Genomic DNA, 127,663 nt, shown 5'->3' with positions numbered 1-127,663 from the left:
AAAAACATAATGTTATGGCTGTCTTGAGTTTTCAATAAGTTCTACAACTCTTATTTTTCTGTGATAGAGTGATCGGAACACATACATGTTTGTCACAAAAAACAGTCATAAAATTTGGTTCTTTCATAAATTTATTATGGGTCTGCTGAAAATGTCACCAAATCTGCTGGGTCAAAAATATACATACAGCAACAAAATTTGTCAATTTTGGTGATGTAGCGAGTTGTGTCAATCAAATTAGCTTCATGTCATGGCCTCTTCACTTCTTGTAAGTGATTCTGATTGACTACAGCTGTTGACTTCTCATGAGCCCATTTAAATAGGGCTCATTTGACCCAGTGATTAGACTCAGCTACAAAAGCTACAATGGGAAAGTCAAAGGAACTCAGTGTGGATCTGAAAAAGCGAATTATTGACTTGAACAAGTCAGGGAAGTCACTTGGAGCCATTTCAAAGCAGCTACAGGTCCCAAGAGCAACTGTGCAGACAATTATACGCAAGTATAAAGTGCATGGAACAGTTGTGTCACTGCCACGATCAGGAAGAAAACGCAAGCTATCACATGCTGCCGAGAGGAGATTGGTCAGGATGGTCAAGAGTCAACCAAGAATCACCAAGAAGCAGGTCTGCAAGGATTTGGAAGCTGATGGAACACAGGTGTCAGTCTCCACAGTCAAGCGTGTTTTACATCGCCATGGACTGAGAGGCTGCCGTGCAAGAAAGAAGCCCTTGCTCCAGAAAAGGCACCTTAAGACTCGGCTGAAGTTTGCTGCTGATCACATGGACAAAGATAAAACCTTCTGGAGGAAAGTTCTCTGGTCAGACGAAACAAAAATTGAGCTGTTTGGCCACAACACCCAGCAATATGTTTGGAGGAGAAAAGGTGAGGCCTTTAATCCCAGGAACACCATGCCTACTGTCAAGCATGGTGGTGGTAGTATTATGCTCTGGGGATGTTTTGCTGCCAGTGGAACTGGTTCTTTGCAGAAAGTAAATGGGATAATGAAGAAGGAGGATTACCTCCAAATTCTGCAGGAAAACTTAAAACCATCAGCCCGAAGGTTGGGTCTTGGGCGCAGTTGGGTGTTCCAACAAGACAATGACGCAAAACACACATCAAAAGTGGTAAAGGAAAGGCTAAACCAGGCTAGAATTAAGGTTTTAGAATGGCCTTCCCAAAGTCCTGACTTAAACCCCATTGAGAACATGTGGACAGTGCTAAAGAAACGGGTTCATGCAAGAAAACCATCACATTTAGCTGAACTGCACCAATTCTGTCAAGAAGAGTGGTCAAACATTCGACCTGAAGCTTGCCAGGAGCTTGTGGATGGCTACCAAAAGTGCCTAGTTGCCGTGAAAATGGCCAAGGGACATGTAACCAAATACTAATGTTGCTGTATGTATATTTTTGACCCAGCAGATTTGGTGACATTTTCAGCAGACCCATAATAAATTTATGAAAGAACCAAATTTTATGACTGTTTTTTGTGACAAACATGTATGTGTTCCGATCACTCTATCACAGAAAAATAAGAGTTGTAGAACTTATTGAAAACTCAAGACAGCCATAACATTGTTTTTTTACAAGTGTATGTAAACTTTTGACCACAACTGTATATATATATGTATGTATGTATATATAAAAAGTAATATATATATTACTTTTTTTTTTACTTAAATATTATTTTTTAAGGAAAGTAGTGGGGAAAATGGTTTAATGTAAAGATAAACCTGTAAAACTTTCAACCAAAAAAATACAGGAATTTTAACAGATTTTAACAGAAGTCAACAATTGAACTGTCATGATATTAATAACACGAGAACAATGGAAATTTTCCTATTGTGTCAAACACATTGTAGCACAGTGTGACTTTTGCACATTCACACATTGCTAATACTAAAAGGACATATTATAGAGCTCTAGTCACTGCTTTATTGCACTGATAGCACAAGTCATTTTTAAATCAAGCGTTTAAGTAATCAAGAGAGCTAACAGTAACAGCAACAGCAAAGCTTAACACTGAGGAAGTCTAAAGTCAGTTAAACCCTCTGTCACCCCAGCTGTCTCTCACACACCTAGTGGTCTCCAGGGTCTCTTTTCTTACACTCACTCCATAGGGACTTTCTCTCTGCACAGAGCTGCAGTGCTCCCGCTGAACCGGATAATAGCCCTGACTCCATTAGCTTCAAATGGATGAGCAGGGGCGGTTTATCCAGCAGTAGCTTTTGACTGTAAATGCAGTTTTGGAGGGCGCTTTCATCTCCAGCCTTTATTAAACAAGAGGTTGGACACTGCATGTAACATAATGAGCTGCCAATCCCTTACTGTCATCAGCTCCACTAACAATAATTGACTAAATGACTGTTGTCTGTGCACTTTCCAAACATCGGCACTGAACAGGCTAGAAAATAGCATAAATCTTTAGTCATGGAAATTTTGCTCTCAGATTGCTTTGAAGCTCTGTCACAAAAAAGACCCACAGTATTATTTTTCTTAGATCTAGAGCTGTAACTGCTGATTACAGCAGTGCTCTAACAATTACACCAAATCTACCAACCAAATGATTCATAAAAATTATGAGAGATTACTAAAAAGGAATAAAAATGACTGATGCAGATAAAACATTATTAAACTATTAATATATTTTTAAAATGTATTAAAAAAATAAAAATATGTCAGAAATATAAAGAGGTTCCAACCTGTGTGAACCCAAGCAATCCCCCAATAGATCACTGCCCACCACTAGAGGGAGCCCGCGAGTGAATCCAAAATAAATCAGGGTAAATGGAGCTAAACAGCTAAAAAAAAACTCACAGTAAAAATACTAGCTAGTAGCTATAGTAACTATTTGTCCATGCTGTTCCCTTAATTTTAGAAAGTAAAATGATGTCTTTTGGGAGTGGCAGTGATTTTATGCTGTGGTGGATAAGAAGAAAGGGCGTCAATTAAAAAAAGAATAGCAGTTCATTTTTTGTAAATGTGAGCTCAATTATTTTTATGAACTATTAACGTGACCATGTTAATTTAAATTAGTATGAACTGAACTTTTAACTATTCCATTTTAAATGTGAAATGGCACAACAGTGGTACTCCTATAGGAAATAAATGGTTGCTTGTTCTTCTGTTGCCTGCCAGGGTAAGTAAGGTCTCCACCAGGTGGCCATATATCTTTCTCTCTCCCTGTTCAACTAAAGTTGCCAAACAGGAGTGTATGGTGTGGTCTACTCTGCCCCCAGAATACAATACTACCAAATCTGTGCAGAACATCACAAGCTGTGTTGCAAATTTAATAAACCATTGAAAGGTTTGAATGAATTTTATTAAAATATAAATGAACACACTTTTCGTTAAGGAAACCTTTAAAAAGTGAATGAAAGAGCACATTTCTCAAATCTTCAGATTCTCAGGATGAATCATTTTAAGTGGCTGAGACAAAATGAAAAAGTAAACTTTTCCTTTTAACGCTTCACACAGACCTCTTAAGAGCAGCAGAAGCACAGGCTGTAAGGACCCAGAGTGACCCGAGAAGGGAATGTTTTCTAACTTGTTTAATGCTGTAGCTGCTGGGCATGTGGAGAACTCCCAGGTGACTGGATGTGGAAAGAATAGGAAAGGCCAAGTTCACATGAAATCTCCCCTGGCACTCTCCAAAATGCCACTCTAAACTACGCCTGCAGCTTCACACTCTCACACTTCTGTTCATCCTCTTCACAGATTAAAAAGCCCCTGAAAACCGCAGCACTCTCATAAACTGATTTCTAACCAATTTGGCTATGTTCCTGCTGAGAAAAAAAATCCTGATATAAAATTAATATTTGTCCACCTGGACTGTCATCTGGCTCCCCACTAAGTCCACTAAGCACACCTCAGCTGTCATGCTAATACTTTTAAAAAAACACATTAGAGCCCTGCCATACGCATCAACTTCAATAACAATATAGTCTATTATATACTTTTTAAATATGATATTCCTCTTCCCTGTATAAGTGATACATAGGGGGTACAATATGGACAAAAACATGGTGTGTGATAGCGCTTGGGTTGAATATCCTAATATCAAAGTTAAACACTAGAAAGCTATATAAATTAGTTTAAGCTCATCAAACGTTACTATGCTCTACGCTCGTAGCTCTTCCTCTGCCTAACCTCTCCTCACTCTGCCTCCAGCCTGGTTATGTCATGTGATCACAGTCTGCAGCATGAAGATCTTCAACAGGTGGGTAATGCAGATTGAGATTGCAGTTATTTATGGTGTTATCTCAGCTCTTTTTGATGTGTTTATCATAACTAATTTTGTGATAACAATAAAAATATACAGCCCTATTGATACCTATTAAATACTGCTCCCTTAGGTGAATAAATTCTGTTTCTGAATATGTAATACATAAATAATCATGTTAATTGATTAATAATAAATATAATGTAGATTTAAAACATGTCAGCTGACTGAAATGTTAGATTTTATCTAAATGGTAAACTATTTTGTGTAGCTTGTCAAAGCTATTCAGTTTAGGTATTATTTACCTGATGTCCAAACAAAAACTTCAAATGGTTACCTGTAGATTTATTAAATAAATTCTGATGCAACAGTGTAGTTTTTACCCCAAATTACCTAATGCAGTTGATTACTCAGTCATTTTGTGTTACAATGTTACTTGTATTGTATTTACCATCTCATGAAACATGTGTACAACATTCTGAATTGTAAATGTTTGTAATATTTTAATGCAGAAACAGCCTTTACTCTTCTGGGGTTTGACTGCATTTACTCACAAGAGGCATTTACTCACAATATGGTCAGGTAATAATGTTAAATAATTAGTACTGGAACACAAACTCAACCCAATGGTATTGTAAGGCAGACACTTTTTCACCCTCCACCCCAAACTTGGAGGGTAAATAATGCCCCACCAGGGGAAAAAACAGCCAGAACATAATTAAACCACAGACACAAAACAATAAGTTGACATGATTAACAATGTGTCTCCTAAAGTGCCCAAACACAACAGATTATATATTTACTATAAAACTTTATATTTTCATATGTTCCATGAAAAAGTATTTTCCTCTATTGGGGGGCCACATGTTTAAATACATTGCAAGTGAATATGATTTTAGAAGCTGATTACAGCTCAAAATAAATGTAAAGGTCTTCAGGTCCTTACAGAGCTTAGAACTAAATTTATTGAGATTTCCTGAGATCTATTTTGCATCAGGATATTGACAAACCTGACAAACCCAAAATAAGCCATTCTTGCGTTATGTAACTTGAATGCACTCAGAAAAAATGTAATCAAGGGCAGAGAAGATGACACCAAGCTTAAATGAAATGCCATCAAAAGAGTTGATGAACTGAGATCATCTGTAAGAACGAAGGACAGGATACAATACAATTGTTAGACTAAAGGGATTGAATAAGATGGTGTGTGTGTGTGTGTGTGTTTGTGTGTGTGTTTTGGTCAAGGTCATCTATGGAGATGGGCTCTGGTGACGCATACAGATTTAATCTGATCAGATAACCTAAATTCATGATTACAGCCATTCATGATTACTATCAGTCCTCTTCATGCAGAATTGACAGGTTAATGCACATGCTTTTGGTTGTCTTCTTTAATATAAGCATGACAATTAACTATTCATAAAATAAACCGCAATAATTTACATTTTAAGGTCAGACAAATGACTATGTAGACACAGTGTCCTGGTGTGTATTGGACGTTTACTGAATTGAATTGACTGTGGAGATTACTTAATGTGCATAATACAATACAAGTAAAGTACAACTGTTATAACTGCTAATATCAGATTATATTGCACTCGTATACGATTGTGACTTAAATTATGATCAGAACACATTGTATTAGTAATTAATGCAGAAATACAGGTAATTCTACTAAAAGTTAACTTACTTTTTCTTGCCTGCACTGTAGATGTTTACCCAATGTGCTCAATAAATGACAGAGACAGTTCAGCTGTTTGTATCTTACTAGTTTCTGTGCTAGGTTGTGTTTGTAAATAATTTTGATTTATTCTTTTATTCTATTCAGATCACATTTAATTAGTAATCAATGCAGAATTACAGGTACTTCTATAAGGTTCAGTTACATCACACCACTGTATCTTGATCCTGATTTTACAGATTTTATCTTAACCTTCAGCTTCCCCTCATTGTCATTTATGTCTATGAGCCCATAAAAGTATTTCAGATTTGCAGACTCTCAAACATCCTGACCGATTTCACATTTAGAGTGATCACACATTATGAAACAGTGCATTGTGCATGGAATGTAGTATCAAAGACAGATGGCATGGGAATGCTTCCATGTGATATTTTACAGCTTGTGCTTGTATCATGCAGTGGCAACAGTGGCATTTGCTGCTGATGTCATCTGACCACAGATTGAAAGCCTTGAAAAGCAGGCTTTAAATACCCTATGCAAGAAACTATGACGATTAAGCATCAAAGCAGTCATAAATAAATGAATACACGTATACTACAAAAGGATGTGCTAAAAAGTTTACTAGATGCATTTACTTGATAGGTAATTAAACACAATCTTGGATTTGTGGTCTATTCAAATATTTATTACCGGATTCCTACAAAATAAACTGTACTGGAAGAATTAGAGTAGTCAAACATCATTAACCTGAATTCATCAATTAAATTTGGACAAGGAACCGATGTTTTCAAATAATAGAAAGGATAACATTGTTTTAACTGTTATTTTTTTTATGTAGCTCTTTTTAATATTATTATATTATTATATACATTTTTATATAAAATTTGGAACCATGCTCTTGTATTCTTGTAGTCTTTAAACAGATGTTTACGTTAAGAGCAAGGAAACCATTTACAATGTATAGAGTGCAGAATTGAATTTCTTTAGGATCTATAAAGGTCATAAGCCAGTAGTCCTGAAGCCGTCATGTTCACTGTTCTCTCCATCTCCTCGGACAAATGGAGGTTTAGTGTTTAGGTAGTATCTTTTTGTAGAATGAGGGAAAAAAGGAGAAGGAGATAATAATAACTAAAATGTCTATAGTCCTTACACAAAAATTAAGAATATATATTTTTAGGTATGGCAAAGCAATCCAGTGTGTATTTTCTTTAGCTTGCAGAAAGTGAGCTTCCTGTGTTGTGTGAGTTCATGAGCTGATAAACACAAGCAGGAGGAACATTTCAAAATATTCTAATACAGCCCCAGCAACATTCATTTCTATTTTTTACTGTTTGAGGAATGCATTTTTTTTAATGATTTAGAAATTTGGAGAGCATGAACTATACACTACAATATGAGGACACAACGAAAAGAAAGAAAAGAAAAGAGCTTACCCTATACATATAAATAGAAACAACTATAAGGTGCCTAAAATTGTTTTTCAGCAATGTTTTAATGAATGGCTCTTTTCATTTGTCACTAAGAAATGTGAGGTTAATCTTAAAAATATATATATATTTTGTTCCCTAAATCATGAATAACATCGTTTTCCATACTTGTGGAAGAGATGAGAAAGACATATATTAAAAATACACAGTCTGGAAAAGGCTGCCATTTCTAAGGCTCCGGGATTTCTGTGAACGACAGCGAGGGCTGTTAACTCCATAAAGAGAACACTCAGAACAGTGGTTAATCTTCTTAGAAGAGGGCTGCCTATGAAACCTCCAAGAGCACAGTAATCAGTCCTCTAGGAAGTCACAAAAGAACCAGGATGAGCATCTAAATACATTCTGACCTTATTTGCCTTTGAAAAATGTCAAAAGGCATGATTTGAGAACAAAACACTTGCCAAGAAATAACCCTACATTATCTGGAATTAATGAATATTTCCTATAAAAGAAGTTAAGGAGCCAAAAGTTTAACATGTTTGGACCAGTTGGTGTAACTGGTGTAAAACAAACATGGCATGCCACAATATGACCATTAGAACAACAGTCAAACATGGTGGTGGTGGTGCTGCTGCTTCAAATCCGGTGTAAGGTGCCATAATTGATGGGACAGCAAATTCTGCTCTCTTTCTGAAATCCCTATTGGAGAATGCCTATGAGGTAAGTTATCAGTCCGTGATCTAAAGCTCAAACATAATTGGATTGTGTACCAAGACAATGATCCAAAACAGAGCAAGTCCACTTCTGAACCAGTAAAAACATGACAGCACCTCAGAACAGAAGAGTATTTTATTAAAATGTTAAATTAACACACAGAGGTTTTTTGAACAAATGTCTAAGCAAAGAATCATTTAGAAATCTGAATCATGGTTTAAGTCTTCAAATCTCTCACAAAAGGCCTCTTCTAAATTTGCTTCATTTACATAAATAGAACAGAAGGAGTTTTAAAAGAAAACTGCACAAATTAGATAAAGAATAAAGTAAGCCAATGGAGGAAACATTATTGTCAAGAAAAGGCTCTGGGGAATCGCTGTGAAGCAGTGCTTGAAAACAAAGAGAAAAAAAGAAGCACAAAAGAGGACGGGCCACTAGGTTCGTGACAGAGCGTGGGCAGAGAACTGGACCTTTCATCAATCAAGGTCGGCCTGTGCTTCTCCTGAGAAGACCAGACACCCACAAGCTTGACAAAAAAGATCTGTCTTGCCAGGACATTACATTAACAAGACACAGCAGGGGGTGGGTAAAACACTGCAGGAGCACATTGGTCATGAACAGACACACCAGTGCTTCCTTGCAACATGTAATTAGGGATAATAGAGGGTAAGAAATTCAATTATCTGGGTGTGCCGGAAAAGTGAAGACAAATATCCAGGGGATTTGTTAGATAAGACTGCTTCACAATAACAAAAAAGAACCTTTTTAACATGCTTTTTGCTTCTTTTGAACATGATAATATACATTTAAATCACAGTATTGTGGGAAAACTGTGTTAGTTCACAGGCACAAACATAAAATATACACTTATATACTCTAAAATACACACTTATTATACCATGTAGGACTCTATATCTTTATATTCCAACACATAATACAGAGCTGATATTTTCACCACATACAGACATGCAAAATCTGCACTTCCTCACTTCAGTTTGATGAGAAGAAAAAAATATTCACCTTAGGATAAGAACAGTTTCAAAAAGCCTCAGGTTCTATTTTTAATACATGTTAATCTTCTTTCCTAAGGAAGACACTCAAGCAGAGGAGCAGCAGGGTGGGTATAAAAACTCATTTTCATATTTTAAATATCTTAAGCAGACATGCATCACAGCATCTCTAAGAATTTGCCAATTTTGGTCATATTTATGTTATTTATGTTAAGCTGCCAATTACTCTGTCTACAGCAGCTCAGGGAAGAAAGAGAATTCTTCTATCCAAAGACTCACTATATTTCTAATAATTGGCTACACATCCTCCTGTCTTAATACAGGTGTGCAGCCTGTCAGTCAAAGGTTCCTCAAGTCTTTTGATCATTTTGCAGGCTCCATTTCATTATTTCACCTGCTGTTCCAGACTGAGGCCTGGGATTAAATTTGACTTGATGTTTGATAATATTTTGCTGGATAGAGAAGATAGTCTTGGCTTTAAAAATGGCTGATGAACCAGTCACACATAATTTGGACCTGTGCGCTCTGCAGTCATCATTAATTTGAGAGTGTTAATGTTGTGTTATGCTTGAAAATCACACGCAAATGTGTGGTGTTTTTTATTTAGGGTGCCTGCTCCTGGTTGTCAACTACAGATAGGAAGTATAATTCACATTTTGAGCCAAAAAATAAAGGAGAGATGTATCTTTTTTCCAGACAAGCTAAGAAAAAATTTATACATCTGCATCGAGTCAGCGCAGAGCTGTGGGCATTTGTACTGTACGTTGATGTGTCTGCAGTTAACACTGCAAGAAGAAAAGGTGAGAATACAATCCTCTGCAGATCAATCACAGTTGATGAGGTCTGCCTCACCACAAACCGCAACCCATCAGGCAATGGGATGGATTTAATGCAGAAGCATAAATTGGAATTGAAAAAGTGAAGGAAGCATGTGATCTGACACAGTGGAGTAATATTACAGGATATTACAGTAATATGACTAAGTTACGCAACATTAGCAAATGCAGTTGTCTTGCTTCACCAGAGTTACATAGTACAGTTAGTAGTGTACCAAGCCTGAAGGAGCAGCAACACAGATGTAATTCTCTGTATTACAAGTCAGTGGAGCACCAAAATGATGACCAAAATCATTTTAGTATTTTAGTATTTACACCAGGGACTAGAGTATATACTGAAGTAGTGGTTTCCAAGTCCAGAACTGGGGAGCCACTGCTTGGCACAAAGGTTTATAAAGACCTTGATACTAACCTGATAAATTAAGATCAGCAATGTTGGGGTGGAGAACTAAAGAGGATGAATCTGAAAAAAATAAAATAAAATAAAAAACTTACTGTTACCTTGAGCCACAAGAGCCATGCAGTGCTTATACTTCACTGTAACAAAGACTCTTTCTCTATACTTCAACCATCTATTTTCTTATATCAACTGTTTGATTTACACAATATTATTACGTGCTGATAAACTGCAGTTTCTTGGCAAGACCAAGAAGAGTTAAATAATACATATAAACAGTTAGTAAATTCTCGTCTTTACAAAAGCTACACTTATGCTATGATTGCAGGGTAATTGTTAGTTAATCTAAACCCATGGACAATTATTTGATCTGTCAGCACATAATTCTATTACAACTACACATTTATTCACAATGTGATTTAAAAAATATTTATTTCCATTTATTCAACCAGTGTAAAAAGAAAAAAAAAAACACTAAATATAAGCGAGTAAACTAATCATGTAAATACCGGAGAACAGATTATGCAATGTTCTAGTCTTATGTTTAAACCCACAAGTCATCTAAAATGATTAGAAATGGCCATTTTATGATTACATGACTTTCAATAACAAAGGTCTCTGTAAATGATGAACACACGGTCCTGAATGAAACTATGCCATCAAGTGGACAGATATGAAACAGCACTACTAATTGCAATTAAACACAAAATCCTCAATGCAGTAACTAAGGGATTTATGTGCATGTATTTATTATAATCAAACACCTAAAACATTTAAAGTTCTAAAGAACTAAAAAAAAATGTGTTTTTAGATTTTGATCTATGCTCATATTTCCAATCACTACGCATAATAGCTCACACATGAATAGAAATATTTCACTTAACTGCTTCAACTAAAATATTATGTTATATTTTTAAAAGGAGGACAAAAAAAGGATGTGAAGCATATATTGTTATATCGTTTTATCTTTTACAGTAACTGGGAGCCCCCCACTGGATGTTTTATGTTTGCAGAAACTGGCAATGGACTTCAGTCCTCTATATTAATATTTTATGCTTTAATAGTTATTATTGCTTTGCCACAAAGGTATTTTTCTACTTGTTCATCTCAACAACTGCACTGATTTCCTAATTACTGAGGGAAATGAAATAAAATAAAAACTGTGTTTTGCACAGTTACACTGCCTTAAGTAATCCTACCGTCATGTTAACAGTTGAAGACCCATGACCCATGATGTGTACAATAAACATGAATAAAGCAGTTTATTCCATATCTTTATAAGATTAAAGTAATCTTGCTCTGTAGCTATAGACAGGAGATCCTTTGTGATCTGTAACAGTTAAAGAGCTTATTTTAGACACAAAAGGAGACACACTCCGTTTTATGTGGTTTGCTATATACACAATGAACTGTATATTGATGCTGTCATGCACAAATACTTAACTTATATATCTTGGCTTTGTAGTTTATTACATAATTTGAACAATCAAATTGTCCCTTACACTGATGAATGGACCAATAGAAATGATCCACACTCATGCAGATTTGCCATCAAGCTACCGGCACTCAGAGGGAATACAATTGGCCCTGCTCCCTCTGATTGGGTAGATGGCGCTCTCTCCCCACATCACTCCTACGGTGATGTCTGCAGCACAAGGCGTCTGTGAGCTAATATATCAGAACCGAGCCACTGCGCTTTCCTTCAAGCTCGCTGTGATGCTGCTCGGCAATGCTGCATCAGCAGCAGCTCAAAAAGAAGAGGTCTTCACATGTATTGGAGGAAGCATGTGTTAGTCTCACCCTCCTAGGGTGTGTTGGGGCATTACTAGTGAAAGGGGGAGTCCTAGTGAGTGGGTTGGGTGGTTGGCCTTGTAAATCAGGAAGAAAATCAGAACAAATAGAAATAAAATTATAAAAAAAATTACCTGAAATAGACTCTTTTTACATTGCTGACTTCCATTGAAACTTAAAAATGTTTTATCTCTCTCCTGTTAAGTTGTTGTTTTGGAGATACTTGTTTTTAATTGGACAGCAATTATATGGGTTTTTTTCCATATATGTAATTCAATATGTCACAAAAAGGTTTATATAGGCTATTCTATAATCTACCGAAATTCTCTTATTCAACATTCAAATGTTCAGAAATAAGTCACTCTCTCACCAATTCTTACACCAATTATGAGAAATCTACATATTGTTGTCAAATTTTATTTTATTATTTGTTTTGCCATGGAGAATACACCATTTAATATGAAATATGATCTGTAAAGATATGAAAATATTTTAAAAGAATAAATCAATGAATAGTAAAGACAGTCTTCACTTATCCCTTTAGGCCTAAACTGTGTCCAAACAGAGTGGAACCAGACAGGCACTGGGAGAACAGAGAGTTGGTTTATACATAAAAAGTCTATTTAAATCAAATTAGTCTTTCTTTTAGTGACACACAGAGACTGATAAGAAACAGGTTAAACGGGTAAAGGCGGACTTTGTCCATTGTGGTCCGGCTCTGTAAAATACAGCGACGATTAGATTTGCCACACCACTGTTTCTACCATTCAGGTGGAAGACAACTTAGGAAATTAGATTTTAGTATTTATCAGAATACTGTGCATTGTGACGCCCATAAATAAAAAAAAAAATCAGATTTTTTTAAAGATGTTATTAGCATGGAGGCAATTAATTATTTTTGAACTATTTTTTATAAAAGATTAAATATTGTTTAAATATTTTATGTTCTAAAAATATTTAATTGTCTCTGCAGTCCTTGGGGGTTGTGTTGTATGTTCAGTGTTTTGCTTGATTTTCTGACCTGCCATCACATTTCTGTAAAGCTGATTTGCAGCATCAGTTTCTAAAAGCTCCAAAAAAATAAATTAGATTTTATTTAATGATACTATGATTTTTTTTTCCATGACCTAACCCTACTGTACATACAGTCTAAATTTTTAGGCCATGACATTTCTTCTTTCATCCAAAACATGTTTGGTTCTGTTCTATTACAGAAAATCTGTATAATTATCTAGTTTGTAAGAGAATAAAATAATTATAGATGTTTCTAAATGCTATCTGAGTAATCATAAACAAATACAAATCTAGGAATTTTGGAAGATCTAGCTTTTACTTTTTAGATTCTTTGACTTTTTTCCATTTCCCATTGCTGTCCTTTTAGCATTTTGGGGAAAATGTTTACAAATAATAATTTTGCATCTGTTCCTAATATTAAATTTACAATGTAAAAAAAAACAAAAAGAAAGAAAACACATGAGAAGAGGTGTGTCCAATCCTTGGCTGGAACTGTAGGTGTATTTGTGTTTATTAATTTGCTTTATTATTATCCACTCTTTTAACTGTTTGGTTGTTCATTACTTGAAAAAAGGCATAGCTCCCTGCCAGTAAGCTACCACATCATTCAAAGGATTCAAACAATACTGAAAAGAGTATGTAGCAGACTTAACCCAGCTAGTTAGCTATTTCTTATTTGGTTGTTTTCTTGACTTGTGCAGCTAGTACGCTAGCTAACAAACTAGCTAGCTAGCTAATTTACAAGCAAACTCAAAACCAAAAATAGTGTTTAACTGCATTAGCTAGATAATAATTCTGACACTCAGTGTTTCACTTGTGCCCTGATTAGATAAGCTAGCTACCTTTGTCAGGACTAGCCATTTTAGGAAATTGCAGCGAGGAGGAATTAACCAGATAAGGTAGCGAGAAGATAGCTAGAGAAGAGCCTGGCGCTAAAGACAGACATGAACATATGACAGAGTTAAAACATCTATAAAAGTAAACCAGCAAAGCTCTACCACTTTTCACTTCCCATTTCTTTTACATGAGGTATAAAAGGGAAAATTACTTTTTTTAAATGAGGAATTAAATTCTTCCTGAAATAAGACAGGTGGTAGATTAATACAAGTCATAATAACTGTAGTTCTAGTGTTTAGTCATTTGTAATAAACATGGTGTTCATTGTTACAGCTACATATTTAAAAATTTCAAATATACAGGTGAATATTATAAAATTTCGATAAATCTAAAATGTTTAGATTTAATTAAATTTCTGGCTATGCATGGTGTCTCTAGGTAGAGACCTAAAAGACAATACCATTACATTACATTACATTACATTACATTTCATTTGGCAGACGCTTTTGTCCAAAGCGACTTACAATAATGAAGTACAAAGTAATAGGAATTTAGATAACCCATTTTTAGATAGGGCTTAAAGGAGGTCGAAGGGAAATAAAGGGATAGAGAAGTGAAGGAGGGGAAGAAGGAAATGGGGTTAGAATTAGTTAGTTTGTTAGAGGTGTTAGGAGAGTAAGTGCTCTTTGAAGAGCTCTGTCTTCAGGAGTCTCTTAAAGATAGCGAGAGATTCTCCTGATCTGGTAGTGGAAGGTAGTTTGTTCCACCATTGGGGAACTCTGTATGAGAACAGTCTGGATTGCTTTGTGTGAGTGTTTGGCAAAGCGAGGAGACGTTCATTGGAGGAGCGCAGCGGCCGGGAGGTAGCGTAAGCCTTCAGGAGTTAGTGCAGGTAGGAAGGAGCCTGTTCTGTCATCACCTTGTAGGCGATTGTAAGCACTTTGAATTTGATGCGAGCATCAACTGGTAGCCAGTGGAGCTCAATGAGCAGCGGGGTGACATGTACCCGTTTTGGTTGGTTGAAGACCAGACGTGCTGCTGCATTCTGGATCATTTGGAGTGGTTTTACTACGCAGGCCGGGAGGCCAGTTAGCAGGGCATTGCAGTAGTCGAGGCGTGAGATGACGACTGCTTGTACCAGGAGTTGCGTCAGAAACTGTGTAATTTTCCTGATGTTATAAAGCGCGAAGCGGCAGGGTCGAGCAACCGAGGCCACATGGTGCGTGAAGGAGAGCTGGTCATCAACCATAACACCCAGGTTCCTAGCAACCTTTGTCGGTGAGAGAGAGAGAGAGTCGATGCTTATAGAGAGGTTGTGTTGAAAAGATGGTTTTGCTGGTATAACCAGAAGTTCAGTACCAGAAGCAATTGTATAAATAATAAGAGACCACTTAAAAATGATGCATTTCTTTGATTTTAACAAATTTTAAACCTCTGGAATATAATCAAGAGGAAGATGGAGGAGCACAAGCCATCAAACCAAGCTTAACGACATCAATGTTTGCACATTAAGTTGGCCTAAAGTTATTCAAAAAGCAGTGTGTAAGACTGATGGTTATTTCACCAAAAGCTCTTCGTCTTTTTTGTTATTTTAGCCATTTCTCACTTTCTGCTAATAAATAACAACATTTTTATTTGGAATTTGGGAGTAATGTTGTAGGTAGTTTATACAATAAAACAACAATGTTTAGCTACACTTGTTTCATTTCAGATTTGGACCCAACATGACCAAAAATGGAAATGCCTTTAAATTTTTAGATGCATGCTATGGTGAAATTGAGAATTTCCTTATTTCATGGTCTTGACATGACGCAAATGACATGACGACAGTGGTATTGTGGTTGTCTCAACTATTCAAACAATATTTGACATTGTCAGGACAGTACATCTGACACACAATGCTTTGTTTTTGATGTCCTTTTTTCTTTCATTTTTTATGTCTTCACCTTAAATAATTGGCAGCTACTTGTATTACTACTTGCAAACATTATTAAAAAGCTTACAGAACAAAGAAAACAAGGTGTACTTCCATACTTTATCCTCAAATCATACATCAAACTTAAATGGTAAATACATTTTTATTGACAGACGTGATCAACATTTCACATTTCACCAAAGAGAAAGCAATTTATTTACCAGAATATGTATGTCTAATGCTCGGAATTTTCTGTGTGAGAGTGTTATTGAAAAACACCATGTTTTTGGGTTTGGCTTTCATATATTAAATATCAATAGCATATTACCAAATGCATATGAATCAATCTTCCTCATATGGGTCATTGCACATGAGTGCATTCCATACGGAGGTTATAAATATAGGCATAATTTGGCAAGACCAATGTGATCACCTGAGTAGATATTGTTTAACAGGTTACAATAAGCGCTTTAAACACATTTGCATTTAGGTGTCACCATCTGGAGCCAAGTGTTTGTTCTGCACTGATACTTCACTTAAATATACTATCAAATATGCATAACTGTACAGCAGGACACTTTGTATTGCAAATTGGTTTGCAGAATTTTATGTAAAATTATCCCTGAAGAAGTGTGTAAATTTAAACATTTAAAGTTTAAGAAAGAAAAACTGAGTTAATTAAACTGTGAACTACCACTGATTTAATTATTTAAAAATAAAATGATAAATATTTTTCATGATACTGAGTGATGAGAGGTGGGTGTATTAGAACAAGAAAACATTTTAATGAGGTCTCCAGGACTAAGGTTGGGATTTACTTCTTAATAGGCACACAAACTAAATGTTGCACTCCCATAAATATTTAAGACATATTAAAGACAGAGACTTCTCAACTGATAGTCTTTAATGTTGTAATCCCATAATATAACAACAGTACAACACCTTAAACTGTCAAATTTTGTTACGGAACTTCTCTCTGACAAAAGATGAGATGCTAAGCACAGCTTATATCACACCAAAACCTTGAAGTTACCTCAAAACAAGTTCACTAAAAAGTAAAGAAAAAAATAGGATAAGTGTGGCATTGTGTACCATGCAAGAGGTGTTCATGAAACTGTCCGTGCCCACACTGTGAACTGTCCTTTTCCACAAGGACCAAACCTACACTAACTTGTAACATGTACGATTAGTTCAAATCTTTCAAGCATTTTGAAAAGTTTACACTGCTAACGGCCAACTATCTCAAGCCTTGTTTATACTTGATCACTTCATTTGACTAGACTTTTTTCTGATAAGATTTTAAACACATGCATTTACACTTGGTAGTCAAATGTGTCTTCAATTAATCAGATTGAAATTTGATTGGCTGTGTGGGACGGAATATAAAAATAGGAATTACTATTTGACTTTTGCTTGTTGAATGTGGCATGGATAGATGGATGTGTTTACACTGCTATAACATATTGCTCAAATGCATCTCCCACCACCTACTGGTGGTTTGTATCTTATTTAATCGAGTTTTTACAACTGCATTTTATGTGGCTTGGCCTCATCCAGACATAATCCTGATACTAAACATTTCTGAATTGACGAGGTGCAAACCGTGTCTGATTTCTCAATGAAAATGTGTTTTCTGCACACTTGTTCCATACAATCGGTTTTAAAACTGAAGAAAAAAAGGGAAAAAAATTATGAAGGGTGAGCAAACTAAAGAAATGCACTTTCCACATAGATTCATTCTTAGTTTATCACAGCAGTATATCATTTTAAATGCTTGAAACAATACATAGTATACCATGAGTTTGTGTGGCATATGACTTTTTAAAAACATTCCAAACAGATATTCTTTAAATAATAATACAAAAAACAGTAGATAATGTCTAATGACAGAACTGATAAGCACTCACTGAAGTCTAACTGATCAAATTAATTTATAATAATATTAATAATCAAGACAATAACCAGCTCTACTTGCATAGTTCATACACTAAATTCCAAATTAAGTTCAAGGGAAACAAGGCTGATGACAAACCCAACTGAGTAGGCTGGATGGGTCAGCTGGAGAGTGTTTCAAGACTCATTTGTGTTAAATTCAGTATTGTAGTGTTCTGATGTAAAAGGGCATAGAAAATACCCTGTAATGCTCTTTTTTCTTTTTCCTCTCAACCCCAAAGATGTATGATTCATGAAAATCTACCTGAAAGGAACTCTTCCAGGGCTACTTTAAATCTAAAATAAAGATAAAAGTAATATTATTTTGTCACAGAAAATGTAGAGCACCAAAAAAAGGTCCTTATTGGCAGAACAGAAACAGCTCTGTTAACACTTTTATAACATTAAAATAAGATAAAAATAAGATGGTACACAGAGCTTGGCATATTAACTGAGGATGGACCAATTACCTCTAAAACATATGAAATTTTTGATCTTAGATTGACAGGTAAAAAGCAACGACATAAGTCATCGATTACATGTAGAGTGAGACCGACTGAGATTCAACAAACGGCAATATGCCTGAAGCTTGAGGCACTAAATCCCACAACAAAAGCAGACCAAAACACCTGGATTATGCATATGTTATTAAAAGTGCAGTTTCATAGGTTATTATTTGGTGTCTAAGTGCATAGATTTTCTCACATTTATCTAGAATGGCTTATAATTTTTAACGGTATCCTCTTTTCACGCACAGTTTTTTTACTGTCTCTTGGTGTGCTTCAGGTTGTAGTGGCTCCGCATGTCTTTACGGAGGCGGAATTTCTCCCCACACACACCACAAATATACAGGTGAACATCCATGTGTTTCTCCAGGTGTTCCCCGTTAGGAAAGATCTGGAAGCACACCTGGCAGATGGTCTCTCCTGCCGAGAGGTGGGAGATCATGTGGCGCACGTGATCGTGCTTGAGGAAGGTACCCTGGTCGCAGACAGGGCACACGTAGCGAGCCATGCCTTTGTGCATGTCAGTGTGCAGCCGAAGCTGGCGCTCGCGCAGGAACTGCTTGCCGCAGGTCTGGCAGGTGAATTGTTTCTCCTTGGTGTGCACGGTGTAGTGCTCACGCAAGTGGCACCGCTGGTAGAAGCCCTTACCGCAGATGGCACAGAAGTGTTTGCGTCGGTGATCTGGTTCGCTGCCGTCCTCCATCGCAGCCGGCCGGAACGGCTCCTGTTCAGGACAAGACAGCGTGTGCTCCACAGCCAGACTTTCACTTTCAAAAATCATTCCACAGAGGGGACACCGGTAACCTAAATCAGCCCCTTCTAGCAAGCCTTCCTCCATGGACTGCGCATCTTCAAGCAGAGGGGAATCCTCACCTGGGGAATCAGTTTCTGCACACTGGGACTCCCCACAGCGCTCAGCATGCTCCTGAAGCTGCCTCCCCTTGATGAGCACCTGGCCACATCTACCGCAGGCACATATATGTCCCATGTGGCTTGAAATGTAATGAGCAGACTGGTCCTCCTCGGTAAGCATGGCTCCACACAGCTCACATGGAGCGCAGTCCCCATCCTGCTTTTCCTCTTTGATCTTGCTCATCTTTGCTTCAGAACCAGATTCCTGACTGTGGCCCTCCAGCACACAAGCTCCATCATCAATGGCAGACCCTCCCGCCTCTTCTTCACTGTCAAATCTCATGTGGTCTGCAGCATCGGCTCTGAAGTTCTGGTGGCGGACCTTACAGCTCCCTACACTATGGTTAGCCATCTGAACTACACTGATGTTTTCCATCTCTGTGTCAGAGTCTTCTTCCTGCTCTACTTTAATGGTTATATTCCTGGACAAGGCTGGATCGTTGTCCATTCCTGTGGCAACGGACCTGATCACAGTTTCTGGATCTGATTTGTGGTCAGACCAGTCCTCTTCACCCTTGTAATCTGCTCTATGTTCCTCCAATCCCTCAGAGGCTGAACTCTCGGCCTTGCCGGAGTGGTTGTCAGCTGCCTTGCCGGCTGCGGGTGCCTGGACAGCCTTGCGGTTGGTGCATGTGAGAATGTGCTCGATGAGCAGCTTCTCACAACTGAAGACAAAGCCACAGTCGTCACATGTGTAAGTACGACCGAACCGGGGCCGTTCTTTCAAGGTGGAGCTGCGGCCTGAGGTCCTCTTTCTCAAATCACAAGGCTGCTCCACGAGATTATCAGAGTGTGTTGGAGCAAGCGTGAGGACCACATCTTCAACAGGCCTCACAGTTGAGATGTTAATGTTCGGACGAGTGGGTGTGCTTGCGACCTTGGGCACACGCTCGCTCTCTGCGGGGCTCGACCTCCGCTGCTCAAACATGCGTACGCCGAACATCATCTTGCCTCCCGCTGCACTGGAGGAGGACGAGGAGCTGGATGATGATGAGGAGGCAGAAGAGGAAGGAGTAAGGTTGGGCGTTCGGATGTCTCGCAGATCCTCCAGAGAATCAGGGATGTAGTACATCTGCAGATAAGCCATGGAGGACTTCAGTTCCTCAAACTCAAATTGGCCAACCATGATACGGCCGAGGTACATGAGCTGCAAGATGAGGTCAAAGCACTCTGCGCTGATCTGCATGTTGCTGAGATCCAGGCGCGCTGTCCCCTGCTGGTCTCGGATGAACATCATCCTGAAGTAGGAGCTGCAGGCCGCCAGCACAGCCTTGTGGGCTCGGAAATAAATGTCACCAATGGTGATGCAGCAGTCACACAGGAAACCCCACTCCCGTTGGTTGTTAAGCTGCTGCAAAACATGCTCACTGTGGCTTGGCCTTGCCATCACCTATGGAGGACTGTAAAGAAAGAAAAAAAGAAGAAAAAACACACACCACCATGATTAAATATATATATATACAGTAATAAGGGAAGTTCACCAAAATTACTTGTACAAAAGTGAATGGAATAACATACAGCATATTTTTGCTTTTACAATTGGCTCACTTGATAACTTACATGTATAATAATCTTTCAAATACATATACATACATTGAAGACAATACGATAGAGGAAGAAATTGCCAAATTAAATTACTTTAAATTCTCTTTCAATGTATCATACTTTCTTCACTTAAATATAACTTAAAAAAGCATAAATCTAATTGAATATGATATTTCTCTGACTGAGGTCCTGTCCACACATTTTAGACAACATAACTTTTTACTCTGTCTCTAACTATAAAATTCAGCAGAAAGCACCAACATTTCACAAGGTTTGATTTTTTGACCTTAAGAATTTTTAAGGTTTTCCTTAAAAATCAAGTGTAGATCTAAATACCATGTGGAGCTAAAACATTGAATCAGAAAAAAAATTCCATCTTTTCTATAAGCTATTTTGTTTACCCACACAAAAACAGTGAAAAGCAAATTTTCAGTCACTTGAAATTTAGTATTCATGAGGACTCAAGGCAAAAAAAAAAATCCAGCATGTGTGTGGATGGGGCAAGCACAGTATCTGCCATCCAGTGTGATCTGCTGTGATCTGTTTTTTTATGTTATCTCTTTTGTTACTTAATTACATGCAAACTGTAGTCTTTCTATGTAGTCTTAAAAAGCAGTCGATCAACTTTTCTGTTTGTTTTCTAGTATTTTAGTACAATAGTAGTACTAGTATTTAATAGTAATCTTTATTATAACAGACATGGACTATAAGTCTATGTACATTCTTTCTGATTAACAGTGGGAAAGCTAGGGAGCTATGGACTTGTTTACATTAGAGATTTACATTAAATTAGAGCACTGCAGTACAACTAATTCTGTGGTGTGAGGGCTATATGTTTTCACCTTTTTACAGAATGTGAATTTGACTATTGGCCTTCACTTTAATTTAGAATAAGTCAAGAGAAATATAAACATATTTACATAACAAGGAAAAGTTTTTCATTCTCCTGTTTGCATAGTATTTCCTCAGTTGCAATTTGTACAGTTGTCTTGCATACATAATCAGGGCTGCCAACTCTCAAACACTGACGTTGTGACTCACACTCACACCAAGCTTGCTATTTTCACACACATTTCTAACTACCCCTTTCCTTTTTAACCAAAACAACCTCCTGACAAACTTTACAGAATTTGCTGATTAAACTTACAGCCCATTTAGGGGGTTGCCCATCTAGAATCTCACAAAAAAAAAAACTATATTTAAACATGTTGCCTCTTTCAAAACAACAACAAAAAAGATGGGTAACATTTACTAATAAGTATTATTATTTATAATAATAAAATGAATAAACAGTAATGAATTTACACATTAGTTAAAATATGTATGTACTAACTAGTGTTAATTAATAATTAGTAGAGCCATTCTGCTGTAAGTTGTAAATTAATGTGCCTAAATAAATACATTAATTCAACTTTCGTGTATGTGACATACTTTGTGTGTGACAGGAACGATTATACACACTGTAAAGTCTGTACTCTCTGTATAGATCAGAGCTACTCTGACTGTGTTTAACACTCTGTATTACGGTATAGTTCGGTAAATACAGGCTAAATAACTCCTTAAGTCTCTGTCACTGGTGAGGAGCGTGGTGTTTGTGTGTATTAAGCCCTGAGTTCAGGAGTGTACAGGAGTGTACAGAGAGTGCACTCTGACTGTACTTTCTCTTTGTTGTGCTGAAACTGGGAGGTGGAAGTCCCGCCCCCGCGCTCTGATTGGTCCGTTCCCGGGCCAGACTCATGCGGGCGTCGTGGCTGTCAATCATCACGCACTGAAAAAAAAAACTAAAAAACAAAACTCCGCTCGTCCGAAAGTGTCTGAAACACCGGCCCGGTCGAGTCGGGGTCATGAGCGGGGTCGAGCGGGTACACGGGATCAGTGAAGCGGCGGGTCTGGAGCTCTGATCTGCGGCTCGCTCGCTCGCTGCCTGCGTGTGTGTCTCTCCCGCACGCCCGCCCGCCGCCCCCACGCTGCTTTCCCCCGCACGTAATGGTACTGGGAGGAGGAAGAGCTCGCGCTCTCGGAGCTAAAGCTAATGTTTACACTCGCAGAAGGCCAGCGGTACGATATACTCACCCGCGCGTCGACCGGAGGCGAGCGACGGAGTGGAGCTGGGACGCGGAGCCGCGGGCTCTCGCCGCGTTCTTGGCCCGAGAGGCGGGAGGAAAGTTGGGAGGACGGGGAGAGAGAGAGAGAGAGAGAGAGAGAGCTAATCGCCCCCTCGCTTCTACAGCAGCAGCAGCAGGAGGAGCAGGAGGGATGAAAGAACTTCCGCACAGCCGCTGCGCGAGTTTGCGCACGCAAACGCACACGCAAATACGAGAGAGAGAGAGAGAGAGAGAGAGAGAGAGAGAGAGAGAGAGAGAGAGAGACACGCAGCCCGCCCTAACACGCAGGGGCAGCCAGTGAGACTGCAACCGTACATGAACTGTGTGTGCTAAAGTGAGAAGTGAACCACAGACTGTATATTAATACTTATATACGTATACAGTCTATAGAGGGAACGGCCTGCCTGTTCCTAACCAGCTATCTAACTATATTTCACTTCTGTATCAGAACAAAATAAGATAAGACCCATATAAGCCTGATAATATAAAATCAGATCAGATAACACTTTACTAAACTTACGTTATTTGATGAGAGTGTCCCGGCAGCTTACATACAGATACACACAAGTACACTAAGAAGCTAGAAAAATAAAAATTATATATAAAAATCTATATGATACACTGGGCTGTAAAATACATTATAAGCAGAGATACTATGACCTGGATTAGTCTAGTCAAGCCAAGTAGTTATATTGTTAATTACTGCATACTTACAGGACATACAAAGGATTGAACCTTTGAATTACGTTACCCTCCTTCCCAAAGCTACAAAAAGTACAGCAAGATAAAAACATTAATATAAAAGAATGAGAGACACTAAATGTATACAACAAGGTCACATTTATAGACATACATGGGACAAAAGACACAAGACAGTAGTGCAGTAGTGATGGGGAGATTACAGATGGAATGACAGTACCATTGTAAACAGAACCTGTATAAACATTAGGGCAAATATAGGTAGTTACAGCTACATTAGCCACAGCGATGAAGTCCCAGTTCACTTTGTGGTAAACAAAACATGACCCTGATGGCAAAGAACATTGAATAAACCTTATTTATTTTTTGTTGCATTGCATCTTTTAAGGTTGATGATGGAAAACAACCTTAAAAACAGCCTTTATTCACCATTGCTTAATAAACATTGGTTAATGTTAAAATTCTGACATTGAATCGACGTTCACTTTAATGTTTTAAACACTCACAATGATTTTAGATGAAAGCTAATAATATTAATATTAGTAATTATTATTTAAATGTCCTATTTCACCCTGCTAGACCACAGTACATACTATAGTTATAATGTGAGTAAAGTTTAAAACAAACAGTACATACAAAACCATAACTTTGAATCAATGTTGAATCAATGTGCTCAAATAAATCAAATCTGACGTCGGAGATCAACGTTTTTCAATGCATTAACGTTAAAAACGTGAATGTCAATTCAATCTACTCTTTGGGGACTTTGCGAATAAATTATTATGATAATATATTTAATTCTAAAAAAAACGTTTTATATTAGCTGGTTATATATATATATATATATATATATATATATATATATATATATATATATATATATATATATATATATATAGTGGCCATGCTGAAGTGTCCAGTTGGAATAGATAAATAAATAAGCATATATTAGTCAATAAAAGTATATCAGAGTCAGTATATATAGGCAATAGATATATAATACAAGTATAAATATAGAATGGAGAAGCAACAGAAAAAGAAAGAGGGATAACAAAGATAAAACTTCACTAAATTGTAGCTACAGGTTTATAACTAACTTTGTTGTGTGACTTTGTAGCTAAGTTCTCTTGTGAGGAATAAGTCAGTTCCACCTTAAACATGACTAGAGTAAGTGCACTATTTAAGGTGGAACGGACAATTCCTGTAAAGAGATTTGCTGAGTGAACGATATGCTAGCTAGCTATCATTCTCCACCATGCCAGCTAAAGCTAGCTATGTAGGGGAAGCTACATTTTTTTCTTTTTTTTTGCATGCGTGCCTCTCGCCATGCGTTGTGTCTGCATCTGCTAATGTACGGTCACGTGACAGAAGAGCCCGAGCAGAGCCTGTCCGTCAGACGCATAGGAAGCAGCACGAGCGCGTCCCTGCAGCAGCACGCGCCAGCTAATAATCATAATAATACTAATAGAGCCGAGCGGTTCTCACGCACGTAGGCGGTAAGATTGCGTTTTCTTCAGCCTGTTTCGTCTGTCTGCGAGCGCGTGCATGCTTGATGTGTGGAGGTGCATGCCAGGCGAGTCCTCCGTTTCTTCGACAACTGCTTATAGAGCAGACGTGTGAAAATGAATGTGATGCTGTCTTGGCGGTGGGAGGCAAAGGGGGGATCGAGCTCGGTTACAGACAGCACCGACTCGTCTCCCCTGCTGTTTGCCGCTTCCAGCAGTTAACAGCGCTATTCGAAGATGGGTAAAGTGCGTTTTTTTGTGCCGCCTCTCATTGTCATTGTCTCAGATCAACAGCCTTTATAAGAAACTCAGGCTGACACCAGCACTACCACCACTTCACCACCACACACAACAGATGCGGCCGCGAGCTCCACGGATCATCATATGCCAGGCATGTCACTTACATAGAGCAACACTAGAGCTGTAAGTTGCGGATTGCACCGTTTCACCGCTTTTTCCAGTGATACGCGCTCATGCGAGGCCAAGCGCAGACGTGTAGCCTCGTTAGACGTCAGAGTCGCTGGGACAATCCCATCCAGATGTAAACATCTGGCCTAGGTCTCCCCCAAAAAATGGGCACAAAAAAGCAGGACCAGCTCTCAACAACAGAGGTCGCCCTTTATCCCGTCTTCTTGAATTTCATTGTATTAAAGATTAAAGTTGTGTGCCTTATATGACCTCATTTTTAAATATTTTAAAACAGCCTTTTCCACCTTAAATCATTAAACAACACAAAAAATAGCCTATATTCCTATAAGATATAATTCATTATTACTAAAGCTTTGAGTTTAGTCCTTCACTGAAGACATGGATAAGATGGAATACATTTAATGTAACAACTCAATAACAATTAATTTAAAGGACCATTAAGAATTATATTTTCATTAGTAAATGATAAAATTATCAGGATGTATCATCAGATATTAAGGAAACATGCTGAGTTAAAGTACCGGCAGCTTTTGTAGTACTGCTTCAACCAATACATTCCTATTTGGACTGTTAAGTCCGTCACGGGTGTCTGTGTTTGTTTTGGCCTCTGACGCCTCTGATTTGGTTAATATTTTCTTTTGTCTAAGCAATTGTTGTCTTGTCATCCTGCATCCTAAGAGGACAGACGACACATATTCACACACTGCATTGAACTATGCCAGAGTAACCAGGACTAGTTATATTGTAATTTTAATGCAACATTAATGGTCAGTGTTTAGTTACTGACTGTATCCAGGGTTGATTCAAAACTAAATAATTTCCCAGGCCAACCTTGTAGAGCCCACTTTTTACACTAATTTTACCATCATTTCTTCTTAATGCGGTTCCTAATCATATGTTTGTTTGTGTTTAGGGCATTGGGCTAGTAGAGGGGGCATCATGGACGTGTCTACCCACAGTCTGTTCCTCCTCCAGCAACTGAATGTCCAAAGAGAGTTTGGTTTCCTGTGTGATTGTACCGTAGCTATTGGCAATGTATACTTCAAAGCCCATCGAGCAGTGCTGGCTGCCTTCTCCAACTACTTTAAGATGATCTTCATCCATCAGTCCAGGTTAGCCCATCTCTTAAATACTCTTTTTGGTATAAGCTAGGTCTATCCAGTCCTGGACATAAAGAGTTTACTACTCTACTGGAGAGTTCTGATAAAAAACATCTGGTTCTGAAACTGCGAGGCCTCTAAAGACCCTTAATACTTGGACCATTGAATTTGGTAGATCTCTAGGACCAGGATTGGGTTTCCCTTATAAACTTTTAGGAGTGAGCACATTTTTAAGATGAAGAAGATGGCTGGAGTGCTTGCAGATTCTTATTACAACAAAGTAGATGTACACGATTATTTGTTTGAAATCAAATAATAAAATAAGAAGTCACATAACACAGCCCTGGCCTCTTGCAGATAAGACCGGACTGTAATTCAATTCTATAGAGATGCACAATGATATTGGAATTATATCAGTATATCAGTATTGGCTGCATTTTGTTCATTTTAATACATTTGTAATCCTCTAGACTATACCTATTAATGTGCATTTTGCCCCTGTTTCTAATTGACAGTGACCGACATTGCACCCGTACATGTAATATCGGTCAACGGCTTACACTTCCAATTTCAGTGCTAGGGATGTGCCATGTCATATTTTACACAATTATATCACCAACATTTTTAATTATTGTAGTAGAATGTAGAAATATTGTAGAAATTGTAGAAATACTCTAATATTTTTTAGGGCCATCATGGTGCAAGTTTTTGCTGTTTGTAGAAAAAGGAAAATTCACACTGTTCATGTTTCCCATTACAAATCTACTAGAGACTTGAGATTATATCTGTGCAGTTTTATTTATTGTACCTTAATCCTGGATATATGGAGTGAATTATTAGTATCATGGCAGATTTTGGATTATTGACTTCTGTTACAATCTGGTAAAAATCTCAGTTAGGAATGTGATATATCATATGTATGCAATAATATGGACAAATATAGTTTAATATTCTTTTCATTGCAGTAGTGTTTTCTTGAATAATTTTTTAATTGATTGTTTTGTCATATTGCCAAGAATATAATTATCGCAAAAATACTCAAATAATACTGAAATTATTTTAGGGCCATATTACCCACCCCTAATCAGTGCATCCCAAACAAAAAATGCAGAATGCAGTATATGTATATTGACTAAGCTTATTCCATTGTTTCCCAATTTTCAGTGAGTGCATAAAGATCCAGCCCACTGATATCCAGCCAGATGTCTTCAGCTACCTGTTGCACATCATGTACACAGGCATGGGCCCTAAGCAGCCTGTGGATCAGAGCAGGCTGCAGGATGGCATCAAGTTCCTTCATGCATACCAGCTGTGCCGGAAGGCAGGTGAAGGCGGTCCTGACGCTTCCTCCGATGCCATTCGCATGTCCAACCTGTACGGCATCCAGATCTCCTCCCAGCTGACCACTAAAGAGTCGTCAGGCCTGAAGGCTGCCAGCACCTCACGAGATCCAGAAGATGGTCGCTCCAGTGCTCGGGCCGAGCGTGCTCTTGCAGGCCGACCTGCTCTTGCTGTGGGTCTTGAAGGACTTCCAATGGATCGCCAATCCCGAAGCCTCCGCGGGGTCTCCTCTGTGGCGTCGGGTGACGATTCAAATTCTATTTCAACCAGGATCAAGCAGGAGAGGGTAGAGGAGGAAGAGCAAGAAGAAGGGGAGGAGGAACACCAGGCGTCTGGCTCGCTCCCCTCAGCCAGGGGCAGCCCTTGTCAGATGGCTCTTTTCAAGGATGGTCCTTTGGCACTGCTGTGTCCTCGATGTGGCGCGCGGTGCCTGTCACCGGAGGGCTTGCAGGAACACCTTTTCAGTCATGCTGCCTGCACCCTGGAGCCCTCTATCAGCAGCTTGATGGAGGGGGGGCCCTCTGAAGATGGTGTTGGAGATGCCAGGGGACCAGAAGACAGGCGGGCTCAGAATGATCGCGTGGACAGAGGCACTTTAGAGGAGGCCTTGCGGCAAAGCCAGGCACTTGCTGACGAGTTGGCAGCAGAGTTGAAGCGAGGGGCCAGTAGCCCGACAGCAGGTTTCACCCGCAAAAGGAAAATGGCCTGTGCTGTGTGCAACCTGCGCTTCTCCCACAAGAGCCAGCTGCAGGAGCACATGTTCGCCCACGTGGGTAAGCCCCTGCGCTACCACCGCTATGGTCGCTTCTGTGGCCAGCTCCTGCATGGCTGCGAGGGAACACCAGACATCGCAGCCGTGGCCACAGCAGCTGAGGAGGCCATCCGGGACACTCAGGACAACGGCAGCTCCTGCTACTCGCTGGACTCGGAGGTGTCTCAAGAGAGTGTAGATGCTGTGACTGTGCAGTGATGCTCTGCTATTCAATGGACCTTTGCACTGACTTGCAGTCTCTACTCGTGGAAGATGTTCTTCAGCTTTGACCTCAGACACACTCTTTTCTTGTCCTGTTTCATACAATTTCCCCCTTGTTTGAGTTCAAGAAGTGCTGTTTCTAAAACCCCTGTGTTGACGAGTTCAGTGTTGGTGTATTTTTTGTGAATGTAACTGAGCACTGCTTGACTGATGAGCCAGATGTTGTGTTTTGTATTTTCTAAGAGTGTTACGACTGACACTGCACATGAAACTAATCCAGCTCAGACAATGAATTTGAAATCGAGCCAAACTGTGCTAGCAAACAGCTACATAAGTGCAGAACTGTTTTATGAATGTTTTGCAGCCAATTCTGATTCCTGAACAGTCCACCTTAATCCAAAAGAGCCCATACCCATTTCTGAATCATACTACAAATTTCTAAATTAAATTGGTAAACGTCCATTAAGGATTATATTTTCTGTGATATATTTTCTATTTATATATGATCAGGATGTACTATCATTTATTAAGGAATTAAAGCAGTGACAGCTCTTGTCAGCAGAGTTTGAGCCAGTATTTTTTTTTCTGGACTGTGCAGTATGTCACGGTTGTTGACTCTGAATCTGCCTACCACCAAATTTCCACACTGCGGGTTGCCCAGTATAGACAACAGCATGCAAACTGTGTGCTGAACAGGTAATCACTGAGCTTCATTAAGGTTTGCTAACCATAGCTAGGTAATTTACCACTAACACTAGCCTAGTAGAGATGGGCATTTTGGACATTGAAACTATTGTCTGTCAATCTGGCAATAGGCGTGAGCTTCACATCTGAGAGAGAGTGGATGAGGAAGAAAACTTTATCAAGTGTTTGGAAATTGGACTGTAGCCATTTTACACACTCACTCAGATTTATGACTGATTGTTCCTTTAAATTAATTGTGTCAAAACTGGTTATATGTGGGAGGGGTGGCGGACTATGTCGCTGCCACTATGATCAGGAGATCACTGGTTCAAATCTTATTTATTTAGCTCGTCATAAGCAGCTGGAGCCCAGAAAGAGCAAACCTGGCCTTGCTCTCTCTGGGTGGGTAGATGGCACTCTCTCCCCTCACCACTCCAAGGCCTCTGTTAGCTGTTGTGTTGGAACCGAGTCAAGGCTACTCAGCAATGCTGCATCAGCAACAGTTTGGAAAGAGATAGAGATTGGATTCACACGTGTCGGAGGAGGCATGTGCTAGTCTTTATCTTCCCTGTGTTAAGGCATGTCCTAGCGATGGGAGATATACAGATGAGTAGCAGCTAAATGGGTGAGGTAATTGGCCACATACATTGGGAGAAAAACGGGAAAAAAATTATTTTTTGTCAGATCTGGTTATATGGAACTTTTCTTTAGAACACCGCCATCACCGGAGCAGAGTGGACAGAGTGCTTTAAGAAACGTTCCACTTCTTTTATAAAGGGTTTGTAACACTTGTGTCACCATGGGCTCTTTTGGGTTACTAAAAACATGAGATGAATTCTCTGTGAGATCTGGTTCAGTGCCTTAGAAATATTTGCCAAGCAACACTAAAAGCACTAAAAGCACTTACAGTGTTGCCCAACCAAATCCCGTCTGTGGAGAATCACAAAAGTAGAACTCTTTGCTTCATTGTATGGGACATCGATGTTTTTGCCACATCAGAATAGTGCCTGATTTCAGGAAACGCTCTCAGACCTTTGCTTGCTTGACAAGGCGCTGTGTAATGAAAGTATCCAACTGGTGCTTTCTGCTTAAGTGATTCTCTAAAAGCCTGTGAAAGGCGTCACTCTATAGAACTAAAAAAACTCTTCTTGACTTCTCACCACGTAAACAAAATCTTGCATAATTTGTATTATGCGCTTTCGTCAGTAGAAGAGAAAATGTCTCTCTATAATAATGTCGAAGGTTAAGGCAGCTGCAGTAACATCCCTGAACCGCGCTGTCTTAAAGGTCACCTGTCATTAGTGCCGGTGAGAAATTGTGTGGTACATACTGAGAGCTGACCTTTTGTGGCTCTAACAGAATGGTAAATAGCGAATGATAAAGATGATTCACTCGTTACTTGTGTCAGGAACGTCCACCGACCAGATTTTGAGTTGTATTTATTGAACACTTGAGAAGAGGTATAGTGTACAGTCATGAAACCAGTCTAAACCAGTGAAAAGCTAATGTCTGTGATATTTGTGTGACTCGTAGAGTGCATTTTAAATAGTCTCTTTATTTTATGAGCACTGAGTAATGTCGTGTGATTGTGTTCTGATTATTTTTTTAAATAAATGGCATTTTCGAAGAACTGTGTTTGTTGTATTAGTATTTTCTGTGGTAGAAAACAGTGGAAACACTTGAACTAGCCTAGATTTTACTTTTGTTTTAATTAAGAGATTTTCCATTGAGAAAGCTCTATATTGTCCAGACTAGGACTGATCCATCTTCAGTCTTCATTTTCCACTTGTTACCACTAGAGTGCAGCATTGGCTTGAGAAATTCAGCATTTTTCAAATTCTTAAGAAATCCTAAATCATAGTTTACCCTTAATTAAAAAGAATTTAATCAGGCTCAGATGATCTTAAGGAAAGACATGAGAGAGTTAAGCCTACACTTAACAAGAGAATTAGAGCGTGAAACATTTTACTATATGGTCTACATTTAAATATGAACATTGTCCCCAGGAAAATAAATGACCTCTCCACCCTGTCTTCTCTCACCACATATTTCCATGTATTTAAAGCCTGCCCTGTGGGTACAGCCTTTATACAGCTGATATTATAAAATGTGTTTTGTGTTTTTTGATTTACACAACAGAAGGTTCCTTGGAGGTACACATGAAGGAGGGAAAAAAGTGTAACCGTGTGGTTGTATAGCTGCAAACTGTAATACGTGGGTAATCCATTGCTATAGAAACTAGGCTTATGGTGCAGTGATATGAAGATAATGTCATATTCTGGCTAAAAATATGAACTGTGGGAGAAATAATGAAATAAATCCCCTGTGAGTTGCACGTTTAAGGCAGATTACTGCCTAATCTTATGATGCTAGTGGACTGCCAACATCATTGAGTAGGCCTATAGATTTACTGTGTATTTATAACAGACAGAAAACAGTTTTAAACACAGCACATACTCATATAGCAATAACAATATTTATTAGAAGAACATCACTGTTTGCAAATCATTACATATAATAATACAGGTCAATATGGTCAATATGCATGATAGGTCACACTAGTGGCAATTTAACAGAGCTTGTTCTGTTGTAAATGCCATAACCATACATGATTAAAGTGTAATCAATACAATGCTAACTCATCTAACACTGATTACTGAACAAAGAACATTGATTTTCCTTCCAACCATGAGGCTAGACTCCGCTGAGACTGTGCTCCAGTCATATCAATAAAAAATGTTTTCTGTGCCGCCTGCTGAGAGTATGGCTTGTGTGTGTAGGTCCCATAGCCTCAAAACAAAACAAAAAAAAACAAAAAAAAAAAAGGAATTTCCTCAAGTATGTTTAAACTATCTAAACATGACTTTTTCTCCCCAGTCAATACATGAAATTTACCTGCATAATCAACCTGGTTTGGATGAATTGTTTCTGTGATGTCACAAAAGTCAACCCGTTTATTCAGCCTACAAACAATAAGCAGTATTTCAGCCTATGTGCTTTTTGAATGAAGCAAAATAAAGGGCATCCAGTAACAACAAAGATCATTTACACATACAGTCTTAAAGGCACAGTAACAAAAACAGTCATTTTAACTTATATTTCTTAAAAAAAAAAAGGGATTCTTTAAAGTATTCTTTAGCAATGATAGTGGTTTTATACAGGTCCTTGACAACCCAAATAAATAATTTAAGAACTCTAATTTTATTTTTTGTCTGGTAAAATGTTTTTCATGTCCACAGAAAACCTTGTGTTGATAGTTTTTTATGAAATGTGTAAACGTTGTTCTGTATAGCATGAAGAAGGGGCTCCACTTCAACTTGTGCAACACATGTTGAAACACATTTTCAGCAAGTTATAGAGACAGAACACAAGCCCACACAAGCATCATAAATGGACATCAGGAAAACAAAACGAAGAGGAAAAAAAAAAAAAAAAAGAAATCACTGTAAGAAATCACTTTTTTTTTCTCACTTTGTAATGTACGGAGCCTGGGAGGGGCCATAGATTTGAAAAAAATAAATAAATTGAGTGAATGATATAGCAGTTCATGCTCATGATTTCTTTAATTCGAGCGAACAATTTTTATATGTAGTAAGATAAAAAGCTTGGAAGGAAAAGTGCATTTTTTGCTCTTGATCTGTTACAGGGCCGCTGTGATGATAATCCAAACGATTTAATATTTTTTTTTAACCATGTCCCCTCCTGGGCTTCGTTGTAATTGTCTTTAAAGAGGAAACCTCTACATTTTCTGAAAATGTGGGATGTTTTCTAGGGACATTTAAGAATGTAGCACATGGGAAGTGATGTAAGAACTGCAGTTGTTCTGCAAAGCTGGGTCTGGGCCTGCTAACACTGATGTTTTGAACAGCTCAGTGAAGATTTTATGTAAATACTTTTAGTTTAATGGATAGTTAATTGCCCATATCTGTAAATCTGACATTTTGAAAGAAACTCTGTGCATTTCTGAAAGGGTTAAACATGGTCCTCGTCTATCTGATTATTCTGCAGCTCGGCTGAAAGCTGTTCCATAGCACTGTTTATAGCGGCGTGGACCAAGGTCAACGCTGTCTGCACCAGAACGATGTCTGAGAACTGGCTGTTGCTGTTTTCAGTTTGGTCTAGAGTGTGTAATGTGTCTTTCGTCGCCCTGTTAACCTTAAATCGGTGGCAGGATCCATTCAGTGCAAAAAGTGGAGACAGCGTGTTATGCTGTGGAGCATCGTTTTCCAAAGGTTCTTGGATTTCCTCATCCGATGAGGGAACATCTTCTATTGTGATGAGTGGTTTGCATTTCACTTCATTTTCAATCGGAACAATCTTATCTGGGTCCTCTAGGAAAACCACATTATTGACAGTAATATCTGGCGAGGCCTCAGGAGCATTGATATCGGAATTACACTCATTAACACATGTTGGGATGATCTCAGTCTGAGAGTCTGAGAGAGCAGGTCTGAGCTCTGATGTCTCAGTGTTCTGTATTGTTGTGTCCTCTTCATTTGTCCTGTTTTGGAGATGGCATTGGATTACGTCCTGCTCAGGACGTTCCAGTTGTTCCACCTCATTATGACTGAATACAGTGTTCAGGCCACTGCTCACCTCGGCACACAGTGTCACTTTCTCTGAGCACTCTTCCTCCTGATCCAGTTCTTTCCCTGGGCAGCTTTCTGCATGGATTCCTGCCATGTCTTCATGAATCTCCTTTGATCCTTTCAGCTGCTCATCCACAGCTATATCCCCAGATGGCCTGGGAGCAGAGTAATCAGACTGATCAGCAGCACTTTTTTCAGAGGTTATTTCAATTAAAATATGATTATCTGGTCCCACACAGCCTTTCTCTTGCTTCTGGCTGCTGGGGCTCTTGGGTTTTACTGAAAACCTCTTAAAAACTGCACCACATATTCTCATATGGAACTTTCTTTTTTGATTTTTCTTCTTTTCACATCTTTCAGTTACACTGTCAGCTAGAACTTCACGTGTGGTATCGGTAGTTAGAGCATCCTGGCAATTGTCACATGTTGCATTGTGCTCTGCATCTTCTGCTGCTCTATTATCTAATTGTTTTCTCCTTCTAACGCATGCGAACGCAGGGAAGAGCACCCTTCTAATTGCAGCTTTAGCTCTGCATCTTCTCTGCCTACTCCTGCCGTGCTGATCCTTGACCTTCTCCTGCTCAGAATTTGAGACTACAGTTTCCACAGGCTCTTCTTGCAAATCTAAATTGGAGATCTGAGTTGTTTCCTCTTCTCCAGTACAGGCAGTTTCAGGGCTTTGACACGTAGCCTGCTGCGATTCAGAACCTGCATCATCGTTGCCTTGGTGCTCCTCCACCTCGTGCTTCTCCGTGCCGTTATTTTTGTCTCGTCGTTGCTTTCTCGAAGCTTGAAGATCTGCCTTCTTCTCATCCTTGCCTTTTCCCAGAAGAAGCCTGGGTGGGCCAGTTAATTTTCTTTTCAAGCCCACCTTCTCCTGGACCTCGTCACAGTTGGTGTCCTCAGATTCCATTGTTTGTTAAAGGGAATAAGGCTTGTTAAAGTGGCAGTGAGGACAAGTATACAGTGGAACACATTAAACAGTTGTTTAGAGGTGGTTTCTTCCATTCATATTGAGAGTCAATTCTTCAGAAATTCTGTAAATTAAAGAAACAAACCTGTCATTTTAAAAAATCATAGATAGCGTCTATTGGTATTTTTTATTTAGACAAAACAGTAACAGACAGTTCAAGTAATATTTACAATTAAATGTATCCATTGTTTACTTCTTTTTTCAAATGAATTGCCTACACAAAATCATCAGAGCTGAATAAAGCATGTACTTCAGTGCATCTTTACTATAACTGCAATTAAGCATTTTCACTTCAACAACCCAAAAAAGCTTCCAGAAAAATGAGCACTATAATTGCGTGTCAGTGGGGTGTCAATATATTCAAACTCTTGTTAATCCTCACTCTAAATGTGTAAAGCAGGTGTTCAAGACTTCAGTGGACTTCCAAAATCAGTATAAAGTCTCACTTGTTTCTTACTTTTTACTTACAGTTTCAATACGTAAACACTGATAACAAACTATTTACTTCCAAGTCCATGAAGTCCATATCATCGATGTCCAGTGAAAAACAAGGAACTTCATTTTCGTCGATTTTTAGTTTACTAGATAATTTTAACATAATTTGAATAATTTAAACTGTCCCATACACTGTTTTAATTTCTTGAAGAATGGACCAATAGAAAAACTCCAAAATAGTCTGAAATAAACTTTTAAAAATGTTAAAACTTTTATATTTTTTGTCACTGACTGCAAAAGCACACCATTTTGTATTGTTATCTTTGTGACACCTCAAAAACCCTACACATCTACCTACCTTAGGTTAAGATTTAGCTCCACCCATTTACTCTGACTTCATAAGGAGCATCAATGGGTCAATATCACTATATAAGAATTCTATAAGAATTCTCTGTCCACCCTGTCATCCTGGGATAACCCAAATCCTTCATACTGGTTTAGAACTCACTTGCTGCTATTTTAGCAATTAATAATACATTACACTTAATATTTACCATATTGTCTCCATATTTAGCTTTAGCTGTCCAGCCTGTTGTGGTAAAATAAAAAAATAAAAAAAATCTAAATGTTTTAACTCAGGGTCAACCATATTTCTTTCCAATTCTCAGTGTCTTGCAGCTTGTCATGACAGAATGGATGAATGCTTGGCAGAAAGTAAAAAGTCAATATATAAAGTGATTACTCTGGGAAATATGTTTTCTGTGCAGTCTGAAGATGATTTATTATATGTAATAAATGTAATAAATCATCAAAATAAATAAAATAAAATTGTAAGTAATGAGATGCCAAAGAGTACAATAATTATATAATGACCTGATTACTTTTTAAACGAGGTATGAAACAATGAATAATAAAAAAAAGCCTGTTTAATAATATCAGTTTAAAAGTAACACTATAACAAAGGATATATAAAGTTAAAAACATGGACAGAAATGCGAAAAATATAAATGGTAGGGCACTTTAAGTGTAGGTTAATGATAAAACAGCTTTTTAACCATTTAAAAACTTATAGTTCTACAACAGCAAAATAGTTTATTAACTATTAATCAATCCCACTATACAGTATGTAACAGCCAGTGTCATCGTCTACACACTGTCACTGTGTTTTTCTGTCTAGTACATCCCTAGTGGATTAACTTCTCAATGTGTCTCTGTCTGTTTTGTTATGTAAGTATAAGGGTAACACACATTTACATCACTTATTTACAGGAATCTGTTTCAAATATTCCTGCATTAAGACGTTTTTCGTGACAGTGATGTTAATACCTAAATTTTCCAGCCTATAACTGCAGTTTGCTGCCTCCTATTTTTAGAATAAAGCAAATGCCTACAAATCTTACTATTCTCAGGGCTACATTCCAGGTTCTCACCACACATGAAGAAGTATTTTGCATTCAACAGAGTGCAATTCTACTGTATAATTACTGAACATGTTTTACTTTTTAAAAACACAGTTTAACAGCCCTGGCTTCAGCTTACAACAACAAACACAAGTATTTAAACTGCAAAAAATGAGGGGAAAAAAGGGAAGAAGAAGCCTACCTGTGTAAATCAGCAGAGCGCCCAGCGTTTCCTGCTGCCGGGAGAACGAGTCGTGGCGTACAGGGGGATGAGGGTCTGTTTGCGAGAACACTTGCAGCTCTGCCACCAGCTGAACGCTCTCACACGCTCTAGCTTGGAGGGATGCTGTTACCTAGAGGGCCAGGCTCTCATCAGTTTCCATAGCAACCACATGATTGACAGCTAGTGATCCATCGCATCCAACTATGCAATGTTTCGAGAGCTTTACCCTCACAGACACAGACCTGTGCCTGACACAACCATGAGACAGGGTCATTAACATTAACATCTAACAGCTAAGAATACACTGACTTATGTACACACTCACACTGTGCTACTATAACTGCTTGGTTATGGAGCATGTAGGAGACATTAGGAAGCATTACTGAAATGTGGTCTAGATCTAGAATATAATTTACTGTTGTATTAAACACTATATTCTAGATAAAACTTTCTTTTACAGTCTTCTGTGTATACAATCCTATAAGTTTTATGTAATAATCAAGTCTGAAACACAAACTCAAAAAATTAAAATGGTTCTTTTTGTTAGATGGTGTTTTCCTATTGCAGTTGTACCTAATTCACTTTATATATATAAAAAACTTTAATGCTTGTTCATGTTTTAGATATTACAATTTTCTAATGTGCTATGCAATTATTTGTATATAATTATAGTTTAATTATAGTTTTTTTTTACCATATGAGGTGAGTACCAAGAGAGTCTTGTTATTTACTCACAGTAATATTTGAAATATTTGAAAGCTCACAGTAAAAAATAATAAGTTAATAACAGATTAAAAGATAGACAGCATAAACTTTATTTTTTTACATTGTAGATTAATAATAAAGACATTAAAACTATTAAAAGACGTATGGAATTACATATTAAACAAATATTGTGTTTATCCTCCAAACATTGTGACCAAACCGGCGTCAAAAGAGCACCTGTTGGAACGATTCACAATTCTAATACTACTAGAAATGCTTCAGCCTGTCTTTTTCTTTGTCTCTACTTTGTGACCAAACTTTTGACTGGTAAGTTACTGTACATCCTTTACAAAGCCTGCATATCTTCAGGTACCACCTTTTTACTCATTATAACTAGCATATAGGACTATAAGACTTAAGATCTGCACTAGGCTAATGTTAGCATTTTTACCATATCTTCTTTGCATTGTTTACTTCCTTAAAAACACAGCAGATACCTCACTTAACTACCAAACCGGAGCGAAACTCACATCATAAAAAAAGCACTGGCATTTTACCGCTGTACTGTTAATAACCGAGAAAGCCACAAGCTGAAAAACAAGCAAATGTGGGCAAGGTTAAAAGCTAACCGGTTACAATCACTTTAACCTACCTTTCTAACAGCACGTCACACTGAGAGGACACAATACTATCTGGTATCTAGATTTGGGACATTGAACATTTTTTCTTTTAAATATTCAGATATTTAAAATTCATGAATTGAAGTCTCAGTTTAGAACAGTTTTAAAATAGCTCATTTTAATGAGGCTAAGGCTCACATACTCTGGTCAAACTGATGAGGCTTTTATGAGTACTAAAAGGTACTAATTTCCATCAGAAAATACAAAATTAAATTATAACATGATCTACTTTACTGAGATTTACTTGTTCAATATGGCGCTCCTGCGTTGTCAGAGGTGTGTTGGTCTGCAATGTTTATTTAGGAAAGCTATTGGCGGATCACGTTAATTTTACCCGGATACAGAAATGGTGTTTTTTGATTGGCTGCTGGGTAGCTACATCTCTCAATTTATTGACCGGTGTGTTGCTAGCTCAATATGAACTCTTGATTGTGTTTTCCTCCACAGTTTAAAAATAGCACGGCATCTTGTTGGGCATTGCCCTAGTAATTTCTGTGCATGAGAAATACAAGGACTGGACTTGGGATCTGCACTAGGCTAAAAGCTAATGCTAGCCTTTTTTTAAAAAAATGTCTTTTTTCCATTGTCTACTCCTACATAAACACAGCCGATACCTCAGCTAACTAAGTGTAGCGAAATATACATCAGAAAGAAAAGCACTGGCATATTTTTACCATTAATAATCAAGAAAGCTACATCCTAGGAAGTAAGAAAAGGGGGGCAAGGCTAAAATCTTACTGGTTAAAATCACTTCACCTTTCAGCACAACACACTGAGAGGACACAATGCTATCCGTTAAAATTCTATGTGACAGTAATATGTGGTAGTTCTCCTCTGTAAAAATTTGATTCCTATGCAAAATAACAAGGTTGTAAATAGACTTGTAAAATCGTGTAAAAATACTTGATCTTTCTTGTTTTTGCAAGCTGACAACTCTGTCCATGTCAATCACCTGTATACTGAAAAAAAAAAGAATAAAAAAATATATTTTTTTTCAATTTTATCCCAATTATTAATGTAACTGAAAGGTTAAAGTTGGACATGGCAGAAAACTGGCGGTTGATGGTCACAGATCCTGAGGGGTTATCAACATACATACCTATTTTTGACGTGTCTGTCAAATCAAATACTCATCGTCAGAATACAGGAGCGCTGAAAGAGAAGCTCGGTAGGAATACTGAGGTTTGCAGTCGCATACAACACAAACACAATTGAGACATTAGCTCCCAGTGTCATTTTTAGCTGCTCACCATGGCTGGACCTGCTACACATTGAGTGCCCCCAGGGCTCTTAATAGCTGGCTGGGCTTTTTAGCATTCAGCTAGCGTGTTGTTCTCTGACTCTCTGCCTGGAACAGGAACTGTACCCCTCCTCAACCTCTCTTCCCTTTTCAAGCCTGATTTATTTATTTATTTGGTTCGTGTCTGTTCACATTATTTGAGAGGAAGACCTATTATACATAATTTGTTCATTTCAGCACTGCTAGTAAAGGCTGCTTCATTTGCTTTGAGCTTTGCAAAGATGTGTTATTTTAAAATAAAACTTGCGGAGACTCGTTTAAGAGTGATATTTGGAATGTTGTACATTTGGAGTTTATTCAGTACACGCAGTGCTATTTCGGGCTCTGAGATTGACTGCATGCTCAATGTACAGTGACACGAAATCCCAGTGGCTTGTTGAAAAAACCCAATTGTGCCCTAAACCGCCCTCCTAAAAGAGACAGAACATAAAACCCTGCTGGGCTGCTTGAGGAAGTGTTCGTAGAATACTCCCTACTGCTACCGTAAATGTGACCTTTTCACCTCTCCCCAGAATAAATTAGAATTAATTTACAAGGAGTGAACAAACTAAAAACAAATGAATATGATGTATAAAACTGCATGTACTTACATTACATTGCATAATCCACTTATACGAAATGCCGCATGTAATGAACAAACGTAACACTGAATCACTAAAATGACTAAAGCGAATAAGCAGCATTAGATGCACAGTGATATTACTCATTTACAAGTGAAGTGCAACCCATCTCCTCCCAGCATGAGGGAAAATCTCTCAGCCCAGTAAATATTACATGATGACCAAAGCCAAAAGTGCCTGGCCTCCCCTGAAGGAAAATCACATTTCAGAATAAACGTCAGAGTGAAAAATGGGACTCGGAAACACATTCTGTCTCTGCAACTCTGCTACGCCTGCCTGAGTAAACAGCCACTTTATTAAATAAGCACAACACCAAGGTGTCCACCGAGCACATTAATCAAAGGTTATTAAAAACACACAAGAGCACAAGGAGATGAAATTTTCTCTGAAAAAAATGTCAACTTTAATTTAAAATGGAACGCTACAGGCAAGATACATGAAATACAATCAAGCCAACTGTGACTGCAGTCTTCACCGAGGGTCACAATAAGAATTCATGTAGGAGTGGATACTGTAGCTGTCACTCAGGGCTGCCAACTCTCACACATTGACTGTAAGACTTACACCATCAGGTCTAATCTTACACTTTCACAACTAGGACTGTGTAAAGGCAGGAACCTGGAGATACGATATGCATCAAGACAACACAGGTTCTGAATCAGTATAATGCAATATATTATAATACTGTAAGCAAGGTAATATATATCGTAATTTTTGAAAACAATTAATCTTAGAAATACTGGTGCAAAAACACCACCATATGCATAAAATCTGATTAAAAGAATTGTTTATATTTTATGCAATCAAACAGTGGGATCTGAAGGGAAATTAATTAGTCTGTCATCAATCTTCACATGTAAACTATTAATTTAAGATTTTGAGAACTGATAAGCAATATTATTGTTTGATTAATGTTTTTAATATTTTCAGTATTTTACCTAAACTCATTAAACATTCACCACTTCATACTCATTTTTTAACAACTCCTCATTCTTCTCCAAAAGAAACTCCAGGTGAATTTGATACATAATACGTTTTTCTACTGCTGCAGCTCCACATTTCACTGGTAAAACACGCAACATACTCAGGAAGGACCAATCATAATCTTAATCCAAGCCAACTATAATTATTGGCAGCCTTTTGGTGACTTTAGGTCCAACCTTACTGACCATAACTTTGACATGGCAGTACATCATTTTTAAATCTAATGGAATAGCATAAAACATTCATTCTATTTTAGTGATCTTTCAGCGAGCTGTCATTCACACCGCATAGCTTGGTTTAGGGTGTGTCAGTGTGTCTTTGCTATCGTAACAATGGGAAAAATATGCCTTGAGTGGCTCAAAACACACAGAAGGTACTAATAGAGCGTCGGAATTTAAATAGTGCAGAAATTATGCGCTTCTCAGCAGGGGAAACTGACCTGCACATTCACGCTGTGGACGTTGGTGAGCAGGTAATTTTGGAGATTTTTGGGGTTATTGTATTTAGTATTTTGTTTATTGTTGTAGTAAAGTTTGTGCACTGCTGGGTCCTTGTGTATGTGTGTCTCATGATTGGGGTGTATGCGCGTTGAACATGTGCAGCGTGCCTGTGTTGCCAAGATAACAATGAATGTCTGTTGTCTAGGTTCAAATGGCACACCTGTGTTTTCCGTTGCCAAGATAGCAATACACCAGACATTTACCTGAACACATCTTATTTCGAGACCACTACGCCCATCAGTGTAGATATATTCATAAGCTCTGTTGCTATTTAAATGGTGCAGGTGCAAGGCATAAAAATAGATTACTGACAGGGTGTGAGACAGCAATGAGCATCGAAACATGCCTTGTGCAAGGTGTAAGACAGGGCCCTCAGAATAGCAGTGGCTGCTTTACAACGTCTGAAACTCTGATCTAATAAAGTGTCTGATCCCTGGTAGAAGTCCAAGAAAGTACAAACAATCTTTTTTTCTTCAAGTAAGAAGGATGACCCTTCCATTCCCCATCTCTCAGCTCAATATTAGCCATAACAGCTGCCTGTTAGCTGGTGTCACAAAATTAGCAGTTAGCATTCTTCTCCAAAGCACTTCTCAGAGTTGTCTGACGAAATTGCATTAGCAGTAGTTGGAAAGGATTGTAAAGCACATGGCAGCCTTCACCCTCCCAGTGTTGGTATCATCCTAGATGTTAGAGAAAAAATTAATTAATTAATTAATTAATTAATTAATTAATTAATTATTGCACACAGTAAGTAATTTCATATTGTCATTAAAATTAGATAAGAGCTATTTCTATTAGAGCTGCACAATATATTGTTTAAGCATCGTCATCGTGATGTGCGCATGCTCAATAGTCACATTGCAGGACATGCGATGTCACTTAAGGCAATTAAATCAAACACGTCATGTTGTAATGGTTTGATTCTAGACACAAGAAGTAGATACACAGTGTTGTCTCTGTGTCTGTGTAAGTGACAGACTGCTGCTGCCTGAGAAGCGCGAGGGGCAGGAGTAAACACGAGGTAACCGCACGGGCTCCATCCACATGGTTGGGCACGTGCTTGTAAACGCACGTGTCGAAAGCTGTGCACCTCAGTCCAGCACAGTTTTGCGCAGATATTTCCAGTTACAAATGAATTCATGCTTTTAATCCCAGAAAAACACTCTTATTTACCTTTTAAACAGCCATTTAAATTCCTGATTAAAGAGCCGATTTCTGTTGTTTTCCTCGGATTTTGAATGCTCGGCATGGGTAGGGGCGGGGCTGGTGATGTCATGGGTCACTGTTTAGTATTGTGATATATACCATCGAAAAAAGAACATTTGCAATGCTCAATTTTTCCAATATCGTGCAGCCCTAATCTCCATCAAAACAAATGTAATAAGTGAAGTGTTGCACAACATACCTGATGTGTCCAAATAGAATAGCAATTTTCCACACAATAAAAAGTCGTAGGTAGGTGTAGCCGTTACAACTAGCCTAGCTTCTAGAGGCTGCACCTTAGCAAAGCTTGCTCTTACTGTAAGTCATTTAGCTTATGCTATCAAAAGGGCAATTTAAATTATATATTTAAATTACTATATTAGTAGTGGCCAACTCTAACTAAACAAGTAAGTAAATCGTCCGATGAATCCCACAAAATTTCTTTATATATATAGATATAAGACCAGATATCTTCATTCTAAATGAAGAAGTGGCACCATAGCAGATGCTAGAAGCAATTTCACAGTGTAAAGTATCTCAGGAATGATAGTTTATAGATATAAGTAATTACATAATAAATGGGGTTCTAAACCCTGCTTTTCATCTATTGTTGATATTTTTAGGATCCTCACACTCTGTGAGCTGCAGTTGGTTTTAGTGACAGACAGGCTGGATAATACACAGAAGCAGTTAATGATTAATGCATCTGCACTGTACTGCAGCCTGTCTGAGAGAGACCTCTCTCTAAGCTGAGATGCCTGTCATTCAGACAGACAGTTTGGATGATAAATGGTTAATTGCACAGGAACATATAGACTTAGTAAACAGTGGTGGTGATATGTACCAGGGGTTGAAGACATGCCCCCCCCCATGCAAAAACCTATTAAGGTAGCATCAAGCTACACAGAAGGCACATTAGGGATGCACCCTGTGGCAACTAAAAATGTTTATCCAAAAAATAGCAAAACAAATAGTACTTTCAGTGTTTGACTGAATAAGTGAAAAAATGAATAATTTATAGTGAAATTTATTATAAATCATGTTGCAGCGTTTCCTGTTTTTTTTTTTGTTGAGTAGCTTCACTGAGACACATTTATGACTAAAGTTGCACTGCTGAGGTAGCTAGCTAGTTAATTGTGTTATTAGAATGGAACTGCTGTAATAAGTTCATTATTATTAATATTAGAATAGAACTGCTTGAGAGCTTATATTGTGCCTTGCTGAGATGATAAACATGTTTGGTATTTAATAAAAGTTTTTAAAACACAAAATTGCATTGAATCCATGTAGTTTTTTCAACTGTGAAAAAATGACAAATTCAATCAAAACAAAATAAAAGGTTTAGTATTTGGTCTTTGGTCACATTATTTTGTGGTATCGCTACAATTTACACATATTTAAAAAAAAGTGTAATAATATATATGAAAAGAATATTTTTCAGCTGAAATATCTGAAATTATGTATTTATTCTATTGCAAAAGCAGTGTCCCAGACAACAATATAGCTGTAAAGATGTTTTTATTGGCATTAAAAAGAGGTTCTGGTTCTCTGGTTCTATTCACCACCACTGTGAACAATTTAGCCTCTAAATTTGGTGGGATTCCCCTTTAAGCGCTTACTGTAGTTTGTCCTCGTATTACTGGTACAGTTGCCAGAGCGCTCCAATAAAAGTCCCCATTAACCGGGGCAAACATGGTTTATTGGCACCGTGTTGACTATTAGATATGAGATTTTAATTAGATATTCCACAAATAGAGATACTGTACAAAGACATGAGATAATTTGTTTTCTCACTCACTGACCAACTTACCTCATAAAATGAAGCTACTTGCTGTTACTATACAGGTCATTGTTGCCATGAAAACAGGGCCACATGGGATCTTCATCTTCAGTACAGTCATTTCTCTGTTGCACAGTTTACAGAAATCAGTCATAATTGAGTCATTATGGAAGAAACAGACACAAGGCTTCTATAAATTCAGGGCTCTATTTATATACATTTAGACACTTTATTAATGTAATCTTACTTCTGTTAGCAAAAGAATAAAAAATCCACACATTATCTGCTATATATTCAGCATATTAGACCAGATTAACTACTGTCATCTGTGTGTGTGTGTCAGATAGAATCAATAGCAGCATTCGGAGTAGAGAAGTCTCATCTACGAAAGCATGATCAAAAGAACACACAAATGCGCTAAGGTCACTTGGACCAATAGTAGCCGAGGTGTCGAGGTGCTCACGCTCTGCGCACTTGCAACCTAGCAACGCGTGCAGATAAAAATATCCACTACATACGTGACCAATCTGAGCCACATTCTCTCAGTCTCATCAACACTGTTGACTCATCCCACTGACAGACTGGCTGAAGGAGCTGATTGGAATTGACCCTGCTCCTATCATTTGGCTGCAGTGTATGTGTATAATTAGAGAATGTGTATCAGTTTTTTTCCTCGGTGTGTAACGTCAGTGAGCATGAGTAACAGATAAGATCTAAATTAATGACTCTGGCATTATAGCAAAAAGCACCTGAGCCCAAGTAATCCAATAAATACTAATTAACTATACTAGGGTGAATTAAATTCGATTGGGATCGTTTTTAGTACTCTTGTTGTTAATGGAATATAAATAGCCAAACAAATAATCTATTTCAATAATACTGAAGATGTTTATGTTGATTTTTTTCCTCAGCCAGAGCTCAGGACATTTATTTTTGTTTTTTCCTTTACAAAGGAAAATGAATCTTGAATAGTTTGACTTTCCTATTTAACCATATGTCCTAATCACCCTTTGCCTAGTTGAAATATATATACATTGTGTAAATAAACTGCTTTCTACACATTTTTTACCAGCATCCATATCCCTCCAAATAGTGGTTATACTTTTCTTTTCTATCCATTTCTGAACACAGCCCCACAAGCTCTTAATGTGGTTTAAAATCTGGTGATTGGGTTACTCATGACATCACAGATTTTTTTTTACTCCTTAAGACAATCTATCACTTGATGATCAGTGTGGCATATTGTATTGTATCTTGTCTACAACTCAATCAAATACATGTATTGGTTAATTACCAGGGACAGACATACCAAATATCAAACATTGTATACTGGATATTCTTCAATATTTATATTATGATATTTTGGTATATTATTATTATTATTATTATTATTATTATTATTATTTTATTTAAAAAAAAATTTGGTTGCCCAAATTCCGAAATTGGTTTAATACATCACAATAGTTTCGCAATACATTAGATTTTTCAATACAGCAAAAATAATGAATAGATGAAAATGTTTTTTATGTAATGTAGCATATGTTATATATTTCTTTTTTTCTATGGTATATTATGATATGGTAGAATCCCGTACATTGTACGGTTGTGACCAGGGAATCTACACAGTCTGCACATACGTACAGCTTGTTGATAATGGTGATAAATTCAAAAAATACAAATATTTTGTCTCCCAGCACTTTCCATATACCTCTCTGCCACAAGCAAATATACAAAATATGAAAATTATTAATTTTTAGTTAATTATTAGACCTTTCGCACAAGGGGTGAATGACAAAACCTATATTATATTATGATACTATGATATATTTTATGGTACAGAATATGTATCACAATATTTTGACTTGCAGACAAAATCTAATGATAGTGTTATTATCTTATTAGGGCCATCCATCCATCATTTTTCTCATCTGCTCCTTCCTTGTCAGGGTAGATGCAGAGCCTATCCAGAATCATTATGCACAAGGCAGGATACACCCTCTAGAGATCAAGTCCATCGCAGGGTACCACACACATCCTGGCACTGATGGGGGCAATCTGGTATGGCCAATTTTTCTACCATGTGTTTTTTTTTTTTTTTTAGTAGGAGAAAAACAAACAACCCAGAAATCTATGGAACCACGGGTAGAACGCAACAAACTCCCCAACCAAGAAAAAGATAGGCTGAAGCGCTACTAGGAGTAATAGAATTGTGAATTTCTCCAACAGGTGCTCTTTTGAAGCAGGGTAAAAATTGAAGTATGAAAAAAATAAGTCAAAGAAAGCACTCTGTTGGGGGAAAAAGGATTAAAAAGCCTTTAATGTGTTATGGAAAGTAAATTTAAAACATTAAGGCCGAAGCATTGCAACCACACTGACCAAAATAGGGAAAAAAAAAACACCTTGCCACCCAACTTCAGACATTTTACTACTTACTAAGTCAGCTAATGAAGCTCTTTTAGTAATACAACACGTTGGCCAGTTAATTAATACGTTAACAGTAATTCACTACACTGTGCTGAAGAAAGAAAAGCAGTGGGGAGAGGGCTAAGGGCTGCTCAGTCACTCAGTTCATCCTCAGCTCAGTCTCATAACAGATTACTAATTGCAGAACATTTTACATTTCAACATCTTCTAAACATTTAAAGGGCATTCCACTGTTTCTATCATTTTAAAGTTATAGAGAAATCTAGGAACCCGTAGCTGTAATCACAGGAAGCAGAGATGAAGGGCAGGGCAGAAATAACTGCTCACTTATCTAAACGATATTCATCAGGTTAGTCGACTACCATTCAGAGAGCACTGTTTGGCTCACTCTCTCATCACTCAGTGCAATGTTAGCTTGTGTAGGTGTCTGATAGCTAGCTAATGTTACTTCTCTAAGCATGTTTGGCTGCCGGCTGCAGTGGTGTCAGCAGCAAAGAATGTGGTTGGCTTGCATAATATGACTTGAATGAAGCCCATGCTAACACTGGTAGCTTTGTAACAGAGGAACTTACTAGTGGGTAAGAAATGGTGATGACTATAAGTATGAATATGAGAAAGTATATGAGAAAGTCATATGGTCTAACTGCGCATTTCCTTATAAAACACATACTAATAAACGTGTGTCTAAACATATGTGTATATATACTGTATTGTCAGTGTTTCAATGATTTTTAATTGATATTTTACATGGTGTGAAAGTTGCATGATGAACAGACCAAAATAAATATGATAAAACATAAAGCACACTACTATTAAAGTATTTTTTACACTTCCCTCCCTTGAAAATAAAGAATTTTATTGCTCAAATCTGAGAATTTTGCTTCTCCTGTAAAGTTGCTACTTTGGAGATATAGATTTCTGACTACATTTGAGCAATTCTTTTTGACTTCCAGTACATATAAACTCACAAACGCACAATATTCCACACAAGGTGTAACATACTAAAACAACTATTGCAAATACAAATGGCTTCATGGAAATTAAAGCTAAAGATTGTTTTACTGTTAAAGACTGGTAAAGATGGTATAAAGCTTACCCTGTCTACAAGAAGGGACAGAAAGCCAGCTCCCACATAGGCTTGGACGTCTGAGATTGGCAAGGTGAAGTCTGTGGGCTCCCCCTTAAACTTGGGATCATTGTTTAAGGATAAGTGGGTCTTAGCTAAGCTAACTGGATAGTTAGCTAAGCCCTGCTGGAGAAAAATATGAACTAAAATATGAAAGCAGTTTAGATTCTTAAAAAAGTTTATTAAATATGACAAAACACAGCCTCCTCCACTGTTTGTTGTAAACGCAAATCTTACATAAAGCTGTGGTTTGCTTAAGTAGCTATTTGCCTGCATCTAATTGTTAATTTTACAGCCAGAAGTGCTACACAACATGTTATTAGGTGATTACAGCGTCTATTATTAGCGCTATATTGGCGGTGACTCACCTGCTTCATGTAAAGTGCTAGCTTCTCTTTGGCTTTTGGTGAGAGCTTCACATCTTTAGCACCATATGTCTGCTGTGCCACTTTCTCAATCTTCTGTTCAACCGGCAACTGCAAGACCATATTAATCACAGTCAGTCTTCATTTCAGCAGGAATTCCATCTGTTGTGTACTCGAACGCACTGCTGCTGTGATTTAAGTGCAATTTAACTAGTTACACTTAGGCCTTGTCCATGGAGATTGTGTGCATGATATAAATATAGGCCGATAATGAAACAGCTCTACAAAGGAGGTGTTAATTGATTCTCCAAGGGACATATTGTACAGCAGTGCTGTTCACTCCTATTACAAATAGCAGTGAAAAGATTTATAATCACCTGAAAGTTCCCTCGCTGTTAGTGATCATTAGCTGAATACTTTGCATTTTAATAAATAAATTCAAGGGAGTCTATAGTAATTTGTGTGTGCATTCACTCAATTTAACTCATTACTTAATAAACAAGCTCTGTTTTCTAGGTCTGTCACAATCACTTTTCTTTTGATAATATATTTACTCATCATATTATTGTTATTCTAATCCTTTGATGAGCAACATATGAACACTCCCTCTAATGCACTACATGGTTTTTCTCTGTTTTTGATTTTATGATTGAATATTCCAAGTTTTCTTGTTTTCGAGTAGCACTGTTCACTATTTTTATTTTAACTTTAAAACATTATGAATAAAAATAGTTTTTATATTATTTCAAAAAAAAAAAAAAATCCAGACATTTTCGCACATTCATCCATGTGTGCTAAAAATAAAGTAACTTAATACTGTAATTATTTGTTTCAAGTAGTTACTTTAGCAGTGAGTCAGGCCAAACACATTTTTCATTTTAACACACACACACACACACACACACACACAAACAGTCAGATTTTCAGGGTGGAGAAACAGGTGGACCCAAATGCAGAAACCATAGGCAGAGGGAGATTGAAGGAATATCTTTAATATAATGTTAGAAAATTACAAAGTCCTTATTATTTGCTAGCTCTACTGTAGTAAGCTCACTATTTTTGTTATAACTACTTAGCTAAGTACATTGGTGGCTAATTAGCAAAGTAGTTAAAAATATATATAAAACAGCTGTGATAACAGCTGTATTCTTTTTGCTTTGAAGCCTTTTTTCATTTGTGTTATTTTCTATTAAGCTTTAAGGGTGTCTGTTGTATAGATAGTTGTGGTAGATTTTTGGTTACATTATTATTTAGGAGTTTAAGTTGTTTATTTTTTAATTACATGACACAAGCCGCGTCACTTTTGACCCATGTTGCGCATCAAAGGGTTAAGATAATTTTACTTCACTAATCTAATACTAAAATAGTAGTAGAATAATGCAATTTGCAATCTTAAAGTTTCCTTGCTATTAGTGGTTATTAGAAGAATGCTTTGCACTTAAATAAATACATCCTGTAAAGTCCATTATATTTTTAATGCTTCACCTCATATACTGCACTTGATCCAACACATGACCTACTAAACAAGTTAATACAGTCCTGAGTCAACCTGATCAAGTGATTGGTTAGTTTGAAAAAAACTAAACCCTCTGGATAAAGACTTCTCTAACAGAAAAAGAAAACCCAAAAGCAGGAATGCATGTTTTAACACTGCTGCTATTAGATCTGTATGCAAATCATTTTCATTACTGTTCCATTCCTGTGCTGCAAAAGGCTACATCACATTTTCTTTTTCAAGCAAATTCTCCACCTCATGCACTCACTTTACCTGCAGGTCATAGAGGTAATGAAATGGGCTGGGTAGCTCTGCTGCCCTCTGAACAGTCTTTGCCAGGTCCAGTGCTCCAGCGCCCCCATCAGACCAGTTAGTGCACAGCACTGCATCAAACACCCCAGCCTGTCTCGCCTGACTACACACCAGATCCAGCTCTGCCTTTCTGTCAGAACTACAGCCAAAGCAATCAGAAATCAGGATCAGTTCCCTTCGAGCATTCTACATCTTTTAGATGGAAATTACAGTATAAAACATTGTTTAACTAAACCATAGTGATCGTACATAGTGGTCACAACACTGTCAGTATCTTCTTTTTTGCCTTTTCTTTTAAATTTTGGGATAATTTTAATTTTAATTGGACACTTTTTCATTACATTTTATCTATTAAAAGTTATGTTTTTTTTTTTCTCCTGGAAAGTTGCTCTTTTGGAGATACAAGGTTTTTGTCAGATTTAATATGTAGGAAAGTGCAATCTGAGACTACATTGCTAAATATAAGACTACAGTTGTGTAAAGTCAGCAAAACATACAAACATACAATCCTGAATCCTACATTTACTGTTCTACATAATTATGACACTAAAAAGGAAAAGGTAATACAATGAGCCCAATAAATAACCATATATTAAGCATTTCTCCATTTGGGGAGAAATCTGTTACAAATTGGACAGCTTTTTTAATTACAAAAAAGGGCATATTTTATACTTACATTGCTTCATTCATGAATGCACTTAATACAATTGATTGATAAATTATTACATTTAAAAAAGGGAGAAAGGGTCAACATAGGGGTATAGGTTAAATCGGAAGAAGACATTCTGCACTATTTCTAAATGAATAAAAAACCTTTGAAAATAAAGGTGAGTTTTTTGTTTCACTGTATTAGAAAGAGTCCACTATATTATAAATAATACTCTCTCCTATAAACAAATGACCAAAAAACAAAGGCACAAAGAAGTATAGAAGTATTGTTAGTTATATATAGAGAATAAAGTATCTGGAGACACATTTAGATGTATTACCTGAAGGCGTTGACAGCCACCACCACAGGCAAACCATATTCTCTGGCATTCTCAACTTGTCTCTTTAGGTGAGCACAGCCTTTCTCCAGCAGCTTCAGATTCTACAAGACACAAAGAAATTATCACTGTAATAACACTATCTCTGTCTGAAGAACATTTTTTTTTACTTTTCCACGCAATAATATTTTCACAATATTCCTAATATTCATCATAAAATGTTCTTCATATTAGTTTTTTTTATTTATCATTGTGAAGCAGATCCATTCCTTTCTGTTTTCTGATACTCTGACTAAATGATAATGTAACGTGGGAGATGTGGAGGCAGGATTTATGTTCAATTTACTTACGTCCAGTTTTTAACAACATGAGTCAATAATTAAGCAAGAAATTGAGAAAATAAAAATAATATTTTAACAAAATCTAAAAGCACAGGAACCAATACATACACACCAAAGCCACACAGACTAACACACAGAGTAACTAGTGTATACTTCAATATAGTCATAGTCAAAAATAATAAACGTTTCATCCAGAAGGAAGTGTTGGAGTGCAATGCTATTGAGAAAGAAGTTAAAGTTTACAAAGAACAACAAATGATCAAAAACCTATATTTATATGGGCAATATTTATAGAGTTACAGACACAAAAATAGTATTGTGTGTAACTCAACATGCCAGTTGTCTCAACATGGAGTTGTAGAGGTTCCTAATGGTGGCTGTGATAATCTGTCCCATGCATCTTAAATATTCTAAATCTGTAGCGGTGGAGTGTTGATAGTGCCTTTTCTTTTTCAGTGATTTAGCCACCATGAACAACAAAGTCACCATTATTCTGACTAGGGGTGTGCCATATCATATCGTACGAGATAATATCGCCAACATTTTTGAATATCGTGAACAATATTAGACCCTGAAATATTGTGCCATAAAACTCACCCCTAATTATCACATCAGGGTAGGACTTTTTTGCTGTTTTAAGCAAAAGAAAAATTCACACATTTCTCATTTCCTATTAAATATCTACTAGAGACAGATTATATTTGTCCAGTATCACTTATTTTACTTTAATCTTGGATATATGGAGATATTTGGAGTGCATTATTAGTATCATGATATTCGGGATTATTGATTCTGTTACAAATCTGCAAAAATTCTTGCATTTTTTTTAATATCTCAGTTAGGGGTGTGCTGCATAATATCAAATACAATAATAAAATGTAAGTTTTGTTTTGTTGCAGTAGTGTATTTGATTTTTTTTTTGTCATATCGCCAAAAGTACCGTTAATACCACGCGATAATACCATGAAATATCGTGATATTATTTTAGGTCCATATCGCCCACCCCTAATTCTGACCCTCATTAGGCAATGTTACACTTTAGTGTAGTGAATCTGGGGTGATGTGTGTTTTGGAACACTCTGCTATAGAGCTGCATAACAGAACTGAACTGGTGGAGAGGGGTCGACTATAAATCTAACCCACAGAGAAACTGTGCTGAGAAAACCAATATAATAATCTAATCTAATAAGAAAAACATCAATATTCTCTCTTGTATTACTTTCTCGCTATGGTCACTCATTGGTTCTCTCTCACTTATTTGATTTGTTTCCAGGACATTATATATTATTTGCAGGAATCAGGGAGACACGATCAATATGCATGATTACTATGAGATCCGAGTTTATTTGTCTTACAAGGAAAATTGGTCTGTTGGTCTTTTACTCTATAAAGCTTAAGACTTCTTACTCTATAATGCTTATGACTACTTACAGGCACAAACATGAGGTGAGCAGTGTGTAGTCTGCTAATTCAAATACAGTAGACATACACAATTACACACACAAATGCAGACAATAGCCGAGCCTCAAAGCCTAGTGCACAGCTGAGGATTTCTCTGTTGCCATGTTTATGCGAGCTGTCCTGTTTGGTCAGTTTCTTTGAACCTTCCAGAAAAAGAAATACACCTTTAATTTCTGAGAAATCAAAGGACTCAATTGATGTATGCTTTCAGACCTTCAGTTCTCCACAATCGTCACATACAGCTGAGTTTGCACAAAGGTTTATGATGAAATATGTATGTACATTTTTTGAATGTATGATCAATGTGTTATATTGCTCATGTCAGCGTGTTGTTCAGGTCAAAATGAATGTGCATTATTTAACCTCCCTTAAAGAGGAGCCTTAGTGTACTAGTGCTATTAAAGTCTTTTCAGAACCTTTTACACACAGAAAATTAACCCAGACCTTTTTTGTATATTATCCAGATTAGCTGTATGTTTGGATGCAAATGACTGGATCAGTTGGATACAAGCTGATATTTATTTATTCTTAAAATTGTTTCTATATTCCTGCATACATTTGAATTATGCAGGAAATTATCACGCCTACTGGTTGTTCCTCCATTCAGAGATCAGCTTCTCCAGACTCTTGAGCTGACCCCTCCCACACACACACCTGTCTGGAATGAGCTCATTAACTATTTCTTTAAAACCAGAACTCTCTCTGCCTCCTTGCAAGGTATTGCCACTTTCAAGCATTATTCTGATATATCTATTTGTGTTTTCTGGTTTTTGACTCCTTGCCTGTCTTGACTTAATTTTTTGCCTTGTGGAATTTGTAAACTGTTTTTTTTTACTTTTTGTCTGTCCTGATTCTGAGATTACCTTGTAGATTTTTTGTTAATAAACATCTCTCTCTGCATTTTATCTTTAATCCTTGTCCAAGTGTTACATAAATCTTCAAAAAAGGCTACTAAATAGAAGAAAAGAAGCCAAAGTGTTTGAGACCCAAAGTATTATTGTAATATCCCATCATTTGCTTTAATAAATAAACAAGTCTCCTTATTAATTCCTTATTTATTTACATTATTATGTGAAATATAAAAACGTATGTAAAGTTTTAGGTCAATAATTAACAGAAATACATAGGATTGTCAGTTTGTATCCCAGATCATGCTGCTTGCCATCAGCAGCCAGAGTCCGAGACTCTTTCTGTGTGGATAAAGGCCACTTTTCCCTTTGCCTTGTGGATTTTGTAAACTGGTTTTTGACTTTTTTGCCTGTCCTGATTCTGAGCTTGCCTTGTGGATGTTTTGTTAATAAACTTTTCTCTACATTTCCATCTTTAATCCTTTTCTGAGTGTTACATAAATCTTCAAAAAAAGGCTAATAAACAGACGAAGAGAATCCAAAATATAATTGAAATACTGAATAATTTGCTTCAATAAATAAACCATATAAGTCTCCTTATTAATTTTTTATTTATTTATAGGATTGTGTGATGTATAGGTTCTTATGTAAAGTTTTAGGTCTAATCTTTACAGAAATACAGAGGATCGTTGGTTTGAAGAGTCCGAGAGAGCACAGCTGAGCATGCTCTTTCTGTGTGGATAGAGGGCGCTCTCTCCCCTTACCACTCCTAATGCTATGCTGGTCAGAACAGGTGTCTGTTAGTAGACGTATCAGAGCTGGGTTGCTGAGCTTTGCTGCATCAGTAGCAGTTTAATAAGATGCGGTGGCTGACTTTACATGTATCAAAGGAAGCATTTGCTAGTTTTCACTCTCCTAGTGTTGGCGGTATTACTAGTGTTAGCTGGAGTCCCAATGAGTGGTTGGGGAAATTTTGTTCCAAATTGGGGAGAAAATTATAAATAAATTATTAGATACAACTCACTATAAAAAGGAGTTTTAAAAGGATTGAAACAGAGGAGTGACTTAAATATACAGAACCTCTCTAAAAACAAAACTAATACTAAAGGTAGCCTACCTACATCTTACATTTAAAGCCCTACTCGGATGGGATTATGTATTTATCAGGGGGACGTCTGTGAAAAATATATCACACTTCTACTCAGTAATAAAACTTTGCATCCAGACTGCAATTGAAAAAACAGGAGGACCAGAGAGTTTTTTGGCTTTTTCGGTCACATGACATCACGTTCAGTAGCTCCTCCATTTCCACTCGCTGTTGTGTTTACATGGATCTCCATGGAAACGCGCACCAAGAGTGTGAATATGGTGCGTGGCAGTGGACAAATAGCAATTTTATTAAATGTGAGGTAATGAAACTCAGAGATGTGCGTCTGGACGGGACTAAATTTACCAGAGGACAACGGAGTTCAGCAAAAAACACATACATGGTCGTTCTGGACAGGAATAAAATCACAGTGGACCCTCATAAAAGAGCAAATTATCCCAGGAACCCTGAGAAACTAATCCTGTCCGGGCTTTAACTACATCTTCAAATAAAACCTGCTGTTTTTAGGAGCAGCCAAAACATTTTATTCACACACAAAAAGCTAAACACACACCAATACATACCTACACAGAAATAAAACCAATAAAACAGTGAATATTTTGTGTCAAAATGTTGTGCTCACCTCTTCTGAATACTCTTTAGGTAAGGGAAAGCCTGCTGTGACCTACGAACAAGAAAGAATAATTACACTGGCTGTCTTTTCCATCTCGGAGATAGATTTACTGGGCCATGAAGCCCAGGAGACTTCTGTACGAATGAAAAAGTACTGTACATTATTAACACATCCACACACTACGGAGGAGGAGTGTGTAGGAGGTCTAGGTGGCTTAATTACACAGTCATGCCTTTAATGATGCAAGGCGTGGAAATGGTGTGATCTCACACCTCTTCTGGAGGTGATTAAGGTCATTTTTTACTGAGGACAGGCTGTAGATGTCTGTGAGGGTTAGGCTCACCCGTGGGGCACCCCCGTGCATTTTGAGGGCGCGGACCGTGGCCACTAGCACCACCACATTTGGCTGCAGGCCTGAAGAGCGGCACTTGATGTTGAGGAATTTCTCCAAGCTGGCGTCAGCACCATGTGCAGTCTCTGTGACTGATGCAGCGTGACAGAGGACAACATTAGTCCTAAATGTGTTTATATTCCAAAATACTCTCATTAGATCATTAGCTTACAAACATAATGCTTAATGGCATCTCACATTTTAACTTCTCAAATCCTGTATTATATGATTAATGAAATGTGACAGTAATTTAATGAAGGTTTAATAACTTCTTCTGCTCTAAACTGACAGGAAGTGAGTAACAAAATATGTCTCACCAACAAAGCCCTGTGGGCCCACCAGTTTTAGAGCTATTTTGCTTGCCATGACGGATGCACTGCCCAGGGTGAAATCAGCACATGAACTACTGTGAACAAATACTGGAGTCCCCTGAGAGAAGAGAAGAGAGTGGCACAGAAAGAGAGAAAAAAAGGAAAGTGGGAGAGATAACTAAGCCTCTGCAATGAATAAGCATACACTACCTGTCAAAAGTATTAGAGAACCCCTATTTTGTTGTCCAGTAGTAGTGCTGTATGACCAATTTTCTCATCTTAGCAATGACTTTATTACTACACTTCACCTGTCAGACCTCTAATTCTTCTCTTCACAGCTGAAACTGATCTTGCTCTTAAACTGAGCTTTTAAAGGAGTCTTTTGAAGGTCTAGAAAACAGTATTTAGTACGCTCTGCCTTCATCTGTATATTTTTACTTTTTCTAGTTATGATGAAAGTGTGAATGTGCTGTGTGTAAATGCTGCAGTTGTAAGTACAGTAACAAAATCTGTTAAAATACTGCTTTACTACAGAAAAGGGCTTTAAAAAAGTGTTTTTTTTATCCATTTCTAAATCTCAGTTTATTTCCATTGCTACTTACCAGCTGTATGCTGTTAATTAATGATTCCTTTTTTTTTTTTTCACAATACTAAAATTTTTACACTGGATTTTTTCCCTTTTCGGTAATTGACTGGATCTGAAGAGCTAAAACGGCAAAAAAAGGGGGAACAAAATAAGGGTGTTCCTAAAAAATTTAAACGTTTTTCTGATCAAATACGTTCTTTATTATTGTACTTTTTTTTATAAATGAATAAATAAGTCTAAATATTGCTCATTTTTTGTTTAAAAAAATGTCCAAAAATAAATTAATTACTGACATCTCAAAAAGGAAAAAGGGTTGATACTATACAGTTATTGGGCAAGGCTCAATTATGCATTACTTTTAGTATAATTGCAGTTCAAACAAATGTGTGTAATATTATAGTTGTGTAATATTTTAATCATACACCATAAAAACAAGTGATAATTAATTATAACAAGTGTGCAACACCCTGGAGGGCAGCTATGAGATTATAACCCACTCTCATGCACACTGTAAAACAGGAGTGGAGGCGACGATGTGCATTCTGAACAAGTATAGTCCAAACTATGGGTTCTAGGTGAAACACAAGTTTACAAGATGTGACAAAATTACACCTTTGCTGTATGTTTCATCAGTTTCTAATCATGTTTGTTTTTGTATTTACACTCCAGTGTTTATGTGACAAATATTAATTCATTTAATTAATATTAAGACGTTTCAGTATTTTTGTGTGAACATCATATATATACAGATCTCTATACAGAAGAAAGGTGCATTTACTGGTACTATATATACTGTATATACTACCTTCTGATTAGCATTTGGATGCAGCATAACGTACTCAAGTATAAACCTGTCAACATCTCAGAACCTGATTCAGCTTATCTGTTACTTAACAGATCTTGATAAAGGTTCAACTCTATGAATTTTTATTTAGGCTGGTAACAATCTTGTGTATTTAAAACAGATACGACAATCATGTACATGTTTCTAGTTGTTTAGTGGTTTTGAAACTTGTTTGGCTTTAAACATGACCTCATATCTCATCATGAAGGTAAGAAGACTCTTATCTGACCTCCAACGTTTGCATCAGACAGGGTTTCAGAGCATTGTTCAACAGCAGGGCTAAGGCATCACTAACACCCTGTAAAACAAAATAGTGAGTTTATTATCTAATACTCAAAAACATACTTAAAAGGACTTTACACATGCCAGCATACACAAAACAGTGTTAATCTGAGAAATACAGTATTTCCATACTATACACTGACCAGGTCCTCAGTGGTGATGGGCTCTTCAGATCTGCTGGCAGCAACCACCATCCTGGCCAGCCTGTGTTTCAGGTCATCTGCACTGCTGCTCAGAGACAGTATAGCCATGATTTCATCCTTCAGGAAGTTAGCATCCTGCCACACACAGTAACAATTAATGCCTTTAGGACTTTGTTGGCGTTATATAAATATGCATAAGGCCAGAGCATTATACAAATTATACAGTAACAATTTACAATAAGGGTCACAAAAAACAGTACTCATGACAGTAATAAACTTTGTTAAATGGTTAAGTAATGTCTGAATTAATTATAAACTGATACTAGTTAAGACATTATTAAACATTACTAAATTTTAATGCTTCATAATGTTCTAAATAATTATAAATTGGGACTTTAAATGTTTTTTTGTAATGGTTAATAATGTCTTAACCAATGCCAATTAACAATAATTTGAGCATTCTGTAGTAAATAATGTTAATTAATGTACCTTTTTGTTAACAAATAAACAAAAAGAGTATACACATTGGCTTCATCGCCATTAAATTTCATAATTATTCTTCAGGACCCCACTGCCACGTTCAACATACAATATTATGTATCCCTGTTTAATTTTCCTGTAAAAAAAGTTTTTATTTGTACAATAGAGCTAGAGCTGCTGATAAGGGAGCTGCGTCTACCTATAAAATAGTTATTAAATTACAATTAGGTATTTAACACACACACACACACACACACACACACACTAAAATGCTTCCGACGACACCCGTGGAAATATATAAAAGGAACTGGCAAAACAGACGAGAGCAATAAATGCCACTGTAAATCTATTTACTTTAGTACTGACTGATACATCTATACACCTACCTGCATGGAGTCTGGGTTAACATCCAATCGGACAAAACGCCTCATCTCTTCTTCAGTCAGGGTTAAGGGATCAGATGTCTCGATGTCTAGTCTCTGCAGAGGTGTTTCAAACAGGCACAAAGTATATTTGTGATCTTAAAAAAAGCTGTCTGTCAAGAAGCATACAATCTGCATTTTACATTAAACAACCTTCAGATGACACCAATATTAAATGTGGATAGACTGTACTATAGATATACAATACACTGACATGCCAAATGTGATGGGACATGGACTAGTACTGTGTCTCATGAATTCTGCCATGTCCCATGGAAGCAGACTGCTCCAACTTTGTGAACTCTTCTCAGCCAAATCAGCCTTACCTGAGTTTTGATTCCATTCAGCTTTTAACCCACGTATAAACTATTATCTTGTTTGTTCATCCTGTCGCAAGGTATTGCACCTGTTGATTCAGCTGCATACAGAACGTTATTTCTTTGTTTGTCTTTTTCCGTGTATGACCTATTTTTGTCTTGCCCTTTTTTGGCCTGTTTTCCTTGGTGTTTTGCGCTGTTTTTGAACCTTGTCTGTATTCTGTATTCTACGTTTTTTTTTTTAACTGCAAATGTCTCACTCTAGTCTGTGGCCAGTCTGTCAAGTTTTCTGGATTTTCATTCCAAGACCATTCTTATTTAACATTTCAAAGTTCTGATAACATTGCTGCAACATCACGTATCAATCAGGTTTTAATTTTTAGTTTTTTAATTATTAGTATTTGTCAAACTAGGAATGTTATGTGAAAAAAATTCTAATAACTTTGTGATGCAAACTATTTTATGTCACACATTTTCAGAAAGTTCCTGAAACATTATTTCTGTAACATTACACACAAACTTTCCTGGAACCTTTTTAAACATTGCTAAACGTTAGTACAACATGCTATCCTAATTGAGCTGCTTTTATTGCAAACATATTTTGTCAAGTGAAATCATTGTAAATTGGTGGATATGTATAATAATTTAGCATATTCAAGCATTATTTCTTCAAACATTTAAATTGAGCTGCCAGCAGTAGGACATTTTTTTCTAAATAAAAGAAAAAACTCAAAAATACTCAAAACCTGTAAAAATATATAGAAATGTGTGTGCAACATCATGCTGAAATTTAAATTGATTTTCTGCATATTTTAAATGCTTCAGTGTTGAAAACATATTTCTCACCTTTAATCTATTGATCTGAGATGCTGAGAAGGTTTGATGACCGTCTCTGATTGGCACCAGTAGGTCAAATAAAACCTGTAAGGAAAGGTAATTTCAGGGCAATTCTGAACATACACACAAACCAATACAAACACAAACAGCCAATCTAACCTTATCTGAGTATTTAGTCTGGTAGTGGGCGTATGCTTTGATGGTGTCTATGACGAGGTCGCATGCAGCAGAAACAGCCTCAATATCTCCTGTGGACTGAAGACTGACCTGGAAACAAATTAAGAGACAGCGGATACAAACTACACAAAGAGAATAAAGTGGAAAAAAGATCCTGTATTGTGTTGAGGGCATGCACAGGATCAATATACCTCCCCTGCGGGAATGATCTGAGAATATCCACCTCCAACAACACCACCTGTGTGTATAGAGCGTATTTCACAATGTGTTCTGCAAAACATCATATACTGCATGTACACCAGCTCATCCACAGGTTCTTCTGAAATAAAAGGTATTAATGGAGAGTGTGCTCCCTTTTTGCTGCAGTTTGTCTCCACTATGTCTGTCACAATAACAACTGGAATATGGACGATATGTCTCATTAATGATTGCCATACTTTCAGACCATTTGATGGCACTGCAATATAATAATGATAATATGCTAATATTATAATGTATTTACTACCTTTTAAAGAGCAATAAATGTTTTGATAATTAGCAATATTCACTGAAATTGGAATGTAAAAAAAAAAAGGTTTAAATCCTACAACAATAAAAACCTTCTGTTTTTAAACAAAGTCATCATAGACTGCATTCCTGTTAATGGGTTCTCCTTGACAAGATAAACATGTTCATAAGGTCATGTCTGTATCTCAGTGATTCTCAATTTTTTTCTATCATTCCCCACCTCAGAAGAAGGGGAAATTCCACGCCCCACTTGCCCCATATCGCCCCAATAAAATAGTAATAGAATTCAAATGCACGTTTACAATTTTATAATTTGTTTAAGTAACGTCAATTTCTGTTTCTAAACCAGTAGGTTAACATTATAACACCAGATGCAACATTAACATCAACATTCAAAAATGCAGAAAATTGGCCTACTAATTAAATTATTGTTTAGTTTCTTACTTTTTCTCACTCTTTTTTACTCTTTCATTTAGTAAACAAATGACTATGTCTTATCACAGCATCAGTGACTGCAATTAGCCTGTTTTGCACTACACATCTTCTCAAAAATGGGGTTGCATGCTTAATACTGCCACTCTCATTTCATGCACAACCTTAAGCTGAGATCTGTAAATTATTTTTAGTGAAGAATTTTGAGATAGTAATTTAGAATATTGAGAAGTCAGAAATCTGAGATACTGGGTAAAGATTTTGAGATAGAAAGTTAGTATTCTGAGATACTAAACCAAAATATGTAGATAAGTCAGAATTCTGAGATACTGAGTAAGGAATCACTCTGTGAAAAATTTAGGAAAGGCAGGTAAACAAATGACTATGTCTTATCACAGCATCAGTGACTGCAATGAGCCTGTTCACTCTCATTTCATGCTCAACCTTAAGCTGTAATTTGTTTTAGTGAAGGATTTTGAGATAGAAAGTTAGTATTCTGAGATACTAAATCAGAATATTGAGATATGTCAGAATTATGAGCATTAAAAAGACTTTAAAAATGTTAATATCTTCCAATTCCTTGCATCCCACCTGCAATACCCATGCGCCCCACACTTTGAAAAACGCTGCTATATGTTGTATGATAATGTAATTGGCAGACCTTGATTTCACTCTTCTGAAAATACACTGCTATGAGCATTTAAGTAGCATCCAATATTTAATATCTGCCTTCCCATGTAAAAGAAAAGTGCATTTAAGTATATTTTACACTATACTTAACATGGAAAAGTACATACATCTTGTACAAAGTGCATTAAAATTAATATGTCACATACATAATAAATGAACTATTTTGGACCAACTTATGGAAACTTTAGTACATTTCAATTGTAATTAAGCTATATTTAAATACAACATAAAAGCATTTAATTGTGCTTTTGCGTGCTTTTTTATTCTGAAAACTAAAGTAGATTTAAGTATGTGTTATTTAAACGTAATTTTTAATACACTTGAAGTATATTGTAAATGTACTACTTTACGTATTGATACACATTTTGTGTACACCTTAATGCTACTGTAAAAAAAAAATACACTAAAGTGCACTTTAAGCAGTATTTAATGGCAAGACATTTTAAGATAGTTGAATTTAAAGCACATTGCTTAAAAAATACATTTATGAAAATATAGAAAAAGTAATTTATTGTGTACTTTCATAAAATATATTACATTGAAAATGGACATGCTCTTAAATATACTTCCTTTTCACAAGAGTTGTCCATTCTGCACAGGAAATTCCCCAGATTCTCTGAATCTTTTGATTATATTATGTACTGTAGATGTATAAAATGGATGAATGTCCAAAATCTTTGCACTTTTACATTGAGCATCGCTTTTCTTGTTTTATAATGCTTAGACACATTTTTTTTAAGATGATGAAGCTCTGCCTGTCTTTGCCACCTTTCTAGATTGACTCTTTAACGTGTTCTTTTTATAACTCATATCTTACGAGTTATTTGCAAATTGCTCATATTGCAGCCACTTAGTACCACTTATTTTCCAGCTTTTTGTGGCTCTCTCATTCTTTTTAGATGTGTTGCTGCCATCAAGTTCTAAATGAGTTTATGTTTTAATCCTAATGATATACGTTTTATGTTGTACTCTGAATAAAATATGCATCCATATGATTTGCACAGCACTTACCTAAACTACTTAAGTTACTGCTTAAGTTACATATTCATTTAAATACACAATGAACCTTCATATTAAGGAGACTTCCTATCACTTTCCATCACTGAGGATTTAACACTTACCCCTGAGATCAAAACTTGATTTTGGGGAGGGTTGCTGCAAGCAGGCAAAAGCATTGATATTCAGATGGGCTCCTAAAGCTTGTGCCAACCCAAAAGTGATGGTTCTCCGGCCTTCACCAAGCACAGTAGGTGTAATTCTGATCAGATAATAAAAAATAAAAAAAACAACACCACACAGTTAGATACAACATTTAAATATACTTGCATATATGTTATTTTCATTTACATCACTTCATCAGATATCAGAAGTCCAGACTACTCACTAATGTTTCAGAAGAGATAGATTATCTATTTAGAGTGAGATACCTAAAGATCCCAAAATTTCTTTTACAAAGATTTTCTATGAAACATTTAATATTTAGTATCATTAAAAACATTTTTATACATTCTTGGATAATTCCTATCAATTTAAACATAAAACTCCAACAAAATGTTCTATGAGCAACTGAAAAAACACTGATAGTTCCACAAAGAACCATGTTTGATGTGTATATGGTTTAAAATACTTTTTGTAGGTTTAAAAAACTTAATGGTTTAAAAAACACATAATGGAAAGATGTTATATGTATTTATGGGCTTTTCCTAGGGACAAGCTTATTCACAAGTTTAGGCAGTCTAATGTAGTTTTGGCATCATGCAAAAAACAATTTTACCACACCTTTTTTTGATAAGTGTGTAAAAAAGGCTTTCAATTATCTGGTTAAGATTAGCCGATGTAACCCTAAAGGTCTAAATATATTTGTGATTTACCCAGTGACCACCACATGTTTCCCATCAGGCTGTTTCTTCAGGCGTTTTAAGACGTCCACTCGGACCTTCGCCCTGCTCCTGCCATAGGGCTCCACCTCGTTTGAGAAGAGACCCACTTCTTTGGCTAGTTGAGCTATAGGTTTTCTCTGGCACGAGTGAGAGATCTGGAAATCACTGTATGTGATACAATGATGAAAGCAAAGTTTTTAATTTTTTATCATACATTTCCGTTCATGGTCATGCTGTTGAAATGAAATTATGTGTGCTATAATACCTTGGCTGAGGTTTCAGAGGTTTGGCTTTTCTGTAGGAAATCTTCCACTTCCCTGTGTACATCTGCAGAAAATGCTTAGCACTCTGGACTGTATTCTGGTGAGGATAAATGTTGTTTATATAAGGAAAGTGAGATACTGTTTGCACTTTACTATTTTTTAAGATAAAGTAAGATTAATTAAATATATCATCTTGCTTATATTTTACAAAATATTGCTTTGTAATGTCTGTATTGTGATATTGTGCACATTGTATTGCAAAATTCTTGCCAAAGCACAACCATATATTCTGAATATTTTTATTCCATTATTAGGCACAAAAGAAAGTAACACCTTCATTAGCTAAACAGGCAAATATTTCAGATGTTAAAAAAAGAATAAATACAATTAATATTTAATGCAATATATTGAATTGTAACCTATATATTATGATTTTTTTTAGCCAATTATTAGGCATGTCTTTAATACCATTCTATATTAAGGGTTTTCTAAATAAACAAAAATGAGTGAAAGCAAATATGCACTGGTGGAACTCCAAGGTCCCACCATTGAGTTCTAAAATTTTGTTAGTGATAACCTTTACAGAAGCGGTATAAGGAAACAACAAAATCGTTCAGATGTTGTGCGAATGTGAAATGCAACAATTAGCAAAATTTGACTAAACATCTTTCTGTACCCAGACACTTGTGCAAAAATGATTCCCTTTATAGCTCTGTCATATTTATTGTTGTTGGATAAAATTGATAATAGTATTTTATGACACTGACACAATGATAATAAAATAGCTTATACCGCACTTTAAAATATACCCTATTTAAAAAGAAATACACTTTATTCCTAAAAAAAATCAAGCATGTGTAAATATTATAAACCAATAAAAAAGTGTAAAACAAAACCAACATATAGGCAATACTGAGATAGCAAAGATAGTATGTTAAGTTGTTGATGTAATTATCGTGACATTTAAAAAAATATCTCTCTTTCTTGGTTTCCTACCTCCATCAGCATGACAACAGTCATAGGCCCCACTCCTCCAGGGACTGGGGTGATGTATCCGGCCCGCTCTTTAGCTGAAGGGTAATGTACGTCCCCAACGACGCGTGTCCCCCCTGGCTTGCTGCTGTCTGTAGACAGTAAAGACATGAGCTAAGGTTCCAGATATACTCCACAAGGAAATGTTTAAAAAGAGCCTCTGAGGAAAAAAGAAAGACCTTGGATGTAATTGATGCCACAGTCAATGACCACTGCACCCTCCTTCACCCAATCACCTTTCACCAGCTCTGCCTTTCCAGCGCCCACCACCAAGATATCGGCCCTCTTCACCTGTTGAGACCATCAGACTACAGTTAGCTCATCTCATACTCATACCTTCTTATTTGTACTTGAAAGCAAGTTCTAATATATTTTACCAGCGGTGTAACAGCGGTTCTTAATACTGGTCCTTTTTTTAAAACATGCTAACAAGTACAAAGTTTTGTTGAATAACCCACCTCCATTCACCCCCAGCATTCCAAAATACAGCACTTTAAGCCAATGCTCCCCACAGGCTAATATTGTTAGCAATAGGGGCATATGATTGGCGATGTAAAGAAATCACTGTTTTTACACCATTAAAAAGGCTCTAAGTAGCTCCACACTGCATTGGTAGACACACTGGACTTTCAGGTAGTTCTCTGGGTGCCACCAACTTGCAATTTAGTCACAATAAGTCGACTCACGACCACAAAGGAACAGGTAGGATATGGCATTGCAAAATTTCAGTGTTCAGTGGAAATGCATGAATTCCAGATGTTGCTGAAAAATCAAGCCAAGTCAAATTTATTTATAAAGCACACTTAAAAACCACAAGGGCCAACCAAAGTGCTGTACAATACAGAACAAACAATTAAATGTATAAGACTAAATAACAAATAAACAAAGCAAACAAGATTCAGATTATCCCTGGACATACAAATAGAACTAATAGAACTTACTAAACCATTGAAAGGCCTGAGAGTACAAGAACGTTTTTACATTAGACTTAAAAACCGTAATGGTGGGTGATGCCCTAATAAAAACAGGCAGAGCATTCCACCGTTTGGGTGCTGCAACAGAAAACGCTCTGTCACCCTTTGACTTCAATTTAGATTGTGGTGTAGGGCTGCCGGATATTGGAAACTTTGACATCGCATTGTTTTTTTTTTCGGCAATTTATATTGCCATATTAAACAATGCAGGACCCGTGACAGCACCAGCCCCGCCCCCACCCGTGCACCGTCTCACGACAGAGATCAGAAACCGACCGAGAGCCAAGTCAGAAAAACAACAATAATCAAGCATTTAATTGGCCTTTTAAAAGGTAGGTACACATTTTTCTGTGATTAAAATCATCAATTCAGCTGTAACTGGAAATATCTGTGCTAAATGGTGCAGAACTGAGGTGCACAGCTTTGGACAGGCTGTCTGCCGCTGCTTAAAACCATGTGGAGGTCATGCGGTTAAGGCCCTGTCCCACTGCGATTGCGTCTAAATATCCACTAAAGTACGTCCAAATTTGGACGCAGTTTAGTGGATATTTAGTGGATATTTAGACGCAATCTGGACGTAGTTTAGTGGATATTTGGACGGCACCATCCAAGTGGACGTAGTTTATACGTTGCCGTCCACTTTAGACGCAAAAGTGGTTTTGGTACCTCCCAAAATTTTCGGAATAGACGGCGACTAATATGGACGTAATTTAGTAGATATTTAGACGCAGTACGGACGTATTTTAGTGGATATTTGGACGGCACGTACAGGTGGACGTCGACGTCCATAAAAATATTTTTCTGGCGTCCATCGCTTTTCCACACTTTCCAAGATGCCAGCCGCTAGACGGCCGCCGCCAAGCGATTTTCCGAGGAGGCAGTTCCAGCTCCCGAGGAACCAGCTCCAGCCCCCGAGGAACCAGCTCCTGAGGAGATGGAGATTGAAGAGAGTGGAAGTCGACGTCCAAAGAGTGGAAGTCGACGTACAAATTTGGAAGTCGGCGTCCAACTTCAATTTAGACGGAATATGGAAGTAATTTGGACGCACTGCGTCTATATTTTGGACGCAGCGCGTTCACTCAGTGGACGCAGTGTTTTCTGATAAATTTGGACGTACTTTAGTGGATATTTAGACGCAATCGCAGTGGGACAGGGCCTTTACCTTGTGTTTGAACTTAGGACTTTTTGAGCTAAATATGGCTGCAGAACGTCAGAGATGTATGGTGGAGACATGCCATTTAAGGCTTTAAAAACAATTAGTAAGACATTAAAAACTCAAAAATCTCTGCAATATTCATGAATTTCCTCTGAAATAATTTGTAGAAATAATTTTGCCATCTGTTCCCCAAACCTACCAATTCATTCAGGCTAATTAGTCGACTTATCGAAACATTTCAATTTCGGTGCCCAGAGAACTATTTGGGGTTACTGTATGAATAAACAGTGTTTTTAATAAACTTCCTGTACACTTTTAAAGTTTTCAGTGCCTCATTTTAAATGTCAGGGTCCTCAGAATTCTACCGGTTCTATGAAGTGTGGAGCTACTTTGAGCTTGTTAATGGTGTAAGAATAGAGATTTCTTTGCATGGGTAACGCTATGCCCCTATTTTGGGAAGCTGGGGGTGAATGGAGGTGGTCTATTCGACTTTTTTTTTTTTTTAAGTTCTTATCATGTTTTACTTCATCCCAAATCCATTTCACCCTGGATTTCTCCTTTAATACATCTGATTCAATAACTCTTATTACTTATTCAGAGGAGTGTTATATAGCATGAAACCCCAAAGAGATGTGTGCAAGAAAAGGATTACTCCAGTACCACAAATGTCATCACTGTTTTAAATCTAACTACTGATCTATTATTTGGTTTAAATTACAAGTACAGTGTGTTGTGATACCAGATTATACATTCATAAAAACACATAAATCTTTGCTTTTGTATGAGAAATGCATGAAAATAGAGAAAGTGTAGAATATCATCACTTGTTCAGCAAGGTCTGATGTCTTGGAGTGACAGCTGGTCACAGTTGCATGGTTCCACAAGAAGAGATCATGCATAGGAGCTCCAACAATCTTACTGCGCCCAACGACAACCACAATCTTGCCGGCCACTTGCAGACCTGCACACAATATCAACCCGAGACTGTTCTGAACTCAGCACTCATTAAATAAAGGTTGTACTTTTCACATTGGGTTTTTAAGTCATTTGTATGAAACAGGAAATCTAAACAAATTTATAATGATAAATTCAAAATATGTCCAGAATGACAAAAAAAACATTATGCAGAATTCTTCCTATGTCAAAAGTGATGATCGGCTTAGTGGACTAAGACACAGACACTATGGCCTTAGGATCATGAGTTTGAATCCCAGTTCATGCTGCTTCGCCATCAGCAGCTGGAGCCTGAGAGAGCAGAACTGATAATGTTATTTCCCGGTGGGTAGATGGTGCACTCTTCCCTCATCACTCCCAGTGTAATGCTGCCTGGCACAGGAGTCTGCTAGATACTGTATCTCATAAAAAAGTGAGCACACTCCTCACAATGTTGTAAATATTTTATTATATCTTTTCATGAGACAACAATAAGGATGACACTTTGATACAATGTAGGCTTGTAGTAGCTTGTATAACCTTGTATAAACCCAATTGAGCACCTCTGGTGTATCCTCACATGCAAGGCTGAGGAGCGCAAGGTCTCTAACATCCACCAGCTCCGTGATGTCACCAGTGGCAACCTGTGAAGCTCTAGTGAACTCCATGTCCATGAGAGTTAAGGCAAACTAATGGAAAATAATGGTGGCCACACAAAATATTGACACTTTGGGAACAATTTGGGATGTACTCACTTTTTTAGCCAGAGGTTTAGACAGTAATGGCTGTGTGTTGAGTTATTTTAAGGGCACAGCTAATTTACACTGTTATATAAGCTGTACACTGATTACATTACATTGTATCAATGTGTCATATCTTCAGTGTTATCACATGAAAGAATATAATAAAATATTTACAAAAATATGAGGGGTATATTCACTTCAGGGAGATGCTGGGAATATGGCACATTTTTCTAAGTGTGTTGGCTGCAGAGTGATGTAGCTTTGGCAGCAAAAGAAATGGTGACTAACTTCACATGTTTTAGAGAAGGACGCTTTTTAGTGTTGGGCCGAGTCCTAATAAGGGTAGGTTAAGCCAAGCAAAATTGTGGAGAAATTTTTGTAAAAATAAAAATGAGGATCAAATCCATTATAATAGGGCTGTGCCATATCATGTCAAACGCAATAATTTCGCTAACATTTTTAAATATTGTGAACAACTATATACCCTGAAATATTGTGCAATATCACCCACCCCTAATTATCACATCAGGGTACTAGTTTTTTTTTTTTTGCTGTTTTTAGCAAATAAAAAAGTATTTTTGTTCTCATTTCCCATTATATGTCTACTAAAGACAGATTATATCTGTTCAGTATTATTTATTTTACTTTAATCCTGGATATATGGAGATATATGGAGTGCATTATTAGGATCATGACATTCTGGATCATTGACTTCTGTTACAAATCTGATAAAATTCTTGTACTTTTTAATATCTCAGTTAGGGGTGTTCCATGTATGTATTGTATGCAATAATAACATTTCATTTTAATTTTGTTGCAGTAGTGTATTCTCGAAATATATATATTTTTTAATTCAGTGTTTTGTCATATCGCCATAAGAATCATTATTGCAAAAATGCCATAAAATATTGTGATATTATTTTAGGGCCATATCGCCCACCCCAACATTATAACGCAGTTACTTGTTGGTTGGTGAAAAACTTGAAATACTGATTAAATTTGGTGTGTTGTTGCTTTTAATGTTTAAACAAATATAAAAACAACAAATGACTAATAAGACAATTATTTTCTAAACTTCTGAATAGTAGGTGTACAAAGAAATGTTATTCTAGTCCTTATGTTGCTATACACACTTTATTCATCCAATTCTGACTTATTTATCACCGGTTCGTTTTGGAATACACAGCAGCTGTTGCCCTACTGACCTATTGACCTAATTATTATTTGAGATAACAATAACATTGTAATGGCACTGTAATGTGAGTTTCACTGGTACAGCTACATAATGCACAAGCAAGATGAGATTTGTGCTCAAAAATGTAATGTGACAGTTTGTATATATGGCAATGTGTATTGTATAAATAAACACACTGACTGCTTCTCACCTGTCTGCTTAATGAGCTCCATGCAGCCATTAGGAGTACAGGGGATGAAGCAACTCCTCAGATCTCCACGAGCCAGCTTCCCTGCATTTATACTGCTCAGACTACAAGAGAGACACAGACAAAACCACCATGAGTGTTTCTGCAGATTACAGGAGGGGCTGGAAATGAGTTGGTATGTGTCGGCACCCAGATGTGGAACGCCGGAACCATTTTGCAACAGACGTGACTCATAGAGACATATACAGAGGCGAAACAGGTTGCTATAATTACTGCGCTATAAATACAACCTGCAAATGGAATTATTGCTGGGTATTGCTAAAATAAGCTTTATGTAAACGACATTTAACCATAACCCATTTAATCAGCTGTTAACAGACCAGTATTTTTATACATTTACATTGAAATTACACCCAAAAATAGATCAAATAAAATTGTATTATGCAGGAAACATACACAGTGTGAAGGGCTCACATTTAATACATCTGTAATAAAGTAAAGTATGCTGAAAAGGCCAATATAAAATAAAAGACAAACAAACAAATAAACAAGAACTGTTGTGATTTCTATTTTTAAAGCCTGAGAGACATTTCATTGCCTCATTCCTTGAGAGCTCCCTTCCTGCTTGTTTCAAAACCAACCTAACACACCTCTTTCAGTCAATCAGAGCCTTTTGAAAGAATAAATTAGATGGATCAAGCAGGGTGGATTAGGGTTGGATCTACACACTGCTTGGTATGGTAACCAGTGGTCTAGAGCAGCGTTTCTCAACCTTTTTTCTATCACGACACCCTTTAAGTATATGCGAGATGTCAAGGCACCCCTGTTTACGGGGGGGGGGGGTGGCGGGGGTGGTGCTGGCGCAGTACTTCAGGTGAGAACGGGGGGGGGGGGGGGGGGGGGGGGGTTGGGTGCTGGCGCAGTACTTCAGGTGAGAACGGGGGGGGGGAGGGGGGGTGCTGGCGCAGTACTTCAGGTGAGAACGGGGGGGAGGGGGTGCTAGCGCAGTACTTCAGGTGAGAACGGGGGGGGGGGGGGGTTGGGTGCTGGCGCAGTACTTCAGGTGAGAACGGGGGGGGGTGCTGGCGCAGTACTTCAGGTGAGAACGAGGGGTGTTGCTGGCGGAATATGAAATAAAATAGCGCGTGCATCGCGTGGGGGAGGCTGTATTCGAAGACAGATTGCGTCACAGCTGCGCAGTAATACACCGCCTCTGTGGGTCGCATCCTTCGAAGTATGCTGCCTGTGAATTGGGACAAACCCCGACACGAGCTGACTCTGGAAAGGAAATATGCACGTGAGGCGCAATATTTTGACGGCACCCCCGATGAAGCCAGACGGCACCCTGGTTGAGAAACACTGGTCTAGAGATTGGCATAAGTTGTGTCACAGTTAAGTGTGAAGTTGAGGCTTCTAATAAAAAAAAAATCACCTTAAAAGTAGGAAGAGATACAAATTTCAGAACGGAATTGCACTATTTAGGGTGAAACAGAAATATTGAATAAGAAGCATGTGAATAATATAGGCTATTTTAGGCCAATGCCTGAAGAGTGTGTAATTAAGTGATCATTTTAAATGTATTAAGTCATCAGTGATCATTTCATTAAGACTACCTTTGGTTTGTGTGCTTTTCTGTTTCTGTCCTTTTCTAAAGCTGAAGTTGCCTAAATTATGTGCTAGGAGCTAAATATAAACATTATATGTGCCAAATAGCATTACATATATATATATATATATATATATATATATATATATATATATATATATATATATATATATATATATATATATATATATTACATTTTTATTAATACTATAACTAATACATAGAGTTAATTAACACAGCTAGCTTACAAACAATGTAATCTGCTCTTTTAATTTACCAGTAGTCTTCCATATGTTCATAGTAGTAGTAGTAAATAGTTTATTTATTCATATTTATATTTTCCCCAAGCTAGCACACCTCTGAGCTTCCAATCCAGTTATAAACTCTGTAACAGCTGAACAAGCAAAAAAAAAAAAAAAAAACTTTTAGCTTTATTATTGTTTGGCCAAAGTTAATATTTACACCACACCTAACTCCTTCACTAGTGTTCACAGATAGCTGTAAGCTCCAACAGCACTGCATGAGAAAGCATAGTGTGTATCTATTCAGCAGAAACTAAATCATCATATATTGGTGATATGTACATTCTATCTATTTTAATGAAAGCTCCATGCTAATGTTGGATAGGATGTAACCTGGTTTCTTGCATGCTTGTGGTAGCTATGGTCTGCTGAAATGTGAAACAATATTTTTATGAACTTTTAAGTACATCTCAGCCTCCATAATGTTGAAATTAGGCCAAGTTGTTCTCAGCAGTGAGTGGATATGTGAGCCAAATGAACTATGCTAGAAGTAGTTCTGTTAGATCACAGCAGGGTGGTATGCGTGTCAGGTGTTCTGGCTCAGTGTTTGAATTTTAAATTGGAAAGCATTTTTCTGAGGAAGGAAACGTTCAGACCTCAGTATTGTTTTTGAACTGTTGCAGTAGGCTAACATGCAAATGTATTTAAAAGAGCTGACACTGCCAATAACATGAGAAGGCTCAGACATACTTTTATTACAAACCACCTTAAAAGTATCTTAACAGAATCTAAATCATTTTAAAAATATATTTTTTTTACAGTTTTTTTAACTAAACAGCTAATTAGCAAGTTCTTTATAAGCAATTGAAGTATTAGGCTGCTTTCACATTGAGCATGTAAAATATCCCGCTGCTCGGTGTTGCAGGCGCGGGGTCAAACAAAGCTCTAATGATTTCTACTTTTGTGTGCCAGGCTTCGGCTGAGATTTAGCACGGCCAATCACAGATTAGACAATTTGCTGTCTGCAAACAGCCAGCTACTACACATGCGCACATGCTCCATCAAGAGCACCTTCCATTTGTGTGTCCAACTAGCAAGTTGCAACCGCAAATACTGCAAGCGGTGTTGACAGCCGCTTTCGCAGACATGAGAAATGAGCACAATGCAAACTGTGCTGAGTGTGAAAACAGTCAGCTTCAGAGGAAAAATGCTAATTTTGTGGCCCAAAAGGACCTTAGTTTTAATTCGCTACACATATAGGGCAATTTAGGAAAAATATAATTTAAGCCACATTTTTTCCAAGGAGAAGAATTGTCAGGAATTATTAACTCCTTAGGCTCTCTGACTTTATTAGACCCTAAGGATTACTAGTCAGTAAATACATTCAAAGGAGTGCAAATATATAACGTAATTTCTTACCCATCGACATCCTTCTCTGGAGTCACAGCATTGGTCATTTTATCTGCATCAATGGGGTTGACTGAGTCCAGTGGCAACTGGATGATGAGACCATGGACAGCTGGGTCTTCATTTACCTGTTCTATAGTTTGTAGTACCTGAGGAACACAGCCAAAAAAATATATATTCCCTGGTTTCTATATTAAAATGTATCTACTGGATGGTAAACATGAATTTATTGGTTGGTATTTTCTTCTCTTAGTGTGATCATAATAACTTCATGACATGACATATTGTTGGGTGTTTCCTGTCAAACAAGTCCTTTTGATGTTAGCTGTAATCCTTACTTCATCTTCTGTGGCAGTCTTTGGAAGCCTGATGTGGCTGGCATTAATTCCAATCTACAGGTGTCAGAGAAAAATTGAAGGAAGAGAAGGAAGTAGAGTCAGCAAAAACTCAACAGGACTACAATTATAGAATCCCAAATAGGCCTGTCATGCTTAATGTGCTTGGTTGATATTCTCACACCCTTCCCTGGCCTCGCTGTTTATCATTGCTCTGCTTGTTTTCCTCCCATGTGCTCCTTCTTCATGGCTTTGTTTTTTTTTTTTAATCTATGCTCTAGCTCCACCCTATCATTATTGTTCCCACCTGTGTCTTATTCATAGCCCTGGGGCATCGTGTACTAAAGGAGCGTTTGCGCAAAAACATTGTGTACGCCATATTTCATGCTCACGGTCAGATGTACTAAATGTGACTTTAATGTGAGAATGTGCGTTTCCCCATGGCACTTTCGTTTCAGGCATGTGTATGTTTTTTTGTAGGTATGTATTGTGTTTTTGTCATTTGGCAACCCTTAGAGACGATTCATTGAAATTACAACTATTAAGATATCCTTTACAAACACATTTTTATAAGCCATTTATGGGTAAAATAAAGTAAATTAATCAGACAATTAAACAGTAAATTAATCAGACACTTTCATTGGCTTACTAAAATAATCGTTCAATGTGTTTCCACTTAGTCTAGGATTTATAAACGTGCATAAAATGTTGCGCTGGAGTTGTTGGAGATGGCAGCGTTGGCATTATTGGAAAATATTGCTAAAGGCAAAATTCGTTGAGAGCGCAATTTCCGTGACCATTATGGTTTTTTGCCCATGCTGATGATTGGCTTCTTGGTAAGCAACTCATTAACTCAACATTATACTCTGCATAATTGAGGTAGGAGTCATGGCAGGTGTGACGTGTTTGTGCACTTGACCTTAATTTCAAGTTGATTTCGATTTATTAGAGAAAGTCTGTGGGATTCTGCCTACGCACGGTTTGATACATACAGATTTTGAGCGTATTTAGTAGGAAGTCCACGCAAGTCTTAGTACATGAGGCCCCAGCTCTGTCAGTATCATCCCCAGTTGTTCCTTGTCTGTTTCAGTATACAAGTACCCCCTTTGCTTTAGTGTTCCTTGGCTGGTCTTGTGCCTGTTTCATGTCAGTTTGTGGTGCTTGTTAGCTTGATTAATTTGCATTAATTTGCATTGCTTATTTAGTTAATAGGGTGTCTTATTTTGTTTTCAATAAATATTACCTGCAATTACGTCCACCTCCAGGCCCAAGCTCTCACTGTGATAGTTACATTGTCCCAGAAACAACAGATAACCAATATAATGATGATATAATAACATGATGATGCAATTACACCATTTTACAAGACAATACAGTTTGGGAGGTACACACTTTTACCTCCCCATGCTGCAGTCCACAGCTTGTATAGAGGCGTGGTTACTGAGTCACTGAATCAATACAATCATATACAATATAACTGGCTAAAGTATTGCTTAACCACATTAAAAATCTTTGGGATGTGCTGGAGAAGACTTTGTGTAACATCTGCCATCATCAATGCTGCAAGATCTTGGTGAAAAATTAATGCAACACTGGACTGAAATAAATCTTGTGATATTGCAGAAGCTTACTAAAACTATGCCACAGTGAATACGTGCTGCAATTAAAGCTAAAGGCGCTCCAACAAAATATTAGAGTGTGTGACCTTTTTTTTTGCCAGGCAGTGTAACTGGCTAAAGTATTGGTGAAGATCAATCATGTAAACAAACATGCATTGAAGCACAATAATAATATCAAGGTCAGCTAAAATGATTGAGGTCATATCCATATACTGAAATACAGGTTGGTAATGTAAATGTAGTGACAGGCCTAATACTAACCTACCTCAGCTGCTGCCCTCAGCTTCATACGAATATAGAGGTTGGAGTCGTCTCTGTCTCCAACCTAGAGCGTGAACAGTTAAATGAATTCATTCATTAATTGTAATTAAATATAATATCAATGAAAAAAAAATAACATTCCATCTGTGAATTCTATATACTATAATAAATTCTAGATTAGATAAGGGTGTCAATTTCAAACAGGTCCTACAGGGAAGGGACTGACTGTGCACAGCAAAGGGTCCAACGGGAGTTGCAAGCTAAAATAATGCAGTTAGGTTTATGTCAATCCATTTATTTTCCGCTTTAAATATGCTAACAAATATTCTTGCTCATTTCTATCCACATTTCATACAAAATTATTAGTTAGAAGAAAAAGAAGAAGGAAATAAGAGAGAAACTTTACCATGTGATCATCTGGAGAAGAGACAAAAGGGAAAAATGAATAGAGATGGAGGGTGTGTAAGAAGTGGTTCAGAAGAGAAGAGATTATTCGCCTCATTAGCTTCACTGCATATTTCAGAGAATATGAAGATCAAAGGACAACTGACTTGTAGCACCACTAGGCCTGGTCTAAAGCCAGGCAGTTGACTCTTCATCTCAGCAACATTCTTCTTCAGCTGCTCCCTCACCTGTCTTTGCAAAATATACAACAATACATATTTAATTACATACAGAATATAAAGTATAACATATTATATGTGGTAAAATGTTCTATAATTCGTATTAAATGTGACTTAAACGTGAGAAAATGCGTTTCCCCACGGCACTTTCATTTAAGGCGTTGCATTGAAATTACAACTATTATGATATCCTTCTCACACACATTGTAATAGGCCATTATTGGGTAAAATAAAGTAAATTAATCAGACAATTAAACAGTAAATTAATCAGACAATTTCATTGGCTTGCTAAAATAATTGTTCAGCACGTTTCCACTTAGCCTAGATTTTAAAGATCAAATATTTAACAGCCTCTACTTTACTGGAAAGGCTTTACACTCAATGTTGGACCATTATTTACGTGCAAAGGAACGGTACTGAGGTCATGCTGGCTAATTAGTTCTGGTTAAAAAAGTTCAGCCCCATCACACAAGAGAAAGCCTTTAAAAGAATGGGTGTAAGTTGCTGTAGTGATGAACATTTAGATACTAGATGGACATAGAGCATGTATGACAGTTTAATTCTGACGACTTATGTTGAGTAAGGCTACGTATAAAAATACTGTGTACAGATACTTTACATTGATTTTGTTTGTATTTGTGCACATTCCCTGAAAATGTATAAATACAGATTGAACAAATCAGTTGCACTGAAAAATGTGGGGGCAATGTAGCCAATAGTTTAAGCCAAACATGGCCACTGCCATATGGACAGAACAAATGCTGGCAGAAAACAAAATCATGATGATTTTTTTTACACTAGTTTACACTATGGCTGACATTTTAATCTTTTTTGTAGTAAGAACCTCATCACAACCAAATCCACTAACAGAGAGTATAACTACTGTATTATTCGCACTATAAAGTAGGGGTGGACGATATGGCTCTAAAATAATTTCACAATATTTCAGGGTATGTTTGCGATATTGATATACTTGGAGATATAGGCAAACAGAAAAATAATTAGTTAATTTCAGGAATATAGTATAATAGTTCAACAGTATAATCATAATGTGGCAAAATAAATAATATAGCATACAATATAATGCAGCAAAAAATATTGCAGAATATTTAGTGCATGCATATAAACTGCAAACTAAAATAATTATACAATAAATACACTTAAAGCTTTACAGTAAATAATAGACTACTTTTAAGACAGGACATCCCTATAATCACGATATGGATTTTTAATATCATGATATTTCTGTGTCACGATATATTGTATACGATATAATATTGCCCACCCCTACTATAAAGCACACTTTAATTTCCCAAAAGACTTCAGTGTGCCTTTTAATTAGATGGTCCTTATATATGAATTTTACCAGTATTAGGACATTAAATCATAGAGGCTCAAGAATGCTCCAACTCACTGTGATATCTTGTTGCCTGAGATGATGGTTGCTATGGTGCGCTGACTGTCCCAGCATTTTAGTGCTCCATATCGGAGCCTCACAGCAGTGAGAGTTAGCATGTCTAGCTGCCCTGGAGAAGAAGACAGGGAGAGACAGGCAGTTAGGTTAAGGGAAGGGCAAGACATTTCATATTCATGTTATTACACAATTTCCCAAGTAATTACAGGATCAGGCATGGAATTAAATGCAATTATGTTTTATTTACAGTCTATATCAACTTTTATTGTCTCTTTGTCTCTTTCAATGTTTTAATGTTAAAATATGATTAGAAAAACATGGATGGTCTCTCTTTTCTTCAAAATATTTCACTGAATTCAAATCAAAACAATATAAAATTATAAATAATATTCCTTTAAACTGCTCTTGACAAAAATTCCCTGCTGAAAAACAGCATAGTCAGCTCAAGCTGGTTAAGATTGCTGGCCATTTTAGATTATACAGATGACCACAACCAAGTACAACCAAGTTGCCCATCATGTCCAAGCTACTGATATAACCAAATTTGACAATGCTGGTCATGCCCACCAACCCACTCAATTATGCTGCTAGATACTGGTATAAACAAACTTGACTGTGCTGGTTGACAGTATGACCAGCAAGACCAAGCTTGTTGATCAGCTATTTTCAACAAGGTCAAGCTGGTTCACCAGCAAGACCAGGTAAACTATGCTGGTTGACCAGTATGTTGAGGCTGGTGGAACAGTATGACCAGTTACCAAGCTAGATAAACGCTAAAACCAAACTTGGCCAAGCAGGTCTTGCTCGTTAACCCACTCAATGATGCTGTTCAATCAGCAGAGATTTTCTGGTCTTGCTGGTCAACCAGCTTGTTCTTTTTTGATAATGCTGGTCATTCTCATCAACCCACTCAATGAATCAAACGAGAATCATTGATGGGTTGGGTTGACAAGCATTACCAGCAAGAACAAGCTGGTTGACCAGCAACACTATGCTGGTTGACCAGCATTGCCAAACAAATTAACCAATTTGGTTGACCAAATTTGTGCAACATGCCCTATGCTGGTGCTGGTCATGACCTGGTTAATCAGCTAGCTTACCAGCATAGGCTATGTTTTCGTCTGGAACACTGGCTTTTCAAGCAGTTTGACCACTGAAGCCAGCTTAGGCCATCTGAAAGCAGCTACAGCTGGTCTTCAGCTGGAGTATTCAGCAGGGTAAGGGTAAGTTTCTGTAAAAAGAAAAAGATGAAAGCTGTAAAGCAGCAAAATAAAAAAAAAGTGCATGTAAAAGAGGAAAGCATAGGAAAACACAAGAGTGGAGCACATGTTTTACAATTCAGTGTTGCAGCCCCTCTAAGCACCTTCTCAGAGCCCCTCAGAGTGTTGTGCAGTGGTGTAGTTGACTGACTCTAGGAGCCTGTAATGTCACTCTTTCCTCTCTACACAGCTCTCTTCTCCTCCTCCTCCTCCTGTGTGGGTGAAGACTGCCAGGCCTCTGGCTGGGGTCCTATCTCTGGCTTTTTCCGCAGCATACCAGTTTGCTCCGGACAGCCTGGGAAAGCAGTAAATAAAAGACTTCTGTTCAGGCCAAGGCAGGCTCACACACCCTTGTGGTTGGGCCAAAAACAGAGAGAGGAAAAAAAGCAGTACTGCCACCGCTGGAGTAGGGGAAGTGGGCAGGTCCAGACTGGCTCACTCTCAGCCAATCAGAGAGCTGTTGAGCTGTGCGAGAGGAATCCCTGGATCTTTGTAGTGAGTTGTATTCCCGAACGCTTCATATCGCTTTCCTTTTTCACTGCTGCAACCTGCTCAGTTTCTCAAGAACATGTCTGCTTGTGAGGGGGCGTGTCCGGATGACTGGGCGGGGCCTGGCCTGGCTGGGTTTCAGTGGTATGAGCTGTAGATCAGCTGCAGGTTGGTCCTGTGGACTCTGCTGAACAGCCCCGCCCCCTCTCTGCTACTGCAGGCAGCACGTGAAGGACGGCCTCCTGTACACTGCTGGCTGCTGTCCAACCGCTGAGGAGGGAGTTTCACTCTTTCCGCACTATTATTACTAGAAACAAGCTTAACATACTGCAGAGGAACACTTCTACTACCCAGTGTGATAGGGGAGACCAGTGTCGACTGTAACACTTCTATGATTTTTCCAAAAGATCAAAACATATTTATACTGGAATAGCCGATTTTCTATATTATAAACATCAAAGTGTCAAACCATGTGTTTAAGTGGTTTATAAAATAGGTATAAAGTACAAAATTGTCACTCCACTTTTATTATCTCCCGTTACAAATGTTCCTAGTCTCCCCTATTAAGTCAAGGTTTAGGGCCAATTTCAACCCCCTGACCTACCACCACACTAGTGTTAGGGCTAATTACAAACATATATATGTGTGCAAAAAATAAGAGACCACTTAAAAATGATGAGTTTTTGATTTTACCAAATTGAAAACCTCTATAATATAATCAAGAGGAAGATGGATGATCACAAGCCATCAAAACAAGCTAAACTAATTAAGTTTTTGTACCAGGATTGGCAAAAAGTTATACAAAAGCAGTGTGTAAGACTGGTGGAGGAGAACATGCCAAGATGCATGAAAACTGTGATTAAAAACCAGGGTTATTTCACCAAATATTGATTTCTGAACTCCTAAAGCGTTATGAAAATGGACTTGTTTTCTTTGCATTATTTGAGATCAATCAGAGAAACTGATTCAGAAACTGAAGTGGTGCAGTTGTATGTATATATATATATATATATATATATATATATATATATATATATATATATATATATATATATATATATATATATATAGAAATAAAGAACAAATTGCCCAACATTTATTTGCCAAATAAACAACATTCTGTGTTTTACAGGACAGGTGGCAAATGGGGGTACATGACCCTTCAAACTGAGATTTTTCAAAGGCACACTCAAAACAGAGGGCTGAGAATCACTGGCAAGATTGCAGCACAAGCGACCAAAGAAACTCACAAATTTTATTTTTTTCCTTGATAAAAATTATGACAACCAGTATATTAGTTTAATGTGTAGTTTCAAAGTTTTATGGCCATTATCTTCATAACAAACATAAATAAATAACTTATAGTTTGTCTCAGTAGCTAGCTAGCTAGCTAACTATCCTGTTCCACCTTAAATGGTGCAAGAGCAGAGGCTATAGCGTTTAAGGTGGAACAGAAAAATAAAATAAAGTTAATAAAAGTTAATTCCAGCTCCATATCACAGAGAAATTAAGGAATGGACTATAAAAAATAATTGCTGCACAGCCTGCCCCCTTTCTGAATACATTTGACTCCATTACGTTTACTAGTTACCCAGCAGCTAAGGTGCTGAACTTTAGTGCTCCACTGCTCTAGCTATAGCTGTATCAGGTGCTTAGAGGTTTATCCCAAATCTTAGGGGGGGGATTTCAACCCTTGCCCTTATAACTCTGTTCAAAGTGGTAATATGAGCGCATATTAAGTATTATATTAAGTAATATAAGCGTATATTAAGTAGAGTGTACTTTTGTAGGCTATTTGACAAAAACAATATTGCAGGGTAAAGTGGAAGGCATGCAGATAGAGTTTCAACACATGAGCTGGAGAGGTGTACTTGCGGCCTCTAGTGGCGTAAAGCTGCATTGATTGTTCTATTTGTGAGTCATCTAAAGAAAATCACTGATTTTTAAGGTTAAAGCACAACGTGAGAATAAACCTATTTAAGACTGGTGGAGGTTTTCATATTCTCCTGTAAATAAAATTTGTCTAAAGCAGTGGCGGCTCTAGCCAAATCTCTATAAATGATAACAGCTGTCTAACTACACAATAGTCAAATTGCACATGTAAATTAATCAATTATTTAACTTCACATTTTCACAACTAGTTAATTGCATTACACAATTAGTGTAGCATCACTTATCACTTCACAGAAATATAAATATTTATCTTTACACTACATTATTTGTTAACAGATTTATTCAGCAGTCGATTGTAAATGCTTCTTAAATAAATGATTTTGGTTCTAGAATTACTGAACTATCAAATGTGTGTTATTTTTTTAATTATTTCAGTGTACCCTCACAGATGACATGTAAACATGAAAAGACTTTACCATTACTCATAAAATTTAATAAAGCCCTCACACTAACCATTTAATGCAATATTTATCAGACATTATTTTATTTTAGGTGCAGCAGATACAGAATAAAGACTGACATCGGGGCTAGCGTGAAACACATAAAATAAATACAATTAAACAGATGAGTTACAATAAGTGCAAATTAGTGCAAGGACAAAGTGATTAATTCCCATCTGACTTGTTTCCTCTCCACGTAAATATTTAAGACTCTAAAGAAACTAAGTTGTAGAGACATAAAACTTGTGGTAAACGCTGCTACTTCTCAGGCGCTTTACCCTCATCCCTGATCGGCCTCAAGGGGGCACTACAGCACTACTACTAAACCTCAATCTCATTTTTAATTTTAAATTTGGACCAGCTGGTCATCCAGAAAAAAACATACCCTATACTGGCCAAGAGTTAGATAATGAGTAAATCCACCAGCATAGGGTATGTTCTCTGAGAGTCATTTTAATTAAGCAATTGTTTAACAGTTTATTTTTTTACCAAATGAATAAAGAAAATAATTCAAAGAACTTTAACCTCTTAAGCTCCAAGCCTATTTTTTTTTTACCAATTTCCGCCTGAAATTACATACTCACATTTGAAGGCTTTTCACTCTAATATTAAATAATTCAGAGTCAATTCTATGAATTAATATTACTTAGAAGCCAGGGGTGTCAAACTCATTTTGGCCGAGGGCCACATTGGCATATTGGCTGTCCTCTGAGGGCCAGATGTAACTTATAAATGTAATAAAAAGTAACCAAATGTAATATAAAATGAATGTAATTACTCCTTAATGTTAAATAACTCTCAATATATTATTTATTCAATCAAACATTACAGTTGCTTGTTGCTCTATTAACATAAATCCTTTTAATTTGTCATGTTATGAAATCCAAAAACTCCATCAATCAAGAACCAAACTATTCAAGTGAATAGAAATGACATCAAATACAAGTTATATTAACTTTGATCAAAACGTTTGATACTGAAAAGAGGCTTAATAAATATAAAATAAAAAATGTGAGCTGTTAAGAACATGTGACAGATTTAGAATTTTACAAACAAAACTGACTGCAACCGCCTTGCATCAAACTAGATGCTTAATTACAAAAACTACATAAACACATAAAACCTGCAAACACTAAATACATTGCAACAGCTACACATATAAATAATAGATATGGAACGATCGATCGGCAGTGTATCGGTATCGGCCGATTTTCAGCCAAAATACGGTATCGGCGATGGGCAGATATTCCTCTGATTTTAGCCTATCTGATTCAGGAGTTTAGGGTTAAGCAGTTTATCAGAGCTGTGTGTGGATGAAACTGGTGAAACTGCTCGCTTACAGGAAGCTGCAGTTCCTCATTCAACCACTAGTCGGAGCTGCAGCAGCAGAACAAGCCCCGCTGTCAGAGCTACAGCCCAGCCACGGGCTACAGGCTCAGCCAGTCTGGAGCGTTTTTTTTTTTTACAGGTTTTAAAGTTAATCTGTGTAGAAAATAAAGGTTTTAACCCCACTAACCGGATAATACAGCTCTCTACAGTTCCCAACCAGCTAACAGCAGCAGTTTAGAGCAGCCGTCACAGAGTCACTGCTGGGATTACATTATAAACAGGTCAGTTAGCGCGCTGCTAACCTCATGATGTTTATAACTACGGAGTTTAGTGGACACACCACGGCTGCAAGGTTAGACTGTTGAAGGCTGCTGAAGACTATTAAAGCTATTGGAGGTTATTGAAAGGGTTATTGGGGCAGAAATCAGTAAAGGCTGGTTAGATAAGTGATTCACGTCTTCGTCCTTTGCTGCGGTGAAACTGTGACTAGACTTGTCTTATAAATATTTACACAACTTATATCTCTCCTAAAAAAGCGTTTATTTTGGTCAGTAACACCATACCTGTCAAGTCTCCCGCTTTGGCCGGGAAACTACCGTATTTTACTCCTCTTTCCCGCCGTCCTCCCGTATTAGTATTTTCCCGTAAATTTCCCGTATTATATTAAGATTAAAAATATATATTATTGAGGAGACAGGGCACTGACCGCGCTGTGTCTCTTAACCAATCATGGAGCCGGTTCAAGGAGAAAGTCCCGCCTTTCAGGAGAAACAGCCAATCAGCTTGCAAAGGAGGGTCAGTGTGGGGAAGCCCCCCGTCGAGTTCAGGCAGCTCGTCGGAGCAGCTGATGTTAAAACAGATCTGGATATTCAGCGATTTTTCTAAAAGAAAGGTAACGGTAGGCTAATCATGTAAACTGTGATGAGATTTTTCTGATAGCTGCTTAAAAATACTCGTCTCCGAAACAAAACACACAGATTAAACCTTTTAAAATAAAAAAATACAGCTTGTGACTTTTAGTAAAAGCTCATAATACTATTTTTAGGTCACCTACAGTCATTTTGCAGAATTTGTGCACCCTTTGTTAAATTTTAAATCTATTAAATAAATAAAAAATATATAATATAAAAGAGTGCATTTATGGCAAAAAAGACATGAAATCTTAACTTTTTTTAATATCTAGAAAAGTATTTTTAATTTGGCTGTATTAAAAGAATGACATATGTAGGAATGTCCACAACATTTCAGATTCTGATAATCTAATTGTAGTGTGTAAGTGGTTCACATGTGGTTATTTTAAATTTTTTGTAAACCTGTCTTAAAATGTAAGGGATACTGAACCTTCGTTGGGCTGGTGGGACGGCTTTAAGCGGACAGAGGAAAATATCCCTTATTTTTAAATCTAAAACTTGACAGGTATGAGTAACACTCGTGTTTATTTACTAGCAGCGTAAATTACCAGTGTTTGCTTTGGCGTGGATGTAATTAGGGGAATCTGTACCAGGTTTGTCTGGCACCTCTGTGGCATTAATGTGGCATTTGGCCCCGCCCAATATCGGTATCGGCGATCGGCCGATCGTGGTGAAAGACGATCGGCGATCGGAATCGGCCCCAAAAACCCTGATCGGTCCATCTCTAATAAATAAGTATGTAATGTAATTAAAATACAAATGCCGGCGTAACGTTAGATTGTACTCTTTAATAACCGACACTGCTTCGTAACACAAAAGGCATACCGGTCTTTCGCCTTGAAGCACAGCCGTCCGTCTGCATCAACTTTTCTTTTTCTGGACATTATGGGATAAACATTTGTCTGTCTCAATTCCACCCGCGAAGTTACGCCTTCCCTCCGGCAGGGTTTCCACATCAATGACTACACTGCCGTGTAGTGGCAGTAAGCCGTAACTTCGCGGGTACCACAATCGACAAGCATTGTGGGAAATGTAGTTTTTGGTTAAAGCACGCTTCTGACCTATTTATTATAGACACTAAGATCTTACAAGCTCTCGCGGGCCACATAAAAGGACGTGGCGGGACACATTTGGGCCGCGGGCCTTGTGTTTGACACATGTGCTTTACACAATTCATTCATCAAATTATTCAACTGAACATGTAATGGCCAAAATATGGTAAAAACCAGGACAATTTTTAGGCGCTTTTCAGATTTTCTATTTCTATCTTTATTTTCAGGCATATAAAATGAACTAATTATATGGAAGAAGGGTTTTGGCAGCTCTATATTTTGCTATAAAGTGTTTACAATCATCATATAAAATAATACACTGCTCCCTTTTACTGGTTAAATATTATAGTGATCTGAACCAGTAATGGCCTTTTCTTTTTCCAAAGGACTGGAAACTTTATAATAATAAAAACTACTAATTTTATACTGTATTCTGCAGTATGAAGGTGTTTCTGAGCTGTTCTAGCCCTCAAAGAAAGAGAGCTGTGTGTTTTTTTTTTTTTCTGAGCGCTCCCCCGCCCTCAGGAAAATCTCTTGCTCTCTTTGAGTCTCGGGTAACAAGTCCCACCCCTGCTTTCAGCTGGCAGAACTCGGCACCTGATTGGCTGACATACTCATTTGCATATCGTCACGTGCGGTAGGCTTGGCTGAGTCACCACACGTGCGTTAACACGTGCAGCCCTGAAAATTACGCTTTTAATAAGGAGATAAAGTGTATCTCTTTTTTTTCTGACTCAACTTATTTCAAGCGCTGGTTGTATATAACTGTGGATTACAGGAGACTGGATTGATGGATTTTCTTAAGTCTGGACGCGTTTTGAAGGTAAGAGAGTGGGGGAGCCGCTGGTGGGGGGTGGGGGAGTGACCTGGTGTAACCCTGCAGCGAAAAACAAGCAGCTTTTAACTCTGTACACGCGCGGTAACGCGCTCTTTTGGCTCTAATTCAGGAACACCCTACACTAAAACGGAGCACAGTTTCGGAATCCGGAGGGGCAGACGGTTCGAATGGCGTATAACATGTCCGCATTCGATCAAATATTTCATATTTTCATAACCAAGGCATATTTCGCCCTAAATGTTTATTTTCTGAAAGGAGATACAACTAAATAGGCTAGATAACTGAAGAGATTCTAAGCTTTAAAATGGCATATTGGGTATCTATATTGAACCTATAACTATTCATATACACAGCCAGATATTAAATATTATACATTTCTGGCCCGCCGGCGGGCCATGGCGTGTTTAGAGGTTAAGAAATTAAGAATGAATATGCTTTAATATGGACTGTGCCTTCCGCCAAAAAGTAGTTCCACCACAACTGTAACAGACCTGAAACTTAACTACAAAACGGTGTATGGTTTATACAGACTAACACCACTAAAGGGTATAATGGGAATAAGCGAAGATGGTAACGTTAGGAGCGTGAAATAACGCTAATACTCTCCTGCTCTGTGGAGTCGTCTTCAGGTGAAAGCTGCGCATTTCTGCCTGTTTTACTGGGTGGTGTTGGTTTTAGCTAGCCGGCTGGACTGTGGTTAGGTTAGCGTAGCTTGCTTTAGCTCAGCATTACAGGCCCGTAGCCAGGGGGGATCGAAGGGTTCATTAGCCGAGCGATTTTCTTTCCCTTTTTTCCACAAAAGACGAGCCAGCACTGCGGGCGAGCGTGCTGTGGCTGAGCGCTAGCCTGTGCTAAGCTAACGCTGCCACTGATGCCCTTGATGATTCTAAGCTGTCCTGTGTGTATACGCCGTTACTCGGCAACGTCGGCGGAGTGATACGGGTTTAGTGTGAGAAGGCCGTGACGTTATCACAAATATCATCACGGCTAGAACACTTCTCAACCAATCAGATTGTGAGGTCGGAACTAACTGTTGTATAAAATGTTAATAATCCACAAATTGCAGAGGGAACAGAACCAATCCAGGTGCTGTCCCTGTTTCAGTCTTTACGGTCACTGTTTAATCTGATTACAACACACCTGATCCAACTAATCAACTAACAACTAGCTTATCAACTAACTATCTCTCCGAGCTGAGGAGAGCTGAGTGATGCAGCAGGAAAACTAGCATTACAGTGTTACTCCAACACCACAGAGCTAACCCAACTAACGTTAACTAAAGAACCACAGAGTCTAAAACACTTAAAAATGCTCAATGTGTGGTTTTTTTTTCACTGAAGCCTGTTATAAGAATGAATCTTAACGTTGCTTTATTTTTTTTTACATTTTTTTCACTGCATAATAAACTCAATCTATAAACAAATCACTATAACCCACATTACTGACCTGCTGTAAAATCCAGAGAAACTGGGGAGTAAACAGGCTGAATGAGGATCTCCAGTAACAGTAAATGGTGTATTATGAGTTTGCTGGTGTAGCTGGTCTGTCAGTATATCCAGGGTGATGTTGGAGCAGTATAATTAAAGCTCATAAGATACAGTAGTGTGTAGAACACGCCACTATCACTCGTCTCAGCTACACGGGTAAAACGTGTTACAGCGTTTAAAGCTGGTTCTGGGTAATTCCGCGCTGTTGGGTCAGAGAGCAGTTAGTTAATTAGTTGGATCAGCTGGGTGTAAATATGCTGTATATGCTGTATATATGCTGAGTTCGCTGTTCTTGCCCCGAAACGAGTCCTCTTCCGATCTCTAAGCTAATGCTAAATAAAAAGCAGACATGCGCAGACTCGCTATGTGACGTCAGCGTTTTCAGAAAGCTCAATTTTCCCGTCCGCACCCACCTACGCTGGAGCGGAGTTTTTACAAATCTTCACCTTGGAAGGCGGTTTGGAAAAAACGCAGTTTTCGTGTGGACGGAAGACCAAACTGGAGAGAAAAACCTCCGTTTTTAAAAATATCCGGGTTCGTGTGAATGGGGCCTGAGACTCAACATTAAATTTTGTTATAAAGGTCATAAACTGTAAAAGTGGTATACTATAAAAATAGAGTGAATAAATGTAAAGTGTATTCTGCAACATATTTTAAAGTAGACAGTAAAAAAGTAAAAGTTCCACTGTCTGCACAAATTCAAATTTGTCCTATTTGATTAGGAAAAATCGTTGGCACCAATGATAATAAATAATAAATCTAACCTTAAATAAAAACAAATAGGATTAAAGCTAAATAAAACATAAATATATTGTGTATATGTGGCACCCACCATATTACCTAAGACATTTAATAAAGCTAAATTGTGATGGCTTGATTGGAAGCCTGGGTTAGTACACCTACCAAAAATGCTCCAAGAAAGGACAACTGGTGCATTTTATATATATTTGCTAATGCATGGAGATCCAAGACCCCTACTTACTACATTTATAGGATCTGCTGCTAACATCTTGTTACCAGATAAGGCCCTTGTTACAGTTTAAGGCCCTTAAACAGCCCATGATATTATTAGACAGATAGGAATCAGGATTTTCTCTATGTATAGAAATGCTTCCCATACATGTAAACATTTACAGTAGTACTAGTAAAAGATTTGGTGTTCTGTTATCTAAACAAATGCTACTTTCTCAACAAAAAAAGCTTTTACTTCTGTTTTTGTAAGATTCTCTATATACAGTAGAATCATATACAAGATGTTGTTATTGTATGTAAAAAAAAAAACATTTAACCATGCAAAATGTTTGTGTTTAAAAGGTTATTTGAGTTGTTATGATTTAGTGTGGGGCCATTGCATTGTTTTTTTATGAATAAATATAAAAAAACTAAAATACAAAAAAGTAAGGGCCTACATAATTCTGCTGAAAAATGCATCCTTCCACCACTAGGTGGTGATATCAAGCTATACAATGTCTGCTTTATAAATCCTCACGCTGACCTGAAGTCTGAAGAGTCAAATAGATAATTTAACAGAGATTTTAATAGGTGAGCTCATTAAGTACAGTAAATAATGTCAGCTTTGGCTTAAAATCTAAAATTAAGATTATATAGATTTAAAAAAAAGTTAAATTATATTTGATTTTAATAACAGTCTCTAAACTCTCTGTTAAATATGCTAAATATTTTTTAATTCAGAACCTCACTGGTTTAACAGCCACTATCACACAACCCCAACAGAGGCAGTTGTGACTGATAATATGTATCTGATACAGGCCATATTGTCACAGGATTACAGCTCCAGTAAGGAGGAACGGTGTACCTGGCTAGGTGCCATCCCTCAGCATTACCACGCTCTGCTCAGGCCATGAGGGCTCTGCAGAACACCATTAGAGCCCTGTAAGCATTAAAAGCATTAGGATTATTTCCTGCTCAATGGACATTAGCGGGTAATTGCTCTGGTCTGACTGATCTTGTTAGCCAAATGATATAAGCCTGACTTCCTCCTGGTGCCGAGGAGAAAACATTTGTAGAGGTGGACAAATAGAGTTCAATGATGCATCATTTGCACACACTGGAAAAAGATCCAGAGCACTTACATCATTCTTACAGAAATATGAGGGGGACTACTGGGATTCACCCACAGTTCTGACAGTGTAACCATTGTCACAATTCACACAGGACAAAGAAAAGTGGTCAGAATAGGCTCAATTTCAAATCTTAGATATTATAGTAAGGAAAAAAACATAGCCCTCTTGTTATCCTCAAATTTACTTACATTTAATCTTCTAGAAAATGATTATAGTTTTCACATGCTGGCAAAGTATATGTCAGGTATTTTATATTTGTTTGTTAAACTACAGTTGGCTTTGTTAGCTTAGCATTGACTTCGCATTCATATCAAAGGTCTGTGTGCAGCAGGGAAAACAAGGCAAAGGGCACCTGAGAGAGCTAGCGTTTACTTAGTGATCTGGGCTGTGCTGGTTAAAATAGACATGCTACAGATGCTAACATGAACTGCAGTCAGTCAGAATGAAGGAGCAGACTTGTCATATCTGATTACTACCTCAGCAGTGACGAGTATCCTGAAAATATACTTCAGAAACCAAAAATTTAACTCTATATTGACTCCATTTATCTATGAATGTAATCTTGAGCAATTTCTCATGACCAAATGACCATTCCTAGCAGCCAGCTAGCGTAAGCTATATAGCTGTTTATTTCCAGTCTTTACTGACTATGATTAACTCCAGTAAGGACAGATCATAACTGAGATGTAGATCAAGCTGCAGATTTACATGTTGTCTTCTAAAGTAAGCAGTACATTACTGGAATCTGTAAATCAGGTTTATAATATGTGCTAAAATAAACAGTAGGCCTATACTACTGAGATCTCTAAAGTAATAGCTCCAAATCTAGGGTGTGTAATTTTAGAGCAGTGGCCTTTTTTTTTTTTACACTTGGCTTAGGCTACTGCAGCTAGCGGTGCATAAAGCAAGTTAACTAACTGGAGACAAAGTTATATAAAATCCTTGATTTATAACATTGCTTTTCATGGTTATGGTGTTATTGAACTTGTCTTGCACTCGTTTGTTTAAGTTCAGTGTCTTTAGCTTGGCAACCCAAGCGAGCTTGGTGTCTGTGGAGGGGTTGGAAGGTAGACAACTCTCTCTGGTGTTATGGAATTGGACTACTGTCACAATTTCATACACTTGCTCGCTTTTCCTACTGATTGCTCCTTTAAACTCACACTTACTCCAGAAAACACAGTTTGTGGCACTGATCAAAAAATTAGTAATACAATCCTTATAATGTCCTTAAATAACTTTTTAGCTATATACCTTTATTAAAGTGTAACTGAAACCAATTAAGAGACTTCAGACCTTGAATCTAATAAATTATTTGTAAAACTAAAGTAGTCCTTAAACACTTCTCTGCTAACTGATGATGTTTGAGGTGAATTATTCTTTTTTTACAAGTTGTTTAAATGCTTCAGGCTGTTACCCTCTCCTGAATTTCAGCACTCATGTTTTTATTGTTTTCCAGCATAATTAGAATAAAGGCATGTGTTGTACTGCATAATAAAGTGTATACTATTTGGGTTATCAATATTAATGTTCCTGACTGTGTAAGTGTGCTTATCAGTTTCACTGTCCTCCTTAGAAAAGCTTAACTTTTCTGATGCAAGCTCAGTGAAATAGGTTCTCTAGGCAGATACCCTTTCCATTGCTCAGTGTGTGTCTTCAGAAGAGCTTCCTGAGCCGCAGTGCTGATGAGTATTGTTATAGTTTCTGGTACGCTCTCATTAGGTGACGCCCCCCATACTGTTCCTCTGACCCTTGAGACACTCTTGTAGGAGAGAGATTGTTTCTCTGCATCCGAAAGTGATCAAAAAGGAGTGGCACATGGCCCCAGTGCTAATCAGTGTGTGTGTACATGTGTGGGGATTATGGATGCAACAGATCACTTATGTAGCAAATTAGTTTGAAGGAGGATGGTGATTACAGCCCAGAGGGCGTGATGTACTGAATGAGTAAGATCGGTTTACTGAAGCTGAGAGAAGACATATTATTTATTTTAAGATATTTAATTCTGCACATCATCCTTCCTTCATATCTTATTGCTTATATTTGAGGTTCTGACTTTGTGTGTTGGGCCATTTTATTGTGAACCCACATTTTTACATTTAAAGTTAAGCCTGTTTTATTTAAAATGTGATATTTTCAAACATTACTCAGTTATTTTAAAAATTTGAGCCCACATACAGTGGTATGAAAAAGTTTGGGCACCCCTGGTCATTTTTATAATTTTCCTTCATAAATCATTGGTTGTTAGGATCAGCAAGTTGAGCACAGTGATATTTAAGAAGTGAAATGCTAGGGAAGAACCGGTACAAAGTTCTGGATCATCTCAGTCCCCAGACCTGAATATTATTAATAATCTGTGGTGTGATTTAAAGTGAGCTGTTTATGCTCAGAAACCATCAAACCTGACTGAACTGGAGATGTTTTGCACAAAAAAAAGATGCAATATACCCTCAACCAGAAGCCAGGGAACGTTTAGAGGCTGTTATTTTTGCAAAAGGAGGAAATACTACATATTGATGTAATTTTTCTGTTGCTGTGCCCAAATTCATGCACTTTCCTAATTTTGTTTAAAGAATTATTGCTCACTTTCTGTAATTCCTATAAACGTAATTTCACTTCTCAAGTATCACTGTGTTCATCCGCTATATAATATATTTAACTTAAATTGCTGATCCAAATAACCAATGATTTATAAAAGAAAATAATTCAAATCATTCATGATGATGCTTACTGCCCTGTGTCTTACCTGAAAAGTATACAGATTCTGAAGGGAAAGCATTTCACCAAAACAGAAGCCTTTTTCATCAGTATCTTCAAAAATCTTCAGATACTTTTGAGAAAAGTCCTAACTTTTATAATAATAAGTCCCACTGTGCTCATAAAGTCAACAAATAGCAAATAAGGAAACGCTGGTGAATATCAGTATCCTTGTGGAGTCTGCATACAGTGAAATTTCTTCTAAGGAACAGTTAATTCCCAATTAAACTTAACTGAGGTTTTGCTTCTCTTTCTCTTTCTCCCTCTTTAAAATATACAGTACACCCATATGGACACACAATGTCTTTGTGATAAACTGAGATGTTCTACTTTTTCGCTCCCCTTTTCAAACACTCTCATTTGCTTTTCTCTAGAGTTAAGGACTAGCAGTCACAGCGTGCTGTTTCCACACTTCTGCATTCTAATACACTGAGGATGGCAGACTTACACAATCAAAATCCTTCATCCTCAAACCCAGCCGTGCAAAAGCAAATAGTCTCTGCAATTGCTGCAGCGGCAGTGAAGGGGACATCTGTCCCAGAGCAAATTTCCCCGGTCCCTCTGTCCCACTTATGTCAAGAGTCAGCACTTGCTGAGGGGGTTCTAATAAAACCGGGCTATGAGGACCCAGTCTAATAAATCACTATCAGCGGATCATAATAAGAAGGACTGAACCGTGGTTATTTACGCTTGTAGCTCTGGCGTCCTTACTGGGTACCAGCCAGGGCACTCTGGTGCCAAACCAGCTGGAAAGGTAGGGTGGCACAACTCTATGTAGGTCACTGAGTTTTGGACAGGAACTAGGCCTGAACTGCCAGAGGGAGTGTTGATCTTCTAGTGGTGTTAACCTCAAAGAGGTCAAGGTGTTTACAGAAAAACCATTGTGTACTGGATACTAGCACTACCTTTTATTTAAATCATACAAATATAGGCATAATAAGATACAGGGAAGATGGCTCGTCACATGCAATGTGAACTTGTATTGCTGTATTGTTTAATTATATGGCATTAGACCAATAAAATGTGTACATAGAGATATTAGAAGTTTCCTAAAGAGATTTCTTTATTTTTGTAAAAAAAGTGTGTCATTTCTTTGGTGCACTAGGGGGGGCTAAAACACACAGGTCAGACTTGATGCCACTGATTTGACTATTCATATTAAAATTTCAAGGATATTCACAGTTTACAGTTATTCAATTCCATATGATTGTACAGAAACAATCATAATTTACTCTCATTCCAGTAGATGAGATGGGAGATGTTTCCCTGGAACTGTTCTCTTTGTTTGCATAAATTATTTGACAATATTATTTTTACTGGCACTTGTCATTTTATTTATATTTTTTAACTGTATGTGAATCAATCTGGCTTAAATTTGGGCTAGTTTAGTTTGTAATAACCATCACAGAAGAAAAGCTCCTGACCCCATCTCCGACTTTCCAGTGATTTTCTTGATCTGGTAACTAGGCTGAGCAGTTCTATTCTATCTAATCTATTTAAATGTGTCCAAGAATTTTGGATAAACTACCCTTTAAGTAAACTTTGACATCAGTGACATCACAGCCTTCATACAGTTTTTTTGTAAAGGCCCTGAAGTCAATTGCAGCAACACGATTTCTCATATTGTCCCATACATAGCTGGGGTAAAGCGTAAGCTGTCCACCAGGGTACTGATTATAGTGGGGATTTTGGGGGGTATGAACATGTTATATTTGTTCAAAAGTACCATTCCACTTAAATGCTGCTGTGGCGACACATTGCATTTTTTAGGCGCTTTGAAGTGTCACCCTGCTGTTCACCCTGATTTGGTAAAATATCACAATAATTAAAATAATTTGAGAAAATGTGTCTAAGAAACAGAACAAGATCACAAGAAACAGTTTGAAATGATCACAAGTCTACGTCAACCACATTATCATCATATCGAATTTTCACTAAAATTGGGATTCATGCATGACAGGCAATAACAAGTTATAATGTAAAGTGAGAAAATATGATTTCTATGTAGTCTGAAGTTCTGAAAAATATATATATAATAAATTGTTGAAAGATGTGAGAACCAAAAGCAGTAGTATTTCGATAATCATCCTTAAATTCATTAACAAATACACAAGTGTTTATTATAAAGTGAGAATGCATACACACACACACACACACACACACACACACCTGGTTCAGAACCTTTTTTGGCCTCCATAACAGCTGCCCGACACCCTGTAGTATACTGTCTGATCCATGTAACTTAACATTTTCTCTAGATATTTGTTTAAAAGTTGTGTTTATTGCACTGTGATAAGGAAAAAGCATGTTATATAATAAGCCTTCTTGGCAAACAGTGCTTTGCAGCATGTAATCATGTTCTTCAGGCATGGTCCCAATCTTCCTGCTACACAATGAAGGCTGTTATTTCTCACCCTTACTTAAAAAGCTCGGCCTGACAGATAAGGCTGATCAAATGTGGCTCTCAAGTGCTGACCAGAGCGTGTGTGAATCAACTGCACTTTTAAACCAATCACGGCCCCCTTGCTGTTTTTAATGAGAGCCTCAATTCATGTGAGGCGGCCTAAAACCCCAGAATACATTTAAAGTTTCTCTCTGGAAGCACTTGTCTATCCTTCTCTTTTTTTGCCATAATGCAAGTCTTCCTTTCTTCCTTAATGGCACCCTCTGCTCAATAATCCCTTGATGCAGCAGGCAATTTGAAACAAGGGTGGAGGGACATGGGGTGGTCAGATGCTATTAGCAGACGAAATTAATCAAACGGAGAACTGGACAGAAATGGCTCTCTGCTCAGATTTTACTGAATTGAGGCGAGAAAGATAAGGGCTGATCATTATCAGAATCTATTTCTTAGAGGTGCTATAATGCGGATGAGCGGATCGCCTGCAAGAACGTAATGACTCTGGCACAGAGGGAGGTCTAGTGGAAAAAAGAGTTCCTTTGTAAACACATTGGTTATATTCACAGAGCCGTGACAGATCAAATAACTGATTGGATGCACTATAGAACTGCTACAGTTCAGACAATTGCTACGGTGGTCAGTTATTATATTCTTGATTTTTTCTTTTCTCATTTTCTTTTCTCATTCTCATTTTTGGTGTTGATTTGTGGCAGTTGTGTTTAATCTCCATTGTTTTTTTACAGTTTACATAGATGTGCAGATTTTGTTATATGCCATTTCTAGCACTATATAGTGTATATACATGGTAGACAAAGAAAACACAGTTAAACACATTAGACAAAAATATTATACTTTATCATTTATTTATGAAGGAACATTATCCAATATTATATATTTGTGAGGCAAGCCATCCTGGGCCAGATGCAGCAAGACAGGCCCAAACCATGATACTACTCCCACCATGTTTTACAGATGGGATAAGGTTCTTTTGCTGGAATTCAGTATTTTTCCATTATGTTTTCTTAACTTTTGCCACTTACAAATATGTACTATTGGATCATTTTCCTCAACATATATATCAACATATAACATGCTCTTGAAAAAATTAAGAGATCACTTCCGTTTCTGAATCAGATTCTCTGATTTTGCAAATTTCCAAATAAAAATTTTGTAATTTAGAGCATTTATTTGCAGAAAATGAGAAATGGCTGACACAACAAAAAAGATGCAGAGCTTTCAGACCTCAAATAATGCAAAGAAAATAGGTTCATTTTCATTCCAATCAAGTTTTAAGAGTTCAGAAATCAATATTTGGTGCAATAACCCTGGTTTTTATTCACAGTTATCATGCATCTTGGCATGTTCTCACTGCTTTTGGATAACTTCATGTCACTCCTGGTGCAAAAAGTCAAGCAGTTCAGCTTGGTTTGATGGCTTGTGATTATCCATCTTCCTCTTGATTATATTCCAGAGGTTTTATATTTGGTAAAATCAAGGAAAAAAATCATATATATTTTTTTTCACATGGGAGAACATGTTCAATTATTCAATTCAATTCAATTCAATTTTATTTATATAGCGCTTTTTACAACAAAGGTTGTCACAAAGCCGCTTTACAGGAAAAACAGGTCCACGCCTCTTATGAGCAGCACCACAGAGATGCCAATTTTATGGTGACACAGTGGCAAGGAAAAACTCCCTTTAAGAGGAAGAAACCTTGGAAGGAACCAAGACTCAGTCCGAGGAACCCATCCTACTCGGGTTGACCTGCTCTGTACAAACAAACAACAAACAACAAACAAATAACAGAACAAAACAGTACAGAGAATTAATGTGAACTATGGCTAATATAACAGGTACTAATTTATGAATATAAGAATGTGATGGGCACAAATTATAGAGCTATGGCTAATACAGAAACAGATACTGAGTGTGTTAATGTTAATCAGTGCAGGGCTGCAGAGCCGGAGAACAACACACCGGGCAGTGGAGAGCCAGGCTGGGAACATCAGGAACAGGGCATCTCCATACATGTAAAAGAGATAGTTAGAGAAAACAGAAAGGAAAGAAAGAGAAACAGAAAGCAGGAGTTAGAAGGGTTGTGTAATAATTCTGATTAGTAGAAGGACAGGGCTGATTCCTGAAAGCTGGAACCACAGACGGACACAACCAGGAAGACCGGCCGGCCAGGCGTCTCAGCACATGTGAGAAAGACAGAGAGAGAGAGAACAGAGAGTGGAGGGAAGAAAAAGGTGTTAGAATGGTTTTATAAAACTCTGCTGGAGTGGGATGGGCACTGGCAGCAGCAGCTCAGGACATGGGGAGAGAAAGAGAAAGCAGATGATTAGGACAGGGTTTATATTTGCTGGATAAGCTGTAAGAGGAAGAAAATTGTAATGAGACATTACTCAAAAGCTTGAGCAAATAGAAAAGTTTTGAGTCTAGATTTAAAGATTGAGAGTGTGTCTGAGGCCCGTATATTAATAGGGAGGCTATTCCAAAGTTGTGGAGCTTTATAAAAGAACGCTCTTCCTCCTGCATAGTTTTTCCTAATACGCGGGACTAATAACAGGCCAGCGTCTTGGGAGCGGAGTGAACGCGGCGGATTGTAAGGAGTAAGGAGTTCCTGTAGATAATGCGGGGCCAGACCATTGAGGGATTTATACATCATAGTAAAGGTGCATGGCAGAGAAATATGAATACATGAGTGAATATATAAGTGCACTGTTTGACAGTTTCACATATGAAAAGCTAACTGAAATGTTCTTGCAAGTCCTGTGTAAACAGAGATACAGTGTGGAGAACTGCCCTGTGATAGCACCAGAATGATATTCCATACATTTTTATGCAAATTTAGAAGAATCACATGCACGCTTTCCACTGATGAGTAGTGGAGCTTTTGTAAGCTCTAAAATATATTTTTTAAATGTTATTTTGCCAGGCACAGAGCTACTCAAACAGCAGCCTAACAGGCCTGCTGAATCATTCAGGCATGCGGGGGGAAGAAGCACCTTCAAAACTTGTGGATGAGTTATTATACAGAACTGAATATTGTTGAACCTCTTTTGTAAATGTAAGTGGTTTAAATGAATGTTTACAGTTTACAGTCAGTGCTGCACAAATTCCAAATTAGGCTTCAAATCCTGATCCAGGTGATGAGAGTCTGTTTAGCTTGGGATCCAATAATTAACTTTTTTTTTATTTTTTAGGTCTGACCTGTGACTGAGATACAGATCTGCTTAATGATTGTGTTTAGCTATGGGTTATTGAAGTTATATGCTAAGAAATGAGCGCAAACTAATGATCCTCGTTCAAATCCTAACAAGCCACAGTAAAAAAAATAAGAGCCAAAGCTGTGCTTCAAACAGGTAGAGTAGGAAAACATTTCTAAATTATTGAGCATCTGATTTTTCTACCCTGTCACAACACAGCTACTTTTCCAGGAGGGAACATCAAAGAGTTGTGCAACAGAGTGTCTGTCAGCTACAGGCTAGAGTGTCTTCATTAAACTAAAAATGACACCACAATCCCGCTCCCACCCAAACCAAACGTTAATATGACATAACGAAAGTCAAAGTCATGATCAAGACACAAAAAATCCAAACGAGCAAAGTAAAGGGCTGGAATAAGAGACAAGCGCTGTTGGGCCACATTTATAAACTGCACCACCAGACTCTTTTTATCCATATTTTTTTCATTTATAAACACAAACTGTTGGCCTGTTTTACATTTTTTTTAATGTGTGGTAAATCGGTCTATAAACAAAACATCACCCTGCCTGGTTAGACATGAATGTAGATCAGGGGCATCGGAAGCATGTGTAATGTGTGGGGGTCTTGTGGTCCTCCCCAGAAAATTATTAATGAAATAGATTCCATTACCTGAATTCTGGTGTATTTTTATCAGGTATGTAAACTTGTAATTATCAGCCTGTTTTTAAAACCACTGCTATGCCTGAGATTATAAAATTTAGGTGACACAATTCATCACAAAGAATGACGTCATGGGTGCATTTTACCAATTATTTTAAGAATACCCTACTGTTACTTAAAGTTAATATGGAAAGGCTTACCATACTCCTAATATTTCATTGTTTGTTGAACATTCTTTCAATGTGGCATAGGGTTCATTTTAAAGGGGAATATAACAAAAAAATAAGGTTTTAGCAAAAGCTGGGCATTATAAGATGGCAATGGGACTGACATTACCTCCTCCAGTTTCGAGTAGCCTACATTTGACCATTTAATTCACTTGCATTTAGTGAGTTGTTGTAGGCAACCCAGAAAATCCGAAGTGGACTTTTTCAGTTGTATGTGTATTTTTCTCTCCATCAAGGGATTTTTTCGCAATGCAACAGAATGTAGGGGGTTTGTTGGGTGTTGGGGTCCAAGCTAATAATTAGGAAATGATTAATTGATTTTTATTGTTGTAGTATATGGCAAAATAATAAGTCAATATGTTATAAATCTAAACTGCAGAATTTGTCAACAAGAAAGCACACTGACACAAATAAGAACACTAATATTTATGTCAGGATTTAGGGAAACTGGTTTGCTAATAGACTGTTTTGCAATTTATAATATATGCCAAGCTTTGGAGTGTACCCTTCACTCATTGACAATGCAACTTCCTGCTACTTATATGAATCAGTATATATACTTGCTGCTTCCTACAGTACTTAATTTTTGACATGAAATGTATCTTGGTTTAGTCTTTTGTTCTCAAAACATTTACCTTTTTAAATTAAAAAGAGAATAAATTAGGGGAATATGTAATAAATGATGCACATGCACACACATACTTAAACCAAATTAGAATTTTGTAGAAATTATAAGTTTAAGAGTTAATTGCCTTTGAATGTCACTAAAATCAAATGAAAATGGTTACAAATGCACATCTTAAAGCACAAGATGTTCCTTTGCAATAGTAAATGCAGGGCATGGCAAGGAACACTTTAATGTTTTTTTTATTTTATGTGACTCTATTTAACCATTATTATATGTTTTATTGGACCATAGTATTATAAAACCTTTTAAAAGACATTTGTAGATTGCCTAGTCATTTTACATAATAAATAAAATGGCTATATTTGTGTTATAGATATTGCTTATAATTGCCACCATTGCTCTAAATTCTAAGTTTATATTTTTCTCTGTGGTTTACTAATCAACCACCCTGAATTACTTCATGATTAATGCTTTTGTTCATTAATGTGTCCAGTTTAATTGCAATGAAGACAAGACCTACAAGAAAAGAAAGAAAAAGAAAGAAAGAAAGCATTCTCAGGGCAAAAGAGTGTATCTTTTTAGCTCTCCATGAGACCTGCTAGTTCGTCTTGCCAAGATGATCAAATTAGGCTGTGCCTTCAGATATGCTGTGTCTGCATCAGATAACATGCATCTCAGAGTGCAGCATTTCAAAGCCACCAACGGAGGCAGGTGCTGTAAAAGGAAAGACTGCTATAAGAATTCTATTTCTCCTGTAGGCACTGAATAGCTCAGAATGAAAAACATGCTTCTGCATAAAAACACATTCCAGGACTGAAATATATGCAGGTTCTTATGCATGTGAAAATCAATGAGGAAAAAATAGTCTTTATTTGTGCAATTGCCACTTTTGATGATTTGCTTGCTAATGGAGAGCAGTGCATTGGCACTCAGCTCCACCAGAGTTTTTCCTCGTCTGCAGCCATGATTGCCGAGGCGATGGACAGGAGATGGATGCATTTGGTAATGAGTCGCCCATCAAGGCTGTTGCATTATGCAAGGATCAACATGAAGGAAGAGGGTTGGCGATTTTACTTTTCCAAATTCCATGAATATATACATATAAAAAAGGATGAATTTGTTCCCAAAACAAGTCATTTCAAAGCAGCAATTTCAGCTTCTGACAATGAATAACCAGAGAGGCATCTCATGCTGTTTCTATTTCCAGCCTGACACCTGTAAAAGGTATCTCACTCTAGCATGGTTGAGCAGGAGCTTCTATACAATCTCAGTCTAAATATATGTGCCCAAGAAGCCTCATGATGCCACAATAGGGTTTTTGCTTTGGACCTCTGTCATGGAACCTTTCCTGAGCACATACACTGCAACATTTAAAAGTCTCAATTCAGGAAAATTTGGATTATTTATTAGCTTCAGCTGGGGAGAAGGATAATGACATTAGTGTATGCTCTCCCAGATCACTGACAATTCCTCTCTTATTTAATTGGTTATGAATTTTAAAGAAGGTTGCTGTCAAGGAGGTGTGCCTGGGATCAAAATGGCAAATGAACGTCCTCAATATTGCATGCAGGGTCTCTAGAGGTTAAAAGAGTGGGAAAGACTATGCAAACAGATTATTTGGCAGACAGAGTTGCTCAGTCAGGAAATTGATAACATGCTTTTTCTATACAGAAAAAGAAAAGGAAAATGTAAAAAAAAAAAGATCAACATAAAAATACATTAAAGTGTATCAGATTGTATATGTCTATGTGACACAATACAGTTACAATGCTTAACTGAAAAATAAAAATGTTCAGGTTAATAAGATACATAAGCAATGTAAGGAGCTTACACGTTCAATATATAAAAATAATTATAAACCAAACAGGAAATGATCAGGACATCACATAGAGGTTATTTTAACTTTAAAGAGGTCCTTCACAATTGTACATTTCATTTTCTAATATACATCATTCCGAATTACTGTTTTTTGGCAGCTTTAATTTTGTACATTCATCCATTTCATCCATTGACCATTTTGAGTTAGACCAAGTTGCTTAAAACTAACAATGCACTGATAACTCTCATTATCATAATTATTTAACATTATTTAAACTATTATTCAACAGGTATCTAAAATGTTGCTTCCTGTGGATAGTTCTAACACCCGCCTGATAGCTTAACCCGCATCTACACATTACAGTTTTAGATGCATGTGTTGATCACTGAGACCCAAGCCCTATTCAGTGTTAGTGGAGCTCAGCTGTTAGAATAGGAATGATGGGCAAATGATTCCCATTAATATATACACTGACTTTTTATACTGATTTTAAATGACCAACAACCCAGCAGCAAAGAAATCTGCCAGGAGAGACTTCCAGGAGAACTAGTCCGGCCAGACTGATGGAAGTCTCTTAAAGTCACCCATCACAGATTAGCTGCTCACTGCCCAGTTCATGCCACCTGCCTTAAACTAGCTCTATTTGCTCACTCTCCACTACAGAGTACATCGGAGCTTATATGAACTCTTTTTTTGTTTACATTCATTTATAAGTTGTCTGACCAGAGGAGGATGGGTCTCCCCTTATATATTAGCCTTGATAGTACTTGTGATAGTGCATATCAGACTCGCTCCAGTGGCTGGATCACCTGTAAGGTTGCAAGAGTTTTAGTGAACTGGGAAAATCTGCTTTTAGCTACAGAACACCAGTGAGCTGGAATTATTCACTACAGGAAACATTAAAGCTCAGCTCGCTGGGATCATTGAATCATTGAATCATTTTAATTTTTGATTCTTATGTTTTAAATTTTGATTCTTTTGTTCTTAGTTCATTATTATCCATGTTATCATTTATATTACATTTAAAATTTTAACTAATTTTATTTATTTCCTTATTATTTCTATTATGTCTTATCTAAATGTTTTCAATCCCTTTTAAACAGTAAATGTTTGTCTGCATTGTAAATGAGGGTCACCCTCAATATAATCCTGGGTGAAAATAAGGATTGATTAGATAGATGGATGGGTTGATGGATGTAAGGATTGATGGAGGGATGCATGCATGCAGTGCGGAGGCATGGGGGTTTGTTTGTTCAATGTTTTGTCATCCCATCCAGAGTGGTCTCCAAGCTAAACACCTTTAGAATTTAGTTACTGGAACTTTCAGAACTTTCTCACTGGCAGACCAAAGTCACTCAGAATAGGTGACTATACACACAGCACGCACCGTCACACTCAGCACAGGTTGTGTACTCTCACCCACACTCTACACACTGTACACTTACATCTGCTGAGGCAACGGTGGAGAAAGTGAGCAGCTTCAAGTTCCTCTGTGTATCAGTTTCTGTGGAGCAAGTTCTTCTGGTGTATTGCAATTCTCAATGATAAACAAATTTCACTTATTTGTAAAAAAGCCACGCTGACAGAACTACTGGATTTGCAACACACTGAAATGCCAAAGTGCTGTTGAATCTTCCCTAAGGGAAGCCAGTAACTCAGTCTGATGTCTGTGATAATGTAAAGTATGCTTGAGGCTGCAGGTAAAGATTACCCGTTCAGCACCTTATGAAGAATTCATGAAAGTTCTCAGCAGGACTGGACACTGTTGGCTTGGATGGCCAGCAGACCTTATTATCCTCCCACAGTCTATCATCTCATTATCACAGCTGGTTCTGTGGTTTCCTGGGGAGTTTAAACTCCACACCTATTTAGACCATACTGCTTTGACCTCGACACCAAACCTGCAGAGTTACAGTACCTGCAATGGTATGGATGCCATATTTTAAGGTTTCTCATATTTGTTTTGAACAAGATCATTCTTCTCTAAATGTTTGATGGAAAGACTGAAAACATTTACATAATCGAGTGAGAATTCCATTAATTTATGAAACAAGTTACAAATTAGTTAAAACCTTTATAACAATTTAACCAATATGTGAGTTTATATATGAGTTTAAAGTGTATATATTTTATGGACCCAACAGGGTAATATTTTTGCTGCTGTATACCACTGCTCTGGTGCGATAGAAGTGTAGACTTGAATCCAATGGGTTCAACAAAAATATTGCATCAACTGTTCAGACTTACAGGACTGCTGCTAACGTCTTGGGGCTAGATACCACAGGACACGTTCAGAGACTATACGGAGTTCATCACTTTCGTAAACAGTAAGGGGCCTACACAATATTAGGCAGGTGGTTTTAATGTAATGGCTGATCAGTGTATATTACAGACACTTTTCTTCGTCTCACTTTAAACTGCTGATTTAATCTGACATTGATAAAAGTGTTCTTATTTTACTCCTTGCTTTGGTCATGCACCAGCGATAAAATCAATTTAAGAACTAGAAAATGGAAAAAAAAAGGACTGGCTATTTGTACACATGCACATGCATGCTCATTTACTTTAACCTTGTATTTAAGCTGGTATGTAATGAACACTGCCTGATACTGATGAACTCAAGTGTAACGGACACTGGATTGCAGTGAGCATTATGTTCACATTAACCCTCAGCTGACCTTAGACTTTATATGACTACGTTACATCAACATCTAATTGGCTATCCATCCATATGTATTAACTAGTAGAAGCAGCTATTAAGTATGACAGATGTAATGTAATGTACACACAAGAATGTTATATGATATTGATGACAGAATCAATAGATCTGGTCAGCATCCATGAGGTCAATTATTCACAAATTGATTCTGGAAATACTGTACATTGGTGGTCTGTAAAGTGAAAAGTAATGCAGCTTTCGAATAAACCTTCTGTAAATGCTTTCGTCTCGTTATTTTGATTTTAAATTCGAAAGTTCTTCTTGAAGAGCACCTTCCAACTCATGGCCATGGACATGCATAGCCTTGTTTATGTCCTTGATCATAATGTTGTTGGTATAAATGAGCCATCGGATTTGTAGGAAGGTCATTGAATGAGGGGAGCATAACATTCCAGCATGGTTCCTATCATTACCATTGACAAGTCAAAGTCATTTACCGAAAGTACCTTCCATGTCCTTGTTATATTGAATGACAGATGTACTTTAAATAGTGTGAACATTTATATTAGGAATGGAAAAGTAACACACTAGTGGTTTGAAAGTAAAAACAATTACTTATAATAAATATTAAATTATAGTCACCCACAATTTAATATTTGGTTGCACACCCTTCGGTAACTGTAAAAAAAAGTATCTGTAATCACTGGATTTTGGACTACTGTTCCTTCCCCCAACAGCAGTTTTAAGATCTCTCATTGCTGACCACTTCAGAACTGTCCAGCATTTTGTTTCCATCCATCACTCGGTGCTATTTGAAGTATGTTTGGGGTCATTGTCCTGCTGGAAGACCCATGGCTTTGGATGCAAACCCAGCTTTCTGACACTGGGCCCTACATTGCGACCCAAAATTATTTGGTAATCTTCAGATTTCACGATGCATTGCACACAGTGAGGCACCCAGTGACAGAAGCAGCAAAACAACCCATGTTTGACCCTCCACCCTATTTGAATGTTGGTACTTTGCTCTTTGCTTTGTATGCCTTATTCTGTTTTTGGTAAACAGTAGAATGATGTGCTTTACCAAAAAGCTCTATCTTGATATCATTTGTCCACATACTAATTTACTCATGTACGTTTTGGCAAATTGTGGGGTAACTTTTATATGTCTCTGGGTCAGCTATGGGGTCCTCTTGGTGTTTCCTTTTATTCAAATGTCAGCAGATTGTTTGCACTGACACTGATGCACCCTGAGCCTGCAGGACAGCTGGAATCTTTGGATCTCCACTATCCGGACTATCCTGCTTTGCAACATTTTGTTTTTTTATTTCTTTCATCTACATCCAGGGAGATAAGCAACAGTACCATGGGTTGTAAACTTGTTGTGCACCATGGACTAAGGAACATCAAGATCTCTGGAGAAGAACTGGCACATCCGTTCAAACACCCGATACAGATACTGTATATGTAGCAGTAGAGTTCTGAAGTTCAGCAACCTACCTGCTGCTTAACTAGTTAATTTTAAGGCATCATATGTCTCCAAAAAGGGGCAGATGTTGCAGCAATAATTTATTATAGTCCATTACTTAATTCCACTGTGATGGGGAGCTGAAATTATATGAAAAATATTTGGTAACGCTTTCTTTTACAGTACCCTAAGTTCTAGGTATTAACCAGGTAATAGTGAGGTACAAACTCTGAAGTACTAAGTAATTATTTTTGGTAACGAGATGGTAAGTACCAGGAAAGTCTTGCCTAATTACACTGAAATGTCTAGGTATTAACCAGGTAATAGTGAGGTACAAACTCGGAAGTACTAAGTAATTATTTTGGGTAACAAGATGGTAAGCACCAGGACAGTCTTGCCTAATTACACTGAAATGGAACTAGGTAATAAACAGGTACATGGGTGGTACAAACTCTAAAGTACTAGGTAATTATGTTGGTTAACAAGATGGTAAGAACAAGGACAGTTCAATTTAATTACACTGAAATGTCTCACAGGTTCTAGGTAATAACCAGGTAAGTGTGAGGTACTAACCCCAGTAACATGATGATAAGTACCAATACAGTTTCCTTACACTGAAATATCTCGCAGGTTCTAGGTAATAACCAGGTAAGTGTGAGGTACTAACCCCAGTAACATGATGATAAGTACCAATACTGTTCATTTTAATCAGTCTCTATTTATTTGATTTAAAAATAAAAGGTCAATACCTGATAACAGAGAAGAAATAGCTTATTTCTCTTTACTGAGTTCTTACCATTTAGTTCAACAAATAACCCTCTGTAGAACATCCTTCTGTAAGTACCATATAAAACACTGTGTAACTAACAGAACTTTCTGCTTAATAAAGGAGTAAATGGACTGTAAAAGAAAGCAGAGCTTATTTCTCTGGTTTTACTCAGTTCTTACCGTGTAGTTCAACAAATAACCCTCTGTAGAACATCCTTCTGTAAGTACCATGTAAAACACTGTGTAACTAACAGAACTTTCTGCTTAATAAAGGAGTAAAAGGACTGTAAAAGAAAGCAGAGCTTATTTCTCTGGTTTTACTCAGTTCTTACCGTGTAGTTCAACAAATAACCCTCTGTAGAACATCCTACTGTAAGTACCATGTAAAACACTGTGTAACTAACAGAACTTTCTGCTTAATAAAGGAGTAAAAGGACTGTAAAAGAAAGCAGAGCTTATTTTTCTGGTTTTACTCAGTTCTTACCATGTAGTTCAACAAATAACCCTCTGTAGAACATCCTACTGTAAGTACCATATAAAACACTGTGTAACTAACAGAACTTTCTGCTTAATAAAGGAGTAAAAGGACTGTAAAAGAAAGCAGAGCTTATTTCTCTGGTTTTACTCAGTTCTTACCATGTAGTTCAACAAATAACCCTCTGTAGAACATCCTACTGTAAGTACCATGTAAAAACACTAACTGTTACACTCCCCAGGCGTGGGTTAGGCTATAACAGTTTGCGACCCCGGGTGAGCAGGGCCTAGATCAGCTGAATACAGGATACAGAGAAGACACAGTGAGACGGTGTTTCCAGTGAGTTCTCAGCTTAATCTCTTTATTTAACAACATACACAAACTAAACCACTTTTACTTTGGTCTCTTTTCTCTTTCTTTTGCAGTTTCACATACACATTGCATCTCATCTGCATTTCACATACATTCACAGAGAATCCTTTTTTTTTTTACTTTTTTTCAGTTAACAAAACTCTGTATATCACAGTACATATTACCTTTACTTTTTAATCAGCAAACCCTCTTAATACTGTTTCTACACAAAAAAAAAAAAAAAATATATATATATATATATATATATATATATATATATATGAATATAAAAATACTACTCTATATTAATACATTTACATATGCATACATATACCAATACTCAAACTTCTTTCATATTAACACACTACATTACCAAAAACACCTTTAACTTTTACTGAGCACACTAACTACATCTTAGTGCTTTTAAATCTCATTTTAAGCAGAGTTTCTAATATTTGTATCTGCATAGAGTGTATAGAATTGACCAAAGTATAAAACTTGAACAAAGTGTATAAAAACATGATTACTTAGAGAAACCTTAAACTGTAGCTTATCTAGCTGTAATAACTCATTATTGTGGTTGGCAGAGGCTCTATATTTACTTTAACAAGGCCAAACTGGCTCTTAAAAAGAGAATAAAATTGACTTGACTTTTAATAAACATGTATTTAACTAACAGCGACTGCTAATGCTAGCGTAAATGTATAGAGAAACAATAGGAATGAAGGCGCGAAATTAGCCCGAGCTACTTTGAGAAACAGCGACACACGGGCACAATTACCGAGCGAAAATAGCTAAAACTAGAGCGCGAACACACGAGAGATAATTACAGGCTTAAACACGGTTATAGAGCGAAGTTAGCGACCGAAAGAGCGAGAGGAATAACAGCGGGGAGCCGGTAAGGCGCGCGGTTAGCGGGGGCAGTGGCTAATGCTAGTGGCAGAGGCAAGAGCGCCGGCCAGGCGCGCGGCTAGCGGGCCGCGGGAGTGAATGCTCCCCGATGCTGAGCGTCCACCAACACACAAGACCATAGCGGCTCATATTACACAGCAAAACCTTTTAACGAACATATACACTCAAATATCCCTCTTATAGTGCTTTGGAAACATTTATACTTGCACAGTTCCACATATTTCCCCACCTGGATACAGAGAAGACACGGTGTTCCCAGTGTGAGTTCTCAGCTGAATCTGAGACCCATCTCCTGTAGCTCACCTAAGCCACAGCCTAGCGCCCGCCCCCTGGCACTGCTCCCCCTACAGGACTGGATGTTTCACGTTTCACATACAAAAACCCATTCAGAAACCCAAAAGAATATATATTACATGGTACTTACAGAAAGTTGTGTCACATTTAAGTAGTTATTATATATATATATATAATAACTACTTAAATGTGACACAACTTTCTGTAAGTACCATATAAAACACTGTGTAACTAACAGAACTTTCTGCTTAATAAAGGAGTAAAAGGACTGTAAAAGAGAGCAGAGCTTATTTCTCTGGTTTTACTCAGTTCTTACCATGTAGTTCAACAAATAAGCACTTCAAAAAGAACAACATACAACTTCAAAACAAAACAGAACTGTTTACTGTTTATTATTTATCTCTTTTTTGACACAACCATGCATGCATTACTGAACTTATATATATACAATGAAAGCTGAGGACAGCTTTTATTGGGGTAAGCAGCTTGCGGGCAGGAGCTTGCCTTCGCCCCCTTGACCCTTCCAAGCCACTTCAAATTTTCTATTTCTCTGATCTTACTATGTACAGGTACATGTTTGAGTAAAATGAACACTGTTATTTTATTCTATAAACTTCTGACAACATTTCTCCCAAATACTAAATAAAAATATTGTAATTTAGAGCAGAAAATGAGAAATGGTCAAAATAATTAAAAAGATGCTTTAGTGCTTTCAGATCTCAAATAATGCAAACAAAAGCAGTTAATATTAATTTAGAAACAACTATAATAATGTTTTAAGATTTCAGAAATCAATATTTGGTAGTTTTAATAACCCTGATTTTTAAGCAGTTTTAATTTATATATATAAGTTAAATATATATATATTTAACATGTAAGACCTTATTCTACAAATTATGTTTAAAAAGGGGGTAAATACACATATTCAACACTTTATTCTTATGGTATACTTTTTCACCCTTAAACCTTGTAACATGCTCTAATGTCTTTAAACATATGGCCAAGTATTCCATTCCTGTGCTGTCTTCCTAGTGAAGAATTCCACTCTATAAACCTTAAATTCATTTTTAGGGATTTCTCAGTCAAATAAATAGAGACTGATTAAAATGAACAGTATTGGTACTTATCATCATGTTACTGGGGTTAGTACCTCACACTTACCTGGTTATTACCTAGAACCTGCGAGATATTTCAGGGTAAGGAGACTGTATTGGTACTTATCATCATGTTACTGGGGTTAGTACCTCACACTTACCTGGTTATTAGCTAGAACCTGTGAGGTATATCAGGGTAAGGAGACTATATTGGTACTTATCATCATGTTACTGGGGTTAGTACCTCACACTTACCTGGTTATTACCTAGAACCTGTGAGATATTTCAGTGTAATTAAATTGAACTGTCTGGTTCTTACCATCTTGTTAACCAACATAATTACCTAGTACTTTGGACTTTGTACCACCCATGTACCTGTTTATTACCTAGTTCCATTTCAGTGTAATTAGGCAAGACTGTTCTGGTGCTTACCATCTTGTTACCCAAAATAATTACTTAGTACTTCCGAGTTTGTACCTCACTATTACCTGGTTAATACCTAGAACTTAGGGTACTGTAAAAGAAAGCGTTACCAAATAGGTAATTCTCTGTTCCACTTTAAATACTGCAGCCTCTGCTTTCTGTTGTACAATTTGAGGTGGAACGGGAAAGTTAGCTAGCTAGCTACTGAGATGTACTTCTAGCGATTATTTTTATTGCCATAAAACACAAAAACTACACAATAATAAATAATAAATTACACAGTAATGCACTGGTTATCATATTTTTTAACAAGAAAAATACTTTTATATTTTGTGGGTTTTTTGGTTGCTTGTGCCGCCATCTTGCCAGTGATTCTCAGCCGTCTGTTTGGCATGTGCCTCTGAAAAATCTCTGTTTGAAGGGTAGGGCCAAGGTTTAAATGGGATTGGACCTAAACAAACATCACATGCATGGAACAGTTATTTACCCACAATTCTCAGAAGGTGCCAATAATTTGTTCCAGCCCAGTTTTCGAGTTTTGTTTGAAAACATAACGATGTTGGCTTTTTTTCTTTGCTATTGTGTTGTTTCATTACACATAAAGGAAATGAACATGTGTATAGCAAAACGTGAAATTGCAATAATTTTTCATGAGAAATACTTGATGTTCTGGAACAAAATCAGGGGTGCCAACACTTTTGGCCATGCCTGTACACTGCTGTAGATATGAAACTTCAGGTCTAGCTGTGTGAGTAATGACCAGCCATCAGTTTCCTCTCATTACTAAAAACAAGACAGAGACCCTAAATGGCTGTAAGGCAGCACGGCACACCTGGCACAGGAATTACTCCGTCTCACACCCCATAACTCTATCTGCCACTGTCAGTGGTGATAAACACCACCCCCTCGCTCGTCTATCCTGCGCTGAATGTGTCGTCTCCAGGGACTGTTGCTTCTCCTGTCAGCTATATTTAGCTCTACATTTACAGGCCATATGACATCAACCCAAAGTACCATGTGAGTGAAAATCTCATGCTTTTTAAATGAAGAGATGAGGCTTGGTTGTCATGCTTTAATGATGTACTGGTTTGTAAGCATGGAGTTACATGAATGTTGCTGCGTTGTTTGCCAGTGAGTTTGCGGGGTTCATTTGTACTTTGAAACAGTATTGATTTCTCACAGCATCAGTCCATGGCCTCACTAAAGATGAAACAAATTCAATGAGCTTTCAGTGTGTGAGTGTGAATCATAAGGAAGCTGTGGAAGCTGTTCAGGCCAAGTTCTCTGAAAATGAGTTTCGGGAACGAAACTTAGGCTTCCTAAATTATTCTTGACCTGTACAGTTCAGTACAGTTCAAAGAATAGCATGTAATTGATTACATTGATTACACTTTTATACACTTTATATTGTATATAATGATCAGGCTTAACATTATGACAACCACCTTTCTACATTCATAATCCATTTTTTCAGCTCCACGGATCATATAGGAGCTCTATAGGAGCTTTCTATAATTTCTGACTGTAGTCCTTTTGTTTCTTTGCATACTTTATTAACCTCCTTTCACCTTGTAACAGTGCAGCCCACATGATGCTACCCACAGGACACTGCTGGTGGATTACTCTTAGTCCAGCAGTAATACTGAGGTGTTTAAAAACTCCAGCAGCACTGGCCTCACAGATCGAGATAAATAAAAATAATCCTAGAGTTCTCTTTAGTGTTATTTCCAAATTAACTAAAAACCAGGCAGGTACTGAACCTCAGATTCCAGCCATTTACACCAGCAACGATTTTATGGACTTCTTCAATAGTAAAATTGAAAACATTCGGGATAAAATTAAACAGATAAATATTACATCCTCTCTGTCATCTGGTCTGGCTGATCTAGAACAAAACCCTGTTACTGAAGTTAGGTTGGAAGTCTTTAACCCACTTCCACAGCTAGAACTAGAGAAAATTATCTCCTCTTCAAACAGCACAACCTGCACACTTGATGCTGTTCCCACAAAATTACTAAAACAGGTACTGCCAGATATAATTAAACCTCTGTTAATGATAGTAAACTCATCGCTCGCCCTGGGCCATGTACCCAAAGCCTTTAAAACAGCTGTAATTAAACCTCTGATCAAGAAACCAAATCTTGATCCTAGTGTACTGTCTAACTATAGACCTATTTCAAACTTACCCTTTATTTCTAAGATTTTAGAAAAAGCTGTAGCCCAACAACTTTGCTCTTACCTGCAAAGAAACCAGATCTATGAAAAATTTCAATCTGGATTTAGGCCTTATCATAGCACTGAGACAGCTTTAGTTAGAATAACAAACGATCTACTTATAGCCGCCGACCAAGGCTGTGTTTCCCTACTCGTACTTCTCGATCTGAGCGCAGCCTTTGATACAATAGATCATACTATCCTTTTAGAAAGACTAGAGAACATGGTCGGTGTAACCGGAACTGCCTTAGCATGGTTTAAATCGTACTTAACCGATCGCTATCAGTTTGTGAGGATAAATGATATGTCTTCCAGTTATACCAAGGTAAGATATGGAATTCCACAATTCTCTATATTAGGACCGTTATTATTTACATTATATATGCTCCCACTGGGCAAAGTTATTAGAAAACATGATGTGAATTTTCATTGTTATGCGGATGACACGCAGCTCTTCATATCAGCCAAACCTGATGACAGAGTGAGATTAAAGAAAATCGAGGATTGTGTAGAAGATGTAAAATCATGGATGTCGCACAACTTCCTCCTATTAAATAGTGATAAAACAGAAGTTCTCCTATTAGGCCCAAAGCTGCTAGAAATAAATAATCAGACTTAATGCTAAATCTGGCTGACTTCTCAGCCACCCCTAGTTCAGCAGCTAAAAACCTTGGAGTTATCATAGATTCAGATCTAGCATTCGATAAACACATATCTAATGTTACTAGAACAGCTTTTCTACACCTCCGTAATATTGCCAAGCTAAGAAATGCCCTATCACTGCATGACGCAGAAAAATTAGTACATGCCTTTATTACCTCAAGGCTAGATTATTGTAATGCGCTACTGTCTAGATGTTCCGGCAGTAACTTAAATAAACTTCAGCTAGTTCAAAATGCTGCAGCCAGGGTCCTTACTAAAACTAGAAAATTTGACCATATTAGTCCAGTACTATCAGCACTGCACTGGCTTCCAGTCAAATTCCGCATAGACTATAAAATTCTCCTGTTAACGTATAAAGCCCTACACGGGCTCGCTCCTGAGTATTTACAAGACCTCATCTCCTGTTATGAACCACCGCGATTACTCAGATCTCAGGGTGCTGGTTTATTAGTAGTTCCTAAAATTCAGAGGAGCTCTGCAGGAGGAAGAGCTTTCTCTTATAAAGCGCCTCAACTCTGGAATAATCTCCCCGAATATGTTCGGGACTCAGACACAGTCTCAATCTTTAAGTCTAGACTGAAAACTTACTTTTTTAGTTTAGCTTTTGGTAATTAATGTTTTTTCCTTTAGATAAGGCTGCAGATTCAGGGGTTCATGGACAGAGGAAATTGTGGTAAACTGAGATGCTGGTGCTGTTGTTCTCCCACTGCACACGGTCACTCAGGTTTGTGGACGGTGGAGTGGGTGGATGCTGGTGTTTCAGGGTGCCTCCATGTCTATGTTACCTTCTGGCTCTCTACCTTTAGTTAGGCTGTTTTATTCAGTTCTGCCGGAGTCATTTGCCACACTCTGATAATGTTTTAATATTCTCAGTTTTGCATAAATCCAGTCAAAACTAATTCCATCTCTCTGCTTTCCTCCGAGTTACTGACTGCCCCCCTGTCTGACCCGATACCGATGTTGGACCCTCAGGCTCTCGCGTCTCCTGTCCGGCCAGACTGATGGAAGTTTCTGAAGTCAGCTCTTCTCCACCACCACCACAGATCAGCTGCTCATCGACCATCTTACTCTCCACTACAGATTACATCCAAGCCATTAGTGGCGCTATTACACTCCTGAGTACATAAAACCTATATGGATGTATAAAAGACTTTTTAAATTTTTATTTAAAAGCCGTTTGACCAGTGGTAGGATGGTCCCCCCTCAAATGTGAGTCTTGGTCCTCCCAAGGTTTCTTCCTCCTCCTGCAGCTCTGAGGGAGTTTTTCCTTGCCTCCGCGCTCACTGGGGGTTCTGTATTCTGTATTTTCTATGTGTAATGTTTTGCCTGATTCTTTGTCCTGTAATCATGTTTCTGTAAAGCTGCTTTGTGCCAACACCAGTTGTAAAAAGCGCTATACAAATAAATTTGATTTGATTTGATCTGTGTAGTGCTGGGCAGTATGGCCAAAAATGTGTACCACAGTATTTTTTAAGATCCTGGTGATTTCACAGTATATCACAGTATTTTCATTATTTTTTGCATGACTGGGCTTTATTATAGGTTTGTGAGTTAATCCACTGTCAGGAGTACATATAATATAAAACACTTAGGCAGACATCCCAAGTTGCAAAAGTTGATTTCCCGGTAAAAAAAAAACAGAACAAAAAAAACTTGCACACACACCAAAGGATAACGAAACTTTACTTTTATTTTAATTAATTTTACTTTTTTTTTAAATTAAATTTAGAGTATTCAGAGGTGAAATGAGTTTTATATTTTTTCTTTTTGGAAGGCCCTGCCTCTGCTTTCCCCCGCCATGATCAGCTTTCTCTCACTCACTGAACAATTCCCGTCCGGGAGGGGGAAAACACTGCCCGCCCACACTAAAAACTGATTGGCTGTCTCACAGACTCTTTGCAGAGAACAGGCCAATCAGAACCCTCTCTGTTTTCTCTCTCTCCTTCCCACACGCGATTAGAGAAAAAAAGTCTGTCGGCTGTGTGTGCGTTTGTGTGCAGTGCGCTCTTGGGGCACTCCTTCTGAATTTCGGGAGATTATATGTGACTCGCGGGCATCCGGGAGCCACTACCTAAATGCGGGAGACTCCCGCAGCTTCAGGGAGACTTGGTTTGTCTGCTTAGGCTTTAAATTAAGGCTTTGCTTAGTACAGGGTTTATTTCCCTTACAAAATATTAAAAATATTTTTAATAGTTTCAGAAACACTATAAATGGACATAAAATACTAGTATTTAAAGAGATATTTCTCAAAAGCTCTTTGACACAAGTTTAATATAAATTTACTATGTTATTATTACAGTCATTCGAGGCGTTACAGTATTAAAATCAGCCACAAGTCCCTTCTTTCCCAAAAAAATAAATTCAAATCATCCTTCAAGCTACAATATTAATATATTTAAAAGGGCTATAGTTACTAGAGCTTAGATTCTCTGCCTGAACCCGACCTGACCCGAGGCCCGACCTGAAATCGCAATCACCACATTCCTCGGGCCGGGTCCAGAAAATAGTCCGAGATGTAGGCGTCTGTTTTTTAATTATATTTTTATTTTTAAATAAAATAACGAAAACTGAAAGTGAAACTAAACTAATTTATTTATAAGCGCTGTTTTCACTACCGCAGTTCTACAGCGGGGGTGTTGTGCCGATTCTGTCCGCGATTCTGTCGGATTCAGCAGAGAGTCGGATTCGGCACAAGCGTGGCGGCACCTCGCCGTCCGCGGTGTTAGTTGTAAGCGCTCGCGCTAGCCGCAAAATACGACAGAAAACACTGAGGGAGCTGCAGAATTATGTATGGGACTAGAATATGAGCACGAGGAGATCAAAGAGAACCTTTACCTGTGAGTAGCTCACATAAGAACACGCAAATCTCTCTCTCTCTGCCTCTCTCTCTCTCTCTGTGTCTCTCTCTCTCTGTCTCCCTCTCTCTCTCTCGCACATGAACTCCTCCGCGTTTGACTTGCAGCACTGTGTTTAGCTGTTCTTAAAAATCATTTTAATTAAATAATAGTTCTATGCTTCTATGTTACCATGTTATTTAACATAATTCTGATCATATTTCGCTCATTCAATCAGCCCGAAAACAGCCAGTTTATGGGGTGGGTCAGCTCAGGCTCGGGCTCATGATGACAGTTTATGGTTCGGGTCGGGCTCGGGCAGAACGTGCACGGGCTCGGGCTGGGTCGGGTCGGAATTTTTGGGACCGATCTAACCTCTAATAGTTACTGCTCTATTTTAATGAAATAAAAACACTCATACAGTAGAAACAGCCGCAGGACGTGTTCTGATTTCTCTGCAGGACGGAGCTAGAGCAGTGTTTGACTCTGTTCTCTGACAGTGCTGTTCTGCACGGTGCTCTGCAGCACCCTCTAGCGGTATGGCCGGTATGAGAGAAACACATACCGGTTCAAGTTCCCCCCGCAGTATAGTAAATGAACTGGTATACCACCCAGAACTACTGCTGTGTCTAAACCACTCATACCAGCACAACAGACACCAGCACACCACCACTATATATGTCACTGTCACTAAGGTGCTGAAAATACCATAATCCACCACCCAAATATTACCTGCTCTGTGGTGGTCCTCTGGGATCTTGACCATTGAACAACAGAGTGAAAAAAGGATACAAATGTTTGCAGAGAAACAGAAGGAATCCAGTCCGTTATTATAGACGTATAGCTTTAGAACTGTAATTATACAGAACTAAGTGTTGTATATGATCAATATATGAGCTGAAAAAGTATAAGTACTCATAATGGTATGCTTGATTGTTTTATATTTTATGCTGTGTAATTTTTTTTTGAAAAAATAAAAAGTGGTCATCTATGGTGTAGCAGCCCTTGGCATCGAATAATAAGACGCAGAGAGTCTTAAATACAAACGGGTGCTTGTATTTATTTCAAGTCTTTAGATCCAGTAGCTGGACTTCAAGTACGTCTTTATCACATGACGAATACAGTAATGAGCAAAACATAACAAAAATATACTTTACACATAAATGCAAGCTACGTTACTAACAACAAACAATGCAGGATCAGACACAAAATAAACACTCAAAAAACATACATTTACATCAATTATGCATACTCTGTGAAACAGAGTGCTGCTACTCCATTAATACTTGTGAAAAAAACATTAAAAAGCATTGTGGAATCTGACTAAATTAGGCAAAATATCAGCAACAATATCACCCTAAAATACACATAACACACGTTTAATAACTTCTTTCACGCTTTTAAATAAACAATAAATAAACAATAAAATCAATGCAACATACCTCGCTCTGCGTACAAAGGGTGCAATATTTGACAAGGCTTCTACTATTTTTGGCTGTGTTTAGTCGTGCTTTTAAAGACTAGTGAAGCTACATGAATGTGTTTAGCACAACGTTACTAACAACAAACAATGCAGGATCAGACACAAAATAAACACTCAAAAAAGATACATTTACATCAATTATGCATACTCTGTGAAACAGAGTGCTGCTACTCCATTAATACTTGTGAAAAAAACATTAAAAAGCATTGTGGAATCTGACTAAATTAGGCAAAATATCAGCAACAATATCACCCTAAAATACACATAACACACGTTTAATAACTTCTTTCACGCTTTTAAATAAAATCAATGCAACATACCTCGCTCTGCGTACAAAGGGTGCAATATTTGACAAGGCTTCTACTATTTTTGGCTGTGTTTAGTCGTGCTTTTAAAGACTAGTGAAGCTACATGAATGTGTTTAGCACAACGTTCAAACTCCTGTACAACCATGCAGAAAGTGCAGCACAAACACAAAAAAAAAAAGACAAACACACACAAGAAAACTGGGTAACACTTTATAATACAGCCTGCATTTTAGATGGTAAGCACTGTGTACTCATAGAGTAAGAATAATAAAACACTGTACACTTCATAATACAGCCCGCTCCTTGTTGTTTCTGAGTACTTACTGAGTGAGTACTGTGTATTTATAGAGTAAGAACAGTAAAAATCAGGTGATGTGTGGGTTTATTAACCATTAATATGAAACCTTGTGGTTTCTGTGTATCAATGAACTTTCACCATTCCTGATTGTGTTATTGAAGATATATAAATATTATTATATTTTAGTCATGACATTACAAACTATACGTTTTCTTCCTACTCCACCCTGACTGTTTTAGCTGCTCCACCCTTGACAGTTTTAAAAGCATAAATCCTTGTACCTGTAGGACCTAGTAAGTATTTTGAATGTACTGGTTTATCCAGAGAAGTTACACAGTAAGTAAAGAAAACTTACCCTCTAAAACACGGGCTGTATTATAAAGCGTTACCATTCGTTTTCAAGTAAAAATCAAACTCTGAGAAGCAGCAGCTCTTCACAACAGCAACTCCAAATTAGCTCTCTTTCTTAAAGGGGCAGTACCAAATTAGGTAGTAATAAACTGAACAAAGGAGGTCATTTTTTTCAAAGAACATGTCCTTTAGGATATTTGTAGGCACATTATATTTTAGAGGTGTGCCAAAAAATCGATTCACATAAGAATCTTGATTCTCATTTACTACGATTCAGAATCGATTTAAAATGTCCCAAAATCGATTCTGAGGGGCGGGTTTTAGACTGATTTTGGGCTGGGTATTTTTGTTGGACCTGGCAACCCTGGGGATAGCGCTTGTCCCTTTGGAGATCTTCCAGACACACACAGAGCGTAGGTGTTTGAGAATCACCGGTAAGATGGCAGAACAAGCACTATATTACCTTAGATTAACGTGTAGTTTCAATGTTTTATGGCAGAATGCTTCATAACAAGCATAAAAAAGATCGCTAGTAGTTAGTTTCAGTAACTGTTAGCTAGCTAACTAGCTAACTTTCCAGTTCCACCTTAAATAACGCTACAGGTGGCAGCGGGCTGCAGCATTTAAGGCGGAACGGAAAAATAACAATAAGCTAATCAGAGCTAATTTCAGCTCCTCATCACAGAGGAATTAAGGAATGGACAATATGAATTAATTTCTCCACCTCCTGCCCCCTTTCTGAAGAAATACAACGACCTTAAATTAACTAGTTAATCAGCAGCTGCTCCTGAACTTTAGCGCTCCACTGCTATCATCACATCAGCCCAGCAGCGTCACCTACACACCACCGCTAGTAGCCTGGTAATAAAGCAGTGTTATTTATTTATGTATTTATTGTTCATTAACGTCATTGTGATATCCCAGTGATTCCTCTGTCACTGAGGACCCACATTCCTGCACATTTTATTGTTTTTGTAACACATTACTTGCTCCAGGACCAGTGTATATTATGGAGGGTTTTTTTTCAATACGATTCATAAGCCAGAAGCAGAAATATTTATAATTCAAATCGTTTTGAATCAAAAATCGATTTTGAATCGAATCGTGGCCCCCAAAATCGGAATCGAATCGAATCGTGAGATAGTAATCGATTCCCACCCCTATTATATTTCCAGAACTTCCTTGATGCCCCTCAGTTTAGTAAATTCATTGGTTTATCCAATACTTTCGAAATTAGTTGATGGGAATGAGTTTAAGATCCATAAATCTCAGAATAAATGACTGAATCCAGTAAAATCCTCAGTTCCAGTTTGGAGGCTTTCAAGAAAAGTGAGGTGGTTTCTTTGCCAAAGGAGCAGAAAACCTAATACCCTTTTTTTCAGAAGAAATGTTGGCTGAGCAAGGGTCTATAAACTTTTAGACAAATAGAGAAATGCTCCAAAGTAATGATGCCCATTTATATTGTGGGATCTTCCGCTGAAACCAGACAGGGCGGAAGATCGATTGCCAAGAGCGGAACAACCATGAGCCCACAGCGATGATGAATGACTAGCTGAAGAGGAGTTCTGACCGATTTGTCTGTTTGTCCATATAAATGTTGGAGTCCAGATGATAGACTACTGTCTGGAAATGAAGTGAAGGTGAGTTCAGAGCTCAAGTATTCACAGCCTGTCTTGCAGAGCAAACCAAGAATTATTTTAACCAAGCAAAACAGTCTTTTATATCAGAACAAATAAAATTTGGAAAGAAAGTGAACACATTGCAGAAAAGTCTGATAGTTTTCTGTTCTCCTGCACATGCTCAGAACAATCCTAATGAACTTCTGGTTGGCGCTGTGCAGTCTCCAGACGTGCCATGAGCATGAGAAGTAGAACAGTAATGGCTGGGATTTGAAGCAGCTAGAGGCCATTAATCCCTGAAACACTGTGTGGTAAATTTGAGCATTAATTTGTTCACTAACTGACAGTTAAAGATGTGTGTACATTCTTAGTCTTCCGTAATTTAATGAAATACCAGTTAATCAGTATGTAGTACGGCAAAGCCATTCATTACGAATTCTGATTTCTTTATTACCTTTACCGGGTATTTTAACAAATAGGAGCAAAACAGCATGTTGAAGCCATGGCTCATGGAGATAAATATATTTAGCAGAAATTGATGGATACATATTCAGTGTGCACTGTGGTTTATATAGACACTGGGTTAAGTTGCTATATAATGATCCACTCACTGTCCATCCTATCAGCTTCACCTGACCAAATAAGAGCACTTTGTAGTTCTGTAATTACAGACTGTAGTACTGTATCTGAATCCCGACGTGCTTTTTACATTGATCTTCGATGGTCAGGACCTAACAGGACCACCGAGAGTAGGTATTATTTGTGTGGTGGGTCATTCTCAGCATGGTAGTGAGATTGACATGGTGGTATTGTGTCTGTGTGTCTGTTCCGGTACAAGTGAAGTAGACACAGCAGTGCTGCTGGAGGTTTTAAACACATCAGATTCAATGCTGCACTGAGAGTAGTCCATCAACAGAAATATCGAGACAAAAATGTCCTGTATGTAGAGTCCTGTGGGGGGCATCCTGTGGATAGAAATCTGTGAGCAGCATCCTGTGGACAGAGTCCTGTGGGTGGTGTCCTGTGGGTAGAATCCTGTGGGTGGCGTCCTGTGAGCAGTGTCTTGTGGTCACAAACTGTACATCAGTAGATGATCGTCTATCTCTGACTTTACATTAAGGTGGACCAGGTAGGAAAATCTAAAAGAGTAAAGTACAGTGAGTGAACACAGGGTTTACAAACTCCAGCAGCACTGCTGTGTCTGATACACTGAATAAAGTATGCAGAGAAACACATGAAATGCAGTCTGTAATTCATGCAGTCTACAAAGTCCTCCTATATAATCTGTGGAGCTGATAAGATGGACAGTGAGTGTAAAAAATAACTAAACCATTTTGATAGATGTATATTATAAACACATTAATATCCAGGGTTGGGCACATTATTTTGAAAAATAATTAATTATAGTTACTAGTTACTTCTTCAAAAAAGTAACTGAGTTACTACACTATAAAAGTAACTAGTTGCTAGTAAAAGTAACTATTGCGTTACTAATGTGTTACTCGCCCTTGTGACCTCCACCCCTCACCTTCTCAGAGCGTGTTTCCTAAGCCAGATGAATAGAGTGCACAAAAGCAAAGACAACAATCATTGCTTAGGCGGTTCTCATCCTCCCCTCACTTGTGACTCACACACACAACGTACACACACTTGCGCCTTTGTCTGTATGCGCGAAGTTAAAACAGTTAAAGTAACATGCAGTAACTGGGTGTCAGAAATGGTAACGGCGTTATAGTGCCAGTCAGAGTAATTAGTTAGATTACTCGTTACAAAAAAAAGGGTCTGCGTTAGTAATGATGTTTATTTCAACGCCGTTATTCCCACCACTGTTAATATCTATGCAATTTAAATCTTTCTTATAGGTTTTTGTTAGCAACTGGAAAGTCCAGTATGCTATATATCTAGCCATGCTTTGTCCGGAGGTTGACACCTACAGAATGCAGCAGCACACTTCAGGAATAATGAAATAAATAAATACGAATTACTGTGTGAGGAAACAGACTGAGACAGCAGTTTCTAACTGCCCTTTGCAGAGAAACCAGTCAATAAAATCTCTCCATAGTGTTATTCTTATTAATATTTAATAGCTAGGCATTAAGAGGTCTCTCATACTGGCCTAACCCAAGTCATTCTGACACTTTTCCCTTTCTAAAATGTAACAGGCTGCAAAACAACCATGTGTGCTATGTGCGATTCTGCTTTGTGTGCACATTGGAGCCCACATTGCCCACAGCCACTGATAAGAGACACTGTGAGTGTTAAATTTGACATTATTGCGTTGCACATGCCAATTTTACTTAACAACCCTCCAACTAAAAGTCCTGAGACACAATCTCTAATTTAAATCATGATGGTGATTGCTCAAAACTCCAATAAAAAGCTCCAAATCCCCCAAACCAACCACACTAAAACATCTATTTGAACACAAACTAACACCACAAAACTTACTTAACAAACTTCCCACTAAATAATCCTCTCTAATTAATTAAATATAAATCAAAAGGCACCCAAAGCATTGTGGGAGCAGTGCTATTCACAGTATCACCATGTCACTGTGTGGCTTTGTTTTGTATACACCCTTAAAGATATAAAAAATACAAAACCAGTTTGCAAAGGCCACAACACCAACCTAAACTGGGTGGACACTGTTTAGAGATGAAATGTAAAGTTAAAAACAACCTTACATCTCCAAATCAATAATTAACATTAACCACTTGTTGACTAGCAGCAGTCACTAGGTTAATCTGTGTTAGGCCTTGCACAATAACTGTTTTAAACATAATTTTAACATAATATTTGTTAATATTGTACATAAATGAATGAAATAAAAACCCTGTTTTTAAAGTTGACATACCAGCTCAATCACATTAATGAGATCTTCTCAGAAGTGTTCAGTAACACCTGTTATGCAAATAAAAGATGTCAGGGATCAATAGGAAAGACATAAGTATTGTGTAACATACTAAGAATAATGTCTTTCTTATTTTTAGTGGGTCTTAGATACCGAATTTAGTTAATATTTACTCAAAATATGAGTAAAAATATGAGAGAAAATTGTTGCTTCAAATTTATTGATGTTACTTTTAATTGGGTAACATTTAGGAAACTTTTGAATGTTGTACATTTTATATATTTTGGTGTTTAGTTTCACAACAAAGCAGTAAATTCTTATGAAACTTCTTTATTCTAAACACTGTTTTTCTTTGAATGCTTTAGTTATATATACAGGTGGCTGCTGTTTTCATAGGGCATCCCAAGATGTGTTCAAGTTGAAATGAAAAATCATTAAAAAAAAGTTATTTACTATGTGACTTCACTGTAAAAAAAAAAAAAAGAGCAATTGTTTACAGTGTAGGCAGCATTTTAATTAGCTGAGTCGTTACTCCAATCTCCTAAAATAAACCCGTCCATAGAAAATGAAGAGCTGCTGTAATATAATCCTGCCGACACAGAGGATCTGTTGAATCACATAATGACACGGTAAAGTCACCGGCTTCCATTACATCTAATGAGCCCTGTTCTTTCATCACTGTTTCATTCTTTCTTTTATTCATTCTTTCAGCGAGAGGGTCACACTCCATAATTAGGCCCAGTGAAACTCCACTATTCACTACAGCCTGATGATTGAGGACGAAGCACATGCATTCTGTCCTTGTCTCTGGCTTGGGAGGGAACTGATGACAAAATATTAACCTTCGATCCATTTCGAGGATTAATGACATCCTGTCATTTCATATTCAGACCCTGGAAGGTTGAGTTTTACTGAGACACCTTAGTGAGATTGCACTGATGATGTGGAAGTCTATTCTTGCTAATGTAGAGTAAACTGGTCCTAATTTAACAGCAATAGATTAAGATTTGAGTAGAAATGTATCAGTGCTGATTTATAAGCGTTTATAAGACACAGTTTATGGCATTGATACAAGGGCTGTAAAATGGCAGAAAACTGGTGAATAAATAAATAAGTACTTTAAAGGGAAACTAAACCCTTGATTTTAGCTGACTTCACTCTCAGCTTAAATAAAAAAAAAATGCTAAAAAATGGGAAGTAGTTTAGGAGGGACACTGGGTGATGTATGGGTTTAGAGGCAGGGCAGGAGGGACAGCTGATTGGCTGAGTTGCAGCAGCAGCAGTGTGCCTCTGATAGCATATTGTGAGTGTCCACGTATCAAAGTACGCTGAAACATCATCTACGTCTATAGCACAGTTGAACCTCTAAGGACGCTTAATTACTTCAATAAAATATTTTTTAAAAGGTTAGGAAATGTTTATAAAATGTTTAAACAGAACTGATATGTTTCATTACTTCAAAGGAACACATTACAGCTATTAATTAAATATATATATATATATATATATATATATATATATAGTTAAGGGTTTAGGGACTCTTTAAATTAGGGTCACAGATAACAGCACTTATAACAGTGATAAACATTGTTAAATAATTAAGCAATGTCTAATCATACATTGACACTAATAAATTCATTATTAAACATAAACACGTTTTAATACTTAAGAATACTAAAATGTGGTAAGTAATAATGACATAAACATTAGTTAATTCTTTGTAATAATTAATAATGTCTTAACTAGTTTCAATTAATACGAATTGAGACATTCTGATGTAAGTACTGTCATATAATAATTTACCGTTACTGTAAGACCACCATTATATTGTTGGTCTTAAACCTGAGAGTTTATCGCTGTAAAACTGGCATGTTAAAACACAGCAAAAGACACTTTTTTTAGTTTGTGTCCTTGATTTCTTTAAACCTTGTTTTAAAATCTTTTTTTTTTGACACTGCAGCCATACAGAGGGCTGAACCCCTCACTCACTGCTGTTATCCATTTTCCTGTATACTCATGTCCATTTTCTTCATCTTCTTGACATAAAAGTTGCATTAATTCCAATCCGCCTGTTTTGACTGGGTCACTCTGCCACAGGGGAGTTGCCTGGGTATGTAAAGATATTGGGCTCATTACAATAAGTATCCTGATATATAATGTTTAACACTATGATGTGTAGCTTATTAGCTTATCAGTTGCATCCGGTGGAAAACATACAATTTTAGGGCAGAGACCAGGGTTAAGAAACTCATTTAATCTAAGTATACTACTAAATTCTGGCTATCCACAACATCCAGCTTCTAGCTAACTGGTTAGCTAAATTAAGTTTCGTTAATTATAGCTTAAAGTAATGCCTGCAATCCTAAATTAATAAAAACAATTTAAAAAAGAAATAGTTATTGGCTGATCAGGTAAGTTACATCAAGGCAAGTTAAACATATATTGTTATTTTTCTCAAACCTTGACTGTCTATCTAAGCTAGCTAATTCTAAAGTTAAGCTAACTGACTGTAACAGGCTGTAATTTATTAAGCACACAGTGGGTTTGATCTGTGTGTTTTAATTCAGAGACAAGTCTTTTTAACCAGCTATCAGCAACAGTCTAATCACAGTTGACATGGTTAGCTCCGTTTCCTTTCTTTTAAAAAAATCAGCTGAGCTGAGCGAAATAATTCGGGGCTGCTAGAAAATTATTCGGGGCTCAGGGCGGGCGATGCCCCTGCTCTGCCACAAATCGGATATGTATCAGATTTCAGTAACACATATAAAAGTGTCCCAAGTCATAACTAAAAATTATTGATTAAGTGTGTTTTTTTGCCTTTTCATTGCCACACAGATGCTGAAAAAGATCAGGTTTGGGACACGTTACCTTTACCTGCTGTGTAATTGTAGCCAAAATGTGACACAAAACATGCAAAAACAACACAAGGGACCTTTTTTAAGAGCGCAGTCCATTCTCCACATTTTCACCACCTTCAACACAGCCTTCTTGTCAATGTGTGAGGTGTGTGGTATTTCTGAAGTCTCATTAGAGGGTTTAAATTGGACTGACTTGTTGCCAAATGCCCACCTGGGTCAACAATGAGCCCCCTAGGGTCACCAAATAATCAGTGGTTTATTAGTGGAAACAGAGGCGATTGAAAGCAGGGCTCGCTTTCTTCTGACTCCAGAAGCATATTGCACACTTGGGTAATCAGCACCGCATACAGACGGCTGTAGTGCAGCGGCAGATAAAGGGCACCGCACTGGCCGGAGCAGCAGATCAATATCTTCTTCATTGATTCGCGTCTCAGAATGCAAAACAGGTGGCGATTGCAGACAGCTCACGCGAGCCCTGGTGAGCGCAGGCTATTAGAACTGGAAGGCAGTGGAGATGAGAGGAGAGGATAACTGATAGAGTTATTGTGGCAACCTCCTTTTAACAGATGGCAGGTTCACACTCTCTCACAAGGCACCCCGTTTGACCTATGGTGGATAATGGAAAAGGATACAGAGAGAGTAAATTATCAGGGTCCAACAACGGTGTTGCATATTCATGATGATATTATGATCTTTTTTTTCTAATTCTTTCCCATTTTCTCCCCAATTTACACGGCCAATTACCCGACCCACTCATTAGGACTCCCCCTATCACCAGGAAGGTGAAGACTAGCACTTGCCTCCTTCGATACATGTGAAGCCAGCCACAGCCTCCTTTCAAGCTGCTGCTGATGCAGCGTTGCTGAGTAGCATCACAGAGGAAAGCGCAGCACCTCGGTTCAGACACATTAGCTCACAGACGCCTCGTGCTGATCAACATCACCCTTTGGAGTGATGTGGGAAAAGAGCGCCATCTACCCACCCAGAGAGAGCAAGACCAATTGTGCTCTCTCTGGGCTCTGGTAGTTGATGGCAAGGTACATAAACAGGATTCGAACTGGCAATCTCCTGATGATAGTGGCAGCGTTTGGTTCGCTGGACCACTCGGAGACCCATATTATGATCATTTGATTAAATGATAATCAAAACTCTTACTATTTATATTGTTACACTATTATTTTTTTTACATTGTTAAAATGTTTGAAGTGTATATTTCACTGAATAAAACTATAAAACCTATTTTTTTAAAATAATATGTTTAAAAATAATTAATAAAATATTTTTGCTACTGTTACTGCCAAGAAAACAGTATATTGCAAAAGTGCCCTGAAATATTGTAATATTATTCAATGGTCAAATCCCCACCCCCAATGTCCAAAAAGTATCACCATGCATGGTCCTTTTTCCATAACTATAAACAAATACTGTTTGGAAATTAATAATTATAATTATGATAATTATGTTCACACAAAGCATTAACAGCTCTGTAATGCAAATTGTGTGTTTATTAAAAAAAAAAAAAAACTAATCAAAACATAAATGCATTCCTAAAGTCTTAATTAACAAGTCCAGCAATCATCTTGATTAGCAGGTGTCTCTTTATTATTTCAGTACTCCACAAAATGAAAAACACAACATGACATGAGAAGCCTAAAATTAACTTCAGAGAGCTCAGAGCAATTTCCAATTATGCTTCCAATAATTAAACACTCAGATTAATGGAAGAGTAACTGAGTAATCCTTGGAGGCATTATAGATACAGTACCAGTCAGAAGTTGGACACATGACAGTGTTTTTCAACAATGTAGATTAATACTCATGTAGAAGTCATCTAGACTATGAAGGAAGACATAATGAATAATGTAGT

The 127,663-nt window shown here is 37.4% G+C and overlaps 4 protein-coding genes across 9 annotated transcripts; 1 reads left to right on the top strand and 3 right to left on the bottom strand.

Moving 5' to 3' along the window:
* Positions 1 to 16,728: 16,728 nt before the first annotated feature.
* zbtb1 (zinc finger and BTB domain containing 1) lies at positions 16,729 to 22,982 on the bottom strand. The gene is made up of 2 exons (XM_022663385.2): positions 22,811 to 22,982; positions 16,729 to 20,592 (listed from the first exon to the last, which is right to left on the bottom strand). The coding sequence occupies exon 2, from the start codon at positions 20,577 to 20,579 to the stop codon at positions 18,537 to 18,539; it is 2,043 nt and encodes a 680-aa protein (XP_022519106.2). The 5' UTR covers positions 20,580 to 20,592; positions 22,811 to 22,982; the 3' UTR covers positions 16,729 to 18,536.
* Positions 22,983 to 24,516: 1,534 nt separating this feature from the next.
* On the top strand, positions 24,517 to 29,417 carry zbtb25 (zinc finger and BTB domain containing 25). The gene is made up of 3 exons (XM_007258218.4): positions 24,517 to 25,037; positions 26,389 to 26,587; positions 27,740 to 29,417. Exons 2-3 carry the CDS (start codon positions 26,415 to 26,417, stop codon positions 28,884 to 28,886), a joined length of 1,320 nt encoding a protein of 439 aa, XP_007258280.1. The 5' UTR covers positions 24,517 to 25,037; positions 26,389 to 26,414; the 3' UTR covers positions 28,887 to 29,417.
* A 2,613-nt stretch (positions 29,418 to 32,030) lies between these two features.
* On the bottom strand, positions 32,031 to 37,575 carry si:dkey-1h6.8 (uncharacterized). The gene is made up of 2 exons (XM_007258216.3): positions 37,173 to 37,575; positions 32,031 to 35,199 (listed from the first exon to the last, which is right to left on the bottom strand). Exon 2 carries the CDS (start codon positions 35,073 to 35,075, stop codon positions 33,546 to 33,548), a length of 1,530 nt encoding a protein of 509 aa, XP_007258278.3. The 5' UTR covers positions 35,076 to 35,199; positions 37,173 to 37,575; the 3' UTR covers positions 32,031 to 33,545.
* A 3,297-nt stretch (positions 37,576 to 40,872) lies between these two features.
* Positions 40,873 to 80,376, bottom strand: mthfd1a (methylenetetrahydrofolate dehydrogenase (NADP+ dependent) 1a, methenyltetrahydrofolate cyclohydrolase, formyltetrahydrofolate synthetase). 6 transcript variants are annotated; one of them, XM_049483572.1, is made up of 29 exons: positions 79,669 to 80,376; positions 79,434 to 79,564; positions 78,334 to 78,445; positions 76,848 to 76,932; positions 76,301 to 76,360; positions 74,420 to 74,473; positions 74,094 to 74,230; positions 70,830 to 70,930; positions 68,593 to 68,729; positions 65,818 to 65,929; positions 65,603 to 65,730; positions 64,609 to 64,703; positions 64,335 to 64,508; positions 63,585 to 63,721; positions 61,026 to 61,072; positions 60,817 to 60,924; positions 60,667 to 60,741; positions 59,468 to 59,560; positions 58,602 to 58,736; positions 58,406 to 58,474; positions 56,753 to 56,864; positions 56,388 to 56,527; positions 56,054 to 56,095; positions 51,677 to 51,777; positions 50,649 to 50,826; positions 48,884 to 48,991; positions 48,486 to 48,641; positions 44,996 to 45,090; positions 40,873 to 42,662 (listed from the first exon to the last, which is right to left on the bottom strand). In XM_049483572.1, exons 3-28 carry the CDS (start codon positions 78,432 to 78,434, stop codon positions 45,010 to 45,012), a joined length of 2,766 nt encoding a protein of 921 aa, XP_049339529.1. In that variant the 5' UTR covers positions 78,435 to 78,445; positions 79,434 to 79,564; positions 79,669 to 80,376; the 3' UTR covers positions 40,873 to 42,662; positions 44,996 to 45,009. The 6 variants fall into 6 exon arrangements, with proteins under 6 accessions (XP_049339529.1, XP_049339526.1, XP_007258277.3 ...); XM_049483569.1 differs by having other exon boundaries at positions 79,697 to 80,376; XM_007258215.4 differs by having other exon boundaries at positions 48,486 to 48,638; positions 79,697 to 80,376.
* Positions 80,377 to 127,663: the final 47,287 nt, after the last annotated feature.

The sequence above is a fragment of the Astyanax mexicanus genome, chromosome 1, assembly GCF_023375975.1.
Source record: "Astyanax mexicanus isolate ESR-SI-001 chromosome 1, AstMex3_surface, whole genome shotgun sequence".
Lineage (NCBI taxonomy): Eukaryota > Metazoa > Chordata > Actinopteri > Characiformes > Acestrorhamphidae > Astyanax > Astyanax mexicanus.
Note: the sequence above shows the minus strand (reverse complement) of the source record. Positions and strands in the feature narration are given on the sequence as shown.

What these genes read in the sequence shown, in the direction of transcription:
- mthfd1a (XM_049483572.1), bottom strand. Translation starts at nt 78,434, where the DNA reads ATGCTAACTCTCACTGCTGTGAGGCTCCGATATGGAGCACTAAAATGC. An exon ending in TGCACGGGGGTGCCCCACGG is followed by an intron (nt 56,096 to 56,387) that starts GTGAGCCTAACC and finishes TCTTGTTCGTAG; the next exon opens with GTCACAGCAGGCTTTCCCTT. An exon ending in TAGCACTTTACATGAAGCAG is followed by an intron (nt 48,642 to 48,883) that starts GTGAGTCACCGC and finishes ATTTTTCTCCAG; the next exon opens with CAGGGCTTAGCTAACTATCC.
- zbtb25 (XM_007258218.4), top strand. Translation starts at nt 26,415, where the DNA reads ATGGACGTGTCTACCCACAGTCTGTTCCTCCTCCAGCAACTGAATGTC. An exon ending in ATCTTCATCCATCAGTCCAG is followed by an intron (nt 26,588 to 27,739) that starts GTTAGCCCATCT and finishes CCCAATTTTCAG; the next exon opens with TGAGTGCATAAAGATCCAGC.
- si:dkey-1h6.8 (XM_007258216.3), bottom strand. Translation starts at nt 35,075, where the DNA reads ATGGAATCTGAGGACACCAACTGTGACGAGGTCCAGGAGAAGGTGGGC.
- zbtb1 (XM_022663385.2), bottom strand. Translation starts at nt 20,579, where the DNA reads ATGGCAAGGCCAAGCCACAGTGAGCATGTTTTGCAGCAGCTTAACAAC.